This window comes from Amblyraja radiata, chromosome 35, assembly GCF_010909765.2.
Source record: "Amblyraja radiata isolate CabotCenter1 chromosome 35, sAmbRad1.1.pri, whole genome shotgun sequence".
Classification (NCBI taxonomy): domain Eukaryota; kingdom Metazoa; phylum Chordata; class Chondrichthyes; order Rajiformes; family Rajidae; genus Amblyraja; species Amblyraja radiata.
The window spans coordinates 996,982-1,119,453 of NC_045990.1; the positions used below are offsets into that span (position 1 = coordinate 996,982).

At 44.4% G+C, this 122,472-nt stretch overlaps 3 protein-coding genes across 7 annotated transcripts in view; 2 read left to right on the plus strand and 1 right to left on the minus strand.

Annotated features, from left to right (window-relative positions):
• Positions 1 to 889: 889 nt before the first annotated feature.
• Positions 890 to 98,996, plus strand: evi5l (ecotropic viral integration site 5 like). Of its 2 annotated transcripts, XM_033012197.1 has the most exons (21): positions 890 to 906; positions 19,557 to 19,676; positions 33,241 to 33,418; positions 36,159 to 36,348; positions 38,959 to 39,183; positions 42,298 to 42,372; positions 44,064 to 44,189; positions 46,221 to 46,364; positions 47,510 to 47,599; positions 50,142 to 50,239; positions 50,906 to 50,966; positions 55,673 to 55,726; positions 57,760 to 57,792; positions 65,012 to 65,152; positions 73,922 to 74,038; positions 75,399 to 75,539; positions 76,431 to 76,589; positions 78,854 to 79,000; positions 83,839 to 83,934; positions 85,299 to 85,394; positions 94,335 to 98,996. In XM_033012197.1, exons 3-21 carry the CDS (start codon positions 33,291 to 33,293, stop codon positions 94,680 to 94,682), a joined length of 2,469 nt encoding a protein of 822 aa, XP_032868088.1. In that variant the 5' UTR covers positions 890 to 906; positions 19,557 to 19,676; positions 33,241 to 33,290; the 3' UTR covers positions 94,683 to 98,996. The 2 variants fall into 2 exon arrangements, with proteins under 2 accessions (XP_032868088.1, XP_032868089.1); XM_033012198.1 differs by lacking the exon at positions 57,760 to 57,792.
• Positions 98,997 to 106,326: 7,330 nt separating this feature from the next.
• Positions 106,327 to 117,303, plus strand: LOC116966049 (zinc finger protein Gfi-1b-like). Its single transcript, XM_033012199.1, has 7 exons — positions 106,327 to 106,632; positions 109,936 to 110,051; positions 111,994 to 112,251; positions 112,950 to 113,191; positions 114,154 to 114,297; positions 114,852 to 115,017; positions 115,843 to 117,303. The coding sequence occupies exons 2-7, from the start codon at positions 109,952 to 109,954 to the stop codon at positions 116,043 to 116,045; spliced, it is 1,113 nt and encodes a 370-aa protein (XP_032868090.1). The 5' UTR covers positions 106,327 to 106,632; positions 109,936 to 109,951; the 3' UTR covers positions 116,046 to 117,303.
• Positions 117,304 to 120,581: 3,278 nt separating this feature from the next.
• Positions 120,582 to 122,472, minus strand: part of trappc5 (trafficking protein particle complex subunit 5) — a 4,420-nt gene continuing 2,529 nt past the window's right edge. For 2 of the 4 annotated variants that reach the window (XM_033012276.1, XM_033012278.1), the window contains exon 2: positions 120,582 to 121,915. In XM_033012276.1, coding sequence (XP_032868167.1) covers positions 121,342 to 121,914 — 573 coding nt within the window. In that variant the 5' untranslated portion in view covers position 121,915 and the 3' untranslated portion in view covers positions 120,582 to 121,341. Of the gene's footprint in view, positions 121,920 to 122,382; positions 122,390 to 122,472 lie in introns of all 4 variants that reach the window. The other 2 variants (XM_033012277.1, XM_033012275.1) reach the window with 2 other exon arrangements.

Here is a 122,472-nt window from a genome sequence, read left to right on the forward strand (position 1 = left end):
GCTGCAATATGCGGCAATGATACTGCAATGGACTGCACTGATGCTGCAATGGGCTTCACTGATGCTGCAATGGGCTGCGCTGATGCAATGGGCTGCGCTGATGCAATGGGCTGCACTGATGCTGCAATGGGCTGCACTGATTGTGCAATGGGCTGCGCTGATGCTGCAATGGGCTGCGCTGATGCTGCAATGGGCTGCGCTGATGCTGCAATGGGCTGCGCTGATGCTGCAATGGGCTGCACTGATGCTGCAATGGGCTGCACTGATGCTGCAATATGCTGCACTGATGCTGCAATGGGCTGCACTGATGCTGCAATGGGCTGCACTGATGCTGCAATATGCTGCACTGATGCTGCAATGGGCTGCACTGATGCTGCAATGGGCTGCACTGATGGTGCAATGGGCTACACTGGTGCTACAATGGGCTGCGCTGATGCTGCAATGGGCTGCACTGATGCAATGGGCTGCAATGGACTGCACTGATAGTGCAATGGGCTACACTGATGCAATGGACTGCACTGATAGTGCAATGGGCTACACTGCTGCAATGGACTGCACTGATAGTGCAATGGGCTACACTGATGCAATGGACTGCACTGATAGTGCAATGGGCTGCACTGATGCAATGGGCTGCAATGGACTGCACTAATAGTGCAATGGGCTACACTGATGCAATGGGCTGCACTGATGCTGACAGTGAACCGGGATCAGTTCCAGCATCAGCACCAAGGGCAGGGGGGGGAGGGGCGTGCTGACGTCACGGGGTGGGGGGCGGGACGCGTTGACGTCACGGGGTGCGCAACCCTGCCCCCTGCTGGCGGCGTGGGGCGGAGCGCTGGAGGCGGCGGGGAGGAGAAGGAGGAGGAGAGGCCGTGGCGGCGGCGGCGGCGGCTGAAGCTGAGGTGAGGGGAGGCTGAGGGGAGACGGGAAGAGGAGAGGGAGAGGCGGCTGTGGGCGGCGGCGGCAGCGCCACACGGATGGGCAGCATCTCTCTCTCGCTCTCTCCCGGGCGCCGGGTCGGGCTAGGCTTCGTGTGAGGGGCCGAGAGGCCGCAGCCCCGTGAGTGAGCGGCCGGTCAGTCAGTGACTGATGGAGGGGGAGAGGTGGGGGGGACAGGGATGGGGATGGGGATGGGCGGGTTAAATGGCGGCCGGGGGGAGGTGGGTGGTCCTCATTCCCGGCCTGGCTCAGGGAGAGGAGGAGAGAGGGAGGAGAGAGGGATGGAGGGAGGAGAGAGGGATGGGGGGAGGAGAGAGGGAAGGAGAGGGAAGGAGGGAGAGAGGTGACGGCAGGACGGAGGAGGGAGGAGAGAGAGAGAGGAGGGAGGAGAGAGGGAAGGAGGGGAGAGAGGGAAGGAGGGGAGAGAGGGAAGGAGGGGAGAGAGGGAAGGAGGAGAGGGAAGGAGGGGGGAGAGAGGAGGGAGGGGGAGGGGAGAGGGGGAAGGAGGGAGGAGAGAGGGAGGGAGGGAGGAGGGAGGGAGGGAGGAGAGAGGGAGGGAGGGGAGGAGGAGAGAGGGAGGAGAGGAGAGGAGGAGGGAGGGAGGAGGAGAGGAAGGAGGAGAGAGGGAGGGAGGAGAGAGGGAAGGAGGGAGGAGGGAGGGAGGGAGGAGAGGGATGGAGGGAGGAGAGGAGGAGAGAGGGAGGAGGGAGGAGAGAGGGAAGGGGAGGGAGGAGAGAGGGGAAGGAGGGAGGAGAGAGGGAAGGAGGGAGGAGGAGGAAGGAGGGAGGAGAGAGGGAAGGATGGAGGAGAGAGAGGGAGGGGGGAGGAGAGGAGGAGGGAGGGAAGGAGGGAGGGAGAGAGAGGGAAGGAGGGAGGGAGAGCGATAGAGTGAGGGATGGAGAGAGGGAAGGAGGGAGGGAGGGAGGGAGGAGAGAGGGAAGGAGGGAGACAGGGAGGGAGGGAGAGAGGGAAGGAGGGAGGAGAGAGGGAAGAGAGGGAAGGAGGGAGGAGAGGAGGGGAGGGGAGGAGAGAGGGAGGGAGGAGGGAGGGAGGAGAGGAGGGAAGGAGGGAGGGAGAGAGGAAGGAGGGAGGGAGGGGAGAGGAAAAGGAGGGAGGAGAGGAGAGAGAGGAGGAGGGAGGAGGGAGGGGGAGGAGAGGGAGGGAGGGAGAGGGAGGAGAGAGGGAGGAGGAGGGAGGGAGAGGAGGGAGGGAGGGAGGAGAGAGGGAAGGAGGGAGGAGAGAGGAGGGAGGAGGGAGGAGAGAGGGAAGGAGGGAGGAGAGAGGGAGAGGAGGGAGAGGAGGAGAGAGGGACGGGAGGGAGGAGGAGAGAGGGAAGGAAGGAGGAGAGAGGGGAGGAGGAGGAGGTGAGGAGAGGGAAGGAGGGAGGGGGGAGGGAGGAGGGAGAGGGAGAGAGAGATAGAGAGAGGGAGGAAGGGAGGGAGAGAGAAAGGAGGGAGAGAGAGAGGGAAGGAGGGAGGGAGAGAGGGGAGAGAGAGAGAGAGAGAGGAAGGGAGGGAGAGAGAGGGAAGGAGGGAGGGAAGGAGGGAGGAAGAGAGGGAAGGAGGGAGGAGGAGAGGGAGGAGAGAGGGGGAGGGGAGGAGAGAGGGGAGGGGAGAGGGAGGAGAGAGGGAGGAGAGAGGGAAGGAGGGGGAGGAGGAGAGAGGGAGGAGGAGGAGGAGGGAGGAGAGAGGGATGGAGGGAGGAGAGAGGGAGGGAGGGAGGAGAGAGGGAGGAGGGAGGAGAGAGGGAGGGAGGGAGGAGGGAGGGAAGAGGGAGGAGAGAGGAGAGGGAGGGAGGGAGGAGAGGGGAGGGAGGGAGGAGGGAGGAGGGAGGGAGGGAGGGAGGAGAGAGGGAAGGAGGGAGGAGAGAGGAGGGAGGGAGGAGAGAGGAGGAGGGAGGGAGGAGAGGGAGAGGGGGAAGGAGGGAGGGAGGAGGGAGTGAGGAGGGAGTGAGGAGGGAGGGAGGAGGGAGAGGATGGAGGGAGAGGGGAGGGAAGGAGGGAGGGGGGAGGGAAGGAGGGAGGAGAGAGGGAGGGAGGGAGGAGAGAGGGAAGGAGGGAGGAGAGAGGGAAGGAGGGAGGAGAGAGGGAAGGAGGAGAGGGAAGGAAGGAGAGGGAGAGGAGGAGGGAAGGAGAGAGGGAGGGGAGGGAAGGAGGGAGGAGAGGGATGGAGGGAGGAGAGAGGGATGGAGGGAGGAGAGAGGGAAGGAGGGAGGAGAGAGGGAAGGAGGGAGGAGAGAGGGATGGAGGAGGGAAGGAGAGAGGGAGGATGGAGGGAAGGAGGGAGGAGAGGGATGGAGGGAGGAGAGAGGGATGGAGGGAGGAGAGAGGGAAGGAGGGATGGAGGGAGGATGGAGGGAAGGAGGGAGGAGAGAGGGATGGAGGGAGGAGAGAGGGATGGAGGGAGGAGAGAGGGATGGAGGGAGGAGAGAGGGATGGAGGGAGGAGAGAGGGAAGGAGGGATGGAGGGAGGATGGAGGGATGGAGGGAGGAGAGAGGGATGGAGGGAGGAGAGAGGGAAGGAGGGAGGAGAGAGGGATGGAGGGAGGAGAGAGGGATGGAGGGAGGAGAGAGGGAAGGAGGGAGGAGAGGAGGGGAGAGGACTGCAAACATGGGATAAGGGGATATAAAGGCGATAGAAAGGCCGAGACAGAGAGATGCAGAACAGACTGGCTGGGTGTCGGGGATGGATTATGAGAATGGGGCAAGGCTGGAGGGAGGTGGCTGGAGGGGATAGAGGGAGACAGGTGGTCAAAGGAGGGAAGGGGAAGTCATGGGGGGCAGGTGGACGGATGGAGGGGGAAGGTCAAGATGGGGCAGGTGGAATGGGATGGTTAGGAGTTGAAGAAGGAACTGCAGATGCTGAAAAATCGAAGGTGGATAAAAATGATGGAGAAACTCAGCGGGTGCAGCAGCATCTATGGAGCGAAGGAAATAGGTAACCTTTCGGGCCGAATCGTTACCTATTTCCTTCGCTCCATAGATGCTGCTGCACCCGCTGAGTTTCTCCAGCATTTTTGTGTACCTGGGATGGTTAGGAGGGTGGGGGGAGATGGACAAAGTGGGTGGAGGGAGGTGGTTGCAATGGGTGGAAGGAAGGAAGGAAGGAAGGTGAAAGTTGAAGGGGTGGGGATACTTGGAGGGGGCATTAAGAGGGAGGGGGAAGTTGGAGTGCGGGAGGGAGGTGGGCGGGTGGAAGGAGGTGGACAGTTGAGGGAGGGGTACAGAGGTTATTGGCGTTTGGAGGGTAAAGAGGGAGGGAGGAAGGGATATGGTTGGGTAGGGCAGAGGGTGGAGGGAGGGAGGGATGAGACAGTTGGAGTGGCTCGGAAGGGAAGTGAGGATGGTTGAGGGGACTGAGGGAGGGGTGAATAGGTCTGGGGGGAAGGGTGTAGAGGGGTGGGGGCTGCAGCTGAGGGTGGATTAGTGGCGAGGGAGGAATAGGCGAATGGAAGTGAGACGGCCATTGAGAGGAGTCAGTAGGCCAGAGGGGAGGGCTATGGGCTAAGGGATGGGAGGAGTGTGGAGAGGAGCGATGGAGAGAGGAAAGCTGGCCAGTGGGAGACTGGACAAAGGGAGAATATGGATTGGCATGGATGGGGGAGAGGAATGGACTGGGAGTTGCATGGGGGTTTGGAGGTGGGATATAGGGGAGTGTGTACTGTGGAAAGATGAGGGGACTGGGGCAGTAGGGGGTGGGGGTCTCTATCCCGCTTTATTATTTGACAACCTTCCCCATCATACAAACTCTGCCAGTTTTTGCATTGTCTGCTTAACTGACTAATCAGCCCAGGTGCAGTAATCTGAATAAATGGAGTTATTAATGAGGGGTGCCAGTACTACTTGTGATCAGATCTGAATGTTTCTGGGACTTGCAGGAGGCACTGACGTTGATTGCCAGTGGCACTGGCAGATAGTTCAGTTGGAAATTAAGTGTGTTGATAGACTTAGCTTTAGTAGCACTTATACCACTGAGTCATTTGCTTTAACTCTCATCCTCATGAACTCAGACAGTGAGTTGCTTTTGTAAAAGGTGTGTTCTTCGTGCTCTGCGTCAGTCCTTACCTGTGTGTGACATTGTCAGAGTTAAACAGTGGTTAGCCAATATGGAAATAATCATCCTCCTGTTGGACTATATTAATCAGGTGGATGGGACAGGAATTTTGCCTAGAGGCACTGCCAGCAGTCGGGTTGCTCTTCATCGGATAAATTACTCCATTTCAAGAATTGTCTCCCCACTTCCTAGGCATGGTACTGATGGTGAGTAAATCAATCAATCAATCAATCAATCAACCTTTATTGTCATCTTGCAAGCAACAGTTGTACAGTGCAAAATGAAAAGACGTTTCCCAGGGAATAGCGGAGCATCGCACATGAAATTTAAAACATTTCACACATAGTAACACTAAAAACAATCCAGTCCCTGATGGAACAGTATAAATAGTTAAAAGCAGGTAAAACACAACGTTAAAATACAATAAACCAATCATAAAAATGTCCGGGGCAGCTGATTTGAGTGGCCAGTGCCAGTTATTAAAGTGTCCATGCCAGCCGCAGAATCAAGTGACTGTGAGTACAGAGTGACTGTTTAGCAGCCTCACAGCCTGTGGTAGGAAGCTGTTTAGCAGTCTTGTAGTCCGGGCTTTGATGCTTCGATATCTCTTGCCTGATGGCAGGAGATCCAGGTGTATGTGGAGGGGGTGCAGTTTGGTAGAATAAGGTAGAAACAGGTCGAAACACCACTAATTCCTTTTCTCCAGAGATGCTGCCTGACCCGCTGAGTTACTCCAGCTCTTTGTGTCTATCCACAATGGAGACAATTGATGTGTTTTGAAATGTGTGTCAGTGTGACATCTTGGTTTAGTTTTACTGCTTAGATTACGAGGCATGTAATTGATGACAGCAGAGCTGGAGTATGGAGGAATGGCGTGCAATCTGACACTCGTTGTACCAGTCTGTATTTAGTGGACTGAGATTAGCTTTGACATACAATATGTAGGTTGCAATAGATGTCGGCTTGGGAGAGGAGTACATAAGTCCTTACTGTTGGAAAGAATGAACAAGACTGTTGCTGACAGAGGGAAAATTGTTACATAAATTACGTGGAGAATTAATATCACAAATGTCCCATTGTCAACTGAATGGCGCCTCTGTGATTTTTTTCCCCCCCAATATCATTCGACTTTCATTTCTGTGGAGTATTCAATAGATTTGAGAGAGGAGGGACAAAAACTCTGGTCATTTTGTTCCATGTATGCAATATTAAAGAAACCCCCACCATTATTAAAGGCTGGAGATGCAAGAAATTGCAGATGTTGAAATCTGGAGGCTAGCAGGCCAGGCAGCATCTTTGGGCCAGTGAGGTGGGAGGATAGGAAGGAATGGTTGACGTTTCAACCCTATCGTCCACCACTCATTACCCCCAGCTCACCTATGCTGCCTAACCTGCTGAGTTATGCCAGTAGCCCTTTAATAATGAAACACAACGGATCGCGTTTTTAATGTTGCAAGAAAATGCCAATCTGCACTAAAGCAAAATGTTGAAATGAGTCCACGCATTTTGGAATCCAAACACAAAATAATTCTCTTTATTCTTGCATCCATTCCTTGCACAAAGCATATTATGTTATTTGACCTGAAGGTTTAGAATCTAAATCAGCAGTGGGAATGCTGGGTGTGTGTTTTAGATGTTGCTAATTATGGAATGTTAGGTTCATATAGGCCATGGTGTCACCTTTCTAATGTATCTCCCATGTTAGCTGCTTACAAGCCAACTTCCAATTGTGGATCCATGATTACTGCCTGTGTGTGTGGTTCAAAGTCAGATATTTTCCTAGGTTCAGTATTATTCTTAAATTGTCTGCAGCTTCAGAATAATATCCATCAAATTCCTTGGGTAAAAGTTAGAATGATTGTCACAGCCTAGTTTTGTACTGGAATGTGTGAAGTGGCACAAAATGTTCTTTTTGACAGTGAATGAATATGCAGTGTATCAAATGTTGATGTTCGTTTAGCATGTGATAGACAAATTAACGTTTTAAGCATAGTTTTTAAGAAATCTAACTGGTCCCAGTGTCCTGAAAAGCAGGGCTGTACTTGCAATTCTGTGTTAGGAGGCGCAGTAACCTTCATTTTCTCTGTGGCATTGATAAATGGTGCTGTAGGAGCACTAAACTAGTTTCTTGAATGCGTAACTGACGGAGCTTGCTTTTGAATATTTTCCCCAAATATACAGTAAAAGGCTTGGTCAGTAGGGGGTAGGCGCAAGGAACTGCAGATGCTGATTTACAAAAGTCACAGAGTGCTGGAGTAACTCAGTGGGTCAGGCAACATCCCTGGAGAACATAGATAGATGACATTTTGTGTTGGGACCCTCCAGAAGGTCACCTATCCATGTTCTCCATGGATGCTGTCTGACCCACTGAGTTACTCTAGCACTCTGTGCCTTTTTGTGGTCAGTAACGGAGTGAGAACCCCTTTTGCAATACAGTTTTTGGCTCAGCAAAGTTCCCTGTATGCATGGCCACTGGTATAAATTACTCAGGATGACCACGGGCACAATATCCACAAAAAATGCCTTGTTGGTTTTAAAGTGTACGTGTGGTTTCAGGACAACCCTCTTCCAGCAGCTCTGACACGGCTGGTTGCAGGTTAGCACGATCAAGGGGTACATCCCATTCCAAGTATTCACTTTGTATGTCCCACGCCTCCACTTTGATGCTGCCTGATCTCTGCTGGCCAATAAATATATCTATTGTGTTCTCAGTATTTTCAATATCCAATCTTGTTAATGTCAGCTGGGAGCTTTATTGGGCAGTAATAATGTGCTACTTGATTGATTATGCTTGAGGGTGCTGTTTGGCTGGGCGGCAATCATCTTACATTTTGATTCATAATTTTGAAAGCTGCATTGTAGCTGTTTATTTTATGTAAGAAGGCAAGTTCTATCGGGTCCACATTACCCTTGGAGCTGGATCTTCATAAAGATCCTTGCCTCTGTTTGATTGACCTTCCTGATTAACCTCTTGTCCAGAAATCTGTCAGTACCTGCTATGAACCTGCTACTCAGTGGTTCAGTATCCATTACCTCTGAAGCCTCAGAGCACCAGGGACCCAGGTATGATCGTGACATCTCTCTGTGTGAAATACTGTCTGTGTGAGTTTGCACATACTCCCTGTGACCATGTGGGTTTCCTCCAGGTGCTCCCGTTTCCTCCCACATCCCAAAGACGTGCAGGCTTGTAGATTAAATTGCCCCAAATATGTAGGCAGTGGGATAACTGAACCAACGTTGACGGGTGATCGAAGGTCGGCATGGACTCGGTGGGCTGAAGGGTCTGTTTCCATGCTGTATCTCCAAATTAAACTAAGCTGTTTTTTGCTTTTAATTAATAGTGTGTCACTCTATAGTTGTGATGCATTTCATCCAGCCTTTTCAATTAATTAAATTTTGCTTAAAAACATTTCCAGGAATGCCCCCCTTTCGCAAATTAAATCATTACTGCGTTGCTAGCAATCTTTACTGATGCATCCTGATACTCATTAAGACTGCTTTCTGCAGCTTGGTGGCAGGATCCTGGTATGCTTTTCAAAACTGAGTTCAAGTTCACCACTGGGAGAGCCCAGCTCTGGTGCGAGTGAGCAAGTGTGTCTGCAATTTACTGCAGAACAGCATGGTCCTTATTAATCCCACAAAGTACCTTGGTTTTGTGAATGTTTAAGAAAGAACTGCAGACGCTGGAAAAATCGAAGGTAGACAAAAATGCTGGAGAAACTCAGCGGGTGAGGCAGCATCTATGCAGCGATGGAATATGCAATCTTCCTTTCCTTCCCCCCCCCCCCCCAACATCAGTCTGAAGAAGGGTCTCGACCCGAAACGTCGCCTATTTCCTTCGCTCCATAGATGCTGCCTCACCCGCTGAGTTTCTCCAGCATTTTTGTCTACCTTCGGTTTTGTGAATAATGCTGCTCTTTATATTTTTAAGCTGCCTACTTATACTTATTGTTTGCAGTGATATGTCAGAAGCTGTACCCATGGCTATTCGTTGATATGATTTATTTTCCTCAAGTCTTTATAATTTTATGCCGGGCATGTTGCTAGGGTGAATATTACTGATCCACCAGTGCTGAGAACTGTGCACCATGGGTCAGTGTTGCTCATCGTCTGTTGCAGCAGCAAGAGTACGTGATGTATTCTGGGTAGCAAACCTCCTGGTGTTTCATCAACATTAACTTGGCAGCACCACTTCTGGGCAATTCCTGAAGGACGTAGCTGCCAGATGGACAGCAGCAACTAACAAGCATTGATACCAGGCAAAAACACTTACTTGACCTTTCCTAGTTACCTGCCACAGATGCTTCCGTGTTGGCTGTTGTAATTATTCCACACTTCTTGCAAAATGGAAACGGGCCTCTTCAATTGCACTGCTTCACACCACATATTGTGCTCGATAGGATCAATTCACATCAAATCCAGCTGCTTAAAACTGGGCATTTAATGTAGTCTGGGGGCATTAGCACAACGTGAACAGCACAGTGACACAACTGGTAGAGTCGCTGCCTCAACCCCAGAGACCCAGGTTCGATCCTGACCTCAGGTGCTGCCTGTGTGGAGTTTGCGCATTCTCCATATGACCACGTGGGTTTCCTGGGTGCTCTAGTTTCCTCTCGCATCTGAAAGGCATACGGGTTTGTTGGATAATTGGCTTCTGTAAATTGCCCCTAATGAGAACAGAGTTGCTGAGAAAACCGTCTCAAATAGAACTGGTGGAAATGGGTGACTGATGGTCAGAATGGACTCTGGCAGAAGGCCTGTTTCCTCGCTGTATCTCTAAAACTAAAAACTAAAGGGATGTGCAGGCAGGTACTCTAATATGATTTAACAAATAGAAGGATGAGCACCTAAATGTTACCACCTGAGTGCTTGAAAATGGAATTAGTAGATTAATTAATTGTAAAATGGATTAGTTGGATGGGTATTTTATGGCCAGAATAGAAATGGTGGGTTGGGGACATTTTCTGTGTGCCATAACTAATATGAATCGATGTTGCTGAAGCTGCCCGTACACATTGTGTACTTGCTATACAGCATTGCTCACTGGTGCTCCATATTCCATATGCAATACGCACATTGTATCTCTCACGGGACATGGCCTGTAATCTGAAAATAAACATTATGGAAACCTCAAAGTTGAGTTTTAAAGTGTAATTAAGAAATAGTTGGGTTGGAAGATGATGCTATACTTTCCAGAAGCAGTGCTTCAGATGTGAAGAGCGTTAAATCATGTTGCATTCTGTTGCTAAAGCCATCTCTCTAACTTGCTGTATGTACTCCTTTAGCAGCTTGAGTTGTAATAGTGGTGTCAACATTAATTATTTATGGACTGAACTAAAAATTCTGCAGAAGCTATAAAGAACAGCAGATAACGCTGTCACTACTGAATGGGCCGGGCAGCATCTATAGCGAGGGTTGCACCACCTAAATGTTCCATCAATATCCTTCAGTTTTCAGTTTTTACTTCACTCACTTATCTATTTGTTTTCAGCACCTTTTTTTTTGTAGAGGATTGTGAATTAATCTGGAAATAAAGGAATCATTTTGTGTCCATATAATAACCATATAACAATTACAGCACGGAAACAGGCCATCTCGGCCCTACAAGTCCGTGCCGAACAATTATTTTCACCTGTCGAAGAAATGATTCTGTGTTTTGGAATCTTTGCTCGTTTTTCTGATGTTCCGTGTGACATTGTTCTTTAGCTGAAGGTTTTGAGGATGTAAATGGCAGGAAATTCCTTCCTTGCCAGTTTGCTGGCAACACCTTTTGATGACTTCTATTAATCCATCTTTAACTTTTGGCTTCTCTTTCCAACCCCATAGTTTTCCAAAGTTGTATCCTTGGGATGCTTTTCTACTTGTTGCTCCTGGTAGCATCTGTAGGCAGGGGTTTGTGATCTTGGTTCAGTCATGATTCCTATATCCTCTCCACACACTTTCTATATCTTTCAAAGATCACACAAAGTAAATGATTTTACATACGACTCAGTAAAACCTTTCCACTGTCTACAAGACTTAAGCTGACATTCTGTGCTTGGATGAAGCATAGCTTCAAAAAGCCACATATGATGCCTAAATCTACACTGAAAAAGCAACATGTTTGAATTGTATCCTATCCACTACATGGATACATTCATCACCATCATCGCATGGTGATTGCAGCTTTACAACCTACCTATATATTTTTGCGAGCATCTCCATACTTTGTAATCTTACTTGCTAAGAAGCACATTAGGCCATGGTGGCCCCAGCACTCCCAAGTTCTGCACAAGCCATGCCATCCCAACTTAAATGCATTAGTCAATACTGTCGCAGTTAATGCAATTTCCTTCATTAGGTCTGCTTTGCTTTGAGAATATCTTGTGTTTGATGCCTTCTGAAGGATATACAGCAGTTGTTTATAATAATAGACTTTATCATCAATGCCCACATTTTGCAAATGTATTAACAAATATTCTACTGACGCCAGCCGCTTTTGCTCCACAATTGGTACATCTGGACTTGATCTTGCTGTTCATATTCCTGAAGAATCACAGATAATTTGTCCTGGACTAACCACGTTGAAGCTATGGACAAGGAAGCATACAAATGCCCAATGCTTTTCTGTGATGGTACCTGCCTGCACGATGTAGTGGGGCCTTCTTAAAAAAAATCAGGCAGCCTGATTATTATAAATGTTTATTAATCAGCATCTTTTTGTACACAAAAATAGCACTGCCAACACGTATACTTCCTCGGAAGACAGGAAATTTGGCATGTCTCCAACATCTCTTCCCTACTTCTACATCGTAGAACACATCCTCAAAGGGATACATCACAGTTTGGTTTGGCAACAGCACTGCCCAATATCACAAGAAATTGTGGATGTAGCCGAGTTTATCACCAAACTAGCCCCCCCTTTTTTTTTTCCTTCCTTACTGATCCCCCCCCCATCTCTCCTTCCCCCCCCCCCAACTTTATCGACTCCATTACCTTGAGAAAGCAGTCAACATAATTAAGCACCATTTATATTCCAGTCATTTCCTCTTCTCTCTTGTGTCGAGCAGGAGTATATCACCACATTCAGGAAGAGCTGTTGTCATACCATTGAACGGTTCTCTAACAGCGAGGTCCTGATCTCCCAACCTACCTTATTGTAGCCCTTGCACTTTTTTATCTGCATTTTCTCTGTAGCCGTAACACTGTCGTCTGTTATTTTTCTCTTTGTACTTCCTGTTGTACTTGTATAATGGTTTAACTATATTCATGATGACAGAGCATGCAAACCAAGTTATTACTATCTCTATACGCATGACAATAATAAACCAATACCAGTTCCTTCATCTCAGATTTCACCTTAAAGATATTTCTCGTAAATTGGAAAACCATGCTAATTGCATTGCAGTTAATCATGCTATCTGTTACTGAATCGTCCTATCTGTCATGTTATCTGTTACTGAATCCATAAGGGTACCACCAATAAAAAATATTGATCCATCAAGCTTGCAAGAAAAGTGTAATTGTGTCGCTGGTGTCTTTTTATATAAACTTGAGTTGCTATGGAATGAATATCAGACACACCCAGTACTTAAGGAAACCTCAAAGCATTTAATGGGATGTATAAATATATTTCGTTAAAAAAAACATTGGTGATGACTCCTCTATGACTGGGCTAACTTTATTAAAATGTCATCTTTGTTTTACCCTGACAAAGAAATTGAGTCCATTAAGACAGACTGGATTGCAAATGTAGTTTGCCAAGCTTTTTGTTAAATATGTTAGTGTTGCGTGTCTACTTTAACATTCAGATTCACTACTAAATATACTTATTTAATTTTGAGATCTCGGTGGTTTAAGCATAATGTTACAACATAGAAATGACCATTTTGGTTGTAAGGGTTTGGCATCCTTGCATTTGTAGCTCAGTTCATTGGTGAAGTGGTAACACTGGTCCCCTTGAAAGTGTAGCAGATAGTGGAAAACAAACTCATTCTAAGAGCAGTTTAAACAAAATTTAAAATGCAGAATTATGACGCTCAATAACTAGATATTGATTAATTTGTGGCTGGATTGAGGGAATGGGTTTAGGATGTGCTTTCCTGTACACTACACCATGCAGCTATCTTTTGCCACTTGAGGAGACACTGAGTATTTTGGATGAATAAGATGCTATCAAATGCTGCTTTGTTCTGCTTAGTGTTAAGCTTTTTTTTGCATTACTGGAGCTGCATTGGTAAATAATGAATCTTTCCTGGTTTGGGCTTTGTGGGTATTGGATGGGGTGTTGGATGGTAGAAAATTGTCGCAGAACATACAGCTCCTAATCTCTATAGACACAAAAAGCTCGAGTCACTCAGCGGGACAGGCAGCATCTCTGGAGAGAAGGAATGGGGTGATGTTTCGGGTCGAGAGCCTTCTTCAGACATCCCTCCTACTTCCCCCACCGCTGAAGCAGTTAATGTTTTGGGTTGAGGACAATTGCTTGCCGAATGCCTAAAGAATTCTGAAATTTATTAACCCATAATTTTCTCTACACAAGGCATGATTTCAACCATTGGATTATTTCCCCCTTGAAGCCCAATGAAATATTTTGTCAGGACTCCTTGATATCTCGCATTAATTTCTTCACCATCTGCTTTTGCTGAGGGAAAGGTCTTGCTGTGAATGTTCAATGTTGGGGAGGGGGCAGTTGGTAAAGGACCTTTGATTTGCCGATGTTGAGTGCAAGGGCCATCATAACCCACGCATCAGTGAAGAGATGGATGTTGCTGCTGAAAACACCGTTTTATTCAGCATGACATTAGAGTGGGAAAGCCACCATGTCATTGTGGCTGTTGGAGTAGAGGAGAGTGCATTATCTGTCCATGATTCACCGTGCATTCTCATCCAAGAGTTCAATGATAATGGGGCCAATGTGATGAATGTATTTGTGCAAACTTTCTGTCTTGAAAGAGGACCTTAACTGGTTTAATTTTAAACTCCAGTTGAACCCTGTTCAAAGTTAGTTTCTGTTTATGTCAATTGCCTATTCATTAGAGTGCCTTCTGGTTAAAAAAAATCTTATTCTGGTTGAAGCCATTCCAGCCTGGTATCAGAATGACCTTTTCTGTACCATTTTGTTCTTATTGCAACACAGTGACATTTCTCCAAACACCACTGCAAAGATAGCAGTGTTCATGAGCACACAGCTCTGGACAGCATCCATGAAGGCTAACTGAAACCACCCATTTCCACCAGCATTGTACAAGGTCAGCCTCAACTTGGCACGATATAAATCCCGTTACTGAATGGCATCACTTGATATAAATGAATCGTTACTGGATTGGAATTTGGATTCGGCAATGTTTGTATTGGCATGTTGGAACATCTTTATTACTAATTGGCAAGACTGTCCCTGTTTCTTTAAACATAATTCAACATATGTCTCAGAGGCAAGAATAATTGATAACTAACATGATGAAATGCAAAGGTGTTCAAGCAAGTTTAACAATGAAAGTTTTAGCAGAGGAATGGTGGCATGGATTGGGATCAGAATGATAACTAACTGGAGGCGACGGAAGAAATGGCTGCAATAATAAATATGATTTTACCTTGAAGATCAGATAAAACCTTTAAATTAGATACTAGATGAAATAAAATGGAGCAACAGGACTGGTGTGCAGTATTAAAATGGATGTTATTCAGTCCTGCTTCAATGCATCCTGAGCACTGAGGGAAGTAAATTATGGAAATTGCAGAAGCAGTAGCCATAATCTTCCACCTTTGGTTATTGGAGCAGTACCTGTGAATTGGGAAGATTACAGCTGTTCCTTTCTCACAGAGAATCTTGCAGGTGCAGACAAGTATTTAATTGATTTTAAGGAACTTTGAGAAACCAATATGGTAGAAATTTAACAGCCATGTGAAGGAATCCTGAGGCATGGAATCGGGGATAGATCAGGTGGCTTATTGAAGAATGATAGTTGACCTAATTGAAACTTAAGATTAATGAGATAAATAACGTGAAGGGGAATTTAAAACTGGGGTCATATTCTCAGAATAAGTGCGTGTCTTTACGACCCCTCCAGCCTGCTATGCCATTCAGTAAGATGGCTGATTTACTCTTCACTTAAGATCCAATTTAAGACCAGGGTTCGCTCCTGACCACGGGTGCTGTCTGTACGGAGTTTGTACGTTCTCCCCGTGACCTGCATGGGTTTTCACCAAGATCTTTGGTTTCCTCCCACACTCCAAAGACATACAGGTATGTAGGTAAATTGGCTTGGTAAATATAAAAATTGTCCCTGGCGTGTGTCGGATAGTGTTAATATGCGGGGATCGCTGGTCGGCGCAGACCCGGTGGGCCAAAGGGCTTGTTTCCGCGCTGTATCTCTAAACTAAATTGATTACCTAAACTAGGGACAATTTACAATCTTTACCAAAGCCGTACAAACCTGTAAGTCTTTGGAACGTAAGAGGAAACTGGAGCACCCACACGCTCGGTCACAGAAGAACGTACAAACTTCGTACAGACAGCACCCATAGTCGGGATTGAACCCGGGTCTCCGGCGCTGTGAGACAGCAACTCTACTGCTTCGCCACAAGGTTCTGAAGGGATATTTAAAACCAAACTTCAGAGTTACGCTTGGTGCGTAATCAATGCAGAGACACTGAATAAGATCTTTATAAATTCAGTTGATGTGTGAACTGGCAAATAAGAGAGTTTGAGCCAAGCAAGTCAACATACTACAATTAACTTTTTGAAGACGCAATCAGAATAGTCACTGGCATGGAGATAGATGTGGAGAATATAAAACGATTTTTGTGGTGTGGGCAGGAAACCAGTCGGCAGAAGTTGTAATAGCAGCATTGTCTTCTGCATGACTGACTGTCAGATGAAAGTGCTTTCAGTGAGGAGTTAGGAGGTCATGTAAGGACCAGAGGCAAGCAAACTGCAAGACTTGTGGGTGGAATTGGTTGCAGGCCTAATCAGGGAGTTAACAAAAACCACTCGGTGTTTAAGAAGGAGCCGCAGATGCTGGAAAATCGAAGGTAGACAAAAGTGCTGGAGAAACTCAGCGGGTGCAGCAGCATCTATGGAGCGAAGGAAATAGGCAACGTTTCGGGCTGAAACTCTTCTTCAGACTCAGGTGTTCATTCAAGACTACTTGCTTTAAGTACCCAAGGATACGGCATATTGAATAAGGGATGAAACTCCTTTTATACAGGTGATAATTGCCCACAGGAATGGTAACGGATGTTTGTATCTGGTATAAGGGCTATATTTGTAGCGCAAATTCAGCTTGGAACCATCCATGTTATGAATGTGAGAATCTGAGGTGGAAGTGATATATCAAATTGGATTCACTACCGAGCCATAGAGTGAATTAGTAATAGTACATTCACAGTTACATTATCATTGAAGCAAGTAAGAATTTCATTGTTCTATCTGGGACATATGACAATAAAACACTCTTAAACTCTTGACCATTTTAAATGGTGTTTGAGGATAGCCATCTAAATAGTGACAATTCTGGGCTAAAAGACAAGGTGTATAGCCAAATGTGAGACCTTGGTGGGGATATAAGCCAGAAGCTGGCCGATTACATTGCAAGGATTGCCAGAGACAAAATAGCAAAAAAAGTCCCACGCAGATCTAAAGGCTTTGTTGAAATTGCGTAACAGTCAATGTTCCCAGAAGTGTTGCGAGTGCAGTTTGATAACATCAGTGTAGAAATTTACCTTTAGCTATCTTAACCTATCGAAACTCCTGGTTTTGCAGTGTTGGCTGTTCAAATGTTAGTCAGCAAGAGCTGTGTGGTATTTGCCTCACCACAAGACAGCAAGCAAAGACCAAGGTAGGATCCTGGGCAACATACTTAGCAGAAGCATCTGTGGAAGCCACTGAGGTGTAAAGGCAAAACTGCAGTTTGCAGAATCAAGACAGACACATTTGCAGGTCAGCTAGGTCTGTTCTAGACTCGCAGACAGACCATGAATTGAAGTTGAAGATAGACATAAAATGCTGGAGTAACTCAGCAGGTCAGGCAGCATCTCTGGAGAGAAGGAGTAGGTATTGTTTCGGGTTGAGACTTTTCTTCAGAAGGGACTCTTCTGAAAAAGGGTCTTGACCCAAAATGCCACCCATTCCTTCTATCCAGAGAAGCTGCCTATCTTGCTGAGTTACTCCAGCATTTTGTGTACATCTTTGATGTAAATTAGCATCTGCAGTTCCTTCCGACACACTTTAGTTTAAGTTGTCGACCAATTGGAATATCAACAATCCTCAGAATTTTGAAGACTGGTTGTTTCGAAATATTAAAAAGATAGCTGAGCCATTGCAGGAATTAATCGATAAAGTTAAGGTGAGAAACTCAGCATGGGATGTTGCAGTGAGGCAGTTTTAATGATTGGTTGATGTAGTTACTGTGGTCGTGACTGCACAGGTTTGCAAAAGAGTATGGTGACTAACAACGTTGCTTTGTTTGAGTTGCTGTTGATGCTGAATAAAGCGCCGATTCCTAAGGCATCTCATCACTTACCTTTTGACAATCTGAAAATTATTAATTTCCTGTGTTTTTAATGATAGAAAATGGCAACTGAAAACTTAGCAGGTCAGGCAACGTTTGTGGAGTGAAAAGCAGTTTATCTTTCAGGTTGTAGACGTGTAAAAACATGGAACTCCAAATCCTGGTTAATACAAAGTCGTGGAGTAACTCCGCAGGTCTGGCAGCATCTCTGGAGAAAATGGATAGGCAACATTTTGGGTCAGGACCCTTCTTCAGCCTGATGTGAACACACACTGCATCAACCTGTGACCAAAACGTCACCTCTTCATGTTCAGAGATGCTGCCTGACCTGCTGAGTTGCAATAGCACTTTGTGCCATTTTGTGTGAACCAGCATCTGCAGTTCCTTAGTCAAGTCTTTTCTTTACTCATTATCACCTTATTTTTTCAGAATCCTTACTGCAGAGTTTCAGCTTGTCATCTCAACATGTGTTTGTTATTCTATATCTGTCTGAATTTGAATGGCTCTCTTGAAGTCTCAATTCCTAATGCAGCCCTAACTAGGTTGTCACAAGATAGATACTAAATGCTGGAGTAACTCAGCGGGACAGGCACCATCTCTGGAGAGAAGGGTCTCGACCCGAAACGTCACCCATTCCTTCTCTCCAGAGATACTGCCTGTCCCGCTGAGTGACTCCAGCATTTTGTGTCTATCTTTGGTTTAAATCAGCATCTGCAGTTCCAATCCTACACATTTCGCCAACTAGATTGTCGTTCACCAGAGGTGCATGAGGAACTCACTTCTCTTTTCTATTTTTAAAACCAGTTATCCTACAGCTCTGGGAGACTAAATTCACCCATGGACAGTATAGTAATGTGTGGGAAAGGAGTTGTATTTTATAGATTAGATTAGATTAGATTATTTAATGACCACACAGTCAAGCTGGTGGAATTCAGGTTCAGTACAGGATGTTACAAGGTAGGCTGATTCCCATCAAACATAACATAAAACACAACATCATACAATATACAGTACATGCATGGGGAGGATATGTGCTGTTATCATAGTGTGTTCAGAATTCGGATTGCGTGTGGGTAAAAACTGTTTTTAAATCGAGATGTCTTGGCGGGCAGTGAGCTGTAGCGCCTTCCTGATGGCAGCAGGTGGAAGATGTGGTGAGCTGGGTGGGAGGGATCAGAGATGATTTTCTTCACCCTTGACACAGACCGTTTGTGATGGAGTGATTCTATTGATGGAAGGGGAGTGCTGATGATATTGGATGCTTTGTTAACTATGCGTTGTAATTTATTACGGGAGTGAGTGTCTAAACTGCTGAACCAGACTGTAATTGATGAAGTGAGCATGCTTTGGATGATGGCTGTGTAGAATTTGATTAGGAGGTGTTTCCTTACTCTAAACTTCTTGAGCTGGCGGAGGAAGAAGAGTCTTTGGTTGGCTTTTTTGTAGATGTGATTTGAATTGATTTTCCATTTGAGCATTGAACAAGTTGTAGATTTCTCTTGGTCATTCCAGGATTGTGATCTGAGTACCGAGCTCTAGCCAATTTCACTTCTATCAGCTGCACATGGTGGTTATTTTTTTAAAGAAGGGTAGGAAATAATTTTCAAAAGGATGAACTAAAAACGAATGAATTGTGCATTTTAGAAACCAATATGTGATAGAGATTTAGAAAATGTCAAATTAAGTCCCTGGCATGGGGACTTGCGTTATTTAACCTGCCATTTATCTGCTGACTCGTGTATTTACTGGTAGACTCTTCAGGATAAGAGTTCATTAGTGACAAATAACTGCTTGAGATAAACTGTCTTATTGACTGCCAGTCTGCAATTATCTCCCTCCACAAGTCTTTTCCGGAAGACTGGTTGTCCTCTTATAATTAGAATTTTAATCTTATTTCTTTTTAAATAATTTAGTGAGCATTTGGTGCTAATTTTACAAGGCATTTAAATTTTAATGTGAACATTATTTGATTCGACTCCTGTTTAAATTGGTTTCAATTTATATTTGCGATTATTGAAGCCTTCATCATAGACAATTTCATTCAGTATAACGGACATTTGACATTTTTGTTTTCAGTTCTCAGGCTTGCATGACAGTTCAAAAGGTGAAAATACCACCCTAACGATGCTGAATGTGAACACACACTGCACCTTGGTTACTCGCTAACTTGCCTGGATAGGGTGAGATTCCTGAGGTAGGTTTGAATGAAGTGTGGTCTTTGCGTTAAGTATTTTGGGTACAAAGATGCCAGAAGGAAATGAGATTTAATTGGATTTCCTGGATAAAGAAAGAAATGAATGTAGAACAAAATGCTTTGGAAGTCAAATGTGACTATCTGCATAATTAAAGCCATTTTCTCTGGACCCAGACCAACAGCCCCTGTCTAATATCTCTTCCTAGTAACGTTTTAACTTCTTGGTCACCTCCTTCCAACTCTAGTCCTCTCATTGTAACCTCTTTATTAATTAAGTTATTCACCTTGCAGAACATGTTGTCCTTTGCTCTTCAGAGCTGGAGCTGTTGTCCCATCTTCTGTGCACCAACCTAGCTCTTCTATAGCATCCATTAATCTTGTCCCCTCTGAACTTTATTCTTGAAATGTGCCCATTCAACCAGTTTCATACCCAGTTGAACTATTGCCACCCCCTTGCTGAGTTTTTGCTGCTAACTTCCTTGTTCAGTCCTTCATCCTTACTTGTAAGCCTTGCAGTTCATAGGTAGCCCTGCACTCGGTTTTATTTAGTTTAGAGATATGGCATCGAACCAGGTCCTTCGGCCCACCAAGTCCACGCCGACCATCGTGTTCTGTGTTATCCACATTCTCATCCACTCCCTACACATTATGGACAATTTACATAGGCCAATTAACCTACAAACCCACACGCCTTTGGGATGTGGGAGGAAACTGGAGCACGGAGGAAACACTAGCGGTCACTGGGGGAGTGTGGAAACTCCACCGTGCTACTTTTATTATAAGCATTGCATTTCCTTTGGTATCCCTGATTTTACGTACAACCCTCGAATATTGTTATGGGGCACATACTTTCATCTATTTCTTTGCCAATCCTGAGGTTTTTGCCTATTTAATGATAACAAAACATGTGTAGATTTCAGCAGTTACCAGCGTGAGTCTTGTATTGTTTAGCTTGTGCATTTCCTTCTTTATGTATTCAATTCAATTCAATTCAATTCAATTCAAAGCACTTTATTCATCCCCAAGGGGAAAGGGCGCATTACAGTAGCTTTTTAAAAAAAAGAAAGTGACACAAACAACGTAACGAAGAGACAAACATTCAAAGCTACTCTCTGCACCGACCGGTCGACTGCACGAGCAGTGACCCGGCAAGGATTGGGTTGTCAGCAGCGATACAATAATAAAGAACACACAAAATGTAACACAAACATCCACCACAGCATTCATCACTGTGGTGGAAGGCACAAAAATTTGGCCAGTCCACCTCCATTTCCCCCCCGTGGACAGGACCAGAGTCCAGAGTCAGTCCAGGATCGGCTCTTCCTCACCGGAGACCGCGGCTTTAGATTGTTGTAGGCCGCAGGCCAGCGGTCAAGATTTAAAGTCCCCGCCGCCGCCAGAAGCACCGTAGACTGCAGGGCCGGCGGTCGAAGCTCCCCTCCAGGGGTGATGGTAAGTCCATGCCGGCCCCGCGGTAGAAGTTGGCCGCGAGCCGGCAGTGATGGCTTCTTGTTCAAAAGGGAACTGCAGATGTCTGAAGAAGGGTTTCGGCCCGAAACGTCGCCTATTTCCTTCGCTCCATAGATGCTGCTGCACCCGCTGAGTTCCCCCAGCAATTTTGTGTACCAGTGATGGCTTCTTCTTCCCCCGGGTCCCCCACGAGGGATCCCGGGCTGTAGACGCCGCACCAGCTGGAACGCGGCTTCAGGCTGCGACTTCAGGCTGCCGGCTGCCCCGGGCCAGCGAAACGGAGCGCTCCCCTCCAGCGAGCCCCAGCGAGGGCTCACCCGCTCCACGCCGAGTGTCCACGCTGCGCCCGCCGCTGAAGTCCCGGGCACGTCTCCGGGAAAGGCCGCGCCGATCCTTGATGTTAGGCCACGGGGGAGGCGACCTGGAAAAAGTCGCCTCTCCATGGAGGAGGCGACCGAAGCGGTTTCCCCCTTACCCCCCCACACCAACCCCCACACAAGACACACAAAGAAACATTAAATACACACTTTAAAACATGCTAAAAAAATTAAAAAAGTTGAAAAAACTGACGCACTGCTGACATGGCTGCTGCCAGAACAGCGCCCCCGGAGTATGATCCAATAACAATCTTTCCCAGGGTTGGGGATCAAGAATGAGAGGGCTTAGGTTTAAGGTAATGGGGAAAGATTTAATTGGAAACTAAGGGGCAACTTTTTCACACAGAGAATGGAGGCTCTGATGAACAAGCTGCCAGAGGAAGTAATTAAGGCAGGTAAAATAACAACATTTAAAAGACATTTGGACAGATACATGGATAGGAAAATTTTAGACGAATGTGGGCAAATGGGAGTAGTGTAGATAGGACATCTTGTATGGCATGACTGAGTTGGGCTGAAGGGCCTATTTCTATGCTGCATGACTGACTCTAAGATTACTTAGTTTACTTGAAGCATCAGCTGCATCTGGTCCATTTTTAAAAAGTGCACCCTGCAGAAATATTATTGTTCACCGTAAATCTCAACTCAAGAATGCTGCCCTTGTTCGATCTCCACCTTGAGAAATGTAATCTTTCAATATGACATGTATTCTGACCTGAGAAAATTCTATACTCCAGGATGTCCTCTTGCCAGTGCCCCATATAACAGAAGCACCACTTCTTACTTTGGTTTTCAACTGCGCACCAATAGACGATACGAGTTGTTAGCATTCCTAATTCCTTGTGTACTATCCTTCTGTAAATCATGCACCAGGACTCCCAGCTCTCATCATCATGGACATCTCTAATCTTTTACCATTGGGTATTATGCTCTTTTACTCTCCTGGTAAAATAGACAATTTCATATTTCCCATATTATACGCTGTTTACCAGATATTTGCCTACACACGTAATATCTCTTTGTAATCTCCATCGCATCCGCCCATATATTTGCCTGCAGCCCACCTCCCTTCTGTGCCCATCAACTCCACCCTGATGGTTCCTGCCACCCACCTCCACAAGGTATAATTCACAGTAGTCAATTAACCCACCAGCATGTCTTTGAGTTGTGGGACGACACCACAGAACGTGGGAGAAATCCACGGTCACAGGGAAAACAAGCAAACTGTACATAGTGTCAAATCTCAGGCTAGGACACTATGTACAGCTCTCATCATCATGGACATCTCATCTCTAATCTCTTGTATGGGTTGCTGGAGCTGTGGAAACAGCAATGCTAACTGCTGTGCCACATAATAAATGAACAAACTATTTAAACTCTTTTAATGCAGAATTACAATTCTCACCTTTACTTAACTGCAGGAGGTTGATTATTAGACTGATATATATTCACTTTCTACTTGTATATGCACATATAAATATTTGCATTTCTAAATGTGAGATGATTATACACTAGCACCGACTGCTTATGGAGAATTGCAGAAAATAGCCTCTTCCAGAGTACTTATCATGGTGGAATTTAGTGAACATAATTGTGATATTTTATTCAAAATTGATAGTTGAAAACTGGCCATTCCCCTAGAAGTCCATGATGGGAGCTAGACAAAAAGCTGGAGTAACTCAGCGGGACAGGCAGCATCTCTGGAGAGAAGGAATGGATGATGTTTTGGGTCAAGACCCATCTTGGGCAGCATTCACCTTGCCTTGAGGATAAAAACAATCTATCAGAGGAAGCAGCATCTGAGGGGAGTGTGGAGGTAGGAATGGTAGAGCACTTCCCTCCACAGGTACAATTAACCCGCTGAGTTCCTCCAGCAGATTGTTTGTTGCTTCAGATCTCAGCATCTGGAGCCTCCTGTCTTCATTTTGACATGGCCGTGTAAATCTTAATCATGAGAAATATATATGTGGTAATTTACATCTACAAATAAGTTGTAGTTAGACACAAAGTGCTGGAGTAACTCAGTGGGACAAGCAGCATCCCAGGAGCGAAGGAATGGGTGATGTTTCGGGTCGAGACCCTTCTTCAGACCCGACCCGAAACAGCACCCATTCCTTCTCTCCAGAGATGCAGTCTACCCCGCTGAGTTACTCCAGCTTTTTGTGCCTATCATTGGTTTAAACCAGCATTTGCAGTTCCTTCTTATTTAAATAAGTTGTGTTCAGTTTGTCTGCATTCATCACTGCTTTGCCAAAACTATATTTCATTTGTAATGTAATAAAAAAGAACTGCAGATGCTGGTTTACACCAAAGATAGACACAAAATGCAGGAGTCACTCAGCGGGTCAGGCAGCATCTCTAGAGAAAATGGTTAGGTGGCGCTTAGGGTGGGGACCCTTCTTCAGATTGAAGTGGGGTCCCGATCTGAAACATCACAAATCCATTTTCTCCAGAGATGCTGCCTGATCTGTTGAGTTACTCCAGCTGTAATGTGGCTGAGTTGTGGCATCTAGAATCCATCTACTTGCTCCATTCCACATTTGTTCATTCTCTTGCCCAGCAACAATCCGTCACTCAGTTCTCAAAATAGGAGGATTAATATTGAAAATTGAGGTGGGAAGAAATTTGTTCACCAGAGGGTGGTGAATCTTTGGAATTCTCTACCCAATAGTGATGTAGAGGCTCTGTTACTAAATGTATTCAAGATGTGAAACACATTGACAACAAAGACTGTCACAAATATAAAGGCTGCAGGAATAATGGGGCCTGAGTGTATATGTACATGATTCCAAGAAAAGGGAAGAGCATTTTGTTGAGTAGTTAATAAAGCCTATGGTATCCTGGGAGTTAAAAATAGCAACATAAATACAAAAGTCAGGAAGTTGTATTGAATCTTCATAAAACATGGGACTACTGTGATCAATTCTGCTCACTGGTGTGAAGAGCTAAGGGAGGAAAAGAGATTTAGAGGGATTTAAAAAAGGATGAGTTGCATTATTTTATAGTATTTTTAAGATCCTTTAGAGTATCAAAGCACTTTACGGTCAATGGTGTACTTTGAAGTGTAAAGAATGCAAGCTTTCAGAAACAGTAACGTGAAAATGACCAGATAATTGGATTTTTTATTTTTTAACTGAAGAGCTGGCGCAGACATGGGCGTCTTCCCTGATCACCTTGGATTTAGTGACGTCTAAAATACCTTGTAGAACCTTGTCTGTGTGCACTAGAGTGTCGACCTTTATTGTTTCCCGTGAATCCTTGACTTTCTTATATCGAGTGTGCCATATGGAGCTAGTAATACTGTTGCCATGCTATACAATTTCAAGTTGCTCATGAAGTTCCTTTCAAATTGCTGCTGGAGTTTGTGCTTGGGTACAGCTTGATAATGGGAAGCAGAGGCAGCAAACAGAGGTCCTTGACCTGCCACCATTCAGCGACACAAATTCTAACCACGCCGAATACAGAATTACAACCTAGACAAGAGACATTAAAACATACATTAAAAACATACTTAAAATAATACAAACAGAGAAGGGACGCGACGGGCTGCTGGCGAGGCGGCCATTTTTCAGGCACTTCCAAGTCTTTCTACTGTGTTTCTCAATAAAGTACTATTTACTGTGTATTCTTTTGTCTTGTTTACTTTCCAAAAGGCATTATCACACACTTCTCTGATTGAATTCTATCATTACTAATAATAATAATAATGGATGGGATTTATATAGCGCCTTTCTAATACTCAAGGCGCTTTACATTGCATTATTCATTCACTCCTCAGTCACACTCGGTGGTGGTAAGCTACTTCTGTAGCCACAGCTGCCCTGGGGCAGACTGACGGAAGCGTGGCTGCCAATCTGCGCCTACGGCCCCTCCGACCACCACCAATTACTCACACACATTCACACACATTACTGTCCCTTCTATTGTCATCCCACAATCCAAAGCTTTCTTCCAAATACCTTTTTTTGTATCATCTGCAAACTTTGTAACCTTGCATTGACATATCACAAAAATCTCACTTCCATCTGTCTTTCAGTCTCTAAAACACATCTTGACCAATACATTTGCAGCCTTCCAACTAGTCATGATTTAATAGATCCCACATTTAGCTTAATGAACAATCTGCCATTTGGGTTTTTAAAGATCTTGATGCAATGTACAGTAAGCACACTATCATTACGATTTTTGCCTTTATTGCCAAAGAAATAAGCAATTCAGTTTATTCAAACATGACATGCTTTAACAAACCTCGCTGATTTGTGCCTTTTCTAAGTAACAGTTTTCTAAATTTTCTAAATGGCCCTTGGAATAGTTTCCAGTACTTGACTCACTGCCAGTGGTTAGGCTGGCTGCCCACCCGCTGATTACTCATTATATCCCCTTTCTCCTTTGTTAAACAAAGATTTTACACAAACTGTTTTGTAGACCTTTGGCAATGTTCCTGTTGCTAGTGAGGATTGGAATATAAGGGTCAGATTTCCTTTTTTTTTTTTCCTATGCTGCTCTAAATAACTCTCTAAATTTTACTCTCAGGCCAGACTATTTACTTGCTTTCAAATACTGTATGTTTAATATTGCTTCCTTTGATCTTGTCATTCCATTCTATATCACCTTTTGAATGACACTTTGCACGGTCCTCTCTTTTGTAAATTCATTAAAAAACACACTTTGTTTTCCTTCCACATTTAGGACATCTGAAAGATATAAAGGCAGTATCAAAGATGAACAGAGTAAAAGTAGTTTCACTATCAGGTGTATGCCCATATTGTAAATTGGATATAATGCGATTAAGGAATACTATTTGTATTACGTGGACCGAATTAATTATAACGTGATTTATAATTATAAGAAAACCACTTGAGTTGCTGTGGAAATTGACAAGCAATTAAAAAAACGGTCTTGGGGGGGGGGGGGGGGGGACCTCTTCCCATGTAATCGTGCACCACTATCCCATCAGTACATAGTCTGGTAGTTTTGTTATTGAAGTTGACAAGCAATTACTTTGTTTGACACTTATGCAATGATAATCTAAACAATGTAATATAAAGCCTTTAGTATTTTTAGTTAAAGACCTTTATTTTTGTAAAACCTGTGGGAGAAAAAAAAACTTACTTTTGCAAATCAGAAACTCTAACCCCTAGATGGACACAACATTTAATATTTCCTATATTTGGCTAAACAAGAGACAAAATAATAACTAGTAACTAATAACTAGTAATCTGTTATCAGAGCCATCAGATCTTTGATGTCTGCAGGCCAGGTTGAAAGGTTTCATGATTTAATTTATGGTGTTCAATTGGGAAGCGGGAAAGAGTGTTGGGCAGGGAGAGAGAATATGGTCAAGTGTGAACCTAGATTGGCAGATGTTTATATAATAAGCAAAATTCCCAAATTCTACCCACCAAGGACCAACACTATTACTTACTACCCCCAACACATCATCTCACAATCATCTCACAAAATAAAGTGGCTTCGCAGTCACAAAATTCTAGGACACTAATGTAACAGCTCAATATCGTGATAACAGTGTTGCATTTATCTATTCCAAAAGATTTAATTAAAATAGTACTGATGAAATGACTCGTAAATTCATAAATGATAGGAGCAGAATTAAGCCATTCGCACCATCAAGTCTACACCGCCATTCAATCATGCCTGTTGTATCTTTCCCTCCTAACCCCATTCTCCTGCCGTCGTCCCATAACCTCTGACACCTGTACTAATCAAGAATCTATGCCTGCCTTAAAAACATCCATTGACATCTCCTCAGCTGTCTGTGGCGATTAATTCCACAGATTCACCACCCTCTGACTAAAGAAATTCCTCCTCATCTCCTTCCTAAAGGAGAGGCTATTACCTCTGGCCCTAGACCCTCCCACTTGTGGAAACATCCTCTCCACATCCACTCTATCCAGGCCTTTCACTTCTCTTTTTACTTTTGTAGTGAAGACAATGACATAACAGATTTCTGCAGTATAATTTCATCGTCCATCAGAAATGAAGGAAAATCATTTAAAATGTCCCCATTTCAGGGACTGCAATATATTGTGACTCACTCCATACTGCATGGATTTGCATTTTATATTGTAGATGAGGAGAATCATAATTTGAAACACTTTTTTGAAGGCAGCAAGCTGGAACCTGAAGCTTCTCACATATCCAATTAATAGCTGAAGAGCAGCTTTGTTGAAGTGTGATGTACGGAGGATACTGTACCTGTGATACGAATTGTGAAACGCAAGGAAGTATGAGTCACTGTTGCAATGTCAGAAGCAAAGAAGTAATCTACACTTGTCATGCTTCCTCCAGCACCAAAGTGATAATGACCAGATAATGTATGCTTTACAAGGACAATTATTGGACAGAATAATTGCATTTAGTTCTGCTATAATGCAATAATTCCATTCGTAAGAAACTGCATGTTGTAGACAATAGTGTTATAAAAGATGACAATGGGGGAAGGGGGTTAGGGGTTATCTTTCAGCCTGAAGAAGGGTCTCCACCTGAAGCATCACCCATTCCTTGTCCCCAGAGATGCTGCTGCTTAAGGTTCACACTTGACCATATTCTCTCTCCCTGCCCAACACTCTTTCCCCCTTCCCAAATGAACCATAAATTAAATCATGAAACCTTTCAATCTGGCCTGCAGACATCAAAGGTCTGGTGGCTCTGATAATAGATGACTAGTTATTATTTTGTCTCTTGTTTATCCAAATATTTAATAGGAAATGGACATTAATCCCCATTTCCTACAAATACTTGAAAATACAAGACAAAATATTAACTGGTAACCTCCAATCAGACATTGACGATGGGCATTTGATGTTCTCCTCTATCTGTGGTTGGAAGCTAGTCAATGTCATACAGCATCAAAACAGGCCCTTTGTCCCGATGTGTCTACAATAACCACCCAGCGAGTTGCACAGATCCTACTTTCATCTCATTTTATTCTCTCCACATTCCCATTAACTCCCTTAGATTCTACCGTGTGTTTGGTGTGCAAAGATAATCTGGAAGACCCAGAGGAAATGCAAATGCGATGGGACAAGTGCAAAGTCCGTATTCACATGATAACCGAGATCAGGATTGAAACTACTTCACTGGAGTTACGAGGCAGCTGGCCCTGGTAGTACCACGTGGTTATGTGTCGGGAATTCTGCAATTTGGATCCAGTGATGAAGGAGAAGGGATAGATAAAGGCTCGCTTATTAACCCTCCTTTGAAATTTGACATCAGGAGCTCTGGTTGTATGGAGCTGTAGCCACCAGTCCACTGTTTGCCATGGGAGCTTGGTATATTAAGCTTTATTACTCTAATATTTGACTCGCATTATAATTATTGGTCCATTCTAAAGCTTGAAGTAGTTGTTTTGCCTGGTTGTTTCTCTAGCAGCTGTCTGATGAATAGTGAACATTGCAAGCACAATCTGGCAAAAAGGATTTAACCGGAGTCTGCAAATAACATCCCTGCAACTGGAATAAAGTGGTTAATGGAGAACGTTTGTTCTCGGTTTATATAAATAGACCAGAGCACATAAATATTTTATTATGTTGGAGCTGAGTCTATGCTTAGAGTGAATGTGCAAAGAAAAGCCAACAATTTATTCTATGAAATATGTACACTTAAGTGCACTGGTGTCTAAACTAGGTTCACTTTGCACTTGTTTTATGTATGAAATGGTCTTCCTCACTTGATGGGAGAGTGGAAATAGTATAAGATGAGCGAAAAAATACAGTACAGAGGTAACCTGAAAATGAGGCTTGCTTCCCTGGTCCACAAATTCAATGTCATTTGTTAATTGGTCTTCGAAGAGCTTCACTCTGTATATCTTTGCTGTGATTGGATTCTAGATGGATCTGACTATGCTAATGTAGGAGTCACAAAGTAAGGTGCAGCAAATAACTGGGAAAGCTAACAGAATGCAAGCTTTTATTTTGCTAAGAGAGTTGAATCGAGGTTGCACTCCACTTATGTTAGAACATTAATGCAAGAGACCGTATCAAAGTGGGGGCTCGTTATTTACAGATAGATGTAAATGCACTGAAGGCTCTTCAGCGAAAACTCGCACCCTGTTACCAGGGCTGGACAGATTGTCTTATGATGGTTGGGTAGACTCCATCACACAAACCAGCTTCCTCCCCTCTCCTTCCCCCTCCATCCCCCTATCCATTGATCCCATCTACACCATGCTGCCTTGGGAAAGGAGTCAACATCATGGATAGCCATCTGCTTATCAACTATCTATTTACCTCAGCCTTTATTGAAACATTCTGCTATCAGGGCCTTCCGAGGCCACGAAACAAATTGGTCCATCGCTGCTTTAAAAGAGCAACACCATTTAAATAGTGATGGCCTTCATTTACAAGACCCAACATCCTATCTACATCCACTCTGTCTATACTTCTTGGAATGTAGTGAAAGTGAGAGCATTAAATTACACGAAGACATTAATAAATTGAATGGAAGAGCAAATTATGACAAAATGGATTTCAGTCTAGGTAAATTTAAGAATCTCCACTTTAGACCTAAAAGGGTTCTTTCTAAATCATGTCCAGAAAGACGTAGGTATCAATGTACATTAACCATTAGAACAGCAGGTACCAGTACAGAATATCAAAGGCCAGTGGAAATCTGAACAATATCTACAGGTCTAGACTACTTGCATAACCCTAAAATAGACCACACCTGGAGGACTCTCTTAGAGTCTGCAGGCACTGATATGATTGGGGGGGGGAATCAAGGCTGGTTGAGAGAGTAAATGAAGTGGACCTTTTGAAAGTGAGTTGTGAAGAAGGATCTCATCACTAAACATTCTTTCTGCAGATGCAACCTGCTCCACAGAGTTACTACAGTACTTTGTGTTTTACTTTTCAAAATGAAGTTAGCAAACAGTCTGGCAAACAAAACATGGGAGAAATTGGGAACTCTTCCACAAACGTATGATTGGTAATATTTTGTTGACAAGGTATTAAGAGAATCGTGCATAAGATAGATGTGTATTGCATCTCGACAAAAACGGGGTCATCAACTGATTGCTGTCTGTGGCCATTTGTGCAGCTAATTCAGAATTCTGGCCCACAACAGGGTTAGCAATGTGGACAAGTACAAAAATTCTGGAGAAACTCAGCGGGTGCAGCAGCATCTATGGAGCGAAGGAGATAGGCAACGTTTTGGGCAGAAACCCTTCTTCAGACAGGTTAGCAATGTGGACAAGTGAATCACTTCAGGAGAATGCTGAAAGTTGCACTCTGCCCCCCTCACCCACCCCCACGCTTGCATCACATTGAAGGGAGAGGAACTCAGGGTAGACAATTACATGTGGAGGAAAGAACTGCAGATGCTGGTTTAAATCGAAGATAGACACAAATTATGCAGTAACTCAGCGGGACAGGCAGCATCTATGGAGAGAAGGAATGGGTGATGTTTCGGGTTGAGACTGAAGAAGGGTCTCGACCCGAAACGTCACCTATTCCTTCGCTCCATAGATGCTGCCTCACCTGCTCAGTTTCTCCAGCTTTTTGTCTACCTTCGATTTTTCCAGCATCTGCAGTTCTTTCTTAAGCAATAATTTCTTGAAATCACTTACAACATCTCACTTTTTCTTGGAGAATTCTTTGGTTCTTTTCAGTGGAGCAAAAACCCTCAGAGTGAAAAACAAGAGGAGGTGCTGTGTGCTGATTGTTAGAGGAAGTGGATCTTGAAGCATGTGAAGAGGAACCACTTACATCTTTGTTAAGCAAAGCCTCACAGTTTTATTTAATTTCAGTGTGACCATTAATTTCTCTGGTGTTGATCTGAAGTTAAATAAATGTGTGAGGGTCGTATTGAGCCTAATCTGATTTATCAAAAACGGAGAAAAGATGATCCATCTTGTAATCGTTTACACTATTTCTTCCCATGAGTCATAGTTAAAACGTTTTTTTAAATACAAGATTTAATCTATTTAATGTGTTCTTCCTCTTTGACTCTTTGCCAATGTTCTGTGCTTTGTTCCATCATTCATTGCAGGCGGTGGAATCAATCTGCTTCTAGGTTTCTCGGGTTCTGCCAGAATCACTTTATAGCCAAAGTGAAGCAAGCAAGAAAGATTATTCATATTGTGGGAGGTGGTTGGTTCTCTCTTTATTTTTCTTCAATTCCCTGACACCAATTAGATGTAACTCTGCCTTCTGATAACTCAGTATTCTGATCTCTGATAATATGACAGTATTCGTTGTATGAAATAGTACAATAGATTCTGTGGAGTGCAAGAATGCACTTTATATATCATTTGGCAGTAAACAATTGGATAACTGTCAAGCATTATGGTCAGCTACACAGAACCAAACACCTTCAATTGACCATTAACTGAAATTAGTCTTGTAACAGTGTGAATCATATTAGTGATATCCTGCTGCGTTGCATTAATTTAGGCTTTTCGACATTGTGAGCTATTAATTGTTCATGTGCCCTAAGAAAATACTACTCCGCTATAAAGTTTTATCCCTCTTCAAATGATATCCGTTTTTAAAAAGGCCTTGAATGATCTGTGTGATTATCCACTTGACTTTTTATATTTTATGTTATGCAAGATGGAAATGCAGAGTTTAATTGTTGGTACTGGAAGTGAAAGCTTTTCATTGTGAAAGCTTCTTTACGAAAGGAAGTAGTCCCTTTCATTAGGATTGAAGCCATGTTAATAATCAACGTAGTCAGGAATCAGTAGCTACAAGATGCTTCAGAAAATAGGGGCAATATGTTTGAGGTGGTTGGTGCATCACTTACACGAAGGCAAATGTCCAGTGATTCATTAATGTAGAAAACCTGGAATAAAGTCTGAAGAAGGGTCTCGACCCGAAACGTTACCTATTCCTTCTCTCCAGAGATGCTGCATGTCCCGCTGAGTTACTCCAGCATTTTGTGTAAATTTGGAATAAAGTTTGATTGAAGAATACACCCACCTGCCCCATTCTTCCCACCACCTTGAAAAAAAAGTCCTAAGTTGAACCAGTAACGCCCTTCCTTACCAGAGTTTTGCTGAGCCAAGGAGACCTTTCCAGCCATCCACGTGCACTAAAAAGTCGAGGTGGAGCCTGAATCGCCAGAAAAAGATAGACACAAAGTGCTGGAGTAAACTCAGCGGGTCAGGCAGCATCTCTTGAGAGAAGGAATCGGTGACGTTTTGGGTCGAGACCCTTCTTCAGACTCCAGAAGAAGCTGTTTACAAATGTCAAAGGTGAACAGGCATTTGGGAAAAGTTGCAGGTTTAGCGATTGATGTGTATAATTAAAGTCAAAGTTTTGGATTCCAAGATTGCTGGCAGTGGTACATAAATGCTGATCCTTTCTCTTATTCTAGTCTGACCTATTCAAGTAATATCTCATGATAAACCGAAGATAGACACAAAAAGCTGGAGTAACTCAGCGGGTCAGGCAGCATCTCTAGAGAAAAGGAATGGGTGACGTTTCGGGTCGAGACCCTTCTTCAAACCCGGGGTCAGGGGAAAGGGAAACGAGAGATATAGTGGTGATGTAGAGAGATATAGAACAAATGAATGAAAGATATGCAAAATAGTAATGATAATAAAAGAAACAGGCCATTGTTAGCTGTGTGTTAGGTGAGAACTAGTACAGACAATGAAACTCAACAAGACGAGTTTGAAGCTGGTACGATAATCCGGCTGATCCTAGTGTATACTTTCACTAATTGGTTGTCGCCACTGTATTCCACTCTTTCAGCTCCAGATAATATAAATCTCGCTGCCATTCAGCTCTTGACCTTCTGATGGATGAAGACCCTAACGCTGCAAAGCCTTGTTCCCATGGCAAGTCCTGCGGTCAGCCCCGATTCTTCCTCTTCTGATAACCTCAGTCCAGATGAATTGGAACTACTAGCAAAGCTCGAAGAGCAAAACAGGTGAGGGCAAGATGTGCCATACAGCGCTGGAGACCCGGGTTTGATCCCGACTATGGGTGCTATCTGTACGGAGTTTGTACGTTCTCCCTGTGACCACGTGGATTTTCTTCTAAATCTTCGGTTTCCTCCCACACTCCAAAGACGTACAGGTTTATTGGCTTGGTGCAAGTGTAAATTGTCGCTAGTGTGTATAGGATAGTGTTAATGTGCGGGGATCGTTGGTTGGGGCGGACTTAGTGGGCCGAAGGGCCTGATTCCGCGCTGTATCTCTAAAGCTAAAATTTAACAGAAAACAAGCCAGTGTTTTTACAGAGGGGGTCTTGAAAAATGCTGGATTTTTTTCCCAGTTTAGAGATAAACTGGACTTTACTAGGCTAATTCTGGGGATTCAGTCTTCCTATTTGGGCCTTTTTGGCTTATTTTAATTGGAAAACATTACATTAATAAAACGCAGATGCTAGAAATCTAAAATAAAACCGTAAATAATGGAATCATTCAGCAGGACAAGCAGCATCTGTGAAAAGAGAAACCACATTATTTTCATGTTGAAAACCCTACATCAGAACTGTTTTCACAATGGATATTCAACCTGAAAGATTAATGTTTCACTTTCCCACAGATGTTGCCTGAATTTTCTGTTTTGACGATTAAATAAATAGTTGTATCTGGAAATAGCTTGAGGCCGTGGCCTCTCTTATTGCTTAATCTCAATGCTTAAATGTATTCCTAACTGCAATAAAATATAAACTAACTTTGCACTATTCATGCAGTTGGCAGAAAAATAGGGGAAGTGCATGGAGGAGGGAGTAGGAACTGGTTGATAGTGACAGTACCCAGCTTTCCACCTGCATGCAACTTTCTTTCTATCAGCTGCCTCCCCTTTACTCTACAAGTCCAAAGAATGATTTAGACTTGAAACATCATCTGTTCATTTCCCTTGATGGATTTTGTCTGATCTGCTGAGTTTCTCCAGCAGTTTGTTCATGGATTATATCATTCTTTTGACAACAGTCACCACCATATCTGCAGATTTGGATTTGACATTTGATCAGCCAGAGAACCAATGCGGGAAGGAGTGGGGAGTGCATGCCAGTGTGGTGACAGTGGGCTTGCATGCAGTAGGTTTGCCACAGGGTGTTGTGTGGACGTTTTGTGTGGTGCCAAAGACGGTGGGTGTTGTGGAAGGAATAGAGATGTGCAGATGAATAGGAGAAGGCGCGGGCACCAGGGGTGGGTATGGTGTTTGGGAACTGAGAGGACAACAGGAGACGCATGGGGATTAGGAGATGAATGCCGGGGTAAAGTTGGGGATGGGATGGAAGAATCGGAGCACACCGGAGGTGGCTGGGACAGCAAGCTATGGGGATTGGTGAGTGGTGAAGTGGCAATCCAAGGTGGGTTGTAACTGAGCTGAACCATAGAAGGGAAAACATGGTTATGAATGTGTAGGAAGGAATTGCAGATGCTGGTTTAAACCGAAGATAGACACAAAAAGCTGGAGTAACTCAGCGGGACAGGTGTCATTTCACGAGAGAAGGAATGGGTGACGTTTCGGGTCGAGACCCTTCGTATGAATGTAATTGCTTAGTTAGCAAGTGCCCATATTGGCAAGGATGAGGATTTTGACAGAGTGAGGGGTGCATTTATTTTATGGAGATTCTCAAGAAATGGACAACACAAGGATATAGATACAGAAGAAAAACATGCAGGATTTTTGGGTAGATATTCTGAGGTTATGGACTTGGAGGCATTACTTCAGGCTGGCTTCACGGCTCACTGGTGTAAAGGGCCTGTCCCACTTGGGTGACCTAATCCGCAAGTTTGCCCTCCACTCGTACTCGCAGCATGGTCGACACGAGGTCGTAGGAGGTCTTCGTAAATCTCCTTCATGCTCGAGAGTAGTCTCCGCGTACTCGAGGCCTCAGCTAGGTTGCGGTGTTTTTTTCAATATGTTACAAAATGCCCGCGGGTAAAAAAAGGTCGCCATGGAAAAAATCGATACTTTTTTTACTCGTAGGTTTAGCCGTAGTAGGTCGGCATGTTAGTTGTAGGTAATCAAGGGTAGTCGAAGGTAGTCGTAGATAGTCTTCATCAAGGTCGAAGGGAGGTCGAAGGAGATCAAAGGAGGTCGCCTGCACTCTCCACTATTCGGTGTCCAATTTTCCTGAAGTTAGTCGTAGCTAGTCGAAGCTAGTCTTCTGCATAGTCGAAAGAGGCCTTCTACATGTCATATTTTCGAACTCTTCTAAACTCGCCAATTAGGTCGCCCAACTGGGATAGGCCCTTAACGCTGTGTTGCTCTAGACAGCAAGTGATAGGAAATCCAGAAATATGTGTTTGAAATGCATTTGAGCCGTTGATTTCTGTGCTTTGCCTATCTCCATACCCAGATCTGAAGATGTAGACACATTTAATGTTTAGATAGAAATAACTGTTTGCTGCGTTCAACTTGACTTGAAATAGTGCAAGTATTGAAAGACGTTTAGTTTGGGATTTGTTTGGATGGGAATAAGGAAGGACGTGTTATTCTGAATTATCGATGCTCACCTCTCTGATGTTATTAAACTGCTGGCTTTCGATTGTTGCTGATGACACTAGACATCATTCTCACTGAAATGTTGTCCATTTTGTTTGCTACGTTACTTAATGCAGAGCTAATTATTGATTGGGTCTGAATATTTTATAAGCGGTAATATCCCATTACGCTTGTAATCGTCTGTAAAACTGTAACTTTTGCTAGGTTGCTGGAAGCAGACAGCAAATCATTGCGGTCGGTGGATGGATCACGGCGGAACAGTAGCGGCTCGCTTGTGTCGAGCTCCTCGGCTTCGAGCAACTTAAGCCACTTGGAAGAAGACACATGGATTCTGTGGGGCCGCTTGATCAATGAATGGGAGGAAGTGCGCAAAAAGAAAGAGAAACTGCTGAGGGTGAGGAACTGGGCTTGTTTATCATCGGGGTAGCGCAAAGCTTTGTACCTGTCTGTTGTCAAGAGTGTTTTATTGTCATATGTCCCAGATAGGACAATAAAATTCTTACTTGCAGCAACACAACAGAATATGTAAACATAGTACACTGTAAACAATATAATAAACTAAAAAAAAGTTCATTGTGTGTTTATGCACACATACTCTAATATATACATTACTCACATATATACATATATATATATAGATCATATACATATGTATGTACATGTGTGTGTGTGTATATATATATATATATATATATATATATATATATATATATATATATATATATATATATATATATATATTATATATATATATATATATATATATATATATGCACATATGTATCTGTATACACACACACACACACATTTGATGTCCAAAGTAGCCAGCAAGCCTTTTTTTGTACCAATACCGGGTTAATGTTGGTCAGATAAAGAGAGGGGAAATGACTTAAAATTTTGAGTGGGAGCCAGCAGAATTCAAATCCTCCTGTTTTGAAATCCTGGAATGCTTCAATCTATTTTTAGTCTGCAGTGTTCAGATTTCCTTTCAATTCAAAGGAAAGACGGGTTTTTTAATGCTGGAAACTCTTTTTACTGTGCAGTGGGACTTGAACCCACTTCAAGTGAATACCAGAGACAGACAATTTGCAGAATTTGCAGGTTCAGTCCATTTCACAATCTAGCGTTACACAGCAACAATTACATGAATAGTAAGCCCAGAAGGAGGCCAGTTATGCTTATTTGCTCTACTGCTCATCTTAATCTACCTGATTATTACCCTTTTAATCATAGTAAATGGTGTATTTAAACTCTTTCTGATTTCAAACATTGATGCAAACATCCGAGGAGCAAGTTGTTCATCCACGTGTCAAGTTAAAGAATCATACGGTGATGCAGCACGGAAATAGCCTCTGTGGATCATCAAGATGCTCATCAAAGTTAGTCCCATTTGCCCACATTCTGCATTCCTGAAACCATTCTAGTAAATCATTTAGAAACATAGAAAATAGGTGCAGGAGTAGGCCATCCGGCCCTTCGAACCAGCACCGCCATTCAATAGGATCATGGCTGATCATCCAGAATCAGTACCCCATTCCTGCCTTCTCCCCATATCCCTTGATTCCATTAGCCCAAAGCACAATATCTAACAATCTTCTCAAGAAATCTTATTAATCTTTTTAAGATTTCTCAATCTTAGCTTTAATTTCCTTCTGCTTTCAAATTGTGATTCTCTGCACCATCACACCACAGCAGCTGCAGCTCAGTTATTCTCATGGATACAATGAGCTTAACATGCTTTGTTAACATGCAGAAGATTTTTGCAGATACAATCCCAACTTCCTTATTTTCTTGTATCCCTTTTAAAATAATACGATTTAGCATGCATGCGATCATCGCTCTCTTCCTATCACAATAAATCACCTTCAGTTCTCTGCATTATCATTACCACATGTCTACTGGGTCCACAAAATATTTGTCAACTCTATATTTAAACATCTTTCCTTGTGTCCACTCATTCCTGTCCTCCCCTTCTTCCAAGGGTCTGAAGAAAGGTCTTGACCTGATACGTCACCCATTCCTTCTCTCCAAAGATGCTGCCTGTTCCACTGAGTTATTACAACATTTTGTGCCTGATTCCTCTTCTTCCAATTCAATATCAATAATGTGCATCAAAAACCACGATGGTTGTGACACTGTCTGATTTTGAGTACTCCTATTTTTTCCTGGACTTTGGTTATCTGCCAAATATCACAATATATGATAGGTAAACAGTATCGTGTCAACTCCCCTATTTAAAATGGTGCTCCATCCTTCCTTGGTCATCTGTTGCCGGCATTGCTTTGTTCTGGCCTCTTCTTACCTCCAATTCCCTCCCCTCTACTTTCATTCTGAAAAAGGGTCCCGACCCGAAACGTCACCCCTACATTTCTGTCCCAAGACAATAATAAACCAAACCAGGGGTGGGGAACCTGCGGCCTTCTAGGCCATTAAATGCGGCCTTTTGAATAAATCCAAATTTGGTAGAACAAATCCTTTTATTAATATTAATATATGTTTTTGTTCGTCTTTTATTATTTTTATTTTAACCTTAAAATGAACGTATTTAAAATACCAAAGAGTAAAAGAAGATTCAACAAAATAATCCTCCCTGACTGACGGCCACAATTAAAACATTAGTAAGTCATGAGGGCTATTTTAACAAAATAATGTACATTTTGAAGTATATCTGATTGAAGTTTCTTGGATGCAGACTTATTAGATTACAGCTAACTTAATGTGGCATCCAACATGAAAAGGTTCCCCACCCCTGAACTAAACTATATGGCAGGATATTAATCATTAATCAACAATGTTTTATTATTAATGTTTTATGTGTCATTCCTAACTGTCACTGTATGTCATGTTGTCACTTGCGGGCGGAGCACCAAGGCAAATTCCATGTATGTGAATACTTGGTCAATAAACTTATTCATTCATTCATTCATTCGGCTGTGATTTCTGTTGTTTCAAATGGTAATAGGAAACATTAGGGAAAAAAATTAAGAGATTCGTTTATTTTCAGGAGCTGATTCGGAAAGGAATCCCACACCATTTCCGTGGGATTGTTTGGCAGTTGCTATGCAATGCAACTGATATGCCTATGAAAAACCAGTATTCAGAGTTGCTAAAGATGACCTCTCCTTGTGAGAAGTTAATCCGGAGAGACATTGCACGGACCTACCCTGAGCACGACTTCTTCAAAGGTCAATACAGTCTCGGACAAGAGGTGCTGTTCAATGTCATGAAGGTGAGAGATGGACTTTGCCTCTAGCTTTTCCTCACCAGAGTTTAGTCTTGCTAGAGACGGGAACATGTAAATGAATGTTACACTCAGTGGTGATTGAAAATGGGCAGGAATGGAATGTATTCAGTTTCCTGATTTAGCATTTGGGAGAGGAAAATATATAAAAAAAATAATCCTCCCTGTATTTTCCCAAATAGCTCAAACAAAAATAAAATTGTATATAATTATCCCCAGAAGACAGTTGAATAGTACATCAGCCCATCCTGGAAAATAGTTGCGGCCACATTCCCCATTCAAGTAGCCCTCCTGTGAATCACTTCCCGACTGGTCAGTGCCCTTGCATCAAACTATACCTCCATATTGCCTAATGATCTCTAAACTGACTACAGTAATATCCACTTGTCTGAGATTGTCCACTAAACCTGTTGCAACACAATCTCTGCGGTTCTTGCAGGTAGTTTAGTTTTGGACAGTTAGAAGCTTAGACGATGAGTAACCACACAAGTCCAGGACCACTCAAGGTCAAAGAGATAGCTCCATGCTTTTAAACACTTTCTGTTAAAGTCTCACAAAATGTGGGTTACTGGGACTGATAGAGTCGCTGTGGCCCAGTAATTGATCGCACATTCATGAACATTGAGTGTATAAGGGGTAGAAATTCACAGATGTGTGCATATACAATTTATTACGATCTAATTTATGCAAGTTGTATGTATGTGAAATGCTCAAAGTAAGCTATTTGCCCAGAGACCGAGGAAGACAGCTTGTAAGCATTCACCTGAGATAATTTCAAAGCTGATTAGGGGAGAGAGATGATTAAGATCAACAACCTGAAACATTCGTTACTTTCTCCAGTTTCAAGCTGATCTGTGTATCTTCAGATTTCCTGCATCTGTGATTTCACTTTTGTGTCCCTGTCCATTGTTTAGTAATGGGGGTGGCACAGCGATAGAGTTACTGCCTCACAGCGCCAGAGACCCAGGTTAGATCCTGACTGCGGGTGTTGTCTGTACGGAGTTTGTACGTTCTCCCTGTGAGCGCATGGGTTTTCTCTGGATTTCCTCCCACACCCAGAGTATAGAGGTTGGGAGATGAGTATAGAGGTTTGGAGGTCATATTGCAGTTGTATAAGACGTTGGTGAGACTGTATTTAGAGTATTGTTGATCAGTTCTGGGCACTATGTTATAGGAAAGATATTGTCAAGCTTGAAAGGGTTCAGAGAAGATTTACGAAGATGTTGCCAGGACTGGAGGGTGTGAGCTATAGGGAGAGGTTGAGCAGGCTGGTTCTCTATTCCTTGGAGCGCAGGAGGACGAGGAGAGATCTTATAGAGGTGTATAAAATCATGAGAGGAATAGATTGGGTAGATGCACAGAGTCTCTTGCCCAGAGTAGGGGAATCGAGGACCAGAGGACACAGGTTCAAGGTGAAGGGGAAAAGATTTAAGAGCAATCTGAGGGGTAACTTTTTCACACAAAGGGTGGTGGGTGTATGGAACAAACTGCCAGATGAGGTAGTTGAGGCTGGGACTATCCCAACGTTTAACAAACAGTTTGTTACATGGAGAGGATAGGTTAGGAGGGATATGGACCAAGCGCAGGCAGGTGGGACTAGTGTAGCTGGGTCATGTTGGCCGGTGTGGGTAAATTGGGTCGAAGGGCCTGTTTCCACACTGTATCACTCTATGACAGAGACGTGTGAGTTTGTATGTTAATTGGCTATTATAAATTGTCCCTAATGTGTAGAATAGTGCTGGTGTTTGGGGTGATTGCTAGTCGGCCTGGACTCAGGCCGGAATGCCTGATTCCACGCTGTATATCTAAAGTCTAAATTTTTAAAATACTATTTAGTAACAGGCTATTGAAGTGTCATTTCAGATTCCAGTGTCCATGAAAAATAATTTATCGGGTGGCTAATGATATTATAATTTTGAAGTTAGAAAATGATTCTGTCAGTGGGATGTAGAATTATTAATGGAATTAAAAGACACACACACAAGATTGGTTTATTGAAGATTGAATGGAAACATGCCCTTCAGCTTAACAAGTCCATGCCGACCATCGATCATCCCGTTCACACCTGGATGTGACATCTCGCTTTCATAGCCAGTCCTTGTATACGAGGAGTAGTTTAGAACGGCCAATTAACCTTTGTCTTGGGATGTGGGAGGAAACCGGAGAACCCGAAGGAAACATACGCGATGACATGGAGAACGTGCAACTCTGTACAAACAGCACAGATATCACCCGTAGACAGGATGGAACCCGGGTCTCTGGTGCTGTAAGGCAGCAACTTCATGCTGCACCACTGTGCCCCCCCCCCCCCCCCCCATTACTAAACAAGGGACAGAGAATCAAAAGCGAAATAATAGATGCAGGAAACCTGGAAATACACAGATCAGCTTGAAACTGGCAGCGGTTCGACTAACTGCACCATTGGAGTACACTGAGAACCCGTATTCTCCAAACACCAGCAGGAAAAGATCAAAAACAGTTATTTCACACTTTTCTCCTGCAGATGCTCTGGCCTTTCCAATGAACATGCCCGTTTTTTTTTTTTTTTTTTTTTTTTTTAACCTTTATTTAACCAGGATAAGTCTCATTGAGATTAAAAATCTCTTTTACAAGAGAGTCCTGGCCAAGACAGGCAGCAGCACAGTTCCACAGTTTCAGACAATAATTTAAAAAAAAAACAACAGAGAACATATAAATAGAGTCACAGTCAGATTCAAATTCAGCAGGGGTGTTAAAATTAACAGCAGACTCAGCAGAGCCAGGGACTTGGTTAGGTTGAACATTCCTTGAAATCATATTTGTAAAACAAACAGACACAGTTAGAGACAGGAGGAGACGTGTGCTGCCATCTTGGATTTTTGCCACAGAAGATGTCGAGACGGTGCAGGTTTAAGAGAACTGCATTTGGTGAACTGTTCCCAATTATGATAAGATGAGTAAATATCCCAACTCATTTTTATCTTTTGATAGGATCACCTCTAACCTTTGTTTTGATTATCCTGTTTTAATTAAATAGCAACATAGTTTTGCTTGTTCTTCAGTCACTGAGCTTGTGTGTTGAAATTTTCTCGTGTTTGAGTCTGTTTGCTTACTTTGTGGCAGGCTTACTCTCTGGTTGACCGTGAAGTTGGATATTGCCAAGGAAGTGCATTCATTGTGGGGCTGCTGCTCATGCAGGTTGGTGTGAGGAATTTGCCTAATGCAGTCAGACCAGGAAGAACTGCGAGGTGATACTTCCGTATACATTGTTGTACCCCTCACTGTAATGTTTCGATTGTGCCTTTCTAAGATGTGATGGCTTTTCTAGAACACTTTTTAGTCCAAATATTTTATCCACAGTGGGGGGAAAAAACCTTATTCTACACACGTGACATTTGAATATTACTGTGTACAAAGTTAACCTAGTAAACAGCAGGGTCATCGTCCTGTGTATCTACAGGATTGTAAGTATGTACAGTTCAGAAACTAAGTAGGTAGGTTATTTAGAGACGGACCCAAAATGCTGGAGTAACTCAGCGGGACAGGCAGCATCTCTGGAGAGAAGGAATGGGTGACATTTAGGGTAGAGACTATTCTTCCCTGAAGAAGGGTCTCGATCCGAAATGTCACCCATTCCTCCTCTCCAGAGATGCTGCCTGTCCAGCTGAGTTTCTTCAGCAGTTTGCGTCTATCTTCAGTTTAAACCAGCATCTGCAGTTCCTTCATGCACAGGTAGGTTAGTTACATTGGACATCCTGTCAGTACTTAGGCTAGTTTAAGTTATCGTTATATGTATCAGGGATCTTGTAAAAAGGTCCTAGCTGGACCATACCTTCAAACTATACAATATTGTGAAGAACAGCAAATTATTTGTTCATTGAAAATTCCATCAGTGAGTTTTACTGATTCTTTTAAATCTCATTCTGGGTAGATGGTGTACATTAAAATGCTGTCATGCTAAATCTGTCAACTAGAAGCGAACATGTAGATTGAGTGGTGCATTCAGCATGATAGATCTCGGGGACAAATTAAAATTCACATTCACTTCTCACCATTATTTTTCCTGTCAGTTCTTGTAAGGATTTGGATAGAAAGGCAATTATCTTGGACCTTGTGCATTTCTATAGTGAGGCAAAGAACAGAGGGGAGTGAGTTGCCTGGAAAAATGCATCGGTACAATCAGTACTCAAGATGGGACAGAACAGACATGAGTTGTTTCACTGGGAGAAGGATAGAAGAGTAGATTGCTTTGTGTCCTATTGATTGCTTAAGGGGCTGTCCCACTGCGGCGACCTAATCTGCGAGTTTAAAAGAGTTTCCCCTTGACTCAAACTCGCAGCATGGTCAACACGTGATCCTAGGAGGTCCTATGAAGTGACTGGAACTCTCCTTCATGCTCGAGGGAAGTTCCCGCATACTCGCTGCCTCAGCTAGGTCGCGGAAAATGTTTCAGCATGTTGAAACATTTTCGCGAGTAAAAATTGGTCGGCATGGTTCTTTTTAACTCGTAGTGCAGTGGAGTGGGGTCGCTATGTAGTTACAGGCAGCCGAGGGCAGCCGTAGGCAATCTCCTTCGCTGACCGGGCATTTTAATTGGCTCATTGGAGTTTTCTGGACCAAGGAAAACCGACTGGTAGGTTAAATGCCCGCTAAACTTTATTATACTTCTTAAAAGTGTCTCCACTCCTCCCCCCCCCCCCCCCCCCCCCTTCCTCCCCCCCGCCCCCCCTCCCCCTCTCTCCCCTCTCCCCCCCTCTTCCCCCCCCCCCCCCCTCTGTATGCAGTTTCTTGGCATGATACCGAATAGGGCAAAGAACTGGAAACTCATGTGTACATGAGTGACGTCATGTGTGCCCTTTTCATTTTCATTGTTTTATTTTAATTTATAGATGCCGGAAGAAGAAGCGTTTTGTGTGTTTGTGCGTTTGATGCAGGAGTATCGACTAAGGGAGCTCTTCAAGCCCAGTATGGCAGAGCTGGGTCTCTGCATCTACCAGTTTGAGTATTTAATACAGGTAACCTGGTGAATCTTGTTCCGTCAGACCTTGCACTTGAATTAATTGAATAACCTACTCACCCACAAAATAGTGTGCAATAAATACCAGGGAGTGATTGCAAGCTTGTGTTGGAACTCCTGAGCTAAATGAGATGGGGCATAAAATCACTGTAGGATGATACATGACAGTATTAATATATCGCAGTAAGGAACAGTTGAATTGTAAGCTTTCTTTTTTCTTGGCAAATTGCCAACTTCATATTCCTGCATCATAGAATGATGAGTGAACGAGGAGCTGAATGACGTTAGCGACAATGAATGCAAGTAATTGGAGAAAGTAATGATACTAAAAGGCAATAAATCCCCAGAACCTGACGAACCGCAGTGAACACACAAGTTGTCATTTTCTAAAATCCGATGACATTCTAAAATGGTTCCTACAGACTGGAAGGTAGCAAATGTAATGCCACTGATTAAGAAAAAAAGGAGTCTGGAATAATGGGTCCATTAATCCGACGGAATAGTAGAGAATATACAATAATCTATATAATAAAGAGGTAGCACTTAAAAATAACAATAGGTTTGGGCAGAGTTGAGGAGAATTTTCAATGTATGGACTGTAATAAGCAGAATAGATAAGGGGGCGGGGGAGATATGGTGTATTTGGACTGTAAGCTGGGACTCACATGGAATAAGAGCTCATTACATATGAAATGCAAGGAGGTGCCAGAGAGGAACAGCGTACCAGGCCACTATTCTCTCAAAATTTAGAAACAATCTCACAGAAATATGTAGAATTCTTGCAGCCTGCGTTAAAGTAAATACAGAGATGATATTTCCTTTTTGTCAGTCTGAAGAAGTCTGAATTCATGTATCGATTAGATAATGTTTTCATATTGCCATGTAGTATTGGCCTTGTCCTATCAGAGAGACTCCCTTCTGTCCTATCCACCCATACCACACCCTCTTTGCAACTTTAATGTGTCCTCTTTCTCCCAATTCTCATAAAGATCCTTAGACTTGAAGTTTAGTTTTTAGTTTTTTAGTTTTAGACACAGCGTGGAAACAAGCCCTTTGGCCCACAGAGACCACGCTGACTAACGATCACCTGTTCATCATTCTACGTAATCCCAGTATCACATCCTACAGACTAGGGACAATTTACAGAAACCAATTAACCTACAAACTTACACGTCTTTGGAACGTGGAAGGAAACCGGAGCACCCGCAGAAAACCAACGCAGTCACTGGGAGAATGTACAAACTCCTTACAGACAGTACCCGTAGTCAGGTTCGAACCTGTGTCTCTGGCGCCATAAGGCAGCAACTCTACCACTGCTTCACTGTGACACCTCAAGTATTAGCTCTGTTTCTCTCCACAAGTTCACATAACTGCCTGCAAAATAAATGTTATAAATAGTAGAGATATTTTGCTGACACAACAAACATGTACATTTCAACTGAATTAATTTAAAATTGCTCAAGGTATAAAATGACCTACTTTGTAAATCCCCAAATCAGTAGGAAGCACGGAAGCAGATCAGATTGTGCTTCGACCTCACAGCTCCAGAGATCCAGGGTTGATCCTGAACGATGGGCACAACATGTTGGAGTAACTCAGCGGGACAGGCAACATCTCTGGAGGAAAGGAATGGGTGTCGTCATCCAGAGATGCTGCCTGTCCCGCTGAGTTACTCCATTTGTGTGTATCTTCAGTGTAAACCAGCATCTGCAGTTCCTTCCTACACAGATGCTGACCGACCTGTCACATGTGACAATAAGGTATAAGGCATTCAATCATTACTGTATCTGATTTGATTGGTTAGCATGCAAAACAAAGCTTTTCACTTTACCTCAGTATACATGACAATAATAAACTTAAACCGAGGGTGGTGAGGAAAGTGTATTATCTTACGATCGGGATACAGCGCTGTGTATGATCTGGCGACTAACCTTTCTTGACCCTATTTTGAAGTACCTATATTTTTTACTCTGGCGTGTCCTGAGCGCTCCAGTTTTATTTGCCCTCTGCTCTTTATTTTGCTTCTCAGGACCAATTGCCTGAATTGAACGTGCACTTTCGCTCGCAGAGTTTCCACACGTCGATGTACGCATCTTCATGGTTCCTCACAATTTTTCTCACTACGTTTACCCTGCCTTTAGCCACTAGAATATTTGACATATTTATGTATGAGGTAAGTCCTTCAAAGTCACATCAATTTGTGTTGAAATTTTAATAATATAAAACAAATGATTGATTGGTACGACCAACTTTGCTGTTGATCCTTACGGAAATGAGTATCAGTCTTCTCAGTTAATGACCAACTCGATAGAGATGAGCTACGTTTTATTTCTCATTGATGTCGAGACCTTAAAAGCAGTAAATGGTGCAGGAAGTAAGGAAGAGTGGTATTGCCCCCTCGACATTACAAGTGATTTTGATCTCAGCCCCAGCATCTGATTCACAGCAATGGGAAGAAGAAAATAATGATTGAAGATCATTCCAAGAATGTTACTCAAACACTCTGGAGTGAGTTCCTTCAGATTTCCCATCTTCATTGTGTTGCCTCTTTATTCTTTTGGACGGTCAGTGTCAACTACACATCAGAGCTGGGAATAGTTGTCAATAAAGCAGGTTTCAAGGTGGGAGAGGTGGTACAAAAGGACAAGTCTGTGATCGGAAAGAAGGATGGAGAAATTATACGGCAAAAGAGATAGTACAAAGTGAGAAGGGTCGGTAAAAGGAGAGTAAGAAGGGAAGAAAAAGTCAAATTGAATGAGTTCAGTTCAAATGGGCACCTTGATTGGCATGGAAGAGGGACTGAAGGGTCATAACTCCATGCCTGTTTCAGTTGCAAATCTACCTATCTGAAATTGTCAGTGGTGGGTGTAGTGACAGCTAGCAATGTTGCTTGTAGACTTCCGTGTCGAGTTTAGAAGGTTTCCATGTCTAGTTAGAACACCAGGTATAAGTGCATGACTCTGAATGTACCACTGTTGTAAAAGTGTCAGAAGCCAAGGATAGATCAGGTTCAGTTGCTTTAGAAATACTGGTGGTATAAAGCCTGATGAACACACACTATTGTTTTGATTAGGCTATCGTATTCTCGTAGTATCAGGTATATACCTTCTCATGCTGATTGAGAAAAGGATAGAGTAAGACTACTCGATAGAATTTTAAGTTTTGTGTCATGCATCCTTGGTGCCCATTGAAGCAGGTGTACGTGACATTCGCGATTTATGTGAATCACTGGCACTTCCATCTTGAGTTGTGTTCTTTTGATTTTAAACTCTTCTTTGTAGTTCTTGGTTGAGTGAATACTGCATTTGTATTTGGCAGGGATTGGAAGTAGTCTTTCGTATTGGAATGGCTATCCTTCAGTTTAATCAAGTCGAATTGATGCAACTTGACATGGAAGGAATGTCACAGGTAAATATGATCACGATCTTGCCCCCTCTCTGATCCTGGCCCCAGTTGTATCTCTCTCAGTTATCTCATCCTGAAACCTTTTACCTCTGGGTTAAGACTTGATGCCTTCACACTCAAAATCCTAAAATAGTTTTTTGTATAACAATCCGATCACAAAAGGAAATAATTTCAGTTTCCTCAATGGTGCATCATTAATCACATCTGCAACTGCTCGGTGAGATTCTTTTTGCATATTTACATATGCAGGTGCCACCATGTTGTGGCGCCATTTTACAAGGATGTTGCCAGGTCTAGAGGGTGTGAGCTATAGGCAGAGGTTGAGTAGGCTGGGACTCTATTCCTTGGATCGCTGGAGGATGAGGGGTGATCTTATAGCGGTGTATATGATAATCAGAGGAATAGATCAGGTAGTTGCACAGAGTGTCTTGCCCAGAGGAGGTAACTGAGGCAGGGACTATCCCAACAGTTAAGAAGCAGTTGGACAGGTACATGGATGGGACAAGTTTGGAGGGATATGGAACAAATGCTGGCAGGTGGGACTAGTGTAGCTGGGAAATGTTGGCCGGTGTGGGCAAGTTGGGCCGAAGGGCCTTTCCCCACACTGTATCACTCTGACTCCGGTCCACCCACGAGCTCCGTCTACTGGAGCAGTTCCCGAGCGGAGAGATTCACCTTCTTCCAACAAGTTCTGTTTCTTTCACCACTCTACCTACTATTCTGCAGCGTGAACAGAGGAAAGGTTTAAGCAAAAAGCTGTCAGTGGCGTTTTGTAAATAACTTCCCCTGCCACCATGTTTAATGGTAGGCAGAGGAAGTATGATATAACTTTATCAGTTCCTGTCAGTTCACTAACATCTATTGTCCCATCATGGAATCAGGCAGGGCCTGCATTAGGAACCACCAGAGGAATGTACTGCACTTTTAACTTGCACATTGTTCAGAATTGGCTGGTGGCAAAGGCTTTGTTTCCCATATCCGTGCATTCATCACTTCCTGCTCCGAACAAGAACTGGCAGAAGTACATTGTTCTGAAAACACATTCTTGGTCCATTTTCTTGTTATCTCAATATTTCATTTGGTCTAAAGATGCAAATTTGCTCGCACTCTGGTTTAACCTACTTCCTCCCACCAAGACATTTAAATAAATTTGCATGAATTTGAATGAAATCAAACACGTTTTGGAGCACAACTTCCCAATTAGTGGCTTTAGTGTAGGATATGTATTAATTATTCAAGTGATTACAGGGTGTGAGCTATAGGGAGAGGTTGAGTAGGCTGGAACTCTATTCCTTGGAGCGCAGGATGATGAGGGGTGATCTTATAGAGGTGTATAAAATCATGAGAGGAATAGATCGGATGCACAGTCTCTTGCTAAGAGCAGGTGAATCGAGGACCAGAGGGCATAGGTTCAAGGTGAAGGGGAAACGATTTAATAGGAATCTGAGGGGTAACTTTTCCACACATAGGGTGGTGGGTATATGGAACAAGCTGCCAGAGGAGGTAGTTGATGGCAGGGACTATCCCAACATTTAAGAAACAGTTAGACAGGTACATGGATAGGACAGGGTTGGAGGGATATTGACCAAACGCAGGCAGGTAGAACTAGTATAGCTGGGGCTTGTTGGCCGGTGTGGGCAAGTTGGGACGCAGGGCTTGTTTCCACAATGTGTCACTCCATGGCTATAAGACCGTGAAGAATACGGCCACTTGGGGGCACTGTTGAGAGTAAAATACCAACTTTTGTTAAGCAGGTATATATGGGGTATACATTGCATGTTTTAAAAAGAGCTTTTGTGTAATAGTATTTTGTGGAGTCTTGAAATAAAAACAACTTCAAGATAATTCGACCCAACTTCAGAGAAATGGGTCATATTGAGACCTGACTACATATTATAAGCCTGCAGAAAATGTGTCTGAAATTGGGTAGAAACTAGTAGAAAAAAGGAACTGACGATAGACAAAATACTGGTGTAACTCAGTGACTCGAATCAACATCTAACCATTTTCTCCGGAGAAGCTGACTGATGGACAGAATTACTCCAGCACATTGTGTCTTTGGTATAAACCAGCATCTGCAGTTCTCTGTTTCTACAATTGCAGATGCTGGTTTGCCAAGGAAAGACAGAGAATGCTGGATTCAGTTGGTCAGGCAGCATCTCTGGAGAACGTGAATTCGTGACGTTTTGGGTCGCAACCTTTTTTCAGACACAGAGACTGAAGGAGGACCCTGATCCAAAACGTCACCTACCCATCTTTTGTTGTGCGCTATCCAGTCAGTGAAAAGACAATAGATGAACTACAATCAAGCAGTCCACAGTGTGCAGATACAGAATAAAGGATATAGCGTTTAGTGCAAGATAAAGTCCGATTAAAGTAGTTCGAAGGTCTCCAATGAGATAGGTGAGAGGTCATGACTGCCCTCTAGTTGGGCAGAGGACACGCCAATAATCTGCGTCCATGCTGCAAGCATTCTGCAGTTCTATGATGCCTCATTAATGGAATCAATGCTGATATTTATTTTGTTCTTTGTTCCTCCTCACAGCACTTTCAGAAGGTGATCCCACAACAGTTTGATAGCTGTCCAGACAAACTGATCCTGAAGGCATACCAGGTCAAGTACAACCCAAAGAAAATGAAGAAGTATGTAACATTGCAGAAGTTAATTGTAGTATGAATGTGAGAGTGGTTCCTGGGTCCCCTTCCATCAGAATAGATGGATCTCATTGACATAGAAGCTTAGCAGCAGATACTTAGTCTAGGTAGATTAATAATTATTCAGACAAATTCCACTTTCTAGTTTTTGGTCTAAAGTTTTGGTAATTATATAGCATGGGCTTTTCCATTTAAACATTGGGTTTTAGTGCCCACCATGCTAGTGGTCAGAACTTGCACCCTCTCACCAACTCTGGCTGAAACTGTTTCAACGCTCCCTAACCTTACCACGCTGCATGACTCCACAGCAAAGCGTGAGAAAGATGGAATAAATACCTGGGGTTATAGCAATTTAATAAAATGGGGGTGGGGAGGTGACACGCACACAGATTTGTACATTTATATTACTCTATTACCAGAATAAGCAAATTTCCCTTCTGATTCTGTTCCCAATAGTTGAGTTATTGTGAAGTATAACTTTGTGATGATAAATCTCCGGTTGGATTTTATGAATCTCTTGTTGATTCACATTCCATTGTGGCCTGCTGTCATCTTCTTGTTCCTGGGAGTGGGGCGTGCATGATGAGAGTAATTTTGCTGCAGAAAAGCCTGTTGATCTGATATGCTTTATCTTGTGACTTGTTTCCTCCACAGACTTGAAAAGGAATACACTACAATCAAAAACAAAGAAATGGAGGAACAGATTGAAATTAAGGTCAGTTTTCACGATAAGTCTGAGGCAGCTGAATTAATTGTCTCTGCCGATGCTCCTCATTTCCATCCAATTCTGGGGATAACAATGTATAATTGTTTTTTTAAATTACTGTGATTAACTGGCTTGTTTTTTTTTTAAAGAGGTGAATGATGTAATTACGGAAATCTGATCTGGTGAGATAATTAAATGCTCTTTGCTCAAATGATAGGGGAAGAATACGGTTGATTAAGATGTACAGGCAATGTAATTTGTGCTTGAAGTACATTTATTTGGTTAGAGCAGGTTTTTTCCCCTAAGGTGTCCATTTTACAGTGTTGGATTAGCATCATTGGCCTATACTTGGTTACACAGTGTTCAAAAGGGAACTGCAGATGCTGGAATATTTGCACCCGCTGAGTTCCTCCAGCAATTTTGTGTACCTTGGTTACACAGTAGCATGACCAGAGAAATCTTTGTTAGATGAGCCACATTCCCCAATAGTCTTCCTTGCCTCTAATCTTGTGCAATGTCTGCACTTCTCCTTCTAACATCTTGAGCATTCTTGAATGTAATCACTATGTGGACAATGTCTTCATGTGCCAATGTCCTAACCTCAGAAATTCCCTCCTTGAACTTTCCTCCTTCTCTCCAACATTTTCCTCCTATATGCAGTTTGATAGCTACCTTTTTGATCAGGCCATTTCAGATTCACATTTATTGTCACATGCACCAATTAAGGTACGGTGATATTTGAGTTACCATGCAGCAATACAATTAAACACAATTAAAAGAATGATAGAACTTAACATAAACATCCACCACAGTGACCACTGTGATGGAAGGCAATAAAGTTCAGTCAGTCTTTCTCCTTTTCATTTGTTACCTTCGCTAATGCCACTGTGATGTGACTTTTTTTAACGGTCATATGAAGCACCCTGAATGTTCCTACCATATTTTAGATGCACATAAATATATTGTTGCTCAGAGCAAGTCGTAGAGTCATCCAGAGGGGAAACAGGCCCTTCGGCCCAACGCATCCATGCAGGTCAAGATACCCTATCAAACCAAGTCCCATTTACCCATGTTTGACCCATTTCCCTCCAGTCCATGTCAGATTCAGATTCAGATTCAAACTTTATTGTCATTGTGCAGTGTGCAGTACAGAGACAATGAAATGCAGTTAGCATCTCACCCAGAAGAGCGGACATAGAATAGTGTCTTGTCACATACTGGCAGTACTATAATGCACTTCGTTATAGGCAGTTCGTTTCCTATACCCACTTGAGTGAACAAAATTGCTCTTTGGGTTCATATTAAATCTTGCCCCTCTCACCTAAAACCTATGTCTTCTGGTCTTGATTCTTCTACCTTGGGTAAAGGACTCTGTTCACTTGGTGTAAGTGATAACCAGGGTCTGAAGAAGGGTCTCCACCCGAAATGTAACCTATTCCTTTTCTCAAGAGATGCTGCCTCACCCGCAGAGTTTCTCCAGCTTTTCGTGTGTAACTATTTAATGCTCTTATCAATGGCAGAGTCTACTTGTGTAGTCTTTCCACCAGGTGGTGTTGTGGAGCTGGATTCATTCCATCACCGCATTGAAACACTTGCAGTTGCAGGATACAAGTTCTTACTTAATAATGCAGGGATTTGTGCTATAAATAATAGAATTTCCCCATGCTGCACTAACGTGGTTAAATGTTGCTTTTGCTGAGCATTTACTCTCTGCTGTCACTTGCTTATCCATGATGCATCCCTTCTCAAGCAGCATTCATTCTGAAGTTCCCGTTGAAATTATTTTTCTTTAATTAACAGGCAGTTTTTCATAGTTGCCCATGCACAGCACCTCTGTTGCTGAACAGGGTTATCAACCACTCAACCCATGTTTGGAAGCTTGCAGGAGCTAAAATAATGTATAGAATTACACTTTTCTATTCATAATTCAGCACAAACAAACTGTGGATGTACATGATGATCAATGGGAGACCCAGTACTGATCCTTGTGGCACACCACTGGTCTTGTGGTCTTGCCACAAAGCAAATGTATTTGATCCATTCACTAGTTCACCCAAGATCCTACCAGATCCAACGTTCTGGACCAGCCTACCTACCACCTACTGCATTGTCCACAACCCAGCCGCTGTGTAAGCTCAGCTTAGAGTTGAAGTGCTCTAGAAAGACAAGGTGCAGACATAAGAGGAACATGTCAGAGATGGGTGCTCAGAGTGGCTTCACCAGGCTGGCTTACAGGTCAAGCCTGATAGACCAGCGATTCTTTTGAATAGTCCACTCCATCATTTCCATCCCAGGAAGGTATTAGCTAAGATCACAACAGCACACCTTGATATCAAGTAGCTTTGACATTTCCTGGCCAAACTTCCATGTTCAGTTTTTAGTGTTCAAAAGGGAACTGCAGATGCTGGAATATCGAAGGTAATAAATAATAATAATAAATTTTATATTTAATGGGCGCCTTTCATACAAAATCTCAAGGACACCTTACATAGTAATCGGAATAAAAACATATAATCGGAGTAAAACAAGTAATTAAAGACATCACAATGACACAAATTAAAAACAGAATTCAATCCAAAAACAGAAAATCAAAAACACAGTGTGAAGAGAGAGCAGCGGCAACCAAATCGTGCCAGCGTCCACTCTCTCTTCACGGCAGCCATCTTGGACACAGACCTACAAGACTACAGTTAGACAAAAAAAAAAATCATCCCCCCACAGTGGATAGCACTGTGGGGGAAGGCACAATGTCCAGTCCCCACCCCATGTTCACCCCAAAGTCAGGCCTATTGGGGCCACCGCAATTGCCTCTACGGAGGCCCGATGTCCCTGGCCGTTCTCACCGGGTGGTCTTGCCCCGGCGTCGGGAGAGTCCCTTCGGCGGCTGGGCCACCTGGAACGGCCGCTTCCTGGTTGGAGCCCGCATTCATAATTCAGTCTGTACGGAGTTGAAGGTACACACAATTGCTGGGGAAACTCAGCGGGTGCAGCAGCAAACGTCGCCTATTTCCTTCACTTCAACTCCCCCTCCCATTCCCATTCCGACCTCTCTGTCCTGGGTCTCCTCCATTGCCAGAGTGAGCAACAGCGGAAATTGGAGGAACAGCACCTCATATTCCGTCTGGGGTCCTTGCGTCCTTATGGCATTGACATTGAATTCTCCCAATTTGGCTAGCCCGTGCTGTCTCCTCCCCTTCCTTAACTCTCTAGCTGTCTCCTCCCACCCTCCCATCCGCCCGCCCTCGGGCTCCTCCTCCTCCTCCCCTTTTCCTTCTTTCTTTCCCCACCCCCCATCAGTCTGAAGAAGGGTTTCGGCCCGAAACGTCGCCTATTTCCTTCGCTCCATAGATGCTGCTGCACCCGCTGAGTTTCCCCAGCAATTGCTGGGGAAACTCAGCAATTTTTGTTGCTGAGTTCAGTTTTTAGTTGGGATCACCTATGTTGACTGTCACTGCTAAATCATTCCACTGGCTTATTTACGGCATGAATGGGGTTTATTCTTAATAGTCCACACTCGGGAGATTCATGACCATGAGGGTACCAAATCTCAAGGAGCATACCTACTTTTTGCAGCTGCATTTGTGTTTTAGATGATAGACTTGCTTACCAACCTCAGCAATGCATCTCCACTGAGAGCTCCCCAGGGGTAGATTTGTAGTGAAATATGAAACTCACTGAGGAGAAACACCTGTTTGTGTGACTGATGCACTAAATGAACTAAAGCAAGTAGTGAGAACACCTGACAATAGATTAATATCTAAACGCAGATGCTGCCTGACCACCGTGGTCTTCACAACATTTTCTGTTACTGCAGATCTGAAAACATGAAGTACTTTTGCTTTTTGGATAAAGCTTTCAGCTGTGTTGGGCGGCACAGTAGCGCATTGGTAGAGTTGGTGCATTACAGCGCCAAATACTCGGATTCAATCCTGACTACGTGTTCTGTCTGTACGGAGTTTGTACGTTCTCCCTGTGAGCGAGTGGGTTTTCTCTGGGAACTCCGGTTTCCTCCCACATTCCTTAACTAGGACCCAATAACGACAGCCCACTATCCCATCCAAAGAATTCTATAACACAACTGGTAGTCTTAGCTTTACCATGTTGGATGATAATATATTTTTTATCTGATCAGTAGAGTGTTCAGGTCATTTTGTTGGAAACAGATACAAAAGATTTTGAAAGAAAGTACCTGTGAGTGGATGAAAATCAATCAGCATCCCTCCTTAAACCATTCTATAAATGCTAAATGGGATTAAGCAAGAACAGTACCTTGTACTTTATAAACTCCCCCATTCATTGAGAGTTTATGCTGCATCTATCCTGAAAAATACAGTGTAGGGCCTGTCCCACTTGGCGATTTTTTTCGGCGACTGACGTATCAGGGTCGACGAAAATTTTTGAACATTTCAAAATCCAGCGGCGACAAAAAAAATGTAGCGACACTTGAGGAAATACCATGAGTCAATAAGTCATCACGCTGCGACTTTTTCGGTGACTTGATACGTCAGTCAGTGATGCCGATAGTTGCCGTAAAAAATGACCGTGGGACAGGCCCTTGTGTCTTGCATCTACTGTACCTCTGTGTTTTGTGCTGAACGTGTAGATTGTACAAGTGCTAGTTGGGAGATGTGCGCTAGCTGACAGCAGCAGCCCCTCTATCTCTCCAAGTACACAATGTGCCCATCAATTAATCCCACCTTTTTATTATTCCACAGAGACTGAGAACAGAAAATCGCCTCCTAAAGCAGCGGATTGAAACCCTGGAGAAGGTACGACGTGTAAACAGCACCCTCATTTATATTTGTTGCATTTTATTTATTGGGAGAAGAATTGTCAATAGTAGTTGCCCTGTCTAATAATTCCAACTGTGGACAGGTTCCACTTTGCACTAAAGTACAATCCAGCTCCTCTGATCGAACCTCCCAGAATCAGTCCTTGACTTTATCCTTTGTCTCAACTACACGCTGCCACTCCTTATCGTCATCTGAAATGTTAATGCTGGGCTGCGCACCAACTCCCCACCACCTCCCTTATCACCTATCGTGTGTACACCATCAGTGTACACGGGTATCTACAACCTACAGAGATTACCTCACTCATGGGACCTTTCCCAAACAATAATTGTTTCATCAGTCTGAAGAAGTGTTTCGGCCCGAAACGTTACCTATTTCCTTCGCTCCATAGATGCTGCTGCACCCGCTGAGTATCTCCAGCACTTTTGTCTACCATTGTTTAGTCGTGTTAGTGCAACATTCCTTATCAGAACAAAGAAGGAGCACTACATTCATTAATTTCACTCAATATTCATTGCAGTTAGTTATTAATACCTCTCAAGGAAGGAAGAAATCTTCTCCATACAATACCATCCAGCCTAATAAATCTAGTTCTATTGTAAACGGCAATAATCATGCTGCCTTAACAGTCAAACATACTTCATCATATTAAATGACTTATTTTTGGATTGACTTAGTTTTTGACTGGTAGAAATGGAACTGTAGAGCATTTTATCCATGTATCACACATAATATATGCTGAGGTCCTGTCGCTGGGTTGAGCAAATTCCAGAAGACACCAGATAACTTTAGCTGGTCACTGAGACTCTGTAGGTTTTCAAATGGAGAAAGTGATCCAAATTTACCACCTCTTCCCTATTGTGGAATTACAAACCCCCAGCATAATCTAATTAGAAAGTGACAGGGAATCGTTTAGACTTGGCATAAAAGTTCACTGATGTCATTTTAATGCTATTTAACTTTTGCCAAATAAATTATTGCTGATGTTTGTTTGGAAATGAATGCTCTCTGCATAAGTGTCAAAACATTGTGTAGGTTTGATGGCTTAAAGTTATTTCTTCCTCTTGCATTGTAGCATCTGGGACTTGATCTAACTTGTGTTGTATTGGTACTGGTTTCATGTTGAGAGTGAATGTAATTTGGTTACGTGCTGCTGGTAGATTTGTCCTGTAATCTGAGAGTATCAGCACAAAGCTGTAACCTACATAACATAGATATGCTATTGGATTTGTTAAATGCTAAGGGTGTGTTGGACGTAACTGCAGGTTCTGGTTTAAACCGAAGATAGACACAAAAAGCTGAAGGGTCTCGATCCGAAACGTCACCTTTTCCTTTATTCTATATTTGCTGCCTGACCCGCTGCGTTACTCCAGCTTTTTGTGTCTATCTTCATAAACGTTAAAATGACCTACCAAATCTTGATTGAACTGACTCAAATATATCAGCTGTCTAATCTGTGTGGACCAGCAAGGTTAAAGGAACCAAACTTATTATTTTTATTTTATTGCTTAGAGTTGAGTTCATTTTTATTGTTTGAAAGATTTATAAGAAATTGGAGGGAAGGTAAACAGTGTTTGGGAGTATGGGAAATGTGCATGTGGAACAGTTTGGTGAGGTTTGCTGTGTGTGCTGTCGTAACCCTGTATAATGAGTAGGGACAGTTGTGTAAAACATAGAAACATAGAAAATAGGTGCAGGAGGAGGCCATTCGGCCCTTCGAGCCAGCACCGCCATTCATTATGATCATGGCTGATCAAGTTATGAAACAGATATTTTGAATGGCTCTTCTTTCTTCCTGGACTCTAAGGTCCCTTCCTCCTGCACACAAGCAAAATGGATACAAAGAGCACAGAAACTGCAAATGTTTTAATTCCTCATTGCAAGTGTATTTTTGTTTTGTACAGTCAGAATGTGGGATATAATAATATGAGCTTGCTTGTACTGTGCTGCTGATGCCTGTCTGTGAAATTCTCTTTCTTCCTTTCATTTCTGTGGATTTCCCCCTGTAGGAAAGTGCTGCCTTGGCAGATAGATTGATCCAGGTATGACTTCCCACTTCCCCCCCCCATGGCAATTATACATTCTTGCTAACTCTCCCAAAGCAACGTCATTTCTTATGCCTCATCCGGTGAGGTGACCTCCTGTGTTACTCACGCCTGCCTGCCTGCATGTTGCATGTTATCCCTGTGGAAGCACTCACAGTAACCCACGCTTCAGGCCATGCTCACATGGGCACCTGAGGTGAGCGAATGTGATGATAAGTGATGCACAGGAGCAGCTGCTGCTTGGACTCTGGTTTGGGCTGCCTGTCCACTGGATGTCCAAGCAGGGATTGTAACATTTACAGCAACCTTTGATCCATTGCATTGTGTTATTCAGTTCTGCATGTACATGTACCATACGATGATTAGATGCATTTGATTAGATTTCAATAATTTATAAACCTTATCGCCACCACAAAAAGAAACTGGAGAAAAATAATGCTGCATATCTGAATTCAGAAGGTGCTCGGATGACTTGTGTCATGTGTACATGTGCATGTAGCAGAAACAACTTTTCACTGTGCTATCAAGTGAGGTTTTTTTAAACAAATGTGTTTTTTTCTAAAAAATGAAAATTTAAATCATCTTGTGTATCACAAATCAGACCATTTAACCCCTTCCATCCAGACGGGTGGCTAATGTGATCTTGATGGATTTTCCCTGTAACTTTCACTGGATGGATGCATGCTGTAAGATCCACCATAACCATCAGGTTTTTGTACTAATGGTGTTCTTCACTAAGGCATGCAAAGTACTTAAGAGTATTCCTTGCTACGGTAAAATACTTGTGAACCAGGTGCATTAGGTCTGGCAGGTATGCAGTGCTTGGTTTCATTGTACCAATACATGTTGTATTTTACAACTTTTGACCATGCATAATGTGGCATCTCACATTTTTCTAAGCTGTGAGCACGATGTATCATTGATTAGTGCAGTCAGGTAGGTAATATTCCACAGAATTACTCAAACTTTGTTCCAAAACAGTTTGGCGAAGCATGCTGAATTTTGTAAAATAAAGTCTTTTTCTTCAACGTTTATTTTTAACTGGCCATTTGAAATAAAATTGAAATAAAATATATCATCACAGTGTGAAGTTAGTAATATGCAGGATGTTCCTTGAAACTGCTATATCAGGCTAGAATAGCTGAGGAGATGATGTTTTTTCTATTCATATCTTTTGTTGAATACCTCAATTTTAACAGCAGAACTGTCGAGATGATCATCCTAATTCCTTCATTGGCAATATTGTTTCTGGGAACCAGTTTATAAAGGAATACTCTTTAATCTTTCATGCACATTAACATTTGTTTTTGTTTTGGGGTCAGTAAAGAGCAGGAGAGTTAGGAAAATGGGGAGGGGGTGGAGGGAAGAGGCAACACACTGATTTACAACTATCTATTAAACTTGGAATTGGATAGTGCTTCGACAAATGCCAGCACCACCATTAATATTGTTAGGTTTTATGTGAACATTACATTTTACTGTGTGATGGTGAGTTTATGCCCACATATGTCATCATTTCCATTATCATTTGTAGAACCCGTCAGACCACTGAATTCACATGATCTGTAGTTACTTGTTTGTAATATCTTCTATTGAAAAGGTTTCTGCTCTTATTGGCACTTCTAAGCAGCTGCCATTCTTGTGTTCCACCCATACAATTCTTAAGCGTTTGCTTGTATTTGGAAGTGTATATTTCGATTGAAGAAATGCTACCATTCAATTTGACCCTTTCTGACGTTTTCAAAGCAATATTATGAGACTTTTATTTTATTTAAAAGTTCCTATCTGCTGCCACTTATGCAGCTTTAGGCAGGGTGTATCATTGTCAAAGTCTTCTGCCAAGAATAATTTTCAATAGGCTGCTCAAAGTTGATGCATTGGAGAGATACTTTGTGCTGCACTTGTGTGGCAATCCCAGGAGTGGAAATGGTCACATCAGTGTTTGGGTTTTCTTAACCTGTTGCTCAATAAGTTAATTCTGTTCCCAGTTTAATCTGACCTTTGCATACTAGTACCTATTGATAGACCAAAGCTAAACTTTCTTGGTATGTTTCACTACACCATTTCTGCTGGTTGAGAGGATGATGGATCGCAGACTACACACCCTTGGTCCAATTCCCACACGGCATGTGCTAGTTGGCAGTAAGCTGGGTCAAAAATTGTATGGATTAGTTGTGGGCCGGCTGGGTGGCGTAACGGTTGAGCTGCTGTCTGACAGTAAATTGGAATAGGTTTTACGGGAATGTAACGTGGTGACAATCATTTCTGGTTCTTTTTGTGGCACTCTGAGAGTTTAACCTTGCACCTTCCATTGTTAATCTTGCCTCTCACGATTTCTTGCGAGGGATGATGTTTTTAAATGCAATGCATTAACAGGCCAACACGGACTATTTTGTCCTGTGGGTCTCACACTTGTAGCTAGACACCGTGGACCTCCAGATACAATATTGCCACTCGAACAACACCCTCCTCTGCACTGAGCCACCCTCACCAAACCCCTGTCCGCAACTCCTGGCCTGTGCTCCCACCTCCCGGATTGCCAACTCTCATAAATGTTTTCTTCAGTTTTCCTCTGCACCCTGCCCAACCATGGCAATTGTCAGTCTCCATTTTGACCCCTCCTTGTCTGGCATTCCCAACCCTGACCCATTTGTCCACTGTGGAAAGCTCTGTTCATATTGTCTCTTCCCTTGTTCAACCATGGCACAGATTCAATGGAGCCATTGTTCCCAAATCCCACATCGGACCTTCTCTCCGTATTGCCCACCGAATATAACCTACTCAAAGTGCCGCAAGTTCAATTACAAATAAGTCCCAATCCAGTCACGTATGCCTTGGGTCCATAGAACATTGCAGCACAAGAACAGGCCCTACAGCTATCTCTCCCTGTACCTTGTACTCCCTTTATCCAGACTAAATTATGATAAACCTCCTCTGCACCCTTGCCAAAGCCTCCACATCCTTCTTGTAATGGGGTGACCAGAACTCCAAGTAAATGGAGAGCAGGAAGATTAATGATCAGGGTTGACCCAACCTGTGATTGATGTAGCATGAATAGTGATATGCCAGGGAGAGTTTAGTTTAGTTTAGAGATACAGCGCAGAAACAAGCCATTCCCACCGGGTCCGCGCCGACCAGTGATCCCCACACATTAACACTATCCTACACCCACTAGGGACAATTTTTACATTTACCAAACCAATTAACCTACATACCTGTACATCTTTGGAGAGGTTGTGAGTCTGTTTGGGGAATGTTCTTGACCACAATAAGTAACAAACGTGGATGATGATTGATATCAGTGAGGTTGCAGAGGCTGAAGGAGGAAAGTAGCAACATTATACCATGGTGAGAAAAATGTTAAACTTCTTTAAGGTATGGAGAAGCAAGAGAAGTGCAACAGAGCAAGATGTTTAAAGGAGGAAATGCCAGAGGAATAGAGCATGCCAAGGTGTGGATTGTGAATTAAGAAGGAAATAAAAGATCCTCCTCGATTAATCCGATTTCCTCCATGGAAGATAAGGATGCAATGAGCTGAATGTTAATGTAATGCACCAATCATTGGGTTATGTCCTTGCAAACAATTTACAAAGGAACTATTCTATCAACTCAACACCTCAGATTCAGAGTGCTTTTTATTACAGAGCCCTGTGTATACCAGCACAAATTTGAGAACTTATTATAGACGTGGCCATCATTAGTCTACAGCCAAATTCATCCCAGGGGTTACTCCTCTGGTGTTGATATTGTTTCAAGGTTTCATCCTCAAGATCTGAAGGGCCAGCTTTCTGTGGCTTGCATTGTGTTTGGCTTTGTAAGGATTTCTGGACACAAACTAGGGGGTGCTCCGGGTCGAGGGTGGAGAAGATGCAACAGACTGTGGGGTTTTGTGCTCTATCTGGGGACTGAGACACAGCTGCTGGCAACAATCCATAAGCCCAACCACCACTGGATCTTGCAGTGGGATCTGTATTCAGTCCCACAGACCAGAGCTTCTTAAACTGATTCACACAAGGGTGAATGGAATTATTTTGGGATGAATGAAAAGACAATGCCATTAAAGTGGTTAGTAAGCTCTTATTGGTTTTAATGGCAGTGGAGCTGGAAACTTGATGTTTTTTTCTCTCCACCTCTGGTTTTCTAATTTCAAAGTAGCAGGATATTACCCAAATTTAGTAATATAACATTTTAGGGAAGACCATGTTTTATTGAGCCATTTTTCCAAGAAAAATACTGCAGTAATCAAAGCCCGAAAGGGTAGGATGGGACTGAATCCCAGTGTTTAGACATTTTATCATTCTAATCAAATAATTTTCCAACTCCAGTGGTAATTAAGTTTTCTTTACATATTTTTAGGCTGTTCAAAAAGTTGAATAAAATACACTTAAGAAATTAGTTAATTTATGTTTTTTGCACATGTCACAAAATAAATTATATATAAAATGATACACAAGGGAGAATAAGATGAAAATTACATAAAGTGTAGTCGAGGGTGAATGAAATGTTGTGATAAAGACTGGAGGGTTAATGACACTGAAAGTTTAAGAAGCACTACCATAGACTCTGGGGTCTTCTAATCAAGTTGTAGTGGGTCAGTGGCTTTGTGAAAAGAAAGGTCACTATTGCTGGTACTGAGATTCTGAGAACTGAGTATTTCAGCACAGCCAAGTCATAGAAAGAATAGTGAATACCACAAGTGGGTCGCTGTTTCCGGGACCAGGCAGCACTGACAACCACATTGAGACTCAGCCACTGTTTAGATTAATAAAAGTTTAAAGTTTCCACTAGTGTTCTAACTGAAAGTGGACAACCAGTTTCTCAGGGTCATTAAGTAGTGGTTAAGCATGAGATGCTGGGGAGGAGAGCTTCAAAGCTTTGTCCACGGATGGTGTCCGTTGTCCATCTGCGGAATACTTTAGTGCAGTGCAGGAAGCGGACAGATTCTGTGGGTTTAGTTTCAGATCAATTAGCATCTGACAACATTTGATCTAACTAAAGTGGAACTTTTTCAGCCTGGGATAGAACTGAGAACACAGAACAAACTGTACAGAACAGGAGCAGACCCTTCGGACCATACTGTCTGTGACGAACCTGATGTCAAGATAAAAGAATCTTGTCTCCCTGTACATGATCCATATCCCTCCATTTCACGCGCGTCCATGTGCTTATGTAAATGCCTCTTAAACACCACTATCATATCTGCCTCCACCACCACCCCTGGCAATGCGTTCTAGGCACCCACAACGGTCTGTGCATGAAACAATATCTCCTTTAATATTTTCCCCTCACTTTACAGTAATGCCCTCTAGTCTTTGACATTTCCATCCTGGAAAAAGGTTCAGTTTAGAGATACAGCAGTCCATTGAGTCCACGCCGACCATCGATCATCCGTTTATACTAGTTCTATGTTATCCCACTTTTTCATCCACTCCTTACACAATAGGTGTGATTTTACAGAGGCCACTTAACTGTCTTTGGGATGTGGAAGGCAGCCACAGCACACAAAAGAAACCTACAAAAACGCAGAGAGAACATGCAACCTCCATACAGACAGCACCCAAGGTGTGAATCAAACCAGAGTCTCTGGTGCTGTGAGGCAGCAGCATCAATGCACCACCCTGATTGTTCTGGCTGTCTGTACTTCTCATAATTGTAGATACTTATATAGGGTCTCCCTTCAACCTCCGACATTCCAGAGAAAACAATACAAGTCTGTACAACTTCTCCTTGCAACTAATGCCCCACTCCATTGCATGCCATACTTCGAGATATCTGCACAGATATCTTCAGGCTGGCATTCCGATGTCCCCTTATGTTTAGAATGTAGAACCATAGAGGACAAGAACGGGCCATTTGGCCCATAACATCTGTGTGCTGACCAAGATGCCAAAAAAATATATCATGTAATAAAAAAGAACTGCAGATGCTGTTTTATATCAATCAAAGACACAAAATGATGGAGTAACTCAGCGGGTCACACAGCATCTCTGGAGAAAAGGAATAGGTGACACTTTGGGTTGGGAACCTTCTTCAGACTGATTGTGGGGGGACTGGAAGCAAGAAAAGACCAGGACTAACCAGGGCCGCGAACAGATTGGCCTCTCACCCTGCCTGACGTCATCTGTTGCTGCCCCTGTTTTGTCCTGGTTATTTTCTTGGTTCCAGCTCTCCTACCCCGCCCCCTTGCACCCCCATCCCTACAATTAATCTGAAGAGGGATCCTGACCCGTCTCGTCACCTATCCATGTTCTCCATAGATGCTGCCTGACCCGCTGAGTTACTCCAGCACTCTGTGAAACGTCACCTATCCATGTTCTCCACAGATGCTGCCTGACCTGCTGAGTTACTCCAGCACTCTGTGAAACGTCACCTATCCATGTTCTCCATAGATGCTGCCTGACCCGCTGAGTTACTCCAGCACTCTGTGAAACGTCACCTATCCATGTCCTCCACAGATGCTGCCTGACCCGCTGAGTTACTCCAGCACTCTGTGAAACGTCACCTATCCATGTCCTCCACAGATGCTGCCTGACCCGCTGAGTTACTCCAGCACTCTGTGAAACGTCACCTATCCATGTCCTCCACAGATGCTGCCTGACCCGCTGAGTTACTCCAGCACTCTGTGAAACGTCACCTATCCATGTCCTCCACAGATGCTGCATGACCCGCTGAGTTACTCTGGCATTTTGTGTCTATCTTTGCCAAAAAAAAACTCAACTTCCACTCACAGACGTTGAAGGCATTGACCGCTTGCATGGTAATGATCCTAGAAGCTCTGGTTCTCTTCTGATTCCTCTTTGTTGGGTATTTTTCCGGCTCAATGGTGAGCTGATGTCAGCTGTTAAAGCCAGGATTGGTCACCAACCTAGCCTTAACCCTCTTGCTTTCTTTCCTGCGTTCACTGGAGGCTGATGCACTGGCATCTTAGTTGAAATTGGTTAACTTAGGAAGGTGCAAAGTGTCTTCTTCACCTACGTTGCTCGGCTCTATTCATAAGATCACTGATCTCTGAATTCTTTATGTGTACAATTTAGTTAAGGACGGGGGGGAGAATCTGGGTCTAGTTAACATTGCAGCCCATAAATAGACTCAAGAGACCAAGCCTGTTTATTTTCCAAACATTTTAACGATAAATTAAGAGTGGAATTAGTTCTTCAGGGGTTTGGAAGCCCATCTGTGTCGCTAATCTTTCTTTCCCTCATGGATTTGTCTTCAGGGACAAGTAACCAGGGCGCAGGAAGCAGAGGAGAACTACATCATCAAGCGAGAGCTGGCTGTAGCAAAGCAACAGTTCAATACAGCCAGTGAGAAACTAGAACAAGCACACAGCACCATTCAGGAGCTGAAGGAGCTCAGGGTAAGGAAAGGCAGGCGTCAGACACATGGCTTCAGGACTTGTAAGGATAACAATCCTGAGTTCTATTGTACCCTGGATGATCCTATGTGACACTGGCTCTCAAAAACCCTGTGAAACTAATCTTTGTTATGTGTGTGTGTGTGGCACGTTACAGCTGGTTATTGGCCTAATAAAATACCATGCACTGCTTTCAGTAACAACGGTTGGATTGAATTAAAGTGGACTGCTTTAAGTATAAGTTTGCAAAAGCCGATCGCTTGCATTATGTTTGGGCACTGGAGGTGTTTATGTAGATGCTTTTTGCCCGGACATTTCCTGAAAGTACGTAACGCACTGCCTCAAGGATAATTAAAGTTGTTACAGATCAAACCTATAAAAGTTGAGTTTGAAATTGACGATGGACACAAAATGTTGGAGTAACTCAGCGGGTCAGGCAGCATCTCTGGAGAAAAAGGAATTGGTGACGTTTTGGGTCGAGACCTTTCAGACTGAGAGTCAGGGAAGAGGGATGAAACGGTACAGAACCAACCAGATGCTACTGATGGTCAAGGAGCAAGCAATGGTCCATCGTTGGCTGTTGAGGAGGTGATAATGAAGGGAAACGAGCAGTAAAACTCGCAGGACCACGAGGGTGGGGGAGTGAAGGAGAGAAAGGAATGCAAAGGTGACTTGAAATTAGAGAAATCAATATTTATACAGCTGGGAATTGGCCCTTCTGAGAACCAAAGCAAAGTACAGAGTTCTTGATGTCATTGTAACGCTGAACTGTGGCCAAACCTTTGCCTTGCGTGTTTAAGCAGATTTATATAGAGCTCTGTGTGCCGCCCGGTCCAGCTTTGCTCCTCCATTGCAAAGGGAGAATGATATCTTGTGCTTTGTGTTGCAGTGTGAGATGTGTACTAACGGACAGTACCTACTGGGTGGGGGTAGATGATGTGCAGGTGGTCTCTGGGGGACGGTTTAACTGTGCTTCATGACATACTTTGCAGTGAGCAAACAACCTCAGTTTAGTTAAACAGGTGTCGGGGTGCTTCCAGCACTTGGTGGCATCTGCATTGAGAAATTTGCCAGTTCAAGGAGAGGGAGAGGTTAAATGAGCCAGCAGCAAGCTGTTGTGGTCAGCCAACACTCTCTTCCAAATGTCTCATTGAGTGTGGAGCGGTATGTGCCATGGCTTTCAAAATGCGCAGCCAGTTTCTAAATTCTGCCCCATCTGTTCTGGGGTGGAGGGGTCGCCCTGCTCTCCCTGAGTTATCCTCCCCGTGTCCTGTAACATAACTTCAACTAATACACTCCACTGCTTCGCACTTTTCATTTCACCCATCTTCCCCCTTACTGTGGCGACTAATGTGGATCATTGGACTGCAGTCCTTCTACTTAAAATACTTGATTAGAAATATTTGCTGCATTTGAGATTACAAATCTATTGCTCACAAGTGATACTACTTTTTCTGGTAAAAACACACAAAGGGTGGGAATTACTCACAGGTCAGGCGGCATCTCTAGAGAACATGGATAGGTGACGTTTCAATTCCTGACCCTTCAGACTGAAACGTCCGTTATCCATGTTCTCCAGAGAGGCTGCCTGACCCACCGAGTTACTCCAGCACATTGTCTTTTTTTTTTGTAAACCAGCATCTGTAGCCCTTGTGTCTCCTTTTCCGGGTGCTATGTGATAAAATAGAACTGAAAAATAAGCATCTGTTTTTTGCTTCGCTCTTCTCTCCTTGCCTTAAAAGCGGCTATTTACTGGAGAATGCAAAGCATAAATTATCCTTTGTGGTTATATGGGCCTGAAAGCAGCGTTTACAAGTTTAATCCAAGTTCAGATCATCTATGAAAACCATTTTTATCTGAAGTTTGGATATTTATCTGAATTCTTCACAAATTATTGTCTGATTGCTTTTGGAAGCAGTGACGTGTGTGTTTAATAATTGTACAATGAGCATTGATTCATTTAGAGTCATATAGTTTGATCTCAATTTTATTGAGCTTTTTTACATTTTCAATTTTCAGTCGAGAGCATTATTTGCAAGCTCTTGAAGTCAACCCAGTTAGATATTTATGGTATACTACCTATTTACAATGCGATTTGGGAGCGAATAGTTTTTCTATGCAGAAGCAACTCTGGAGCCTTATGAATAAATAAAAAGATATTAGATTTCTTAGCTGCTTCATAAATGCAATCTCTTTATTCTGAAGTATCTGAAATAAATAAATAAATGGTGGCACAGTGGTGCAGCGGTAAAGTTGCGGCCTTACAGCAAACCAAGGTTTGATCCTGACTACGGGTGCTGTCTGTACGGAGTTTGTACGTTCTCCCCGTGACCGCGTGGGTTTTCTCCGAGATCTTCGGTTTACTCCCACACTCTAAAGACGTACAGGTTTGTAGGTTAATTGGCTTGGTATAAGTGTAAATTGTCCCTAGTGTGTGTAGGATAGTGTTAATGGGCAACAGTTCAATACAGTTAATGTGCTGAGATCGTAGGTCGGTGCGAACTAGTATTTGTACATTGCCATTCACATTTTTGCCAATGAGTTACATTGGAGACAATGATACATAGGAAAAGGAACAGACAACTTGTTCACAGAATTGTGTAAGAAGGAACAGCAGATGCTGGTTTAAACTGAAGAAAGACACAAAAAGCTGGAGTAACTCAGCAGGACAGGCAGCATCTCTGGAGAGAAGGAATTGGTGACGTCACCCATTCCTTCTCTCCAGAGATGCTGCCTGTCCTGCTGAGTTATTCCAGCTTTTTGTGTCTCTCTTTGTGCACAGAATTGTTGCACTGACACCTGCAGGACAAATGGCTGGGCAACCTGTATTGTGGACATTGGTTGGCCACAAATCTTTGGAGAGGTCCACAGCTCTTTGCAGGAGAATCTCCATCACTTGTGTTCATCTGATCTGGTGCAGAACATTGAGGCCTCAGTTTAATGTCTCATTGGGAAAATGTCAGCTCTGACAAAGTGCGACTCTGTTAATGCTCTGCAGTTCTTATGTGCTAACCTGGTGCATCATAAGATTGTTATCAGCTGAATGCATTTGGCTTATCTACTAACAGTAATGAGTAAGAGTAGTAAGTGTTGCTTTTCGATGTTGATGGTCATGCTGAATAATTCACAGGCCTTGCGCAATTAGACATTCAGTGTTAGTTTTCATTTCGGTCTCTTTTTTGTTTGCCTGATTAAAAAGGCCAGAGCTGCTTCATTCCTGAATACTGTTGGCCTCTGTGGGCCTGTGGGGCCTGAATCTGTGGGCCTGCTTACTAATTTTAAAGATATGTCCAGTGATGGACATAGGTGTAGGAAGGAACTGCAGATGCTGGTTTACAATGAAGATAGACACAAAAATCTGGAGTAGCTCAGCGGGTCAGACAACATCTCCGGAGAAAGGGAATAATCTGGGTCTCGACCCAGAAACATCACCTATTCCTTTTCTCCAGAGATGCTGTCTGACCCGCTGAGTTACATTAGCTTTTTGTGTCTATCTTCGATGCATTCATACGGCTGTGTATAAGGAAGTAATTTGTGCTTATGTTTTTATGCTGCATAAAAGGTCTTTAACAGAGTTGCGTAAAACATTTCTAACTTTTTGAATGATGCCAAATTTGAGGATGATTGTTAATACTGAAGTGTGGAGAGCATCAGATTATAAGAAGCCGTTAATAAACTTGCAAACTAGGGAACTAGGTGGCAGATGAGATTCAGCACTGATCAATATGAGGTGGTACATTTTGGTAGGAAGAGGTGTCTTCTATTACTTGGAAGGTGTGAGTCAGCTGAGATCATGGGATAAAGGAATTTCCAGAGTGCAAATGTACCAGCCATGAAAGGTTATGCCACAAGTTAGCAAGGCTATATTAAAAATAAATAAAATGAAATTATTTCTGGAGAAAGAAAACTAAATTGCAGGTTACGTTGAACCCGCTTCAAACCTCGGTTAAACCCCACGTATTACGATCAGTTCTGATCACTTAATTAAAATAAAATGATGCAGAGATAAGGGAGAGGGTGCAGACAAGATTTACAAGGCTAATAACAGAACTGAAAGAATCAGAGTAGGAAGAACAATCTGGGTCTCTGGATTATAGAAGGCTGAAGAGTGATGATCAAAATTAGGGTGAACCTGAGGGTTTCTATGTCCTGAGATGGGATTTCCAAGGCCTATCAATCCCCCTGCAAGAAAGTACTATTGGAAACACCACACTTTCACTGTTTCAAAATCTGACTGAGTTGCCAGCTAGAGAAAAACAAACTCTTTCACTCATACCATCATATAACAGTGGATATTGCCTTCATTATACAAGAAATACATCCATAGCTCTTTTAGTCTTCAGGAAATGGAAGAGAGCTGGAGTGGATGTGTGGTGCTAGGATTCTGTGGGTAGGGTGGGGTCAGGGTAGGAGACCTGCCACAGGGGCTGGAGTTTTTGGCCTACATGTATGCTTTCTGAATTTGCCTCTCGATGCTTCATGCCTCACTCCAAGACTATGAAGACAGAAGCGGTGGTGCACCTGGTAGAGCTGCTGCCTCTCAGCGCCTGAGACCCAGGTTCGAATCTGACCAGGGGTGCAGTCTGTGTGGAGTTTGCACGTGCTCCCTGTAACCGCGTGAGTTTTCTCTGGGTATCCTGGTTTCCTCCCACATTCCAAAGACGAGGTAGGTTAATTGGCCTCCGTAAATTGCCCCTAGAATGTAGGATAGAACTAGTGTATGGGGTGATTGTTGGTTGGCGTGGACTCAGTGGGCCGAAGGGCCTCTTTCCATGCTGTATCTCTAAACTGAACTAAGCTGATTTGCTACAGCTTCTGAAGAAGGATGCTGACCTGAAACATGGTCTGTCCTTTTCTCCCCACAGATAATGAGATCCTCCAGCAGTTTTGTTTTTGGGACAGCATTGGTTTGTTTTGTATGCAAATCTTGTGCTGTGTTAAAGGAGGATTCCTGGTCTTCAGCATTAGCTGGCTTAAGATGCAACTCATCAGATAAAAAGGAGCTGTGAGAATATCAACCAATTTCACAGCAGGACCTGCGGTTATGTGCCATTGTCACAGCAACCATTTATTCACATTGGGTGGAGTGGGTGAGATATTTTTTAATTTAAATATACATTTTGCAATAATCAGGCGGCTTAGGATTTTAGCCAGACGTGCAACTTCAAAATTGCCACGCTTCCTTGATCATTTAAATTCTGTCATGTAACTTTTCTATATCTGAATCACATTTCTTGATTAGTACGGGTGTCAGGGGTTATGGGGAGAAGGCAGGAGAATGGGGTTAGGAGGGAGCGATAGATCAGCCATGATTGAATAGACTTGATGGGCCGAATGACCCAAATCTGCTGCTATTACTTATGATCTATAGTCCTGATTTCAAAGTTGAAGGCCTCTTCATTATTACCTGATTTCCCAATTGGGCAAAATTTTGAATTGGAACACTTGGCCACCCTTTGATTTTGATGAAATGGTTTCTTTGGAATGGTACTTTGCCTTGCAGGATTCTTTAAGTAGAAGAATGTTGAGAATCCACTGGCAGCCTCATTCACTCATTAATATGTGTATATATCCAACTCCAGGGTCAGCCTGTTCCTCATGAAGTATAAACTGGATCAAGTACTCAATTCCAAAATGAGTACGGCAAAATGAGATAACGCACAATAGGCTAGCTATAGAGTTGCTGCCTCGAAAATATCCATGGTCTTCTGTGGCAAAGAATTCCACAGATTCACAGAAATGCATCTTTCTCCCTTCTAAAGGCACGTCCTTTAATTCTGAGGCTATGACCTCTAGTCCTAGACTTTTCCCAGTGGAAACATCCAAGCCTTTCACTATTCGAGTCTAGACTTTCACTACTTACACAAACCCATTAGCATTTGAAAAGATGATATAAAATTAAAGATATTAGTGATTTGTTACTAACTTACCCTGATGAAGAGTTTCACTTGAAAACATCGCCATCCATTATCTCATATGCAGGCAGTCCTACTGTTTGCTTTGGGCATTTTTAGTAATACCTCTACTTCATTCCCTTTCTCATCCCCTAGATTCATCTCCATCTTTGCCCATTCTTCATCTCTTCCCAGCTTTCAAATATCAGTTCCTGTCTCTGCAAACTAAATGGATTGTATGCCCCTCGCTGCTCAGGCACTGTTTATGTCACTGTTTACATCAATAAGAAGTGATTCCTGCAGTGGGGAGGATATCCTGGAACTGCTGGAAGTAAGTTGATGGGACTTTCAGGGACATTTGTGCCACTGGTTGACCCACTTTGAGGGATGAAACTTTTTTAGTGTATCTATATTTATCTGACATTTACTCTCTGATGCGAGCTTAATGCTGTGTGATATCACTTATTCAAAGCCGTGTAGAAACATCACTAGGTTTTTCAATAATGGGCGAGGTGTCATTGGCTACTTGTTAAATATAGATGAGGAGGAAACATTTTGCAGCTCTACCTACCTTAGCCTCGACGGTCACCTTTCATCACCTCTGTCCCTCAATTCTCATTCTGTCATGACAGGGCCATTGAGTTTATGAGCGCAATGGAACAGAGTGAGTACATTATTCAATGCTGAGTGCCTCAGTACGGAGACATGTTGCTTTAGGGATAACAAGCTGTCAAGGATGTGTTGTCTCACCAGATGTTGCCTGACCTGACTTCACTGTCTTTACCTGGTCTTCAACATCTGCAACCACATTGCACTGTTGGTAAATGCTTTAAGGTTCAATGTATGAGGTCAGCATAGAGTCCACCTGAATTCAACTATCGTGCAGGTGTATGGCCATGATGGGCGCTCACAACTGGGACCAAATCCACACAATACCGAAGACAGACACAAAAAGCTGGAGTAACTCAGTGGGTCAGGCAGCATCTCTGTGAAAGAAGGAATAGGTGACGTTTTGGGTCGAGACCCTTCATCAGACAATGTGTAGGAAGGAACTGCAGATGCTGGTTTAAATCGAAGGTAGACACAAAATGCTGGAGTAACTCAGTGGGTCAGGCAGCATCTCTGGAGAGAGGAATGGGTGATGTTTCGGGTCGAGACCCTTCTTCAGACAATATCAGACAACCAATGTTTGGGTCTCCCAACTCTGAGCTTGAGCGGAGTTCTGGGTGTCCACATGGTGTGAACAATCAGGACGATATGTTCAATGACTGGTGTCACCAATCAATGCTCAGAGTCTACGGGCTGTTGTACATCAATAATATAACTTCTGAAGAAGTGTCTCGACCCGAAACGTCACCCATTCCTTCTCTCCAGAGATGCTGCCTGTCCCGCTGAGTTACTCCAGCATTTTGTGTCTATCTTCAATAATATAGCAGTCAGGGTGCACAGCGCCACCTGCTGCATCAGGCAGACTAAGAGTCCCCAAGGATAAATTAGAATTATGTCTTGGAAGGAACCACTGATGCTGGTTTAAATTGAAGATAGACCCTTGAAGAAGGGTTTTGGCCTGAAACGTTGCCTATTTCCTTCGCTCCATAGATGCTGCTGCACCCGCTGAGTTTCTCCAGCATTTTTGTCTACCTTCGATTTTCCAGCATCTGCAGTTCCTTCTTGAACATGGACACAAAATGCTGGAGTAACTCAGCGGGCCAGGCAGCATCTCTGAAAAGAGAAAGGGTCTCGATCAGAAACGTCACCCGTCACGTAATGCCGTTGATAAATTTACCGATTTGTAAGAATCTGACTATTGAGCTTTTAAAAGAAAGAAAAACATGCCTAATTATAATTATCTGCATGTGGCTCCAATCCTACATCAATTTGCTTGGTTATTAATTCCCCTGAACATTAGAGGTCTAATCTTAGAGAAGACTCTCAAGTTAGGACTTCTCTAACTTCAGAGAGCCCTTGCTTTCTCTTTACAACCCCTCCCAGTTCTCCCACTATTCTCTCCGACTACATTCTTTCTTTTTCCCACCCCCTCCCCTGACATCAGTCTGAAGAAGGGTCTCGACCCAAAATGTCACCCATTCCTTCTCTCCAGAAATGTTGCCTGTCCCGCTGAGTTACTCCAACATTTTGTGTCTACCTTCGATTTAAACCAGCATCTGCAGTTCTTTCCTGCACATAGGTTGCATGTTGTAATATGTAAGTTGTATTTGGGTTGGTAGATGCGAGTTCCTGATGGAGTAAGATAGCCTGGACAGCTGTGCCAGATGCTGCAGAGTGCCTGAGAAATACATAGAGGGCAATGTTGTCCTTGTCACCTTCACGTAGATCACACAGCGAGATATTCAACCATGTTGATACTGTGGCCTGATTGAATACCTAACTGGGCAACTGCATGTAAAAAACACCTCTGCCTTAGTGATGTTGCAACCCACTTTGTTTGGCGATGAGAATGCTGATTGCATGTCTGGAAGGTTAAGGTGATGCGTGATGGAAGGACATCGGTACTAGAGTGGGGACCGAGGATTACTTGTTCAAATTAGGATCAGGGAGGGAAGCTGTGTGTCCAGCAGTTTAGGGAGAGAAAGCCATGAGAACTGATAAAGATCAAATTTAGGTTTGGGTCAGAAGGTGGCAATAAATGTTTGATTAGGTTAAAGAAAGAAAGCCACAGTGGCAGATGATCAGGGTTTCAAGAGAAAAATGGTCATGGGGCAACCTGCTGAGTATTTAATACAGACTCTGTTTTCTTTTGCGATGATTGGGCAAACAGTGTAAAAGTTGAACTGCTTTGCAATGTCCAAGTGATTGGGCATCACTTTTCTAAGGCTGAGTTTTTAAATAGTCATCTGCTTTCTTTTGCATGTCACAGAGTGAGCATCATCAGAAAGAGGAGCATGTGATAGAGTTGGAACAGTCACGGTTGAGAGAAGCAGAGTCACTGACTGCAATGAAGGAGATGCAAGACAAGGTCCTGGAAATGGAAAAGGTGAGAATGAAACTGTGCGGCTGTTGATTTCAATTCCAAAAAAAGTAAGCGCCCATTGTTTTGCAGTGAAATCTCATCTGTTTTTAAAGATAGACACAAAATGCAGGAGTAACTCAGCGGGACAGGCAGCATCTCTGGAGTGAAAGAATGGGTGATGTTTAGGGTCGAGACCCTTCTTCAGAGTCTCCGGGCAAGGCCGCACCGATCTCTGTGTTAGGCCGCGAGGGAGACGACATGGAAAAAGTTGCCTCTCCGTGGAGGAGGCGACCAAAGCGGTTTCCCCCTTACCCCCCCCCCTCCAGACAAGATACACAGAGAAGCATTAAAAACACACTAAAAAAACAAAAAGTAGAAAAAACTAACACGGGCAGCCATCTCACAGCGCCCCCACCGACTCACTGACTGCTCTTTAGTTTTTCTTGTAGAAACAAGGAACTTTGTGTCTTTATTTCATTATTTCTGGGAACTGCATGGTCTGCTGGATATTTACAGCTTTTTCTGTCATGTATTGTGGTTGACAAATAAATGGTTTCTCCCACCAGCGATTAGAATGAAACATTTAGTCTGAAACATAGAAACATAGAAAATAAGTGCAGGAGTAGGCCATTCGGCCCTTCTAGCCTGCACCGCCATTCAATATGATCATGGCTGATCATCCAACTCAGTATCCTGTACCTGCCTTCTCTCCATACCCCCTGATCCCTTTAGCCACAAGGGCCACATCTAACTCCCTCTTAAATATAGCCAATGAACTGGCCTCAACTACCTTCTGTGGCAGAGAATTCCAGAGATTCACCACTCTCTGTGTGAAAAATGTTTTCCTCATCTCGGTCCTAAAAGATTTCCCCCTTATCCATAAACTGTGACCCCTTGTTCTGGACTTCCCCAACATCGGGAACAATCTTCCTGCATCTAGCCTGTCCAACCCCTTAAGAATTTTGTAAGTTTCTATAAGATCCCCCCTCAATCTTCTAAATTCTAGCGAGTACAAACCGAGTCTATCGTCTTCATATGAAAGTCCTGACATCCCAGGAATCAGTCTGGTGAACCTTCTCTGTACTCCCTCTATGGCAAGAATGTCTTTCCTCAGATTAGAAGACCAAAACTGTACGCAATACTCCAGGTGTGGTCTCACCAAGACCCTGTACAACTGCAGTACAACCTCCCTGCTCCTATACTCAAATCCTTTTGCTATGAAGGTGAAGAAAGGTCTTGGCCCAAAATGTCACCTATTCCTTCTCTCCAGAGATGCTGCCTGGACTTGTTGAGTTACTCCAGCATTTTGTGTCTATCTTGGATGATAAAGTTATCTTTAGCCTGGAATTATGTTTTTGTAAGCCACCTATCTGATTTATTCCAGAGGAACAGCATGCTTCCTGATGAAAATAACATAGCCCAGTTGCACGAGGAATTAAATGCACTGAAATTGCGTGAGTTAGAGGCAGTGACTTCGATGAAGGAGTTGCACCAACAGGTGAAGGATTTGGATGAACACTGGCAGGTAAGCAAGGTGTGACCATGCGTGGTAGGGCCTTCAATGTCCACCATCTCTCTTTATGTATTTCAGTGTATGATCTGCAACTCAGATGATCAAAATCGGTGTATAAAGTTGTGAGAGGAATAGATTGGGTAAATGCATAGAGTCTCTTTTCCAGAGTAGGGGAATCGAGAACCATAGGACATACGTTTAAGGTGTGTGGGAGGGGGGAGATTCAATAGGAATCTGAGGGGTAACTTTATCACACAAAGGGTGTAGAATTTATGGAACGAGCTGCCGGAGGAGGTAATAATAATGAATAATGGATGGGATTTATATAGCGCCTTTCTAATACTCAAGGCGCTTTACATCGCATTATTCATTCACTCCTCAGTCACACTCGGTGGTGGTAAGCTACTTCTGTAGCCACAGCTGCCCTGGGGCAGACTGACGGAAGCGTGGCTGCCATTCTGCGCCTACGGCCCCTCCGACCACCACCAATCACTCACACACATTCACACACAGGCAAAGGTGGGTGAAGTGTCTTGCCCAAGGACACAACGACAGTATGCACTCCAAGCGGGATTCGAACCGGCCACCTTCCGGTCGCCAGCCGAACACTTAGCCCATTGTGCCATCTGTCGTCCCCAGGTAGTTGAGGCAAGTACTATAACTACTTTTAAAAGACACTTGGGCAGATGCATGGACAGGAAAGGTTTAGAGGGATATGGGCCGAACATAGGCAGGTGGGATTAGTGTAGATGGGACATGTTGGTTAGCATGGGCAAGTTGGGCTGAAGGGCCTGTTTCCACTCAATGGCTCTCTGGTATAAACTGCACAAGGTCAAAAGATCATTTAGCGTATTTTGTTGAATGCCCTTGAGTAATTCTCACGTTGCACTGAAATGTTTCTAGCAACACCTTGCACGGACTGGAAGTCGGTGGAAAGAGTCGCCAAAGAAGAATGCAACAAATGAGCTGCACAATGAGCTGATGACTGTGCGGTTCAGTGAAGCCCAGGCACAGGCGGAGCTGCGGGAACTGAGGCACAGGGTACTGGAGCTGGAGACACAGGTACTTGACACAAATGTGTAGGAAGGAACTGCAGATGCTGGTTTAAACCGAAGATAGACACAAAATGCTGGAGTAACTCAGCGGGACAGGCAGCATCTCTGGAGAGAAGGAATGGGTGATGTTTCGGGTCTGAAGAAGGGTCTCGACCCAAAACGTCACCCATTCCTTCTCTCCAGATATGCTGCCTGTCCCGCTGAGTTACTCCAGTATTTTGTGTCGACCCTGACTCAAACCTGGCAAACAGTTGCTGCCTCACAGGGCCAGAGACCTGGGTTTGATCCTGACTACAGGTGCTGTCTATACAGAGTTTGTACGTTCTCCCTGTAACTGCGTGGGTTTTCTCCGGGTGCTCCAGTTACCTCCCATATTCCAAAGAGGTGTGGGTTGCGAGTTAATTGGCTCTCCTGACGCCGGGGCAAGACCACCTGGTGAGAACGGCCAGGGACATCGGGCCTCCGTAGAGGCAATTGCGGTGGCCTCAATAGGCCTGACTTTGGGGTGAACATGGGGTGGGGACTGGACATTGTGCCTTCCCTCACAGTGCTATCCACTGTGGGGGGATGATTTTTTTGTCTAATTGTAGTCCTGTAGGTCTGTGTCCAAGATGGCTGCCGTGAAGAGAGAGTGGACGCTGGCGCGCTTTGGCTGCCGCTGCTCTCTCTTCACACTGTGTTTTTGATTTTCTGTTTTTGGATTGAATTCTGTTTTTAATTTGTGTCTCTGTGATGTCTTTATTACTTGTTATATTCCGATTATATGTTATTCCGATTACTATGTAAGGTGTCCTTGAGATGTCTGAAAGGCGCCCATTAAATAAAATTTATTATTATTATTATTCTATAAGTTGCCCTTGGTGTGTAGGATAGAACCAGTGTACACGTGATCGATGGTCAGCACAAACTCAATAGGCCGAAGGGCCTGTTTTCACACCGTATTCTAAACTAAACTAAATTAATTCCATATGCATTGAATAGGAGCTGTCAGATAGTTATTACCATGGATGCTGATGGCTAACTATCAAACAAAAATGAATGCTGGAAGCACTCAGTAGGTTTGGCAGCATCTGAGGAAAGAGAAATAGGTTGATATTCAGGTCATCTTCTTGTGAATGAAACATAAATAAACCAAAGGAATAGTTAGATCTCAAGCCGGGTGTTGAGCAGCCAGGTTGTTGTCTCTGTTGGTGTCAATGTCTGCCAGGCCCTGACAGAGCTCCATTTGGTGGGTGGTAGAGCGGGCACCCAGAGATGACATGGTTGGCTGTCTGTTGTTCTGCTCCACATTCACAGGCTGTGCTCTGGCAGAGCCCCCATCTCTACACGCTGGCGTTGAAACACCCAACTCCAGTACCAAGTCTGTTCAGGTGAAAATCTCTCTCAAAATGAGCAGGCAATGAAAGGTTCTGATGTCCTCTTTGAGAGTGGATTGCGGAAAATGACCTGCTTGTGTCATGGGGCAAGAACTAGAATTGGGTAGCGTCTTTCTAGTGTTCGAGATTGACCCTCTTAGCAACAGATCAAATGTCCCATATTTATTAAAATGCAATAAATCTAATTTTGGTCAATTCATACTTTTTTTTGCAACTTTTACAAGTGCAATTTACTCACCTGTGACAATTGGCTAGCAACAGGAAGTTAAAATACATGAGCTGGCATTTCAAATATTTTGACATTTTTGTTGCTTAAGTTTAAATGTCAGGGCAACATATCAAGAGTGGGTGAATGTTGAATGTGCTAATCATCATGACTAAATAATATTCTTGGTTCTCTACACCAACTACACCATAGTAGGTACTTAAACAATGCATGAGAATTAGAGAATTCTGAATTAAAGGACGTTCTTTTAGGAAGGAGGTGAGGAGGAATTTTGTTAGTCAGAGGGTGGTGAATCTGTGGACTTCTTTGCCACAGAAGACTGTGGAGGCCAAGTCAATGGATATTTTTTAAGGCAGAGATAGATAGATTCTTGATTAGTACGGGTGTCAGGGGTTATGGGGAGAAGGCAGGAGAATGGGGTTAGGAGGGAGAGATAGATCGGTCATTATTGAATGGCGGAGTAGACTTGATGGGCCGAATGGCCTAATTCTACTCCTATTCCTTATGAGGTGTTGATGAATATCGGGCCAGCATTTTGTGTCCATCTTCGGTTTAAACCAGCATCTGCAGTTCCTTCCTGCTCATAATATTTAAATCTACATTGTTGTTTTATGCTCCTTGTGTCCGTATGAATCTGTTTTAACGGGAAAACGCTGTTTCTTTGCTCAGAACCAGGTGAACAGCAGCCTCTTGAACCGAACAGAGCAGGCCTGCACTGGTCTGCAGGACAAGCTGCAGTACGTCACGGCACAGAACAAGGGACTGCAGACGCAACTCAGCGAGACCAGGCGCAAGCAAGCTGAGGTGGACTGTAAGGTGAGCACTGTCCTTATAAAACATTGCCCTGGTCTCCATTCATTGACTACTTGAAGGGGCAGACTGGCTCGGCACGTGAACCTGACTGAAACTCGAATTAAGGATTAGATGAAAAGTTATACTTTATAATTTACAAACTTATCTCCAAAGTTGTATTTTTAGTAAATTATTCCATTCTTCTTTATCATACTTTTTTATTTTTTTTATTTCTCTTTCTTATTTTCTATCTATATAAAAAAAATAATACTAGAAGCAGAGTTAATATCAATTGATAATATTAGTAATGTAGAATGATATACATGAATTGTTTTTAATATGATATGTACCTGCCTCTAATAAAAAGATTATTAAAAATAACTAAATATATAAAACATTGCCCATCCACCTCAACCCCTTCAACAACAGATGTTTAACTCCAGCAGCTGCCACTTTAGTTGGTAGAAATGTGGTGAGTTTCTGAGCCATGAGTGTACCGAGAGAATAAAGTAGGAAAGTGCGGGAAATGTTTCAATGGCTGAGTTATGTAAAAGTTCGAACATTAAAGGAACTGACCTGAGACCGCTACTCGTCAATCTTGCAGGACAAGTGTAACGACTGCGGTCACACCAACAGATATTTATTTCACAATCATTTAACTGAAAACATACTACAAGATGGTTTCCTAGAAACTTAAAGATTGACAGACCATTGGTACAAATTGCCAAATGCTAACGATTTGGTGGTAAAAGAAAAAATGAAGTCGGGTTAAAGCTTTCTTCTTGTATTACAACCATGTTCATAAGTTATAAGAGCAGAATTAGGTCATTCGGCCCATCAAGTCTACTCCGCCATTCAATCATGGCTGATCTATCTCTCCCTCTCAACCACATTCTTCTGCCTTCTTCCCACAATCCCTGACACCCTTACTAATGAGTTAATGCTCACACTCTCCATATCTCTTACTTTCTGCCCACTGTGTTTCCACTCCAATCCCTCGAATTGGGAAATTACTCATTATCCCATTGACTCCTGGCATTATTGTTACAGAGCAGACTCTCAGCACAACCATACCCATTTGCATTGTGCTCTGTGCTAGCATGAGTCAGATGTGTCAATAATCGGAATGTCACTAACACTGCTGCACACAATGTGTGAAATATCATTTCCCATCTACTCAATCTGCATTTAAGAGAAAACTAAATGAGTTCTGGAGGATGAAAGGAATAGAAGAATGTGGCCAAGAGGGTTAGAGGAAGAGGTGTGTGTACTTGGCGATATTGGCAGACTAGTTGAGGCAAACAGCTTGTTTCTGCAACTTAACATCTATGCAACTAAACGTCTGAACAATGATATAAGATTATGTTTTTCGGTCAACTGTGAGGTAGTTCAGTAATTGTCATCCAATCCTAGCCGATTTCACTGATTTACAATTGGTATCTGAGTAAAGATCGTACTGTAGATTTTTCAAGGTCCTGGGAATAAGTTCAATGCGTCAAAACTATCTGGAAATGTTATCTTAGGTGGTGGAAAAAAATGACCTTTTTAAAAAGATTTGATGCGATATGACTTCCACGCAAACCTGCTTTCAAATTGTTCAATACTTAGTTTGAAGAGAGAAAAAAATCTACCCTGTTACGTGTTTACGTATTGTTCTGTTATTTATATGCTTAAGTTAACCAATCTCCAGATTTTTAAGGAAGCTTTTTTGCTGATTTTGTAGCGAGTGTCCAGGAAAACCGTCAACATTTCTGTTTAATTATATAGCAGTATAATAGTTACTGATTTGCAAAGTAGTCATTATTTTGGAAGGCAAAAAAGTGTGTGGTTTTGCAGGTTTTTTGAATGCTTAATTTCAGAGGTAGAAAGCTGTGATATTTTGTTTAAAATCTGTTGGTGTGGTGATTTGCTGAAAGACAGACCTGTTCATGCTGAAATGTGATGGCAATCTAATTTCAACCCTGCAAGTTGTTACAGCTGCAGTTTTACTTCTAAGCAACATTAATAGGGGAGAGAAGGGGTAAAGTTCGAGCAAGATTAAAGCTTGGTTAGTTACTGGTATTTTTTTCATTTTACACTTATACCAGAGCTACCAGAATAGCAACAGATTCAACAGTGATGTGTGTCAGATAAGGAGGTTGTGTGGAAACACTGACGAAAAAGCACCAAACTTGATCAACTTAATCATTGTCCATAGATTTACTTATTTATTGCTTCTAAGATGTTTTTGGATTTCCTTTGACATTTGCTGACCTATTTTGTACATCTTAACTGGTTTTGGGGTTGAGTTTGATTATTGTTGCTATTTTCCAGACACACAATTGGTGCTGACAAGAAGAATAAGGGCAGATGCTGAAAATCTGAAATAGAAACACAAAATGTTGGAAATGCTCACCAGATCAGGCAGCATCTGTGGAGAGAGGAATACATGTGGGAGGTCTCCTGCAATGCAGAAATTAAATAGAGACTGGGTGACTGTTTTGCTCATCACCTGCTTTCAGTCCATGAAGGCTACCCAGAGTTTTACCCAAAACGTCACCTGTCCATTTTCTCCAGAGATGCTGCCTGACCCACTGAGTTACTCCAGCATTTTGTGTCTACTTTTGGCATAAACCAGCATCTGCAGTTCCTTTTTATGACCAGAGTTTCCAATTGTACTCTTCATCCAGCAGCCAGTCTGCTCTTGGCCTGTGTAAGGCGTTCCAGTGAGGGCCAATGTGAGGGGCATTACCCTGTGGGGGGTGAGGATGGGTCGCTAACAGAGCCTGATCAATCTTCAGAGACGGACTGAGATGACAATCAAAGACCATCTTTAACAAGAGAGTCTAACTATCACCTGGACCATGGCTACATGACCTGGTCGTAGATCGCATAACTTTAATTTCTGCTGCATAGAAAGATAATAATAATAATGGATGGGATTTATATAGCGCCTTTCTAGAATACTCAAGGCGCTTTATATCGCAGATGAGGGTCATTCAACCACAGGGTCAGTCCAACACAACCCCTTCCTCCACTGGAAGTTCCCAACACATCTCACAACTGCCTGGCAACGATTGATAGCATCATTCGGCTTCTTGAGCATTTGTAATTCATCGAAGAAATCAGTGGTAGCCATTGATTAAACTTACTGTGCTATTTTTCAGACTTCTGCACAGCTGAGGGAAATGAGTTAAATTGAAAGTTTTGGGCATTTATGAGCTGTTCTGACTAAATTATGGAAAAAAAAATGAAGCTAAGTCGCATGATACCAATTGCATTACCAATTTACATACTTACACGTATTTGACTGTGAGCTGTGATCACACTTAACAGACTGCCAGGCTCATTGTTTTTTTAATGTATGTGGAATTTGTACGTCATGACTTTGCCTGTGTAATTCATTTTAAGATTAATTTAACGAGGTGGTGTTATTCAATTTTGATTTCACCTTGTGCCTGAATTACAATGTTTAACTCCCTGTTTGAATGTTCACTACAAATTATGCTACGTCTATTGCTTGAGACTTTTTTAATGTGCTCAGATGCTCAGCCATTTTAAGAATGTGGGACACCAACGGTCCCTTTGAACTGATGTGCAGGAAGGAACTGCAAATGCTGGTTACAACTGAAGATAGGCTCCAAAAGCTGGATTCTGAAGAAGGGTCTCGACCCAAAACATCACCCATTCCTTCTCTCCAGAGATGTTGTCTGTCCTGCTGAGTTACTCTAGGTTTTTGTATCTATCTTCCTTTGAACTGATTCCTGACAGCACCCAGCATCTGAAAGGAGAAGTACACACCACACACACATCTCTAGACCACATTTGTGTGGGTCAACGACAAATATATCGCTTCATTCCCAAATCTATATGACTTTTGGTGAATAGTTTGTGATCTCTTAAACATCCATCATGTTTAATATCTTTGTAGGTTAACCCACTAAAAGTTCTCAGTGAGAGGAATTTTAATTACAATACTTTGCAATCAGATGACATTCACCATTTTGTTAACATATATAATTTAAAATAGTTTCCAAAAACCACAATCTGTGATGGTGACTGATTGGTGCCTGCTCTGTTTTTGGTGTTGCTGAAACTCTTCTGTTGAAAGAAAAATTGCTTGAGTACATTGTTTGTAGTCATATATTTTCCCTCGATACTCGAGTATTGCCTCGTGAAACAAGGAGGGAAATTATGGAAAGTTATTGTTTGATGTAGCTGACGTTGACCATTGTCATATCTCAGTTTATCTTCATTGAGAAAGAAATTCATCAACTTTGGCACCTGAAAAGTAATTCAAATTTTTAACTTGCAGTTCTTTATATTTCGGAGTCTATTCTGTGCATTGGCCTTTTGAAAGATATCCCAGTCTCAGCCCTATATTTGTCTTTCCTTGGTTAGACTTCAATCCCTTGTCTTGCTTTGGCAATCTAATTTTCTGGATATATATTAGCTGAGAAAGTATCCAGTGGGGAAAGTGAGGTGGGTTGTCAGTGCCAATGGTCGATTAGTGCCAATGGTTGATTCTTGATCTCAGCAGAAGAGGTCTTCTCCGGCTACGGTCCACGTGAGAAAAAAACATATTGATAGAATATCAAACCTGACTTGAAGGTCTGTCAGAGACTGATCTCTGAAGAAGTGAGAGCTTGCAGTTTGTGTAGGAATGAGTCGGTGAACAAAACTACAGTTTCTGTTCTGGTCCTTATTCTTCCAGTGTTGGTGGTATTCCTTTTAAATGCTAGAATAAACACACAATGGAGAGTGAAACTCCTTGTTTTAAACAAAAGACCTTCGAATATGTCATCTGAACTTTGGTTTGCAGTGTAACACTGGCAATGCCACCTTGTCACTGGAATAATCTGTGGTATCTCACTGCTCACTAGAACAAGGAGGAGGTTATGGCCATACGGTTTCGGGAAGCAGATAGTATTGCAGCCATTGCTGAACTTCGCCAGCGAATTGCTGAACTGGAAATCCAGGTACAAATGTATTTGTGTGTTGTGAACGTTGATGTTCAGTCTCAGCTGCATCCTGTTGTTTGTTGTCTTGTGGTCACACTCCCCAGCATGTACCCAGCAATAGACACCCCTTAGCATCAATAATACCATGATCATATTGAATGGCGGTGCAGGCTCGAAGGGCCGAATGGCCTACTCCTTCACCTATTTTCTATGTTTCTATTCACATCAGTCTCTTCCGCTTGTTCTGTCCTCCTTGCTTCGAGGTCCAACACATTGTACATCCGATAATTAATTAGAAGCTCTCCATCTTGTCATTCCCTGCTGATGTGAAGAGTTGGTGGTAACCAGAATGCCAGTGGCTTTAAGATGGGTAATCCACACCCAAAACGTCACCCATTCCTTTCCTCCAGAGATGCTGCTTGTCCCGCTGAGTTACTCCAGCTGTTTGTTCCATTCCACTGCCTACCTCCTGTCTGGCATGTGATAAATATTACAATTCTCTGTTGTGTGAGAGTTTTATTTAACTCTTCAAGCCATTCATATTCATTTTCTGAAGTCTAAGGTTCAGTTTTGTCTGACATTGGGTGTAAATATTTTCATTAGTTGCTTGACAGAGTTCAATGTCAGCTCTGGATCAGTGAAGTCCCCTTTATTGAGCTGAAAGAGCAGATTAAACCAAGTCCCTCACACCACTTGGTGGACCAAGAGTAGACAAGTGGGACTAGTGTAGCTGGGAGATTGTTGGCCGGTTGTGGGCAAGTTGTGACAAAGGGTCTTTTTCTACACGGTATCACTCTATGACTCTGATTTGGTCAATCATTTACCATTTGGTCACCCTGCTGTTTGGTCAAGATGGATAGGTGAGATGTCAGGTCGGGTCCCTTCTTCAGACTGAATAGCTTCTTCAGATTGGTCTGAAGAAAGGTCCCGACCCAAAACGTCACCTCTCCATGTTCTCCAGAGATGTTGTCTAACCCACTGAGTTCTCCAGCACTCTGTGTCCTCCTTTGTAAATCAGCATCTGCAGTTATTTCTTACACAATCCAACTGCAGTTCTGTTTGAGTGCGACTTTCTATTAATTGAAGCACGTACTGATGCAAGATGAAACCGCTCCTCACTGTAATGATAGGTTTAGTGGAGAACTTTAGTTGGGTGTAGCTAGCTCACACTGGAGCACAACATGGAGTGCAGGTCGACTCAAATGCTGTAAGAGGTGAGGTATTTTGCAGAATAGGGAAAAATCAAAGGCTGATGAGTTTGACACAATAATTAGTGATGGTTTCCACTGCTTATTAATTGGGTTCTGAGTGGCCTAATTTGTAAAACACAGTTGTTTTTCCTTTAATCTGCTCTAATGGCTTGTTTGCTTTGCACTTCAAAGAAAGAAGCAGGAAGAATCCAAGGTCAGCTGAACAACTGTGACTCCAATCAATTTATTCGGGAATTGAAGGACCAGATCACAGAATTAAAAACGGAGGTAAGGAGAAAGAATTTATAGTGACCATTGGAAGTTTCTGCTGCTGTTAGATGCCTTATGGGGCTTATCCCACTGTACGAGCTAATTCAAGAGTTCTCCTGAGTTCCCCTGATTCGAACTCGGAGAATTACGGTAATAGCCGCTCGTAGGTACTCGGGGCTCTCGTGGACATTTTTCAACATGCTTACCGTGTTTCCCGAGTACCTGCCGTTAATGTTACGAGCCGCTAAGAGACGTCCCAAGCTCCGACAAGTTTGATTTTTTTTTTAAACTCGGGAGAGCTCTTGAAATAACTCGTACAGTGGGACAGCCCCTTATGTAGTGAGTGAAGCATTAAAGAATAAATGGCCAGAAACATGTTCTGCTGCCTGTCCCACTGAGTTACTCCAGCATTTTGTGTCTGTCCCAGATATTCAACAATTTTTGATAATAAACTTGTCATGCAGTATTGTATTCTGCATTGTACTCTGTCTCTAGACTGCAGCTGAAAAAATTTACCATTTTATTTAAAATAAACACCCTTATACTTTGCTACACTTTTCTGTCTGGAGAAGGGTCTCGACCCGAAACATCACCCATTCCTTCTCTCCAGAGATACTGCCTGTCCCGCTGAGTTACTCCAGCACTATGTTTGGGAAATGCCCATATTTGGACTAGTATCGAGAATGAGCTATAAAATAATACACAGCATTGTGTATAAAATTGAGAGGCATAGAAAAGACAGTCAGAAACTTTTTTTCCCAGGATGGAAAATCAACTGGAGGGCATAGCTTTAAGATGAGAGGGGCAAACTTTAAAGATGTGTGGGGAAAGTTTTTACAGAGAGGGTGGTGGGTGCCTTAAACGCGCTGCCAGGGGTGGTGGTGGAGGCAGATACGATAGTGGCGTTTAAGAGACTTTCGGATAGGCACATGAAGATGTAGGGATATGGATTATATGCAGGCAGATAAGAGTTGGTCTTGGCATCATGTTTGACACAGATGTTGTAGGCCGAAGAGCCTGTTCTTGTGCTGAACTGTTCCATGTTCTACTGCCACTTAACAGAATTATTTAAAATTTCATTTATTTTTTGTAGTAAATCTGTGAATAAATTAAGCAGCTCAAAAAAGCCAGAAAAGTGGAAAATGTAAAGTGACGTTTAAATGATGGAAGATTTCCACAAACCAGTCTCCACAGATATATATTTTATTTGCGGTATTGTTCTAGATGGTGACGTGTATGAGATGAGTGTTGTGTAGATGTGACACTAACTCCATTCAGTCTGCTGTTGTAATGACTACCACCTGATTAGTCTGCCAAATTATCCCTTCCAAAGGTCAGGGTCATGTGTCAATAACCAGCTTTGACATTTCACTTTAGAATCACTAACTACCCACAAACTAGGTCACCTTGTCTATCAATCACAAGTTCCTCAGCTATCGTGTCTGTGGTTTCTGATGATATATGAACGCTTATACTAATCATGGATGATGCCTAAAACCATAGTCGTAAAATGCCGGGCAGAGATTTTGCACGCATGACAATCAACGAAACTCAAACCTCATTTTCTAACTGCTATTAAAACATCAACACGTGATCCTTCCCCCTTTGAAAGTAAGATATTTTGTTTGTTTACTTGTTCAACTTGTTAATTTCTTGCAATGGGGGGAAAAAAACAACTGGAATTATAAAACCAGTCCAGGGAGATATTTGAACAAATTGTCGCAGATGGATAGGGTGATGAAAGCAGTTTTGGCAGGTTGGCTTTCATCAGTCAGGGAAATAAGTATAGAAGTTGGGACATTATGTTATGGTTGTACTAGACGTTGCTGAGGCCACCATTGTATTGTATTCAGTTTTAGTCACCCTTCTATGAGAAAGATGCCCTGAAGCAGGAAAGAATGCAGAGAAGATTTCTGAGGATGTTGTCAGAACTTGAGGGCCCGGGCTATAGGGAGTGGTTAAGCAGGCTAGGACTTTATTACCAGCATCTGCAGTTGCTCGTTTCAATATTTAAAAGACATTTGGTCAGGTACATGGATAGAAAAGGTTTAGAGCGTTGTGTGGAAAATGAGACTGGTGAAGGTGGCCATCTTGGTCAGCATGGGGCAGTTGGGCTGAAGGGCCTGTTTCAGTGCTGTGTGAGTCTGGGACTGTGTGATGAAGCTGAAGCAGAGTATCTTGTGCACTAAACAGCAGAAACAGCACATTATGTGTGTGCTACACACCAAAACAATATGGACTCTGCTTGGTGAACTAGCAACCAGTTGGTCCTGATCTCCAGCCATGTCTGGTCATAAGTGGTTGTAGACAATTGGAAAGCTAATGAGAGGAGGAGGCTCCTAGTGCTTCCCAACCTGCAGAAGGCAGTTAACATGGGGGCATCTATCTGTGAGGACGTGTGGAGCTGAAGTGTAAGTGTGCTCCGTAAAGCAGCTCAATGCCCTGTTCAGATGTGAATGCAACAATGGAAGGTTCCCCACCTTGCTGGTCTTAAATGTCAACGTGGCAGTGAACTGTAGGTTGTCATGAGGAGATGCAGAGGCAAGGTGTCTGAGAATGTGGGTGACTCAGTCCTGAGCGCTGCTGGCATTACGTGGCATCTCGTGGTCGACATCTAATCTAGCCCTGGGTGCTACTGGGCATTATGCTGACAGAGTTCTTTTAAAATCAGTTTTATATTGATGCAAAGAGCTTTGAAACTGAGCAGGTCTGAGATTTATCGTCGGTTGCTGATCAGAAGTACTTAATTTAGTCAGGCACCACACATTGTGCAGGCTCTCACAAGAAGGCGTTCTAGCCGACTTCAAGTCACGCAAACATGATGAGTTGCACAAGGTAATGCTATTAGTGCCAGATTATACCACTGAGCTCCAGAATACTGAATGACAGCAGATGTAAGGCAGCAACTCTACCTCTGCACCACTGTGCTGCCCAGTAAGCAGAACTTTCCCCTCTTCATGCTTTGAACAGTAGGATTGAGAAGTCCTCTGAGCCTCTCGTTTTCTGCTATAGCAGTGGGACTCCACAGAAATTGGAGGGAGATCATGAAGGCCATCTAGCCAGCCTATCTACTGCCATCACTCCATGAATGTAAACTCGTGGAAAAGACACTGGTTGCTCAGTAGGAGATGTTAAGCTTACTGCTGATTCAGCCTTGAAAATTGCATCTTGCCTGTCCATCCTAGACATATAAGCACAAGACAAGGGTGGTCTGGTGGCGCAGCAGTAGAGTTGCTGCCTTACAGCGCATGAGACCCGGGTTCTATCCTGACTACGGGTGCTTGTCTGTATGGAGTTTCTACGTTCTCCCTGTGACCTGCGTGGGTTTTCTCCGCGATCTTCAATTTCCTCCTACACTCCAAAGTTGTGCTGGTTTGCAGGTCAATTGGCTTGGTATAAATGTAAAATTGTTCCTAGTGTGTGTAGGGTAGTGTTATGCCCTGTCCCACTTGGGAAACCTGAACGGATACCTCTGGAGACTTTGCACCCCACCCAAGGTTTCCGTGCGGTTCCCGGAGGTTTTTGTCAGTCTCCCTCCCTGCTTCCACTACCTGCAACCTCCGTGAACTGCACGGAAACCTTGGGTGGGGCGCAAAGTCTCCAGAGGTTTCCGTTCAGGTTTCCTAAGTGGGACAGGGGCATAATAAGTGTGCGGGGATCGCTGGTCGGTGCGGACTCGGTAGGCTGAAGGGCCTGTTTCCGCGCTGTACCTCCACAAACTAAACTAAACAAGCAATGATCTACCCTAGTGTAACGGGTGAAAATGTAACTTTACCCATGGGTTCCTACCCCAGCCAGTGAAGATTGTTACAACCTCAGTAACTGAACGGATCAAACCACAAGCATGGGGTGAGAGGTGTTCAATCAACTTCTAGGAAAATGTCTGTCAATAGATGTCACATCAAACTGAAGCATGTGCAGTTTGTAGTGGTGCCTTGCAGCACATTCACCAGTGCTGATGATATCTCTACTGAGACGGTTTATTTAAAACAAAACACTCCAGTAGTGTTCTGCAACGCTCAGTGTGGGCTCTATACTTTATTGTGGCAGGAAACCAGCTTATCATCGGATTATGTAAGAAATTGTGGAAATTCTGTGTGTGTTTGTGTATGCCTGGCACGAGAGGTCTTGCAAAATCTTCCCCCTCTAAACTTAAAGGTGCCTTGAAATCAGACTTTTGGGGTTCCATCCATTCTACTGAGTTACAGTAGTTGAAATAATCTTAATGCCCCTGTCCCACTTAGGAAACCTAAATGGAAACCTCTGGAGACTGAGCCCCATCCAAGGTTTCCGTGCGGTTCCCGGAGGTTGCAGGTGGTTGCCGGAGGTTGCAGGTGGTGGAAGCAGGTAGGGAGACTGACAAAAACCTCCGGGAACCGCACGGAAACCTTGGGTGGGGCGCAGAGTCTCCAGTGGTTTCCGTTCAGGTTTCCTAAGTGGGACAGGGGCATTACTTATCTATTCATTTTCATTGATAACAAAATCTATCCTATTGCTATAACTAGGCATGAAAATTGTTCCCAGTGTTGGGGGAGTCCAGAACCAGGGGTCACAGTTTAAGAATAAGTGGTAGGCCATTTAGGACTGAGATGAGGAAAACAAATTTCACCCAGAGAGTTGTGAATCTGTGGAATTCTCTGCCACAGAGGGCAGTGGAGGCCAATTCACTGGATGTTTTCAAGAGAGAGTTAGATTTAGCTCTTCGGGCTAACGGAATCAAGGGATATGGGGAAAAAGCAGGAACGGGGTACTGATTTTGGATGAACAGCCATGATCACATTGAATGGCGGTGCTGGCTCGAGGGGCTGAATGGCCTCTACTCCTGCACCTATTGTCTATTGTCTATAAATTGCTTTGGGGTGGCCAGACGCTGAAAGATGGTGTGCCAGTGGAACCCTTGAGGGGGGATCTTATAGAAACTTACAGAATTCTTAAGGGGTTGGACAGGCTAGATGCAGGAAGATTGTTCCCGATGTTGGGGAAGTCCAGAACAAGGGGTCACAGTTTAAGGATAAGGGGGAAATCTTTTAGGACCGAGATGAGAAAAACATTTTTCACAGAGAGAGTGGTGAATCTGTGGAATTCTCTGCCACAGAAGGTAGTTGAGGCCAGTTAATTGGCTATATTTAAGAGGGAGTTAGATGTGGCCCTTGTGGCTAAAGGGATCAGGGGGTATGGAGAGAAGGCAGGTACAGGATACTGAGTTGGATGATCAGCCACTGATTACAACTGTTTCCCACTGATTACAACTGGAGCTATGGTCCTGGCAAAATCAGGCTTTTGTGCAACTTTTACTGGTGTTTGACTTCAAACTAAATTTCCAATCATCAAGTGAGCAAAAAATCAACCTGCTGGAGGAACTCAGTAGATCAGGCAACATCTGTGGAGGTACAGGGATGGTCAATGTTTCTGTCCGAGACTTTGTGAAAGGACAGTTTTTTAATTGTTTATTCCAATCATCTACTCCACCTCCCGCCTTTGTTATCTTATTCCAACACATTCATTGAAAGTAACACGGAGGGTGGTGGAATATGCTGCCAGGGATGGTGGTGGAGGCAGATACGATAGCTGTGTTTAAGAGACTTTTGTATAGGCACATGGATATGGAGATAAGAGTTGGTCTTAGCACAGATATTGTAGGCTGAAGGGCCTGTTCTCATGCTGTACTGTTCTATGTATCCCAACCTCTATACAAGCTCAATCAAACCGCTGCTGCCATTGTCCAAATCATGTCCCACACATTATCATCATAGAGTGACACAGTGTGGAAACAGGACCTTTGGCCCAACTTTCCCACACCGACCAAGATGTCCCATCTACACTAGTCCCACTTGCCTGCATTTGGCCCATATCCCTCTAACCCTGTCCTATCCATATATACACCATAGAAGGTAGATAGCCATTGCTTATTGACCTACTTAACACCATTTTGTGCCAGGACCCTCCTTCAGACTGATTGTAGATGGGGTGGAGAAAGTGGGAAGAGAGGTATTAGCAGGACAAAGCCTGGCTAGTGATGGGTGCATACAGGTGAAAGGAATTTAGATTGCCAGATGGGTGGATGGACAAAGGCCAGAGACGGGACGAAGACAAGGCTGTGAGTGGACAGAGATACTTGGTTCTTGGTTACTTGGTCCTCCAAAATATTCCAACTGGAATTTAAACTGGAGGTGGTGAAGGGAGGGCTTAAGCCAGAAAGGGTTATTGGGAAGAAAGTGCTACTTTAAATTTAGTTGCATCTGGTTGGGTAACTATAGTTGGGTGGAGATTATTCCATGCTTTAATTGTGCGGGGGAAGAACGAATTGCTGTACACATCTGTCTTTGTAGCTGGGATCACAAATTGGATCGAATGCCCTCGTCTGCTCCTAATTAGTTTGGGTTTGATGTAGGTCTTGTAGTCGATGTCGAGCTGACCATTTAACATTTTGTAAAAACAGGTCAAATGGTGAGCTTCACGTCGAATACTGCCTGACCCGATGAGTTACTCCAGCATTTTGTATCTTTTTATAAACCAGCATCTGCAGTTCCTTGCATCTACTCTTCAAACACTTGTGGAGTTAGAATAAGGAACGACTTAAAAATGGGATGACATTTGGGCAGGGTTAATCACCAGTGAAAGACGGTGCTTAAAACATAAATGAATGAATTGGTAAACATAAAACTAGATTGTTTGGACAGATGGCACAATGGGCTAAGTGTTCGGCTGGCAACCGGAAGGTAGCTGGTTCGAATCCCGCTTGGAGTGCATACTGTCGTTGTGTCCTTGGGCAAGACACTTCACCCACCTTTGCCTGTGTGTGTCCTTGGGCAAGACACTTCACCCATCTTTGCCTGTGTGTGTGAATGTAATTATGTGAAGCACTTTGGGGTCAATGCAAGTTGACTAAAAATGTGCTATATAAATAAAGAAATTTAATTTAATTTAATGTTCCCTGGGCAGAAAAGAATTTCCAATGGCTTTCCGCTGGGGGAGAAAACAGCATTTGCAGTTGAATTTCTTGGTAGTTGCATCCAAATTCTTATCTTGCATTCTTGCATTTGTGTAAAGTCACATTATCCGGGTTGTTTCCATCCAGGCTCTTGCTTTCATGAGCAATCCCCAAGTTCATTAGTCTGAAGAAGGGTCCCGACCCAAAATGTCACCTATCCATTTTCTCCAGAGATGCTGCCTGACCCGCTGGGCTACTCCAGCACCTTGTGTCTTCTCTTGCTTCATTCTTGCTTCAAGACGATTCTCCAATCCTCCCGTTTGCACGCAATGTTGACGAGCCCTGAAGATGATTCAGAGCGAGAGCATGTTGTGGGGCACATCCCCCCCATGGCAGTGTGATTTCAAGTGGCTGTGGTGAAGTGTGGGAGTCTGTGGTGCGATGAGATAGCGTGGATCTGCACCATGAGGTTTCTAGACTCAGAGCTCACAGGATTAGCTGCAGTTTGTGGGATCTCATAGCAACTACCATGAAAGCAACTCCACACAGCTATACTATGAAATGTAAACCATACTGTATCGAGAGTGTTGAACATGTCGCTCTTGATCCTTGGCAGAAAGCAGCAGCTCGTGTGTTGAAAGTGGGGCTGGTTAACAGGGTTTGGTTTGTTGCCTTGCACAGCGTACGTGATGTATTATCCAGTAACGGGCCACAATATCAGCTCCGAGTGCGGGGAGAAAGAAAGTTGCCCCCCTCCCCCCCCCCCCCCCCCCCCCCATCCCGTCAAGTGTGCATGAATTTCGACTATTTCATTGTTTCACCCCAGTTTCTCTCTACTTTAATGGCCAAGATGAAATGTCTGGCTTTAGAGAATATTTTTGGAGGGTTTAAGTGAATGTGAGTGACTAATTTCGAAATGTGCAATCTCTGACTCACTCTTACAGCTACGATATTTAGCCTGAATTAAAGGTCTCCACCTAAAATGTCACTTCTCCACGTCCTCTAGAGATGTTTGGTTTAGAGATACATTGCGGAAACAGAGTTGGCCCACTGAGTCTGCACCAATCAACAATCCCCGCACACTTACACTATCCTACACACACGAGGGATAATTTTATGTTACTTTTATACCAAGCCAATTAAACTACAAACCTGTACGTCTTTGGAGGAAACCAAAGATCTTGGAGAAAACCCATGCAGGTCACGGGGAGAACGTACAATCTCTGTACAGACAAATGCCTATAGTCAGGATCGAACACAAGTTTCCAGTGCTGTAAGGCAGTAGCTCTTTATGTCTTCATGTGCCACCTTTATGTGCTTTATGTCCTCTAGACATGAATAAAATGGGACTATGTATGGTTAAACTTTCCAAAGACAACAATTGGAATGGCTGCGGGACTGCGAGCGCGCGCCGGGGGCTCTAACAACTAGACCCGGTGCGCGACCTTGCATCACCCGGCGTGGCTTTAATGGCCGCGGGACAATTCGCCATCGCCCGCCGGGGGCTTTGACTTTGACTTTGACTCTGACATCGGGGGGGAGAGTGCAGTGGAGAGATAAATGTTTTTGGCCTTCCATCACAGCAATGTGATGGATGTTTATGTAAATTATGTTGTGTCTTGGGTCTATTTGTTTGTAATGTATGGCTGCAGAAACAACATTTCATTTGGACCTCAAGGGGTCCAAATGACAATAAATTGAATTGTATTGTATTGTATTGTATTGTATCTGTAGGGAAAAGGCTGCAAGTAGATTCTTCCAATGGAAGAACACATCTTGTGGATAAATTAGAGGCATTATCACATTTAGTTTAAATCTAATGGCAAGGTATTGGTATTTGGCGCATTGAAAATGGCGGCAATACCTGGCGACTTGCATGTGGACAATTGTACCATTCGGGCATTGTGCTTGGGTGAGGCACTACTGAACTGTATGTGACAAAAGAATGCCATTATACATGTGATAATAAAGATCCATTGGCCTTTGGTCCACTTGCTGATTGTTCTGTCCGTTTTTCCCAAATGCAGATCCAGCTGTTCAAAGGTCAAGGCCACTTCCAGACTCCATTGAGCTTTGACGGCATCCACATTGTGAACCACATGGTGGAAGACGACGAGTTCATCCACTCCTCAGACGAGGATCTCTTGCCGAGCCCCATGGGAGTGAGCGGTCTCCAGGGAGATCTGTACCCCATTCCCCACGGAAACGGCCACTTCCTCCGAGGCCTGGAGATGTCGGGGAAAGACAGCGACGGCAGCACTGACAGCGATCAGGAAAACCGAAACTCTGGACTGGAGCTTGAAGTAGACATGGTCAATCACATCATGTGCAACGACAGTCCAAACAAGGCATCATCCATCTCTACAGCCGTCTAATGGGGGGGACATCATGATCTAAATTCTCCTGCATTCCACCAAGTGAAACTTACTATATGTGAGGCATTCCTGAGCTGCTGCTCCTCTGATTTGGGTCTGATATTTATTTTTTAAATCACCCATCTCCTTCCCTATTTCATCCTGACATTTCTTCCCAGTGAGGGAAATAGGTGGGGAGCTAGAACGTTGTGAAAGTGGCCCAATGTCTCTGGTATGTTTTCTGCAATCCAGATGCCATGATGGATGAGTTTGCGGCTCCACTGTGGTGCTCTGTTTTTGTGGAGTAACCCCCAGTCTTCCATGTGTGTGTTCCATGTGTAGTGCAAAAATGCAAGTCAGCACTTAAAGGTTAAGGGTATGAGCCTGGGAGTTGTTGGAATTCAGGCCATGTCTCCCACCGTTGCTCCTTGGCCTGACACAGTGGTGGATTCTGAATTTTAATTCTCAGCAGTAACCCACCATCGCCAATATGCGGTGGACAAACAAGAGGCAGCACAACCCACCTGCATACATGTAATGGACACCTAGTTTGGTCTAGCTGAAAGCACTCGATACTATTACAGGGTACCAGATTGTGATGAAGCCTAATGACAATAGACAGGGTCTAACCCATCTCCTGATTGCTTTAGAATCTCATTCCACTCAGTATCTGGCTGATGCACTGACCTTTGCTAGAACCTAACTAACACGGTGATTGAAGCTCTGCCTTCGTAGTACAATACATGTCCATCACCGGACATTGAGTTAACTTCCTATTAACCAGTTGAAATTAAGCTTGTTGGTAAACATAATGCAGCTCAAGAAAAGTTCCTACAGCTAAGCAACGCACTCTTGAATATTCCAGCCTCACTGCTTGCTCATCTATTTATTAAACCAGAAAATGTTCACTAGCTTTCATGTCTGAAGTTATGAAAGTAGACTTTTTTGACATTAATCTGTGGACTATTGTTAGCTTGTTTTAGAGTTTTTAAATCTGTGGTTGACACATGTACACACTGCCTGCACTATATACCCTGATCTTATACCGTTTCCACCTATTCTGCCCCAAGCATAGGCAGCTGAAGTCCAGCATTCTATAACTGGGTCCTCCTTACTCTTGTCATTCAGCCGACCTAGTGGACTCCCCACTCCACAGTAAAAATGTGCAGATGGTTGAAGTCATTTCAAGTTCGGTTTCTAAGGCTGGACCATTGGATCGTTGATAGACACAAAATGCTGGAGTGACTCAGCGGGACAGGCAGCGTCTCTGGAGAGAAGGAATGGGTGACATTTCGGGTTGAGACTCTTCTTCAGCATTTTGTGTCTACCTTTGATTTAAACCAGCATCTGCAGTTCTTTCCTACACATTGGATCGTTGATGTCCACTCAACAAACCAGCATTGTAGCTTCCATTCAGCATTTGTTTCACCCAGAGTACACTTACAAATACCCTCCTGTGATGTCTCGGAACCCATTGTGTTACTTATGCAAATTATTGGCCATTAATTGTATTGTAATCCTTCGGACAAGTAGTACTGGAAGTTTTGCAAAACCACGTCTGCTTTGGTTTTAGCACCTCTGTTACAGATGACCATTTGGTGGATGAAGCAGCACCTTTTGAAGCAAGATGTGGTCAGCTACTCTGTTCATTAGTTACCTATGAATTACTTTTACAATGATGCTCATTTTATTTGTGCTGCATTGATATTTTTTCATCCTTAGCGTCCATGCTAAACTTTACGAACTGCCTGGATGCTGGAGTCGCCATTGCTTGAGGAACACTGCATGGGAGGAAGGATTTTGTAGACCCATGAGCTCTCATTTGTATGAAGGTACATTTGCTCTTCATGCCAGTATCCCCAAGGGTGGACTCAAGTAATCGTCCAACTGATACAGTAAGCACCCATCACTTGATATTGAATTGACTTCTGGTTAACCGATTGGCATTTGGTCCACTAACAATAGAAATTCCCCACTTCCCAGGCAACGTAACTGAGTTGTCAAATCTCTTGCTTCTTGGATGGTAATGAAGCTGATAATGTAAAGTGTCCATACTCCAGTCATCTGTCCATATGTCTGACCACAACACCTCTTCCCTTCTCCAGTGCTGTGTTTTATTGGAATCTTGGTATCTTCAACATTCTGCCACTCACTGTCCAGGCACATCGAGTGGGTCCCCATGCACTTTATTCCACATTGCATCACGATGAACACAGTTAATATATACCGGCACGTCACTTAAAATCTCCTGGTCATTTTATCAGGACCACGCCACATCCAGAATATTGACTATCTTGTTTTAGTTGAACTCCTTTTCATTTTGTCAGTGTCATGAGCAGGGCAGTGTTTGTCTATTAGTGAAGAACTGTGTCACTCTGAGGGAGGTGTCAGTGGGGGGAAGGTTAGTTTGGTTGGTCTCTCCCTGCCTCTGCCAAACTTCCTATTAACCAAGGAACACCTTTATCGGTGGGGACTGCTTTGGCTGAATCTATCCCTGTTAAATAATGTAGAATTAGCCCTTCAGCATGGCAGTACTTAAGATATTGAGGTAAAATTAAGTTACTGGATGTGTATTATGACGCTCACTGACATTACAAACCGTCTCATTTTAGCTCTGTGAAAAGTGCTGACTATCACGTTTTTTTTCATGGTTCTTTTCCAACTGTTTTCCAAGCTTAGACATCTGAGCTCCAGCATTCTATAGCTGGGTACCCAACTGCTTGGAGTCGCTCATTGCCAATAAACGCACCTCCTCCCAAGAACCAAAGATCTCGACTAACGCTGAGCATTAATGACACTTGGGAGTGGGGTCTGGTGCCATTAATCACACGTCAGGAGAAGGTGTGTGCCATATGTATAGAGTCAACCATTTAGTTTGTGCTGCAGGTATGTCCACCCCTGATATAGAATGAGCACTCTTTGTTATTATAACTGACACATGACCGCTCCAGTGTTGCCTCGGGCATCTTGTAACGTCATTGTTGAGAGCTCATGCATTCATTAGTTTGGGGATTGGATTGACAAGTGTTTTGTGTGATGACGGATGACTTGGTATCAGTTTGTGTGGCAGACATATTCTCATTTGTCCCCTCTGTCTCGTTCCCAAAGCCCACACCACCATCGCACTGTACATTGTAGACCACTGTTGTAGAACAGTCTCAAGCCGAAACGTCACCCATTCCTTCTCTCCAAAGATGCTGCCTGTCCCGCTGAGTTACTCCAGCATTTTGTGTCGAAGTAGATACAAAATGCTTTTGTGCTAGTTGTCTCTGAGCTAGCCGAGAACAGGGTTCAACAAAGTCCCATGCAAGTAACAGATATCACTCTGACTGTTCATCCCACTTGTCACACACAGGGTACAAAGTCTTGAGACCGCAACACCGTTAGCCCGGGTTCCCAGCCAGCATTGACCGCCCGGCCCTACAGAGAGAATAGCCTCTTAGCAAGGCGCAGTAAGTGCAAGCTGCCCTATTGGCACATGTCCTAGACACTGCAATGGTTCTCTCTCTCTGTGTGTGAAGATTTACTGAACTTTAGGATTACATCAGCAAGGCAATGGGAAGGGGAGGGGGTGGGTGGGAGGTTGTGTTTCCACACATTGGGGTGTGGAGAAACCAGTGCTCAGAATTCAAGTGTCATTGAAATCAAAGTGGTGTGTGAGAGAAATCAGTTATGCATCTTTCCAAAGGAGATGTCATTATTTAGAGCTTGAACGGCAGCTGCCACTAATGTGTATGTGCAATAATGGTCACTGGAATGGCGTCCCAGGGGCCTCTCCCCAGTGCCCTCGTGGGGTCACGGCACTAAACCTGTCCTGGACACTCTTGGTGCTCTTCATTGCGTGTCAGTCTTGGTGTCCCACCCCAGCCCCATCGCTCTTACTAAACACGTGGTTATCGGCATTCATTCCATGGCTAGCGACATTCGCAATGAAGGTTATTTGTCACGTTACGTGTTAGAGCAAGTACTCACCTAACCCGTGAGTAGAAGTCTAGCGGTTCAGGCAGAATCCCAGGCCTATGACTGAACTGTACATATTCTGCGATGATGTATTGTCAAAACTGTGTAGCATACCATTTATAAATGAATTTCTGTTGCAATGAGTTTCTTTTCAAGTATCTGTATTGTCACATTCAGACCGCCGTGCATTTTGTAAAGCTGATGCGTGCTTGAATCATGACCATTTTTAGCTGCTAGTTGTGTAAATAATAACTACAGACGCACACTGAACCGTAACTGTATTTTCACGAGTAGCACATGCTTTTTTGTGTACTGTGTAATAATGAAAGATTTCCTGATAAAGACGTGTGTGTGATACAGAGATGTTAAACCAAACCATTGTGGATGTGTTTATTACTGGCCCTGCTTGTGCAACGTGACCGGTGTTGCAGCAGTTACACCAGCAATTATGGAGCTTTGAGAAAATCAGATTCTGCTTTATCAATTTCCAAAGTAATGTCTGAGTGGTTCTCTAGTTCCTGATCGAAATTGCATTATGACCAATTTACCCCCCGATGCAAATAGCTCCACTCGCATTATATCCAATCTGTGTTCTGCAAACTGAAGATAGGCACTAAAAGCTGGAGGGTCAGGCAGCGTCTCTGGGGAAAAGGAATAGCTGGCGTTTTGGGTCGAATCCCTTCTTCAGACTGAGAGTCGGGGGGATGGAAACGAGAGATATAGAATGTGATGTGAAGAGATATAGAACACAGAGTGGGAGCTGTGAGAGAGGATGTGGCAGAGGTGATGCAGGAGACAGAGTTATACTTTACTTGAGGGATGATAAAGAGTTGGCAGATTGTTTCTGGGTTCAGATGTTGGAGATGGGTTGGTTTCCGTGCTGCACCTTTCAATCAATCAATTTGTCCAGGGGTTAGCAGAGGCAGCGTCAGCTTTTCATGGGCCTCCGAGAGCGTGTGGTATGAGCTGGTCTAAATCTGCTGGTGGCTTCAGTGTGGGTGGTTGAGAGAAAACCATACAATGAAGCAACCGGTTGTGGGATGACTCTGATGAATATTTATAGTTGGGGGTTAGCAACTGGAAATGTCAACGTTGCAAATGATTAGTTTTGATGAACTTGTTCAACACAAAAAAACTAAGGACCAAGAGATTCAATGTAGACGACATAAGTGATAGGAGCAGAATTAGGCCATTCGGCCCATCAAGTGTACTCCGCCATTCAATCATGGCTGATCTATCTTTCCCTCCCAACCCCATTCTCCTGCCTTCTCCCCATAACTTCTGACACCCGCTGCAATCATCATTTGTAATCTTGCTGTATGCGCAAACATTAATTATTATTAATTAATCAATTAACATTAATTGTTAATTAACATTAATTAATTAATAAGACAATTGTTTAATTCTGTTTTTAAGGTGAGTGCGAAACTGAATGAGAATGAATATTCTGAGTAGATCTGTTTAATACATTGAATTTGTATTCCAAATTAAAAGTGGATTATACTGAGCGAGCAGTCTGAAGAAGGGTCTCGACCCGAAACGTCACCCATTCCTTCGCTCCATAGATGCTGCCTCACACGCTGAGTTTCTGTCTACCTTTTTTGTCTACCTTCGATTGTTCCAGCATCTGCAGTTCCTTCTTGAACATGTATAATCATAGTCATAGAGTGATACAGTGTGAAAACGGGCCCTTCGGCCCAACTTGCCCACACCGGCCAACGTCCCATCTACACTAGTCCCACCTGCCTGCGTTTGGCCCATATCCCTCCAAACCTGTCCTATCCATGTACCATCTAAGACACAAGTCTACAAATGAGGATGAGGTCCCAATGTTCAGTCGGTTTCAAGCTGCTGAACAGTCAAAGAGTGAGTTTTCAATCCAAGCATTAAACCCAATCTTGAGCGATTGAAACCACAATTAACTTTTCAAAAGTAAGAGAGCAAGGTGGAGAGACTGAGTGAAGGGGAATAATGAGCTAATGTATGAGCGTTTTGCCTGTGGTTGGAGTGTACCACAGATGATTGTAAGTCCGCCTACATCCTACCACAGCTATATCTGAAAAGATCAAAGGTGCTGTGTGACTGGGAGGTATGTCTGTACACATTTCACCGATCTTAATCACCTCTTTTTATTTTTTGATAAATCAGTGTTGCAAACATGAATCTGTGCAAAAACAAGCCCCAGGAAGTTGGGGAGAGTGGGTGAACGTTGAGAACATTTCTGAGAGTTGTGGAGCTTTCAGAAACCTCGTCAGAGAACAGAGCAGACTTCCCGTAATGAGATGGATTGAACAAATTAAACTTGTTCCAAAGTTCCAGGAGCAGAATGATGCCATTCGGCCCATCGAGTCTACTCCGCCATTTAATCATGGCTGATCTATCTCTCCCTCTCAACCCCATTCTTCAGCCTTCTCCCCATAACCCCTGACTCCTCTACAAATCAAGAATCTATGTATCTCTGCATTAAAAATATCCATTGCCTTGGCCTCCACCGCCGTCTGTGGCAATGAATTCCACGAATTTCACGCAGAGTGGAGCAAGTCCTCCAAAGACCAGTCTCACCCTTTGCCTCAGCCCTCCAGAAATATCATAGAAACATAGAAAATAGGTGCAGGAGTAGGCCATTTGGCCCTTCGAGCCTGCACCGCCATTCAATATGATCATGGCTGATCATCCAACTCAGTATCCTGTCCCTGCCTTTCTCTCTCTACACTGATCTCTCCGCATTGTGTTCACATCCCTCCCTCTCTTCAACCACTGCATTCTGTCCAGAACTTGCACGAATCTAGTCTACCCACTCCAGACCCTGATGCCTCCACTAACACCGTTCCCACTTCCATGTCTCAGTGATTGAGAGCTGTTCCAAGTTCCCTCATTCTTTGTCATCCAGACACTTCCTGGTTTCCTGACCCAACCCAGTTCAACCCGCGCAGTCACGGTGGTGCAGCGGTAGAGTTTGCTGCCTCACAGCACCAGACCCGGGTTCAATCTTGACGACAGGTGCTGTCTGTATGGAGTTTGCACGTTCTCCCCGTGACCACGTGGGTTTTCCCCGGGTGCTTCGGTTTCCTCCCACACTCCAAAGACGTGCAGGATTGTAGGATAATTGGTCCTAGTGTGTGTAGGATAGAAACATAGAAAATAGATGCAGGAGTAGGCCATTCGGCCCTTCGAGCCAGCACCGCCATTCAATATGATCATGGCTGATCATCCAAAATCAGGACCCCGTTCCTGCTTTCTACCCATATCCCTTGATTCCGTTAGCTCTAAGAGCAATATCGAAACTCTCTCTTGAATACATCCAGTGAATTGGCCTCCACTGCCTTCTGTGGCAGAGAACTCCACAGATTCACAACTCTCTGGGTGAAAATATAGTGTTAGTGTGCGGGGATCACTGGTCGGCGTGGGCTGAAGGGCCTGTTTCACTTTTTGCATTTTTTTATGGCTATAAATGTATTGATTTAAAACATGTATATTATATATTAACTTTGCATTGTGTTTACAGGCCTGTTAAGCTGCTGCAGACCAGCACCATGACAATTAAACACTCTGTGCAAGGAGCACAGTGGTGGAGCTGCATCGAGGCCCAGGTTCGATCCAGACCTCTGCCGCTGTCTGTGCAGAGTTTACACATTCTGCCAGTAACCCCATGGGTCTCCTCCCACATCCCAAAGACGTGCGGGTTTGTAGGTTAACCAGCTTCTCTATATTGCCCCTAATGTTTAAGGAGTGGATGCGAAAGTGAGAAAACAGAAATAGTGAACAAGTGATCAATGGGCCGAAGGGCCTGTTTCCGCGCTGTACCTCTAAACTAAAATAGAAGGCAGCTGTTATGTTGGGGAGTTGCTGCCATGTTGGACTGGGTTGCAGCAACACAAGGTGATGGGGGTCCAGTGAGCGGGGTCAGTCCAGTAGTGAAACAGCATTGAAGGGTGCTGGAGATAGACCGAGTGCTGGAGTAACTCAGCGGGACCAGGCAGCATCTCTGGAGAGAAAGAATGGGTGACATTTAGGGTTGAGACCTTTCTTCTTGACCCTAAACATCACCCATTCCTTCTCTCCAGAGATGCTGCCTGTCCCGCTGAGTTACTCCAGCATTTTGTGTCTATCTTTGGTGTAAACCAGCATCTGCAGTTCCTTCCCACACGAGTCTTGAGCCACGTGATATAGTGTGGAAGGCAAAAAAAACTTATCTCTCCACTGCACTCTCCCCCCCATGCCAGAGTCAGAGTCAAAATCAAAGCCCCCGGCTGGCGATGGCGATTGTCCCGCGGCCATTAAAGCCACGCCGGGTGATGCAAGGTCGCGCACCGGGTCTTGGTGTTGGAGCCCCCGGCGTGCGCTCGCAGAGTCCCGCGGCCATTCCAAGCCGCGCGGGGCGATGGTATAAGGCCCCGCTCAGGTGCTCTTCAACCCCGCAACTCGGGCGGGAGAAGTCGCCGTTGCGGAAGCCCGAAAAGCGGTCTCCCAGCAGGGACCCGCGGGCTCCCGGTGCCGCCGTCCGCCAAACCTGCAGTTGCAGCCACCGAATCTCCGGAGGTCGGGTGGCAGCAGCGTCCACCACAGCTCCACCCGCTCCGGACTCGGCCAGCCCCGTGACGGTGAGTAGTCGGCAGCTCCGCAGCTGGAACCCCAGGTCGTTCCTGTTGGAGGCCGCTCCACGTTGCAGCCCCAACGACAACGGAGACCCGACAAGAAAAGGTCGGGTCTCCCGTGCAGGGGAAAGATTTTAAAGTTACCCCCTCCACCCCCACCCCCCCACACACATACCCCAACAGAAAAAATAACAAAAACTACATAAAAACGAGACAAAAAATAATAAAACACAGACAGACTGCAGAGGCCGCTGCTGACGAGAGTCGCGCCGCCCATCGATTATGAGGAAAGATTGAAAAGACTAGGCTTGTATTCACTGGAGTTTAGAAGGATGAGGGGGATCTTATAGAAACATATAAAATTATAAAAGGACTGGACAAGCTGGATGCAGGAAATATGTTCCCAATGTTGGGGGAGTCCAGAACCAGGGGCCACAGTCTTAGAATAAAGGGGAGGCCATTTAAGACTGAGGTGAGAAACTTTTTCACCCAGAGAGTTGTGAATTTGTGGAATTCCCTGCCACAGAGGGCAGTGGAGGCCAAGTCACTGGATGGATTTAAGAGAGAGTTAGATAGAGCTCTAGGGGGTAGTGGAGTCAAGGGGTATGGGGAGAAGGCAGGCATGGGTTATTGATTGTGGACGATCAGCCAGGATCACAATGAATGGCTCAAAGGGCTGAATGGCCTCCTCCTGCACCTATTTTCTATGTTTCTAACTACCTCTGCCTTAAAAAATATCCACTGACTTGGGCTCCACAGCCTTCTATGGCAAATAATTTCACAGATTCACCACCCTCTGACAAAGGAAATTCCTTCTCATCTCTTTCCTAAAGGAATGTCCTTTAATTCTGAGGCTATAACCTCCAGTCCTAGACTCTTCCACTAATGGAAACATCCTCTCCACATCCACTCTATCCAAGCCTTTCACTATTCTGTATGTTTCAATGAGGTCCCTCCTCATTCTTCTAAACTCCAGCGAGTGCAGGCCCAGTGCCGACAAACGCTCATCACGTGTTTACCTAATTCCTGGGATTGTTTGTGTGATCCTCCTTGGGACCCTTCCTCAGATATGGTGCCCAAAATTGCTCACAATATTCCAAGTGTGGTTTGACCAGCGCCTTATAGAGCCTCAGCATTTCCTGTCCTGCTGAGTTACTCCAGCTTTTTGTGTCTTATCTTGGGTCTAAACCAGCCTCTGCAGTTCCTTCCTGCACACTGTGTATTACATATTTGTTTTTGTATTCTAGCCCTCTTGAAATAAACGGCAGTATTTCGGAGGCTGATGCTGGGTCGTAGTGTCTAGTGGATGAGTGACTCTGCAGCAGAATTGTGTCTCTCCACTGCCAGAGTGAGAGCGGCTGGTGAGCGTGAGTTTCTATCTGAACGCATGTCAACAGGAAATGTTATTGGGGGTTTGGCCATCTGCAGGTTCACAAGTGTTCTTGGATTCCACCAGGTTTGTGGCTGCAGCCCCTTTGACTAACCCCGTCACTTTGGTACGGCACAATGGTGCAGCTGGTCGAGCTGCTGCCTCACAGCGCCAGAGACCCGGGTTCGATCCCGACCTCGGGTGCTGTCTGTGTGTGTGTGTGGAGTTTCCACGTTTCCCCTGGGTCTTCTCCGGGTGCTCCAGTTTCCTTTGGTTTAAACCAGCATCTGTAGTTCCTTCCTACAATATGTGCTGTCAGGGTAACAGGGAATATGTGAGGGCTGTGTGTGGCTGGGGAAAGTCAGTGGAAGAACGCTTGATTAAGTGTTCAGTTTAGTTTATTGTCACGTGTAACGAGGTGCAGTGAAGAGCTAAAAGAGAAAATAAACTGAAATTAAAGTTGTCTTCATGCAGGAATGACTCAACGGTTTATAGAACAGTACAGCACAGGAATAGGCCCTTCGGCCCACAATGTCTGTGCCGAACATGATGCCAAATTAAATTGATCTCATCCCCCTATACATGACCCATATCCATCCATTCCGTGTGCCTATCCAAAAGCCTCTGAAATACAACTATATCCAATCTCAATCATGGGTTTGTTTGTTGTTGCAGGAGTTACATTCACTCTAATGAAGTTAGCACGCAACAAAAAGCTTTTCACTGTACCTCAGTACATGTGACAATAACTAAACTAAAGTGGTAACTTTCGGTGCCAACCTTTGCTGGTGAGTTTAATAGGAACTGATGTGCGTTTGCAGCAGGCTCTTGGGAATAACAGGCAGGTTGTTCCCAGTGCAAGGTCTGAGACAAAGGATAGACTGGTCTCAATCCTAGGGCAAGGTCTGGACATTCACGACATCCAGATGACAGGTGATCTTATAGAATAGAAACATAAAATTCTTAAAGGATTAGACGGGCTAGATGCAGGAAACATGGGGGGAGTCCAGAACCAGGGGTCACAGTTTAAGAATAAGGCTCTCCAGAGATGCCGCCTGTTCCGCTGACTAAGTTACTCCAGCTTTTTGTGTCAATCTACATTTTCCCACCATGTCAGCTCTGGGTGTTGGTGTGGATGACTCAAAACCAGAACCTCCTGCAGCTTCCCACCGCTGCAACCTCTCAGTGTGAGATAGAATGACTCAACGAGCCAGCTTAATGCCCGGGGTCAGAGTGGCAGGGTGTGGAGGCCTGTGCTAATTTGGTTCTGATTTTGTATGTGTGAGATTTGTTGTATGAACAGCCCCTCCCCTGCTTGATGGACACAAAATGTTGGAGTAACTCAGCGGGTCAGGCAGCATCTCTGGAGGAAAAGGAATTGGTGATGTTTCAGGTCTGGACCCTTCTTCAGACTGAAGAGTCTCGACCCGAAACGTCACCTATCCGTGTTCTCCACAGATGCTGCCTGACCCGCTGAGTTACTCCAGCACTCTGTGAAACGTCACCTATCCATGTTCTCCACAGATGCTGCCTGTCCCGCTGAGTTACTCCAGCACTCTGTGAAACGTCACCTATCCATGTTCTCCACAGATGCTGCCTGTCCCGCTGAGTTACTCCAGCACTCTGTGAAACGTCACCTATCCGTGTTCTCCACAGATGCTGCCTGACCCGCTGAGTGACTCCAGCATCTTCATATAAACCAGCATCTGGAAGCTCTTGGTGTGCGATGGACCAGCTCAGAATGTCAATGTGACACGCAGGCTTGGAGTGAGGAGGCCTGTGCTAATTTGGATCTGATTTAGTGGGGGTGAGACTGGCTGTGTGAACAGTCCCTCCCCTTGCTCGATGCTCAGTTACTGGCCCACACTCGCTGGTTTAGACGGGAAGCTGTGGTTACAGAGCGAGCCGACACCAGCCAACCTTCCTCACACAGCTCAGATCGATCCCCTCGTGCCCGGCACACTAACCCCCGTCTCCTCTCCACAAGCGCCAGGTCCCGGACGGACTCTCTCTCGCTCTCTCAGGATGAGGACCGCTTCCTTTCGCTGTAAGTACACGGAGTGAGATTTGTTTTTGACGTTGGAACTGTGCTGAGACTTGGCGGAGATGCGGCAGGCTGAGTTATTTATGGTGCGTCTCAGCCCAGTCACTGCTGGGTCCAGTAGTCAGCTAGCCATGGGAATAGAAATAGGTTGACAGTAGGGTACGATGCATGGTCACTGACCCTCACTGCCACTGACTCCAACATGTCACTGCAGCATGGTACATGGACTCTAGCCCTCTCTGGGAGACTGCGTGCAGTCACTGGCTCTCACTGGGAGACTGCGTGTGGTCACTGGCTCTCACTGGGAGTTCTCGGTGAGGCACTGAATATGTTCGCCATTTCTCAAGCAGTCTGACCTCTGCCCGCTGCAGTGACCGTGACTGGGGTCGGGTGTCGTTGTTGGACAACGGGGATGAAGTAGTCTACCCCTGGATCTGGGTCTGGGTCGTGGAGAGCACAGCCTTGCTCACAACCCTTCGCAGCCGAACCCCTCCCCAGTTCCAGTCTGACGAAGAGTCCCGACCTGAAACGTCACCTATCCCTGTCCCACAGAGATGCTGCCTGACCCGCTGAGTTACTCCAGCACTTTGTGTTTTGTTCAAGATTGCATGGCATGCTATTTATTTGTCACAGGTACTGAGGTACAGTGAAATTCATTTTTGTATACAGTTCAGTACAGGAATCACTATACGAAAGAACTGAGATACATCTTGGATAAGCATCTCAGATACAGTACGTATGCGTAGCAGTAGAACACTGAGATAGTATACAGAGTCGCCAGTTTGGCCCCATTTTCAAGTCCCAGTTGTTGTAAGTGCAGGGACCTTGATCTGACAGTGAAGGTCTGTTGTCCTGGCAGCGTTGCAGGGTCGGCCTGGCTCTGCAGTCTGCACTCTGTGTCTCTGCAGAACCTGGCTACTGGTTCTCTCTGGTGTAGAGTCCAGAGCTGGCTTTCACTTCACTCGGACACCATTATGCCCACTGCTTCCAAGTACCCTGTACGTACAACCTTAGCCATCGTAAACTGATCAGTGAGGCTTATGATATTATAAACACTGGGCACTTGCAGGAATGTAGAAATAAGGAACTACACAGATACTGGTTTACAAAAGACACAGAGTGCTGGAGTAACTCAGCGGGTCAGGCAGCATCTGTGGAGAACATGGATAGGTGACGTTTCACAGAGTGCTGGAGTAACTCAGCGGGTCAGGCAGCATCTCTGGAGAGAAGGAATGGGTAACTTTTTGGGTTGAGACCCTTCTTCGGTCCGAGAGTCAGGAGAGTGGGGGGCACTGAGATATGGAAGTGAAAATGACAGATCAAAGGGGATGATGGACAAGGAAATGTAGAATGGTTCACTGTTGGCTGAGGGGAAGGTGACAACGAGGCATACAAACAGTAAAATTAATCAGGAGGGCAGTGAAACTGTTTGGAGAACTAGGGTAGGGGAGGGACGGAGAGAGAGGGAAAGCAAGGGATACTTGAAGTTAGAATTCATTATCCTACTGCTGGGGTGTCAGAGATGGCCCTCAATCTCCCTCTAGAGGTGGAATGAGCACACTGCAGGATGCCAGGTTCACCTGAAGCAAGAATGATTCTGTTCTGAAGAAGGGTTTCGGCCCGAAACGTTGCCTATTTCCTTCGCTCCATAGATGCTGCTGCACCCGCTGAGTTTCTCCAGCTTTTTTGTGTACCTATGATTCTGTCCTCACCGCTTTAACCCACCACTTGAACCTCAGCATCCTCAGCATTGAAGGCCACCGTTTACCATTAGTTAAACGTCCATTGGGATAGCGGGAGGGTATTGATTGCATTAATCTTTCTCAGGGTTCGCTGATATTGGGTGTTGGGTGTTGTTTCAGTTTTACAGTGAGCTTGCAAACCTCAAAAGAGTCGCAACTCTTTGAGATAAGGAGGAGGGGGCAGATGTAGAGAGGCTTTAGGGGAGGGGCAGGTTGAGGTGAGAAGATGGCAGATGGCAAATGCCTAGTTTATTTATTAGTTTAGTGTGCTGCAAGGGTGGCTACGAGTGACTGAGAGTTGGACAAAGAGACGGGAGAGGGAGTGAAGACTGGATTTGGAGCTGAGCTGCAGAGAGAAACAAGGCTAAAATGAAAGTTAAAAGTGCTTCTAACATCAATGACGAATCAGTTTAATGTGTTCGTTTTTTTTCAGCAACACTAACTGATGGGTGTTACATTAAGTGTAGGGCAGTTTTACAAATGTATTGGCTCTGTTAACTAACAGCCCCGGCTCCATAGCAGAAGTGTCCATGTCGCGGGGCTGGGAACTGGAAGTATCCTGAGCTAATTCTGCTATCACCATCATCTATTGCAACAAGTGATGGCTCCCACTGATTGTCGCCGGAAGCTTGCGTCCTTTTCAGGACGGACGATGATAGCGAGGTCAACATTTGATACATGGAAGATGGACACGAAAGCCCTAAACATCTCCAGCTTTCCCCAGAGATAACAGGGTGGGTTGTCCCCAATGTGGGGTCTGTGACACAGAGGGTGGACTGGTCTCAATCCCAGGGCAAGGGCTGGACATTCACGACTCTGTGACATCCACATCCTGGTGGCTGCAGAGAGTTGAATGTTGATGTGGCTGTGACTTAACCAACATTTTTCCAGCAACAATTTCCCACTGTGTAGGAAGGAACTGCAGATGCTGGATTAAACCAAAGATCGACCCGAAGCGTCACCCATTACTTCTCTCCAGAGATGCTGCCTGTCCTGCTGAGTTACTCCAGCTTTATGTGTTTACCTTCGATTTAAACCAGCATCTGCAGTTCTTTCCTACACATTCTATAAGATCAGCCTTCATCCTCCTGCGTCCTACCTGATCTACCTTCCCCGTGGATTGTCACCTTGTCGTGGTGGAGAAGCTTGTGTGGTCCTGAGATCCTGAGAGCAATGCCGTCTGGAGCTAAGCTCCTGGTTGGGCCACCCATGGCGGTAAGGTCGAGGGGGAGGTCTCTGACAAGGACCAATCCAACCAAGACCTCAACGGTGGAACAGGCGGAGGATGATGGCTGACCTTAGTGGAGGAACATGTCACAACGGCTGGGAAGGCGGATGAAGGCTGCAGCAGAAAAGGGTCTCCGATCATCTTGGACTCCATGCCACTGGATCCTGACCCAGATCTGTTAAGGACCACAGGTGGGATGGCTGTCTGTGCACCAGTCTCCCCACGTTGAACAAAGTCACGCACAGGCTTCCTCCGTGAGAGGACAGTCATACTTGTTTCGAGTGACTGCCGATGATGACCTGATCGACCCTATTTATTTTTACCTATTTATTTTAGAGGAGGGACCCTCAGGATGCCGCGGTCGTTTCTGGTGAGGAGTCGTCGGTTGACCAGTCACCAGACCCAGCCGTTCGATGAGGATGACCATGTGCTTAGTCTGGCAAACATTCCAGGTAAGAAACCCAGGAACGTCCCCTCTGCCCACCCTACAGGCGAGGGGCCCATTTTCAGGGACGTCCCTCGAATAGGAACACGCAGTGTCCATGGGGGGGATTCAGGGACCATTGGGCACCAGGGTGGGGTGGGGGGGGGGGGGGGGGGGGGGGGGGGGTGTTAAACTGCATCCTAGATTTGGGCAGTGGGCTGGTGCTATAGACCTGCACGGGAAGGTAGACGCTCCCGCCCCCATGAGTCTCGGGCAGATGGGGCTAGTCAGCCTGGGAAGGCGGTCCATCTAGGAGAGGGAAAACTCTGATTTAAAACCTCCACTGCCTTGTGGCCATATCCAGTCATGGGAAAGGCTCCAGGGGTAAACCTCTAAGGCAGTTCGTCGTTGTCTACAACTTCTGGCAGCTCCTGCGACGGCGCTGGTGCCAAACTGTAACATCCCGGCTGTTCCTTTGGATCGATCAGCGACGTGGAGAGGGGGGACGTGCTGCATGGGCAACAGCCTGTCCTCCATATGACATCAATCGCCCAGGCTTGCATCTGACCAGGATGCATCACCCATGGTCAGTCATGACCGAAGGGGGCCTACATGACAGACCAGGATCGTAGTATAGTCATTTAATATTTAGAATTTAGTATTAAGAATTCAGTCTGAAGAAGGGTCTGGACCCCAAACGTCACCCATTCCTTCTCACCAGAAATGCTGCCTGTCCCGCTGAGTTACTCCAGCATTTTGTGTCTACCTTAGTATTTAGAATAGTTGGGGGTTTTTTTAATTCCATGGTGAGTGTGTTGGTATTGGTCGCTTTGTAAATATTATTGTTGTAAATAATTGAATTCATTTATTTTTGGTAAAAATAAATAGGAGCCAGTATTTGGGGCAAATAATTGGAGCAAGTTTGATAGTGGTGTTTAAAAGGGTTTTGGATCGACACATGAATGTGTGCAGGGAATGGATCATGCACAGGCAGATAAGATGATGGTTGGGCACAGACATTGTGGGCCGAAGGGCCTGGTCTTGTGCTGTACTGTTCTACATTGAAGCTAACTACAAAGAAGAGGAGCCCGTTCGGCCCTGTACTAGCCCTGCCACTTCCCTGGCATTAAGACATGGAAGGGAACTCATTGGTCATTAGATACCCCTGCATCCTGGACAATACAGCTCATGACACACTGGTCAACCTGAGGAGCACCTTCAGCAACAGACTGGTTCCACCAAGATGCAGCACAGAACGCCACAGGAGATCCTTCTTCCCTGTGGCTATCAAACTGGACAACTCCTCCCCCTTCTGTCGTGGGGTAGACTGACTCCCCCCCTCCCCCCCCCCCACAATCTTTACTCATCACCAATCCTTTCCACTTGTCACTTTAATTTCATGTATCTTGTGTTTTTCTGACTGTTGGCAGAAATATTTCCCTCCAGGGATAAATAAAGTTCTATCGTATTGTATCTCCACCACTGACTCCCTCTCTCCCTCCCTCCCTCCCTCCCTCTCCCTCCATTCCTCTCTCCCTCCATTCCTCTCTCCCTCCATTCCTCTCTCCCTCTCCTTCACTCCCTCTCTGCCTGCCTCCTTCTCTCCCTCCCTCTCTCCTTCCCTCCCTCCCTCCCTCCCTCACTCTCCCTCCATTCCTCTCTCCCTCCATTCCTCTCTCCCTCCATCCCTCTCTCTCTCCTTCCCTCCCCCTCCCTCCCTCTCTCCTTCACTCCTTCTCTCCTTCCCTCCCTCTCTCCCTCGGTCTCTCCCTCCCTATCTCCCTCCCTCTCCCTCTCTCTCTCCCTCTCTCCCTCTCTCCCTCTCTCTCTCCTTCCCTCCCTCCTTCTCTCCCTCCTTCTCTCCCTCCTTCTCTCCTTCTCTCCCTCCCTTCCTCCCTCTGTCCCTCTCTCCTTCCCTCCCTCCCTCCCTCTCTCCTTCCCTCCTCCTCCCTCCCTCCTTCCCTCTACAGTGCGTGGCCCAGTGGAGACTGGATCTCGGGAACCAGCAGCTCTGGTAATTAAACTGGAGGAGCCCCCGTTGAGCCTCAACCCCATGGAGACCACCCCCTCGCTGTGTGGCCCGGAGCCAAGGTGCTGGCGAGCTGCTCAGACACAGGTGGGCCTGGGAGCGGCCAGGGACGGCCTCTCAGCTTCACCTGGAGCGGAGGAGGGAGTGTGCGGGAGGAGACCCACGTGCGAGGACCTCTGGACAACTCGCTCTCCGTCAGGTGTGACATCCGAGGTCGGGCAGCTTCCATGAATGCAGAGACGGGGGGATTCATCGGTAGAACCTAGATGGAATGCCTTCCCATACCTTTAGTTTCCCCCTCCCTGACACTCAGTCTGAAGAACAGTCACCACCCAAAATGTCACACGCTGTGGAGAGGATGTTTCCACTAGTGGGAGAGTCCAGGACCAGCGGTCACAGCCTGAGAATTAAAGGAAGTTCCTTTAGGAAGGAGATGAAGAGGAATTTCTTTAGTCAGAGGGTGGTGAATCTGTGGAATGACTTGCCACAGAAAGCTGTGGAGGGCACGTCAGTGGATATTTATATGGATATAAGGCAGAGATAGATAGATTCTTGATTAGTACAAGCTTCAGGGGTTATGGGGAGAAGGCAGGAGAATTGGGTTAGGAGGGAGAGATATGGAGTCATGATTGAACGGCGGAGTAGACTTGATGGGCCGAATGGCCTAATTCTGCTCCTATCACTTATGAACTATTTAATTTCTCCAGAGATGCTGCCTGACCCGCTGAGTTACTCCAGCACTCTGTGTCTAGGTCAGCTCTGAGATCCATGTCAATATTGATTTGAATTGATATTGAAGGTAGACACTAAATACTGGAGTAACTCAGCGGGTGAGGCAGCATCTTTGGAGAGAAGGAATGGGCGAGACCCTTATTTGAACGATCTGACCTCTTGCAGCTTCTGACAAAGTGTTTGTGCCTTCGGAAGCGGTCATGGCCCTGGGTTTACGATGCCGACCCTGCCCCTGGACTGGGAGCTCCACCGTCAGGCTCAAACACCTGGTTGAGGATTATCTGTCGCCGCTTCTGGAGGCCAAAGGCACCGTCCAGAAACAGAGCAGCACACAGAGCAGTGAAGGTAAAGGCTGCACAGTCGCCGTCACTCCGAGAGGCCCGTACGACAGCCTCAAATGTGACAAGGTAAATGGTCGTTGCCTGTGTTCCCCAGTCACACCTGACCACACGCACAGGCACACACAGACACACACACACACACACACACACACAGCTGTGCATCCGCACTAAGTGCACACACATACACAGAAGTACACACTAGACATGCACACACTAGACATACACATACACGCATACTAGATGTGCACACTAGACACACGCGCGCACACACACACCCAGGTGTACACACGCACGCACCCACACTAGGCGCACACACATACACAGACATACACACCACACACGCACACACATACCTATACACAGGCATACACACACACACACAGACATCCACACAGGCACGCAGCTTGTTCCATACACCCACCATTTACAAGAGGGAACAGCTCTCCAAGGTGGGTGGGTGGATCGGTGACTGACCCACATTGGGTGCTGGAGTCTGAGCGCAGTTAAGGGGAGCAGGAAGTGGATTGGGTGTAACTGTGATGCGTGCTGGTTGGTGGGGACTCGGTGGCCTCTGTCCATGGCTGTGAGAAAGTCTCACCAGTGCGACAATCCTCAGATAACTGGACATGTATGACATGACACTGATAACTGGGCATGTATGACATGACACTGATAACTGGGCATGTATGACATGACACTGATAACTGGGCATGTATGACATGACACCGATAACTGGGCATGTATGACATGACACTGATAACTGGGCATGTATGACATGACACTGATAACTGGACATGTATGACATGACACTGATAACTGGGCATGTATGACATGACACTGATAACTGGGCATGTATGACATGACACTGATAACTGGGGCTGTATGACATGATGCTGATAACTGGACATGTATGACATGACACTGATAACTGGACATGTGCGGCCGGTCACTGATAAATGTATTAGTGTGAACAGTCACTGGGTGCGTGTGACAGTTATCTATCTTCACTGTGAATATTTCCAATGCAGGGCTTTCCAAGTCCGCACAGGCCGGACGTGCATGTCCGGAGACCACACAGTGGGACCCAGCACTTCTCCTGCGGGACGTGTGAAAAAGCCTTTGGTCACTCCGCCAGTGTAGAGCAACACAGGGCCACACATACCCAAACCAAGGTAAGGAGTAACTGTGGAGACAATAGACAATAGGTGCAGGAGTAGGCCATTTGGCCCTTCGAGACAACACTGCCATTCAATGTGATCATGGCTGATCATCCCCAATCAGTACCCCGTTCCTGCCTTCTCCCCGTATCCCCTGACTCTGCTATCTTTAAGAGCCCTATCTAGCTCTCTCTTGAAAGTATCCAGAGAACCTGAGGCAGAGAATTCCACAGACTCACAACTCTCTGTGAGAAAAAGTGTTTCCTCATCTCCCACTTTAGATAGACACAAAATGCTGGAGTAACCGAGAAGGGTGTTCGTTTCCTTGTATTCCTGTCGTTAGCACTTCTTCCCCAGCCAACAATGGACCATTATGGACTCCACCCTTCCTGAGGTCATCCTGCTGCCGGCCCTGATTTGTTCATGGCTTTTCTGTCTTTCAGCCTGAAAAAGGGTCCCGACACAAAATGTTACCCATTCCTTCTCTCCGGAGATGCTGCCTGAGTCGCTGAGTTACTCCAGCACTCTGTGTCTGTCTGCGGCATTAAACCTTCATTCTGTTTCAACAGGAGAAGAGTTTCAACTGCAAGATCTGTGGGAAAAACTTCAAGCGATCCTCTACATTGTCCACACACTTGCTGATCCACTCGGACACCCGGCCATACCCCTGCCAGTACTGTGGCAAGTGCTTCCACCAGAAGTCAGACATGAAGAAGCACACCTTCATCCACACAGGTATGGATCTACCCCCGCACACCTTCATCCACACAGGTACCTGTCTGCCCCAGCACACCTTCATCCACACAGGTACCTGTCTGCCCCAGCACACCTTCATCCACACAGGTACCTGTCTGCCCCAGCACACCTTCATCCACACAGGTACCTGTCTGCCCCAGCACACACACCCCTCCCTGCTGGCAACGGGAATCCACACTGTCACACCTTTGTCTACACAGGTACCAGTCTACTCCAGCAGGCAGCCACCTGGCTACTGGGATCCACTCCCGCACAAACCCCCCCACCCCCCTCAACTACTGGGATCCACTCTGTCACACCTTCATCCATACAGGTACAGACAGATCCAGCACACTCCCCATGGCTAATGGGATCACACCCAGCACACACACTCCCACAGTCTACAGGGATACACTCTGTCATGTGCTGCATAGTTGACTATGTGAATATTAAATTAAATTCAATTTCTTTATTTATATAGCACATTTTTAGTCAACTTGCATTGACCCCAAAGTGCTTCACATAATTACATCCACACACACAGGCAAAGGTGGGTGAAGTGTCTTGCCCAAGGACACACACAGGCAAAGGTGGGTGAAGTGTCTTGCCCAAGGACACAACAACAGTATGCACTCCAAGCGGGATTCGAACCAGCTACCTTCCGGTTGCCAGCCGAACACTTAGCCCATTGTGCTAATATAGTCCTTCTTCCCCCCACCCCCCCACCTAGTCCCTCGCTGTCCTTGGCAGAGCATCCTCTACTGAGACCGGGACTCAGGCGGGCAAGTCTTCGTATCTATCATTGCCAATGGTGTTGTGTTGCAGGTGAGAAGCCCCACAAGTGTCAGGTGTGTGGGAAAGCTTTCAGTCAGAGCTCCAACCTCATCACCCACAGCAGGAAACACACCGGCTTCAAGCCTTTCATCTGCTCCGCCTGCGAGAAGGGATTCCAGCGGAAAGTCGACTTGCGGAGGCACCAGGAGACCCACATCGAGTTCAACTCAGCTGGTGGACGGGTCAAAGCCTAGCGTAGGGTTCAGCCACTGCTGAGGATCTCCAGCTGGGCCAATAAACGTTGACCTCCTTTGGTGTCTCAGCCATTGAACAACTCTCCAACTCGATGAATGAGTGACCAATGACCAATGTCCTAGCCCTCCAATTCAGCCAATCAGAAATTCTACATGATGATTTATTTAACCAATGAGAAATATTTCTCCTCTCTGAAACTGAACCAAAAAGACATTGTTATCTGAAGAACTGAATGGAGGAGACATTGGCAGTCTGAAGAACGGTCTTGACCCAAAACGTCACCCGTTCCTTCTCTCCTGAGATGCTGTTTGTCTCGCTGAGTTTCTCCAGCATTCTGTGTCTATCTTTTTTGTTGCTACCCAGCCAGAAATCAACGAGCTGTTCCAGAATCTTTTGAAATTGGTGCAGAGTCATTGAGTGATACAGTGTGGAACATGCCCCAGCTACACTAGTTCCACCTGCCAGCGTTTGGTCCATATCCCTCTAAACCTGTCCTATCCATGTACCTGTCTAAATGTTTCTTAAACATTGCGATAGTCCCTGCAAGGGTCCAGGGAGAGTCTGCCAACCCATTTTGAACGGTTTACCTGCCAGGGGCAGGGAAAATAGTTCTCCCCTCCATTCTGCACTGGGTGGAAAACTGACAAAACAAGTACTACAACCATGTAAAGCCTTTTTTTAAAAATATTTTCCAAAAATGTTAAGATGTAACATTGTGCCTTAACCAGGAAACATGTCAGCGGAATTAGAACTGGTCACCACTTTCTCTTGAATCTCAGGGAAATGACGAGTCATAGTTATTGAGTGATAGTGTGGAAGCAGGCCCTTCGGCCCAACTTGCCCACACCGGCCAACATGTCCCAGCTACACTAGTCCCACCTGCCTGCATTTGGTCCATATCCCTCCAAACCTGTCCTATCCATATACCTGTCTAAATGTTTCTTGAATGTTGGGATAGTCCCAGCCTCAACTACCTCCTCTGGCAGCTCGTTCCATACACCCACCACCCTTTGTGTGAAAAGGTTACCCCTCAGATTCCTATTAAATCTTTTCCCCTTCACCTTCAAAGTCAACATGCTTACATGCGGAATCACCACTTAGTTTACAGCTCCAGTCAGAGCTCTGTGTAACCTCTGTCCTGATGGTGCAGTGGGAATTGATGCATTTCAGGTTTCTTCTGTTGTAAATGCTTGTATGATATATTTTTGATTAATAATAAAGAAATCCACAATTTACAAAGGTGGTTTTACAATGTGGGTTGGGAGCTGGCTTCACTGTTGTTATAGTTTGATGTGGAAACAGTAATTGTTGATTAATCTATTGGTTATCTAGTGTTCATAAATTAAGTGAGTTTATTGTCATGTGTCCCTGATAGGACAATGAAATTCTTGCTTTGCTTCAGCACACAGAACATAGTAGGCATTTACTACAAAACAGATCAGTGTGTCCATATACCATAATATAAATATATACACACATGAATAAATAAACTGATAAAGTGCTAATAACAGAAAATGGGTTATTAATAATCAGTTTTGTCCGAGCCAGGTTTAATAGCCTGATGGCTGTGGGGAAGTAGCTATTCCTGAACCTGGTCGTTGCAGTCTTCAGGCTCCTGTACCTTCTACCTGAAGGTAGCAGGGAGATGAGTGTGTGGCCAGGATGGTGTGGGTCTTTGATGATACTGCCAGCCTTTTTGAGGCAGCGACTGCGATAAATCCCCTCGATGGAAGGAAGATCAGAGCCGATGATGGACTGGGCAGTGTTTACTACTTTTTGTAGTCTTTTCCTCTCCAGGGCGCTCAAATTGCCGAACCAAGCCACGATGCAACCGGTCAGCATGCTCTATTATAGGAGCAGAATTAGGCCATTCGGCCAATCAAGTCTACTCCGCCATTCAATCATGGCTGATCTATCTTTCTCTATCAACCCCATTCTCCTGCCTTCTCCCCATAACCCCAGACACCCGTACTAATCAAGAATCTATCTATCTCTGCCATAAAAATATCCATCGACAGCCTCCACAGCCTTCTGTGGCAAAGAATTCCACAGGTTCACAGAGGTGGCCGGGCGGGCGAGGGATGTGGGTCAGTGGGCGACAGAGGAGGTCCTGTAGCTGCCTGGGGCTCGCCTGGATCGGGAGCTACTCTAGTACATCCAGCACATGGACCGGACATTTTGTCAATGATGCCAAAATATGGCGACTCGTGCAAGTGTGATCTATGCAGAAATAATCTCACGTGTACGCAGGTGCATACGTGACAATAAAGCACCTTTGTAGCATCGCACACAATAGGTGAAGTGTGGAGGATTTGGAATGTTGTTGAAGGGGTTTACCAGGATACTACCTGAACTAGAGACTATATTCTGTGACGAGAGGCTGGGCAACCTTGCATTGTTTTCTCTGAAGCAACCTGATAGTAGATAGATAGATAAGATAAATACTTTATTAATCCCCTTATTCAGGGGAAATTCTGATGTCCATGCAGCACACTAATAAAAAAATACAACACAGTATTCGTAAAGAAATTCAACACCAAAACATCCCCCCAGTGATTCCCACTGTGGGGGAAGGCACAAAGTCCAGTCCCCATCCCCTTGTCCACCTTGTCCACCCAAAGTCAGGCCCAATTGAGGCCTCCACAGTCGCCGCCACGGCGCCCGATGTTCTCGCCGGGTGATGGTACTCTGGCGTCGGGAGAACCCCCAGCGGCTTGGGGTGCCAGGAACGGCCGCCTTCCCACCGGAGCCTGCGGCTTCCAAGCCAACAGACCACGCCAGACGGAGCTCCGCACACTGGTGATCTCGGCGAGATGCAAGTTCAACGTCGCAGCTGGCCGCTCCGCAAAACCGCGGCTCCACGATGTTTTCCTCGGCGGTCCCAGCATACTGGAGTTCCAGCGCGGCGACCCAGGAAAGGCATCGCCCGCTCCGCAATAGCGCTCCAGCGCTGCACTGCCGCCAAAGCCGTGTAGATTAGTGTGTTAGTACTATATATATATGTTACCACATAAATTATGCATGCTGCACATCCCTTATGTCACTCATACTGCTGATCCGCCCAGACTTGATAGTAAGTTCTCTCTCTCTCTCTCTGGTTAGACTAGCTGAATAAATGGAGACGAAAGCACCTAGTGTTTCCACTGCAGAGTTGCTAATAAAATATGGATTCTAATCACCATGTGTGAGTCTGATGATTTCAACAAGCAATATATACAATTATGCAAGGCAAAGATAAGGATGGAGTCTTTTTCCCAGGGTGGAAATGTCAAACACCAGAGGGCGTACTTTTAAGGTGAGAGAGGTAATGTTTTTTCAAAAAGAGATTTACGAGGCAAGTTTATGTTTTACAGAATGGGACAGGTGTCTGGAATGCAATGCAGGAAGTGGTGGAAGCAGATATGAGAGCAATATTTAAGGGGCATTTAGACACACAGGCAGGGGTTTGGTATAATGGTCGGCAAGGACATTTTGGGCCTGGGCCTGGTCCTATTCACCGGCGGGACTGTTCTATGTCCCAGCCTTAAAGCTCAAAAGTTCTTCTTGAAGTAATATTATCGTGATTTAAACCACCTCGTCCAATTAACTTTAAACATTTGTTTCTGAATTCTGGAAACAGATGAAACGGAGATTTATGCTCAGAGGTTGAGAGAGTTAGAGATGGAGCGAATAGGCTGTGAACTTGTGTTAAGATGGTGTCTTTTTGTGGAACTTAATGATAAGCTTGTGGCTCATTGTTGTGTTAAGAGCTGGAAGCTATCAAACCTTGATAGTCATGCTGGTGATAGAAGTGTGGAGGAAGGAACTGCAGATCCTGGTTTACACTGAAGACACAAAATGCTGGAGTAACTCAGCGGGACAGGCAGCATCTCTGGAGAGAAGGAATGGGTGTCTTTCTGGGTCGAGACCCTTCTTCAGAGTTGGAGACGGGAGAGGGAAACAAGAGATATCATATTTCTCATTTCTCTGTCACTTGACTCTCAGTGCAAAGAAGGATCTTGACCTGAAACGACACCTATTATTTTTCTCCAGTTGCTGCCTGACCCACTGTTATTCCAGCTTTTTGTGTCTATCTCTGCTGTTTGAAGTGTTTATTTGTCTTGTACAAGGATGTTCCTACATTTTTCTTCCAGCTGTAATTTAATTTATATTCCAGTAAACTGAAGAAAGAATAACAAGATGTAATTTAATTCACAAGAATATGTTGTCTGTCAGCCTTTCTTACATGACGTCTCCATTAATAAACATGGATGGGGCGGCATGGTGGAGCAACATCCTTGTAGTGCCAGAGGCCCGGTTCAATCCCGACTATAGATGCTGCCTGCATGGAGTTTATACGTTCTCCCCGTGACCGCGTGGGTTTCCTCCCACACTCCAAAGACATACAGGTTTGTAGGTTAATTCGCTTGATATAAATGTAAATCATCCCTAGTGTGTGTAGGCTAGAGTTAGGTCTCTGTCAAGTGGACATTATAGGAACAGGAGCGAATCAGGGACCGGCGCAGCATAATGTATCAAAATTCTTAAGCATTCCATTCATTTTGCATAAATTAATTCTTTACTTTTATTAGAACAATGCGTACAAGTGCTCCAAGACTAATTTTTACTGCAGATGGGTTCAAGTGAAAGAATGGAAATGGATTATCGCAAACATTAACTGTTTTCACAGTGCAAAACAAAAACTCTAATTCTGACACAAAATAGCTCTGAGGTTCTTAACAATCTCCTGATCCAATATGAATGGATTTCCAGTGTAAATATTAAGCTTTATTTAGTTAATTTACTGGTTAATTTACAAAGGACAGCGTTTCCATAAAAGCTATTAAATGAAACTACTTTTCTCGGTACAGCAGAGGAGTCTTACAGTACCATTTTCCACACTCTTACAGCGATCCCTCTCAGTGAGAATTGCAATAAACCTGGACAGGGATCGTCAACGACTCCAACACACACAGAATCACCACAAACAGAAGAGTTTGTCACTGCCACTAAAGCAACCCGAGATTTTGTAATGGTTTTATAAGCAATGCTAATTTTAACAACCAACGGATAATTAATACCAGGTACCAGCAAATCCCTCCTTATTTAGATTTCCTAAAGCATAGAAGAATGAAGCAGGCGGAATAAGGGATACAGTTAAACAGCAACACTTGCACACTTGGAATGGTTAATAGTCCACAGCCGGGAGGTGAAACAGGAGGGCAGGTGGAGACAAAGTTATCTTAACACTGCACATGGTTACTGTTCTTGACGTCTTTGGGCAGTTGGGTGAGAGAGAGGGAGAGAGTGCGCATCTTATCGCCCATCCAAAGTCTTGTCGCGTGCAATGACAGACTCGTCAAACTTGATCATGAGGGTAGTGCCCTTGTGCCAGTGGGCTGTAACCTTGGCGGGGAATCCACTGTAGGAGAGGATGGCCTCCACGATGCCCGCGGTGAAGGAGGCACAGTTGAGCGTGCTGTTCTCCTTGGGCACCGAGATGTAGGCGTTGATGAGCGGCTCCTTCTCGATGATGTAGTAGGTCTTGTCGTCGTCATTGGCCTGTTCCAGCTTGTCCGCCTCCTTGCCGAACAAGGCCTTCCACACGTTGACCTTGATGAAGAGCAGCACGTTGATCACCTTGGTCTCACGCTTGCCGTTCTTCTCCCGCATAACCAGCACGTCTAAGATTCGGGCCCCCACCTGATGGCCCAGCTCCGACAGCTTGTTCTGAAGCTCTGACACCGAGTACACGCGGTTCTGGCAGTACTGCACGATCTCGGAGAAGAGCAGAGTGAAGGCGCTCAGGCTGACCTCTGACTTGGGGCGAGTGAGCGAGCGCTCCAGGATGGCCGACTTGCCCCTGGTGAAACGAGTATCCATGGCCATGCTGGGGATGAGCAGACAAACACATCACAACAATGGCAAGACCGTGATTATACAGCTGTACACTGGATGGTATATCACTGGCTCTACCTTACACTAAACATTACTCCCTTAACATGTATCTACACACTGTGAATGGCTAGATTGTAATCATGTTTTGTCTTTCCGCTGACTGGATAGCACACAACAAAAGCTGGAGAAACTCAGTGGGTGAGGCAGCATCTATGAAGCAAAGGAAATGGGTAACGTTTCGGGTTGAGACCCGAAACGTTGCCTATTTCCTTCGCTCTATAGATGCTGCCTCACCCACTGAGTATCTCCAGCTTTTTGTCTACCTTCGATTTTCCAGCATCTGCAGTTCTTTCTTAAACACAACAAAAGCAAATAACTGTACCTTGGCACACGTGACAATAAGCTAAATCAAACTAAACAAAGTCACTCGTAGAGCCACTGCCTCACAGCTCCAGAGACCCGGGTGCTGTCTGTGTGGAGTTTGTACGTTCTCCCCGTGGGTTTGTAGGCTAATTGGCCTCTGTAAACTTGATCCTAGCTCGGTGGGCT

Bases quoted from the DNA above. Each gene is read 5' to 3' on its own strand.
- evi5l (XM_033012197.1), top strand. From the start codon at position 33,291: ATGAAGACCCTAACGCTGCAAAGCCTTGTTCCCATGGCAAGTCCTGCG. The intron at 75,540-76,430 runs GTAAGCAAGGTG...AAATGTTTCTAG, and splicing joins ATTTGGATGAACACTGGCAG to CAACACCTTGCACGGACTGG. The intron at 79,001-83,838 runs GTGAGCACTGTC...ACTGCTCACTAG, and splicing joins AAGCTGAGGTGGACTGTAAG to AACAAGGAGGAGGTTATGGC.
- LOC116966049 (XM_033012199.1), top strand. From the start codon at position 109,952: ATGCCGCGGTCGTTTCTGGTGAGGAGTCGTCGGTTGACCAGTCACCAG. The intron at 112,252-112,949 runs GTGTGACATCCG...GACCTCTTGCAG, and splicing joins GACAACTCGCTCTCCGTCAG to CTTCTGACAAAGTGTTTGTG. The intron at 115,018-115,842 runs GTATGGATCTAC...GTTGTGTTGCAG, and splicing joins GCACACCTTCATCCACACAG to GTGAGAAGCCCCACAAGTGT.